The sequence below is a fragment of the Apodemus sylvaticus genome, chromosome 6, assembly GCF_947179515.1.
Source record: "Apodemus sylvaticus chromosome 6, mApoSyl1.1, whole genome shotgun sequence".
Taxonomy (NCBI): Eukaryota; Metazoa; Chordata; class Mammalia; order Rodentia; family Muridae; genus Apodemus; species Apodemus sylvaticus.
Window position 1 is genome coordinate 51,381,422 of NC_067477.1, and position 144,179 is coordinate 51,525,600.

At 41.1% G+C, this 144,179-nt stretch overlaps 4 protein-coding genes and 2 non-coding genes across 11 annotated transcripts in view; 3 read left to right on the forward strand and 3 right to left on the reverse strand.

Moving 5' to 3' along the window:
* Nucleotides 1–1,175: 1,175 nt before the first annotated feature.
* On the reverse strand, nucleotides 1,176–71,366 carry Arid4a (AT-rich interaction domain 4A). The gene is made up of 24 exons (XM_052185697.1): nucleotides 71,275–71,366; nucleotides 70,285–70,342; nucleotides 68,003–68,113; nucleotides 64,928–64,993; nucleotides 63,603–63,693; nucleotides 53,122–53,201; nucleotides 52,946–53,040; nucleotides 50,056–50,188; nucleotides 45,047–45,126; nucleotides 44,209–44,285; nucleotides 43,010–43,176; nucleotides 30,313–30,385; nucleotides 28,910–29,004; nucleotides 28,658–28,755; nucleotides 27,190–27,421; nucleotides 23,195–23,478; nucleotides 20,782–20,976; nucleotides 17,979–18,063; nucleotides 17,125–17,266; nucleotides 13,959–15,089; nucleotides 13,690–13,794; nucleotides 8,385–8,591; nucleotides 7,599–7,745; nucleotides 1,176–2,995 (listed from the first exon to the last, which is right to left on the reverse strand). Exons 2-24 carry the CDS (start codon nucleotides 70,288–70,290, stop codon nucleotides 2,892–2,894), a joined length of 3,804 nt encoding a protein of 1,267 aa, XP_052041657.1. The 5' UTR covers nucleotides 70,291–70,342; nucleotides 71,275–71,366; the 3' UTR covers nucleotides 1,176–2,891.
* LOC127687910 (WAS/WASL-interacting protein family member 3-like) lies at nucleotides 70,418–78,197 on the forward strand. The gene is made up of 4 exons (XM_052186725.1): nucleotides 70,418–70,423; nucleotides 70,497–71,930; nucleotides 72,899–72,950; nucleotides 77,448–78,197. The coding sequence occupies exons 1-2, from the start codon at nucleotides 70,418–70,420 to the stop codon at nucleotides 71,427–71,429; spliced, it is 939 nt and encodes a 312-aa protein (XP_052042685.1). The 3' UTR covers nucleotides 71,430–71,930; nucleotides 72,899–72,950; nucleotides 77,448–78,197.
* An 11,760-nt stretch (nucleotides 78,198–89,957) lies between these two features.
* Psma3 (proteasome 20S subunit alpha 3) lies at nucleotides 89,958–111,658 on the reverse strand. 6 transcript variants are annotated; one of them, XM_052185699.1, is made up of 11 exons: nucleotides 111,556–111,658; nucleotides 107,785–107,867; nucleotides 103,005–103,128; nucleotides 101,516–101,617; nucleotides 101,369–101,442; nucleotides 98,758–98,830; nucleotides 97,503–97,568; nucleotides 95,224–95,270; nucleotides 92,415–92,482; nucleotides 92,041–92,105; nucleotides 89,958–91,326 (listed from the first exon to the last, which is right to left on the reverse strand). In XM_052185699.1, the coding sequence occupies exons 1-11, from the start codon at nucleotides 111,574–111,576 to the stop codon at nucleotides 91,282–91,284; spliced, it is 768 nt and encodes a 255-aa protein (XP_052041659.1). In that variant the 5' UTR covers nucleotides 111,577–111,658; the 3' UTR covers nucleotides 89,958–91,281. The 6 variants fall into 6 exon arrangements, with proteins under 6 accessions (XP_052041659.1, XP_052041660.1, XP_052041663.1 ...); XM_052185700.1 differs by lacking the exon at nucleotides 111,556–111,658 and adding an exon at nucleotides 111,046–111,291; XM_052185703.1 differs by lacking the exon at nucleotides 111,556–111,658 and adding an exon at nucleotides 107,593–107,692 and having other exon boundaries at nucleotides 103,005–103,123; nucleotides 107,785–107,868.
* A 1,712-nt stretch (nucleotides 111,659–113,370) lies between these two features.
* On the forward strand, nucleotides 113,371–113,486 carry LOC127688278 (U5 spliceosomal RNA). Its single transcript, XR_007978662.1, has one exon. It is a non-coding gene; the product is annotated as a U5 spliceosomal RNA (small nuclear RNA).
* Nucleotides 113,487–115,768: 2,282 nt separating this feature from the next.
* Nucleotides 115,769–115,841, forward strand: Trnak-cuu (transfer RNA lysine (anticodon CUU)). The gene has a single exon. It is a non-coding gene; the product is annotated as a tRNA-Lys (tRNA).
* A 5,928-nt stretch (nucleotides 115,842–121,769) lies between these two features.
* Actr10 (actin related protein 10) overlaps nucleotides 121,770–144,179 on the reverse strand; it is a 26,548-nt gene continuing 4,138 nt past the window's right edge. The window contains exons 3-13 of the mRNA XM_052185705.1: nucleotides 143,905–143,987; nucleotides 142,679–142,787; nucleotides 138,816–138,923; nucleotides 136,538–136,605; nucleotides 133,262–133,341; nucleotides 128,768–128,803; nucleotides 127,284–127,363; nucleotides 127,095–127,168; nucleotides 124,895–124,976; nucleotides 122,940–123,141; nucleotides 121,770–121,968 (exon numbers count right to left, since the gene is read on the reverse strand). Coding sequence (XP_052041665.1) covers nucleotides 121,787–121,968; nucleotides 122,940–123,141; nucleotides 124,895–124,976; nucleotides 127,095–127,168; nucleotides 127,284–127,363; nucleotides 128,768–128,803; nucleotides 133,262–133,341; nucleotides 136,538–136,605; nucleotides 138,816–138,923; nucleotides 142,679–142,787; nucleotides 143,905–143,987 — 1,104 coding nt within the window. The 3' untranslated portion in view covers nucleotides 121,770–121,786. The remainder of the gene's footprint in view (nucleotides 121,969–122,939; nucleotides 123,142–124,894; nucleotides 124,977–127,094; nucleotides 127,169–127,283; nucleotides 127,364–128,767; nucleotides 128,804–133,261; nucleotides 133,342–136,537; nucleotides 136,606–138,815; nucleotides 138,924–142,678; nucleotides 142,788–143,904; nucleotides 143,988–144,179) is intronic.

A 144,179-nucleotide genomic window follows, 5' to 3' on the forward strand; every position in this document is an offset into this window, starting at 1 on the left:
CATAAAAAATATTCCATAAATTGCTAACTAATAAGTTCTGCTAAGGTTTCTGCTTAATGTGATATATAACACTGCATGTTTGATAGGATGTTAAGTTAGACCTACAAAAAAAAGAACAGAAGCAAATCCATACAGATTTCCAAAACTTAAGGCAATTTTATAGATGTCATAATTAATAGTCTTTTAAAATGTGCTTGCTCTCTTTCTAAATGAAAAACTGGAAATTTGATAAAAAGAATAAATAGTAAAAGCAGATAAAAGAATACTAACACAGAAAGCTATATAATTTTGAATTTTTTTTTTTCCCGAGACAGGGTTCCTCTGTGTAGCCCTGACTGTCCTGGAACTCACTCTGTAGACCAGGCTGGCCTCAAACTCAGAAATCTGCCTGCCTCTGCCTCCTAGAGTGCTGGGATTACAGGAGTGTGCCACCACTGCCTGGCTTGAATACTTAGATTGTATAGATAGTACATTCCTTTTTTTTTTTTTTTTGGTTTTTTGGATTTGGTTTTTTTAGAGACAGGGTTTCTCTGTATAGCCTTGGCTGTCCTGGAACTCACTCTGTAGACCAGGCTGTCCTCGAATTTAGATATCCGCCTGCCTCTGCCTCCCAGAGTGCTGGGATTACAGGCGTGCGCCACCACTGCCCGGCTACATTCCTTTTTTTATGTAATATCTCTATACTTTTACTTTCTTAGTCACATGCAATATGTAACAATCTACTCAAAGTTTAGGTAAACTCAAAATAAGCCAGACATTTGATCTGTGATGCTTAATCAATACTCAATTTCACATTTTTTCCTAGCATCCTAATAAAATGGTATAGATAATATCTATATCTATAGTTAGTGAATATGTACTTTTGCCTTCTGTAGGTACATCCCTATACTTTGGTACCAAATTTCTCCCAGCTAAGAGGGACAGTTTTCAAACTAGTAAGTTATCTCAGATTTAACCAAATTGCTACTGAAAAAGATCACTAACATATCTAATGTTGCTTCCTAGTTTTGAGTAACAATTTTTTCATTTTTATAATTAAGTACTAGAAGTATTTTGAAAATTGAAGGATGTTCTGAAATGCTTAGTTTTGTAGCATCTAATTTTCCAACTATAAGTTACTGGCACTTGGAAAAAATAGTCATGTAAGAGAAAACTTCAACTGTAAAGCTTGCGTGTAAGACACACTGCTGGGCTCCTTTTTATTTTACATTGAGAAACTTCTGCAAAGAAAAGACAGGGAAGTTCATATTATAAGAGCACTGTTTTGTTTTAATTCTCCAAGAAAATGGAAGAAATCTGAATCACAGGTTCACAATGTGGCAAGACGACATTGAGAAACATGATTTTGGTAATGCTCTGCCGTAGCAGTGTGCCTGCCTCTGCCCGCCCTCAGCGTCTGCGTCCCCCCCACCCCGCTACAGCATATAAACACAGAAAAGGAGGCTTTAAAACTAACCCTTTAATGTACAAACATGAGTTCAAAAATTATTTTTTTTTTAAAAAAATGACCTTTTTTACATAATGTATATGCAAAACTGCTTCAAATACATGATTCTGGAAGGATTATTTACAAATGTGTCAGTCTGTGGAACAATTCACAGACAAGGCATACTTAGTGGATTTACGGAACCCTTGCATCTCGACTTTGGGAGATATAAATTTATTCGGCAGTACAGCGAACATAAAAACTGTGACAAAGCATCTTAAGGGCAACCAAAAATGTGATCCTCAAAAGGGTTTAAATACGAGGACTGCCAAAGTTTCTAAATAAGGACAGACTTGAGTGACCCAGATGCCCACTTTCTGCTGCTCTGTTGGGAAGGTTGAGACAGACTCCCTCCAGCGCCCGCGGCTGCAGCTGCAGCCCCTGCAAAAGGGTCAGCTGATAACTATTGCCATCCAAAAAGTGAATTAACCTAGAATTTTCTTTTTTTCAATTTTATTAATATTTTAAAAAATACATAAAAATACAACCATCCAATGTCTGAATAAATATATTTAACAAGTTGCAAGATAATACCTTATTTTACACAAAAATTTCAGCTTTAGAAATCTTGTTAAATAACTTCATTGTTGTTATATATTTCATTTTTGTATTTTTGTAACAAAATAAAAACTCTGAAATTACATAGAAAAAAGACAAAATATTTTTGTCAAGGGATAAGATAGTCCACTGAAAACTTATTCACAATTCCACTGTAAACATTAATAAACATTAAAATATTTGCATAATTGTGTGCTCAAAAGTCCTATAAAAAGTGGAAGACTTATTACAACTGCAGTTTTCAGTCAACTACACTTCCTTTCACAATTTATTTTGTCCCACTTACACTTTTAAACCTGGGGCACACTGCTGAACATATACTTTGGCAGTTCTACATTGCAAGTGCTTCCACAAAATTCAAATTTTAAAAAAATCAACATTAATAATAATAATAATTATAATAATAAAAGAACACAAAATAAACCCCCTACTCACCAAGTGTTCAAATGCAGCTCAGTGAAAGTGCAGTAGTAACTATTCAGCCAGATAATGTTCTGATGTTTATCTTGTGCACTCGCTTGTCTATGATTTCTAGAACACTTGAAAGCTTTATTATACAAATTCAATTTTGCTAAGTGCCCTTTTTTTCTCTATCACACACACACAAACAAAAAAAGGAAAAAAATACAGAGGAAAAATTATGACCAATATGGCAGGCCGCCTAACCTTCAATTATTAATAAGCTTATTTTCTGCAACAATAGAAAAGAGAGGAGGGTATAGATACAACCCTGGAAACTATACAGGAAGGGTATACTTAGCCAGCTGAGTGCTCTCTGTGGTTGCATTTCAGGGTTTGGGGATTTATGTCCATGGCAGCAAGTGCTGGGAGGGTGGAGAACTGTTCATCACCTGCACTCCACAGCAAGGACATTTTGGGGGGGAGATGATGACGAGGGGCTCATTCCAGTGTCTGATGAAGCAGATGACACAGAAGCTCCAGCATGAGACACTGTGGAATCAACACGACCCGGTTAGATGGAGAAATCATTACGCACAGACCTAATTGTAGATGCTAAAAGTCTCACATTGCCCAGGCTAGTTCAAACTTGATATGTAGCCAAGGATGGCTTTAAATTCTGGTTGTCTTGCCTCTACCCCACAAGTCTTTACAGGCATGCCCCACTCCACCTGGCTGCAACTACATTTTTAACATCATTCACTTCAATCAGGGGCCAATTAAACGCTGCACAAGAGGTAACAAGTTGTCAGCAAGTGCTCTGCTGGGCTCAGCGGAGTGAAGTCAGCTTTTGGCCAATTAAGGGAATCGACAGTTCAGAAGAGATCCCACCAGGCTGAGGGGGCGAGGAGGCGGGAGCCAGGGTGCCATGCACAGGCCCTGGGTTCCACCCGTGGCACTGCACCAAAATGAAAAGCTAAACAAAGTCAGACATCACAAAATGTAAGGACTGAAGAGAGACGAGTCTGGGGTCAGGGAGGGGCAGGCGTGGGGTGGGCAGAAGATACACGCTGGGCACTGAACCCTGAGCTTCTCTGGCTAGGTAAGAACTTTCAACTGAGCCATACAGCCCTTCCTTGTGTTTACAGACTCTGTAACGACTTCTTACTATTTACAATTTTTACTTAAAATGGACAAACTTTCAAGGTCAGTATCACCATTGCCCAGCCCTCTTACTTTCTAATGGGATTTTTTTTTTCAGTTTTACATATATTCCCCGCTTTTACTATTCTCTTAAATGCCCCTGTCATATTTGTATAGATTTGTCTTTATATCTGAAATAATTTTTTTCTTTTTCTTTTTCTTTTTCTTTTTTGGTAGAGAGGGTCCTTCATAGCCCAGGTTAGCCTTGAATCCACTCCTACTTCAGGCTGCCCTTTCACTTTTGATCCCTTGCTCCACCTTCCAAAGGCTACGATTACACTCACAATGATAAACATCCATGAACAGGTTAAAATGTTTAGTATATTTTGCACTTAAAAAAAAAAAAAAAAAAAAAAAACAGGTTTTTGGGGCTGGAGAGATGGCTTAGCAGCTAAGGGCCCTGACTGCTATTCCAGAGGTCCTGAGTTCAATTCTCAGCAAACACATGGTGACTCCCAACCATCTGCAATGAAATCCAATACCTTCTTCTGGTGTGTCTAAAGGCAATGTAATCATATACATAAAATAAATAAATATATCTTAAAAAAACAACAACAGGTTTTCTTGAGACGTGTCTTTAATTTTCCGTGTCTTTTATTTTCCTATTTTGGCCTCTGTCTTTATCTAGGGTAGACAGTTTGTCTAGGCATAGTTAGATTCTTCAGGAACATCCTCCTCTCTCATCCCAGGAATGTGAATACTTAGCTATGGTTCTCACGAGTGGGAGGGTTACACTGTGGTTTGAAAAAGGACAGAAGACTTATCACTAGCTATGGCTGGTGCCCCTGAGTCTACAAAGCTGGTTCTGTTCAGTTCCTGTTTCTGCTAAAGGTGGAGAGAAGTGAACCTTTCTTTAAAGGGTAGGTGTGATGATCCAATTTCATTTTCAACCAATCTTGCAATTCGGTCTCACCCTGTCCCTAACCTGAGAGCTTTTCTACAGTCATGAAGTATCAGCTGACTTGCTTGCTTTTTTAACTGTAAGAGCAAGTGAGTGTTTGTTTTATCAGGAGCACAGTAGTCTAGCAGCTGTTTGCAGCTTCTTACACATTCAGGGTTTTGGTTTTTGTCTTTGTCTTAGTTTTTTGAGATAGGGTCTTGCTGTGTAGTCCAGGCTGGCCTTGAACCTAGTAGAAAACTTGATTCTGCTTCCTGAAGGCAAATTAAAGGTAAGCACACAGACACACACACAAACAAACACCTCTAGCTTCTAAAGAAACAATGTTGGCAACCTTGACACTACTATGGATGACAAGAAGTGCATACCAAGGAGCATCACATGGCTGTGAGAGGCCCTTCTAGAGCCTTACACATACAGGCAGATGCTAGCAGCCAACCATTGGACTGAGTGTGGGGTCCCCAATCAAGAAGTTAGAGGGTGGTCTGGAGGAGCTGGAGGTGTTTATAGCCCCATGGGAAGAATAACAATGTCGACCACCCAGACGCCCCAAGACTCCCAGGGACTAAACCATCAACTAAGGGGTACACATGGTTCCAGCCAAAAATGTGGCAGAGGAATCCCTTGTCAGGCATCAGTGGGAAGAGTGCTGCTTGGTCAGGTGAAGGCTCAACAGATGCCCCAACAAAGGGAAATCGAGGGGTGGGGAGGTGGAAGTGGGTCGGGTGGAGGAGGCATATACTTGGAGGCAGGGGGTGGGAGGAGGGTTTGGGGGTTTTCAGGGAGAAGGGGAATCAGGAAAGGTTTTAGCATTTGAAATGTAAATGAAGATTATATTCAATAAAAAAAAAAGATACAATGTTGGCATTTCTTCTTGGGTCTTATTTGTTTTTCTTCTTATGCTAACCTCAAATTCACTCTTCTGTTCCATGCAGAGAGCTGGGCTTACAGGTATGCACCACCACACCTGACCTGCTGATAGGTCTTGTCTCTTGTGGTAAATGTTTCATTTTCTTTTTTCTTTTGGCTATGAGGTTTAAACTGAAGACAATAAAGGACCATTCATACATCCATCCCTTTTTTATGACCACTTAGGTTACTTTCCATGCTCTCTACACTTCAAAACAGAAAAGAACAATTCTGCATGGTTCTCCTTGACTGAAGGTTTAAGGATCTCTCTGGGTCTGAAGGATAGCCTAGAAATACCATACAATGCTGGGTCCCTCTTCAGTTTCTGCAACCTCCAGCCCAGGAGAGAAGCCAAGCGGGCAGCAAGTTTATATTGGGGAGCTGCTGAAGGCCTTCAGGATCCCAACAGGAGATGATGTGCCTCTGATGCTACACATGGGACAGGACACCTGTTTGCTCTGATAGTCTGGAGTCTTAGCTCTTCTTAAGGCTCCACCATTCCTCTAGATGGCCCCAACTCTCCCCTTTTGAAACTGAATGTTTACTCTATGCCATAGAGGTTGCAAGTATGGGTTTGTTTGTTTTTTGTGTTTTGTTTTGTTTTTTTTAAATGGGCTCAGAGCTCAGAAAAGTTTTTGCGTCTCAGTAGGGACTCCAGTACTAGACTTCCAGATAATATGGAACTTAACGGAGATGGAATGAGTGCACCTGCTACTAAAAAATTAACATAAGCCCCGTGGGCACCAAGGAGAATCTTGTGGTTAAAGGGATGTGCTTGGGTATAAGTTGAGAAGAAAACGTTTGGTGGTTAGTCTCAGTGGGCAACTTGATTAGATTAAGAAATGCCAGAAGAGCCTGGCAGTGGTGGCGCACGCCTCTAATCCCAGCACTTAGGAGGCAGAGGCAAGTGGATTTCTGAGTTTGAAGCCAGCACAGAGAAACCCTGTCTCGAAGAAAGAAAGAAAGAAAGAAAGAAAGAAAGAAAGAAAGAAAGAAAGAAAGAAAGAAAGAAAGAAAGAAAGAAAGAAAGAAAGAAAGAAAGAAAGAAAGAAAGAAAGAAAGAAAGAAAGAAAGAAAGAAAGAAAGAAAGAAAGAAAGAAAGAAGGAAGGAAGGAAGGAAGGAAGGAAGGAAGGAAGGAAGGAAGGAAGGAAGGAAGGAAGGAAGGAAGGAAGGAAGGAAGAAAAAAAAGGAAGGGAAAGGAAGGAGAAAAGCCAGGAAGGTGAGTAAGGAATACCCCTGGGCGTGTGTGGATGAGGGAATCAGAAACAGTCCTATCAGGACAGCTCTGACCTAATCAGTGGAGTAATCCTTGATACAGTCACAGGACGGTCTTCTTACATGAAGAGTTGGAGGTAGAACCACTAGAGGAAAGAGGGCATATCCTTGGGACTATACTTGGTCCTGATTCCTTGCATTCTTTTGTTAACAGCAACAGAAAAGTAACTGACACAGGAGGGATCGTTGTTTGTGTACTCCAACAATGCATAAATCTCCCTCCTATTTTTCTCACTGACTGGCATTATCATCTTGGATACCGTTTCTCCCTACAGTCACACCAAGTGATCATCTCTCCTTGCTTTCATCTGATTACTTATGAGTTTAGGGCACAGAACTTACTTTCCTATACTGTTACTTCAGCAGACCTTGGATATATGCCATGTCCAATTTTGACTGGCTGTCAACTCTGCATGCTTAAAGTATAGCACATATATCACTTTAAGATTATTTGAAAGTAGACTGGTTAATGTCACACAAGGCACTCACTATGCTGCAGACATTAAGATACTAGATCAAACTCTGTGTCTAATTCATCGTGCCTCTGCTTCACCTGTGGAGCCCCTGGCCTATTTATTTGGTGAACCACATAATAGCAAACACAGGGGCAGCTAGTAAACATCTGTTGAGCAGATATACCCTCCTCAAAAACCCACCATGTTTAGTAAGTCACAAATTGTTTAAAATAGTTCATACTGCTTTCAAGGGTGCCATTCTGGCTAATTCAGCTGCAGGCATACCCACATCCAACAACAGGAGAAAACACTCATCTAAAAGCAGCATCTATTACACATGAACTGAGAGATACAAGCTTACAATAAAAGGAGAGGCGTGTATCTGAAGGGAGGGAGAAACAGGAAGAGCATTACCTTCTCTGTCTTTCTTTTTCAATCTTTTCCTCCTTCTATCGATGGTTGCAACTTCAGACTTCAAAGACATGTAGTATTTTCTGATTTCCTGTAGTTTTTCTTGGAGGAAAGAGATTCTCTCTGTACTGTTCATATTATCTAATTCATCTAAAAGGAAAGATAAAGTTAATCTGAATTTGAAATCACAACAACTTTATGAAAGCAGAGAAGACAATTCTATCAAAAGTCAAACTTGCAAATCAGTAAAAGCTTCAGTTTATTATGACCTACATCAGCTCTTTACACCAGATGCGAGTACATTAAATTTATGACTAAAAGTTCTTTACTCAAATATTCTATATTAAACATGCATCATTCATCATGAAACATAAGAAAACATTAAAATAAAGCAACCTGACCAATGTGTAATAATAGTTTTAACTGTCAGCAAAGAGAAGGCACTTCCGTTTCACTGATTTATATAAGTCATACCTCATACAAAGTTTGTGTAGCCCAGGATGCCCTCAAACCTAACATTCTCCTGTTTCACCCTCATGAGTGCTGGGTCACAGGGGTGAAACACACGTACTCAGCCCATCTTTTGTTTCTTAAATGAAGATCTTGTCATACCAAGTTATCCAAATTAATTAAGAAAACATATACACACAGAAAGTTACATACAAGTGATGATTATTGGTTTGGAATGGCTACATGGTTTGTTAATGGTTACTGACAGCATTTCAAATCCACATCTTAAGAAACTTTACACTTCACGGTTTACACTCAGGCTATCTGGCAGACCCTTACTGAGTTGGAAGCTCCACTTGTATGTCCTAGGGGATGAATTTGGATGCTTTTCTCGGTGCTTCTCTTTCTCTCCATCTTTGATGTGAGGCGAGATTCTTGCAGGAGAACGTGGCAGCTTCTGTGGCTTGGGCAAGCTAAGGCGCTTCACTGGTGTGCAGTTACTGGAACAGTCCATGGCGGGAAGGTCCTCGCTGTCACTGCTCTGTCCTGTAACAGTAAGTTTCCTCCAACTGTAAACCACATAAGCCTCAAATATCAAACTGCAGCAGAAGAAGCAAAGTATACTTCTTGGCAACACACAGGTAAACATAATACATACATATATCAAGGATTACAACAAAAAAGTAGAAATAGAGATCCTAAGCAAAAAAAAAAACAAAAACAAAAAAACAAAAAAAAAAAAAACCCAAAAAAAAACCCCACAAAAAACAAAAACCAAGAATTGCTTTAAAATGAAGTATTACTGAATATTGCTAAAGTGTTTCCCTCATTGTTTAATTCTGACTTTTTAAAATATGAGCTACAATGGGGAAAGGGGAACTGGGAAAGGGGAAATCATTTGGAATGTAAACAAAAAATATAGAAAATAAAAAAAAATAATGAAACTGAAAAAAAAAAAGAGCTACAGGGTTGGTGGGAAGGCTCAGCAAGTAAAGGCGCTGCTGCCGGGACTGAGGATCTGAGTTTGATCTCAGATATAAGATGAAAGGAAAGAACTGACTCCCACAGGTATGTTCTGAGACACATACACACTCACATGTTGACACAACATATACACACAGACACACACACTCACGCACAGGCACACATACATGAACAGGCACACACACATAAACACAGTAGCACATGGGCTAAAAAAAAAGTTAAAAAAAAAAAAAAAGAATGAGCTACAGTTCCCAATAATGATTAAAGATCTACTATGTTACTAAATGGAAATTCAGGGATATAAGTCAAACAATATTCTATAGCTTCGTGTATGCTGAAATAACACGTACAAGCAATCCAACCCAAAACATACAGTCATCAGTATGAGGAACACAAGCAGATCTTCTTGTAAAGTTGCCCAACACTTTTTCTTTTCTTCTTTACTACCCTAAAGAAAAACCTTATTCTCAGTGCAGGATGTGGAGGAGGAGCTGCAGACACATGCTATGGAGGGCGTGTGAAGTCCTAGCTCTACATGGGTTCGGGGACAGACTCAGATTGTCAGGATTGCATTGCAAATGCTTTACCTGCTGAGCCATTCACTGGCCTCTTATTGCATCTTAATTATAATGGCTACTTTTTTGTTTTTTTTTTTTTTTTTTTGTTTTTGTTTTTTTGGATTTGGTTTTTTTTTTTTTTTTTGAGACAGGGTTTCTCTGTGTGGCCCTGGCTGTCCTGGAACTTACTCTGTAGACCAGGCTGGCCTTGAGCTCAGAAATCCGCCTGCCTCTGCCTCCCAGAGTACTGGGATTATAGGTGTGCGCCACCACCACCCGGCATAATGGCTACATTTTGATTACTATTTGTCCTCAAAAGAAGAGTTTGTTGCATAATGTTCTACTCCCAGGTCCTCTGGGATAAAGACCCTTATATCAAAAATCAATGGTCTTCAATTGGTGGCTGAGCTCCCTTCAGGAGGAAGCTTTTTCCATCTCTTCAGGGTTAAATTTCTTGAAAAAGAAATGCTACACGGTCACTCTAACCTTTCCTTCTGACTGTACTTGTAGTTCATTACGGATCAACTCAACAACATCTTAATCCCTGTGTGTGTGTTCATATGTGTGGAGATATGTGTGGATGTGCATATATGCCTGGCCCACCTCAGGTTTCACAGGAACCGTCCACCTCGTTTTCTGAAACAGAATCTCTCACTAGGAACTGAGGCTCATTGATCTGGTGCAGTTGACTAGCCAGTGAACCCCACGGACCTGCCTGCCTCACTTCTCACTCAGCCTTGGTATAAAGGTGTGCAAAAGCCCACCTGGCATCTTCCATCTGTGGATCAAATGTCAGTTCACATGCTTGTGCCACAAGCACTGGACAGGCTGAGCCACAAGCACTGGACAGACTGAGCCACAAGCACTGGACAGACTGAGCCACAAGCACTGGACAGGCTGAGCCATAAGCACTGGACAGACTGAGCCACAAGCACTGGACAGGCTGAGCCACAAGCACTGGACAGGCTGAGCCACAAGCACTGGACAGACTGAGCCACAAGCACTGGACAGACTGAGCCACAAGCACTGGACAGGCTGAGCCACAAGCACTGGACAGGCTGAGCCACAAGCACTGGACAGACTGAGCCACAAGCACTGGACAGGCTGAGCCACAAGCACTGGACAGGCTGAGCCACAAGCACTGGACAGGCTGAGCCACAAGCACTGGACAGGCTGAGCCACAAGCACTGGACAGACTGAGCCACAAGCACTGGACAGGCTGAGCCACAAGCACTGGACAGGCTGAGCCACAAGCACTGGACAGGCTGAGCCACAAGCACTGGACAGGCTGAGCCACAAGCACTGGACAGGCTGAGCCACAAGCACTGGACAGGCTGAGCCACAAGCACTGGACAGGCTGAGCCACAAGCACTGGACAGGCTGAGCCACAAGCACTGGACAGGCTGAGCCACAAGCACTGGACAGACTGAGCCACAAGCACTGGACAGGCTGAGCCAAGTCTCAGGCTAATTTCTCATCTTCATTACTTTCCCACAGCGGCCTCATCCTCTTGTGAAAACAAGACTTTCTTGTAAACACCACACTTCATCTCTTTTCCTAATACTGGGCACCTACAACTTGATATTCCCCCAAATTCTTCTAATACTGTTGTTAGGCCTATGCTCTGTATGTAAGTTAACAGCCCTTAGACAGCACTCATCACACTGGAACCTACCAGCTGTTCTGACTACAGCTCTCATTCCATCTTTTGTCACAGCCTTTATTAATCAGAAGACCCATTCCAAACGTAAAAGTCAACCATGCCCTTCTTTTATTTTTTTAATTTTTAAAAAAACTATATATACACTCGAGCGAGGGCGGGTGTTAGGCATGAGATGCATGTGCCACAGTGCAGCTGTCCAGGGTGGGGGACACTGTTCAGGGGTTTGTCTACGTACCCCGCTTGCAGGCAGGCTCTCCTGATGTTTGTCCCGTTGCATACTTCAGGAGAGCTGCCAGAGCTTGAGAGCTCCTCCTGTCTCCACCTCTTGGGGCGCAGCCGGAGTGCTTAGGAGCACGAATGTGCGGCCAGCACACTTAGCTTTCCCTGTGGGTTCTAGGGATTGAACCTGGGACTCTAGGCTGGTGCAGCTGGTGTAGTCACCTTCTGAGATATCTGTCTAGCTGCTTCCTTTTTTTTTAAATCTTTAAGCTAGTACTTGAAATAATTTAGAAACTTAGAATTTTTTCCAACCCACTTCAGGGTAGCTGCCTCATCACATCCAAATACTTTGGCAGAAGATATTTCCCACAATCAGAACAATTTTTCATATTGTTTTCTACCATCATACTTCTAGCTAGTCCTGATTCTACTGATTTGAAACTACAAACATTTAGTATCTCACATGGTTTCTGATAGTTAAGATCTTGGAGCAGCCTGACTGACTGGACAGTCTGCCTCAGGAATATTGGGAGAGTGTACTTGAACTCGTACCCAGGCCTTTGGTCTCTGAAGACTTGACTCACTAGCACAGCAACTGGTAGTGTTTCAGGTATTTCCCGGCCAATGGCAGAATGCCCACGGCTCCTCCCTGCACAGAGTTAATTCTCCACAGACACTTGAATAGCCTTACAGCATGGCAGCAACTTTCTACCAGGGTAAGAGGGAATCTGCAGGGCCTTTTGTGCTCTTTTCTCCAAAGTCATTGCCTCAGTTACTTTTCCCGTTGTAATAAAACAAACAAAAACAAAAAACCTGATAAAGGCAGCTGGGGAAAAAGAGTGCAGTCCAACCTGGCAGGAAGTCACAGCTTAGGACATCTGGTCACCGTGTAGTATTGTCAAGCAGCAGAGAGAAATGCAAGGCTTGAGCGCAGCTCCCTTTTACCTTTTTATGCACTGCAGGATTCCAGCCCGGGGAAAGGTGGTGCCCAGAGCGGGCGTGTCTTCCCTCTTAAATAAACCTTATCAAGGTAATGAGCTACGTGCAGGTCCAGAGACTAAATCTAGATAATCTCTCACAGCTGTGCCCAGATTTGTCTCCCATGATTCTAGATCTCCTTGACAGTCAACATTAGCCATTAAAGTCACATACAATCACTATGCTTGTTAGACATAAATTACTGAGTTCATCCCTGTCAAGGAGGTAAAAGTTAGGTTTCACTTCTTAAAGGGAAAGATCAATGAATCCATAGACTTTAAGTCAGCATACTTCTATACAGCTTTCAACGTCCAGAACCCACAGAGATTACAATTTTCAGACTTCCACTTGAGTAGCCACAGACCCCTTAGGAGCAAGAAGACTCAGGTGAGAAGAGTGCATGCACTAGTGGCCACGCCTGATGTCTCTTTCAATCCAGAACATCTCCTCTTCCCCTGGTGTCATGACCATGCAAGTCTGAGTCTTAGCAGCCTGTCCCTGTGCAGGATATACTTAGCACTATCCTCTGCGCTGAGTTTGCTGCTGGTCCTGAGGTGTTGATTAGATTCACATGATGCATCTTTGAAGGGACTAGCTCAGATGTTTACCTTTTTTCCTACTTTGGCCTCCCAAATCCTGGCCTTAAAGCTATTGCAGTTCTAAGTAAAACTAATAGGCATCTTTAGATTAAAACAAAGATGGGGGAATGGGGAGGTGGGTAGGGCTCTGGCAGTACAAGCCTCAACATCTGAGTTTAATCCCTGGAAGCCACACACAGGCAGAGAGAAGGGACTGCACAGTTTGTTCTATGCCCACCACATACACTTGATGGCATCTGCATACACACATATATGCATGTCCACATTGTACACATACACACAGACACACACATGAATGTGAGCACAAATGTGTGCAAACACGCACACTAAAAATAATAAAATTATTCTCAGAACATAATAAACCCCACTCATTTGGACTGGCTCAAATGATCAAGCGCTGGATGTGTGCCGAGCAAGCACCAGCAGCGACAGACAAGCACCAGCAGCGACGGGCAAGCACCAGCAGCGACGGGCAAGCACCAGCAGCGACGGACAAGCACCAGCAGCGACAGACAAGTACCAGCAGCGACAGACAAGCACCAGCAGCGACAGACAAGCACCAGCAGCGACAGACAAGCACCAGCAGCGACAGACAAGCACCAGCAGCGACAGACAAGCACCAGCAGCGACAGACAAGCACCCACCTGCTCCGTTCTTTTCACTTTTGGCCGCAGCACTTGTCCGCTTTGGGGTTCGCTTTTGCTTTTTTGCCACTAATCCACTATTTCCATCGCTTGGCCTTTTCTGACCTGAAATAAAGGAAATGCTTGAAAAGAAAAGCAGAAGCAGAAGCAGACAGGTCCATTTACACACCTGCCCACCATTTACACACCATTTCACTGCTCTTAAAAAGACAATCGTAAACATCTGTCATATCCAACCCCTGAACTGTTCGTTTCCCCTGGAGTCTTACCCTTCTCTCTGCTCTCTCGCTCGTGTACAATTATACTACAGGTACCAGGGGCAACGCTGGCTTCAAACCCGTTCGCTGAGTCCCTCTCACAGAGGCCTTCTTGCGATTCTTCAGCAATGCTATCAACTTCAATTGTAATATCACTCTCACTCTTTATACTTCGGGACTCGTCTTGGCTGAGAGTGAGTGGGGAAGCTACGGAAAAGTTATGCTGTGCTACAGGAGGTAGGGCAGGCGGAACAGAACCCAGAGAGTTAGACTCAGAGCCTTCCACTACCACATCCTCAATACTGGTCTTATCCTTTTCATCCAAATCATCCAAGTCTACCTCATGGCAAACCAAGGTTTCAGGCCCGATCAGAGGCATCACGTCCTCCTCTTCCTTGAGTGGCGTATGCACAGGCTCTTCGGCTGGACTGTCCGATTTTTCACTGGTCAGTTCCTGTAGGCCCCGGTCGGGCTCGGCTGTAAGAGACGGCATTGCTTCGCCTTCCGTTTCAAAGTGCTGCTCCACGTGCGCGCCCGCCATGCACTCAGCTTCAGCCCCATCGTCACACCTCTCTTGCGACACTCCAGTTGTCATTTCCATGCCATTCTCAAGTCTTAACCTTTTCTCTGGGGACTGTTGTCCCAGGATTTTCCGTTTCAACTTTTTTTCTTTCTCATATTGGTCGACATCATCTTCAGTAGAAGAAAAGTTTTTACATTCTAGTGAAGAAAACTCCAGGCTATGCCCGTCCCCACGAGCTTCGCTGCCTGCCTCCTCCTGGCTGAAAGGCGGGATCTTTATAAGTTCTAAGGAGAGGTCTTTTGTCTTGCCACGCCTTCCCTTTCCTTTAGGAGACTTCTCCACCTGCTTCTTAAGTTCATCCACTGGTTCCACTTTGTCTCCAAAAATATGCACGGTTGGATCACTGTCCCCCGCCTCCACCGCCAGGGCTTCTGAGGGCTGCGCCTGAGTCCTGTCGTTTTCTTTTGATATATGTACAATCTTTGGGTTTTCTTCATCTAATTTATCATCATGTACATTTTCATTTTTTTCTAATTCTTCTTTAATATCAGGAGAAAGGTCTTCACTTACAGAGCTCTTCTCCAGCTGGTCTTCTGCTTCACTATCAGATGAACAAGAGTCTGTAAGAAAATAGTGCATTGCGCAGACGATTATATGAAATACCAAGGTAACAAGTAAAATCCTACTAAGTATAAACAAGATCCTTTATATACTTCTGAATTTCTATAGAAATTTTTTTTAAATAAAGTAAATCATAGATTTGTGCTAAAATGTGAGGGGAAGGGCTAAAATAAAACCATGAGGATAAATGACGTGGGGACACACGCCTTTAATTCCGGCACTCAGGAGGCAGAGGCACAGGCAGGTGGATTTCTGAGTTTCCAGCCATCCTGGACTAGAGTGTGTTCCAGTATAGCCAGAGCTACACAGAGAAACCTTGTCTCAAAAAACAAAGAAAAAAATGAAACAAACAAACAAATATACAAAGCTAGTTTGTTAACTGACTTACAACAAAGATTAACTACTTTGTATCCTAGAGGAATATGACAGTCTACTTAAATTAGTCTGGATTAAAATAAGCAATGTGAATTCTCCAGACTTTAAATGGTCTTAGAACAGGCAAGACACCTACTGGCAAGACAAATTATTCACTCTTTGTCCAAGAATTTTTCAGATACTAAGACGTCTAAAACTATAAAACTACACAATGTGAAAACTTACACCCTCCCTAGAGGGTGAATTTTAGAAAGGTGAACACCGAAGATGTTCATTTGTTAGAAAGACAGTTGGGCTCTCTGTATGTAGCCCAGCCTCCATCAGTATGGAGTCCAGGCATCCCCGAAAATCAGCGATCCCCTGCCTCTGCCTCTTGAGTGGTGAGATTAAAGGTGTGCACCACCACTATGCTTGACAAAGTTTCATGTTGTCTGCTTTTGGTTCTCCTTTTAGAATTTGTTTCGGTTTGATGAACAGGAGCATCTGCATATCTACTGGGTACTTCAGGAAATCCCTGTGGGCGCTGAGTACTGAAGCCCAGCTCCTGCAGGAGGAGCAAGGGCTCTCCTGCCCGGCGTCTTCTCAGGCCCCTGCATGACTACATCAAGAGGTATATACTACACGGTTTGTGGTTTTAGTAAAAATGAAATGTAGAATTCCACTTTCTCATGTCAAACATTCTTCAGCGACTCTGATATAGATGGCTGTATGGGCCGAACACTGTACCAGCACAGGCCTCCTGAGAACCAGCACACACACTTCCAAGAAACCTTGGAAGTATCTGTACGTTTCCTGCATGATTGTGACCTGCCAGCAGGTGGCAGGAGGAAGAGGAGAGACACGCTTACGGCACACACACAGCAGCTGATGGTAAACCTGTCCTTTGGTAGTTTTCTCCCCAAGGAGAGTAATTGTCTAATACCATCATTTAAGATCTCCTAAATTTCATAGAAAAAAAAGATGGAAAAGCGAAGGGAACGACATAAGCAGAGTGAAATCTGCTCCACTATGCTCACCACAAGTACTCCTTCACCCAATACCCCATGCTCAACAGTTCCCACATGTGTTCAGGTGCTAACCTTACAGGAGACATTGGGGCAACACGTGGTTTAAAGCGGAGTCCAGCACACACTAGGATTCAAACATGGTTTCATTTCTCTATAGCTATACTGGTTGTATCTAAAATCCTTAATGCAGACAGCATCCTGGGTTAATATCGCTTGAGTTTAAACTAAAATATACCACAAAATAAGTAGTACTGCCAATTACATTCTGTAGTTTCAATCACGCTAGATTACAAACCAAGATAAGCTGCTATGGATCTCACCGAGTGACCATCGTGGGCCACACAGCTGTTTTAGTAGTCATGGGCCACATAGTTATATTTTGGTCAACGACAGCTGCATCTAACTGTGGCCCTATTTTAAGTTCTTGTCACCTAGGGACACTAGCCCCTTAGTTCAGTCAGCATCCTCTATGACATTTGTGCAATGATGAGGCCCCCTTAGAATGTGTCCCATTGTTCAGTGATGCTTATGTGTGTGTACGTACATAACATGTATATAGTTTTAAAAGTCAACAATCCTCAAAATTGAGCCCCTTCTGTTTCACTGAACAGAAGTTCGCTGCCTGTCACACCACCATGGACATTTCTGGTACCTGATTTTCCTTCACTGTTTGATGTCTTAGATAAACTGTATGGCATGTTTGGTGAAAAAGAAGATTTTAAAGGCGGTCTTCCCCGTTTGGACTTCTGCCTCTCTTCATCCCGCTTTTCGTCCTTCTCACTATCTTCTTTATTCTGGGTAACAACAACAAAATGCATGAGAAAGGCATTTTCAAACATGAACATTCCATTTTCTCTAAGAAATCTAAGAAAATCTATTAAATCCAAAACAAAAAGGTCAGTTATTTTAAATGTAAAATACTAGTACGTGCTTATAGAAAAATCTAGAACAGTTTTCTAACCTATTCATTTGAACAGAATCACTCCCCCTGGCTCCTCATTTCCTGCACAGGGAATGAAAGGCATCAGAAACAGACAAAACACTAGGCAGACCTCTACAGCAGGCAGCGGGTAGAAGGCGTGGGCAAGTGTACAGTGGGCCAGCAGACAGGGTTGACACTGTGGAGGTGGAGGGAAGAGGAGAGCAGTGGGTTTCCAGAGTGATGAGGTCCTCTGTGTGGTTCTAAGGATGGACAATGGCATTACACATCTGCCCAAGCCACTCATGGCCAGAGACCCAGCGACGCCTTACACCTCTGATGTACACCTACCCCAGTATCAGCTGTGAGTGTTTACCACTATAACAAATGACCCCCTTTTCTGATGGTAAGTAAGGGGCTAACAGTGCATAACACCATACCCACTTAAGGTGAAGGACACATCGGAAATTCCTGTACCTTTTTATTTTTTGCCATGAAGGTAAAACTATTAAAAACCAGAACCTAACAGAAAAGATACCACATGAATAATTCCCACACTTGTAAGTGACATGCACTTAGGGACATACCTTAACTTTCTTCTTTTGTTTTTTCTTTGGTCCACCTTTGTCCAAGGGCCAGATTATCCTGTCAGCTTTTACCCATTCATCATATCTTAAAGAAAAAAAGTTCACCTTTCACAATGATACTATATGTGAAATATATGCACCCACACAGGCACACACACACACACACAGACACACACACACACACACACACACACACACACACAAGCTCCAGCAGTGAGATAAAAACTTTCCCGTTGGGCAGTGGTGGTACACGCCTTTGATCCCAGCACTGGGAGGCAGAAGCAGGTGGATCTCTCTGATTTCGAGGCCAGTCTGGTCCATAGAGAGAATTCCAGGGCAGGCAGAGCTACACAGAGGAACCTCAACTTGCAAAAAGAACCCCCAACCCTCAAAACAACAACAACAAAGAGTAGAAAAGAGCTTCTTAGAGGTTCAGAGAGAGGACTGGGTGGGTAAAGTCCCTGTTCTAAACTCTTTGAAGTACTTTGTTTTCTGTCCTCACAATCAGAACTTATAAGCAGATTTTATTGTACAATTCATTCTACTAATAATACAAAGATGTCAATCTGCAAATAATTAGCTCCCAACCATTTATTAAGTTCCCTTTACTTGTCCTCCCCAGAGCTCTAGCATCTATTATTCCTAATAAAAATTTATTATGAAATATGCTACTATTAGGACTGAAATTTAGAGATATTTGTATTAAATTTAACTTTCTTTATCTTCATGTCTTTTCTTTAGCCCAAGCTGAAGACTCATTTCTCTTGTACCTTTCTGCAAAACATTGTCAACACTTGAACTTCAACATAGTTCTTCTCATTACTAGTATAGAGACAAATAGATTCAACTATCCAGGACTAAATAACACTTCTTGCATTATACAAGCGCACAGATATTCACAGTACTCAGTACACTGCAGACCAGTTGCCATGGAGAAGTACAAAGCACATGACTTAATGTACAGGTCTTAGCTCTCTGATACCATGATGCTTATGCTACAGCTGAAAATCATTGTCTCAGATTACCCAAGAGTTAAACCCTTTAGAACAGAGATGGCTAATGATACTTTATATACCAATATTTCTTAATTTGGACATTTACTAAGGGTCTACTAATATACCAGGCACTATAAAATATGTAGAGAATAGATAGAACAAGACCTTGCTTACATGTCTGATATACAAAAATATATACTATATAATTAAATACAATCTGCTAAATGCAATAGAACGATATATACTTGATTTAGGGCTAAAAAGAAGAAAACATCTTACTTCTGAATTTCCCAGGAGACATCAGGCCAAACAAAGAGCAGGCCTATCTGGAGGAACTCAGCCTTGTCCCCTCTGACCTGGTCTGAGTGGTGTGTCAGGCAGCGACATTAGGGCTCCTCTCACACAAATGTTCCCATTTTAGAAATAGGACTAAGTTATCTAGAAATTGTAAGGGTTCTTTGAAAGCCAGAGTTATACTAGCATATATATGACCAAGGACTACTAGGTAGGGTCATAAAGGAAAACTTCTGAGAACAGAAGTAGGGTGATAGGAAGAGAAATTCTAGAAACACAACAGGGATGTACACAGCAGAGTAGATGAATTCAAACAAACTTGAATCTGAGGGGAGAAATGGATAAAACATACTGCAGCTGCCAGAGTCGGGAAGTAGTCCCTCTCCCAAATTTATCAGGTTACAGACTCCGTATCAGGTTAAGATCCTCTACAGTGGTGCTAACAGCTGACACAGAGCACCTACTATGTGCCGGGCACTGTTCTATGTACTTCACATTCTAGGTAATATGGGTATTATAATTCTACAACTCATTTATAAAGAACTTGAATCCCCCAATCTGGAGAGGAGGGAACTGAGCACACACCTAGAATGTGGAAAAGGCGTGCGGCAATGTGACTTCACATCAACCCAAAGCAGCCTACATCCACATCCTCACACACACACACATTCGAAAGGTTTAAGAGAAAAGCAGAACGCAGAACACGGAGCCTCAGTGTTGATCTAAGCTGGTCTGACTAGCAGCCAAACTGAGCTGTCCTTCCCTTGAATGTAACCAATTGCACAGACAAGTCTGCTCCTTGCTCATGGAGAATCAAAACAGAAAGAGGACAACTCCCTAATCATGTGTGAACACAAAAAAACAGGTACTTTGTCCAAGCCACAAAAACGGCAAAATATCCTTTTTCCCTTGACTAATGGGTCACTTCTGCTTCTTTACCAATTATAGGATTAACTTTGATCCAGCCATCTCTCCTTCTAGGTAAGATTTATTAAGAAAATTAATCATAGAATTACATCAGCTTCCTGACTGTGTCAGCACAGAACAAAGACTTTCTTAAACCTACCACATAACAGAAGCTCAAATCCAAGTCCTACCTGACACAGATTTTAATTACTTAGCCAACTCAAAACTACTGCGGTGCTGGACACTGGCTTGACTTCTTAAAGAGGAAACCGAGGCATGCACAGCCTAGAGTTGTGTCCTTGCTCCTTGACAGTGCTGCAAGGTTTTCAGAGCCCTGTGCTATCCCTCATTCCTAAGGTGGGGCCCTGGGCTTTCACACTCAGCCCCATGGCTTCCTCTCTTGTGGTCTGCCTCCCTATAAAAGAGTAATAGACTCACTTGTTTCAAGGACAGATCCTGCTGTTCTCTGGTGGGAGGCACTGATAGTTTATAAAGCAGTGCAAAAGTCAAAGTCCTCAAGTACTTAGAACCAAGGCGTGCCTTGTAAACACACAAGGGCCCCATACAACGCTGCTCTCTAACACTAGCAGAAGAGCTTAACTGCTCACCTGACGTTCCAGCCATAGTAATGCACCAGGTATAAAACCTCCCCGTCATCCATCTCGGTGCTTTTGATGCTGGCTTCATAAATTTTCTGAGTTTTTCCTCGTCCGTACTTGACCTTCACTTTGGTTCCTGTCAGGCAGGGCTCTGTGTCGTCCTCGTCGTCCCCGTCCGAGTCACACCTGCTTTCAGTTTCTTCCCTGCAATGAATTACAACATTGACAATGCTACTGATAGCTTAATGGAGGGCAACCCAAGAACTGAGAAGGGATCCTGCATGTGGAGGCTTTTACAACCTGAGTTTACCTTGGTGATAGTCAGTGGAGGAGGAGGAGAAGGAGGAGAAGGAGAAGATTTCATGGACTATTTACTAAGGAGTTTATTATGTAAAGGTACACTGCACAAAGGTAAACTCATTCATCTTAAAGGCCAATCAATAATCAGTTAATGATGATGCAGAGACAATAAACAAATCATTTTTAAACCAAAAAAAGTAAAAACCGAATGTCCTAGAATGGTCATTGGGATCCATTCAAATGTCATTTTAACCTGTGAGATTTTTCTAAAGCTATTTTGTAAATTCTTGCAACTAATTATCTTGTCTACTTTAGCACTACTGTCTTCTCACTTTACGATGGTTCCTAGCAAGACTGTTTGGTAACATAAAAAACAATGGCTGCTTCTCTTAGCAACCCTCTCTTAGCCTGGACTCTGCTGTAAATGAGGCTACCATTGGAATTATGAGACTGACGGCAGACCAGAGCTTTATACGGCTGTGTTGGTTTCTGCTTCTGACTCCTCTCAAGCAACCTGTGTTTCAGTAATTAAGCATGAAGGGGATTCTTACGAAAATCCCAGCAATATTTTAAACTGTGTCCATAAAGTGTATTGCTGCCTGAACAGTGGTTGAGGTGTTCTGCAAATTTCAAAGCTTCAGCGTGGTCTTAAGGAGCTCTGAGGGTCTACAGTACACACAGGCATCTTTCAGTGGCCCCTGGTACGTGGCTGGAGCTTTTGTGATTTGCTTTGGTAATGTTTGCTCTCCGGGGACACTTCTCATAAATGTCGTGAAGAAATCACTGTAAACACTGGAGAAAACCTACCTAGAACAGAAATCTTCATGAGCCCCAATACAGACTGGGACTATGTGCTGACTGTTGTTTGTACACTCAACTTTTATTTAGTAAAACAGAATATTATCCTTTGCATGGAAGATTGAATTCGCTGCTCTAAAATATTTGTTCCATTTCTGTTAAAAGTATTTAGAATTTTAGCTATAACTGTTTATAGACTCATTATTATAACTTTTAACGTCATACTGTTTAGATGTTTGAAACTGTTCTCATCATTCGCTGCTGCCAGTATCCCCTGCTACTTTTTAAATCCTGTATTCTACATCGTGATAGAACTTTTAAAAACTAGCCTAGCGCACAGACAACTGCAAGAACTCTCTGTCCCCGCCAAGCGCCGGCTGTCTCTGCTGCGCACTGGGGTCTGCTTCCCTACCGCTAGTTCTCCCGATGGGTTATTTAGTGTCAGCTCTCAACTGGATCCAGCCGGCCACTTCCTCCGAATGTAGCGTAAAGATCTCAAACTTCTAGAGAATGTATCATTACGTGATTAAAAAAAAAAATCACTAAAAAATAACAGGAGAAAAGCTTCTACTTTCAAGTAAGACTGTCAAACTTGATTTTTAGTAACACCTAAAAATTAGTCAGTTCATTTGGTCACATGAGCAGAATGGCCCACTACAAAGCATAGTGAGACATTTCCTTGATCGAGTTCAACTGCCTGATTGGGGGCTATTTTTAAGTCACTTCAATCCATGCAAGTCTAATACATGGAAAAAAAAATACAGTTGTCACTCAACAGCAAATAGAATGGACATTAAAAAGTTGGATTTTATTGATGAGTTGTGGGGCAAGAACGTATTTTCCAAACTAGAATCAGGGGTGCATGCCACATTCTCTAATACAGTAACTAGGAAGAGTGTCTTAAACCAAGCTGACACACAGAAGCGTCTCTCGGCCTGTGCACCCATGTGTTTGTTAGCTTTCCCACATTGTACCTTTTTTAAAATGGAATTTTTGCTGTCGCTGTTTCCTCTTGTCCACTTCCTCCATTTCTCCAGCTCCCTTCCCTGCTGTCAACTGCAGGGCCTTTCTTTTGACTGGGTGGCGCAGCCTTCTTTGAGGCCACTGTTTAGGGCACAAGTGCTATTAAATGGTGCGACCAGTATATTCTCCAATTCCGAAAGGCGATACACATCATCTTCACAATGTGTCTCACCTTCATTAGACAAGAGGAACGGAAGTCCCAATAAGAAGACATCCCCTCACACCTGAATCTCTAAACAGGAACAAAGTACAGCTGGGCCCCAGACAGGTGCCTCTGGAGAACAGACATAAGACAATGTACCTCTCTTGGCTTTTCTCTTCCTCTTCGTCTGAGTCTCTCTCAGAATCCTCTGGCTTCTTGATTTTCTTCTCTTTGTTCTTTGGTGTGCTTTTCCTCACGAGCAGTAGCTCATCTTCTTTCTTCTCTGCTGGGTCGTCGTCGTCGTCGTCGTCATCGTCGTCGACATCATCATCATCATCTGCATCCTTATTTTCTAAATCATCTCTGATGAATTTGTCTTCGATTTTCTCTTCCTCTATTTCCTTTTTAATACAATTTGCATCTCGAACAATTTTCCTTCTCCCCTAGACGAGGAGATAAAAGCTTTAAGAGAGGTAACACCACGAGAAAGACACCTTACAGCTTCCTCTGAAGTCTCTACAGCGCTGACCGTGCTGCTTCCTGGCTTGAGATCAATAAGAATCTGAACACTAATTAACTCACAGGACTATTCTCTTCCATTTGCAAGTAAAAGAATAATCAATATAAATCTCTTATTAGGTCCAACACTACCATAATCCCTGGACACATAATACCCAAGGAAACTCCCCCCTCAGGGGAGGGGCATGAGCAAAGCCCTGGTTTCGGGCTCCAGCACCCCAGCTACCCCACAAAATCTTTGCTTACAGCATTGTTTTATTCTGTTTTGTTTGGCAGCTCTGCACATGCTTAGCAAGTGTTCTCCAGGGCTCCTTCCCTAACTCTATACTTGTTAACTATGATAAAAGAGTTTAAATGAATCATTTAAATGTCAAAGATAGAATTTCCTACTAGTAATGTTAGGCTGGTAAGATGGCTCAGAAAGAAGGTACCTACTTGTCAACAAGCCCAACGACCTGAGTGAGTTCATGACCTGGACTCACGTGGTCATGAAAGGAGAGAGTAACCTGTTCTCTGACCTTCACATATGTGTACACACACACACACACACACACACACACCAAGTAAATGTTTAAAGAAATGTTACTACTAATAATTTTATTAGTTACTAATAATAATTAATAATGTTAAAAGAAAAGTTACTACTAATAATTTTCATAAATCTAACCCCTACCTTATGGCCTCTTTAAAGGTCTGTGATCTCCAGTAATATCATGTATTAAAACAAAACTTAAATATCAATATATTTTATTACAATAGAAATCAAGCATTAGGGGCTGGAGAGACGACTCAGCGGTTAAGAGCACTGACTGCTCTTCCAGAGGTCCTGAGTTCAATTCCCAGGAACCACATGGTGGCTCACAACCATCTGTAATAGGTATCTGATGCCTTCTTCTGGTACTTCTGAAGACAGCTACAGTGTGTTCATATACATTAAATAAATAAATAAACATTTTTAAAAAATCAAGTATCAGTGTATTTATGTGACTCTGCTTTAAGGTCCCACTGGCATCAGTATCTAAAAAGTGAGCTTTGGTCTGGAGAGCTAGCTCAGCGCCTGAGAGCAATGGACGCTCTTCTACAAGGCCCAAGCTTGGTTCGAGCATGCCTGCCTTATCACGTGGCTCAAAACTGCTTTTAAGTCCAGATCCAGGAGATTTAACATCCCCTTCTGGACTTTGAGGGTACCCACACACAGCTGAAACAAACATACATGTGAAAACTAGCTAGCTAGCTAACTAACTAACTAACTAACTGAGTGATTTCTTTGAAGAAGTACCAAGATCGTTAATGAGGTTACAGGAGGCACCAGTCCTGTCTCGGGAAGCCTATACCAAGCATCTTGCATGTCAGTTGTGACAATGGTGAACCTTTTCAAGACATTCTAAATTTTCCTTCAGGTCAATCTAATATGATGACTTCCCTCCTCTACTTGGAATTGGAAAGGTTCAGCATCTAAGAGTGCGTGCTGAGCAAACGTTGAGACCCTGAGTTCAAAGTCCTGCACATGCACCTGCAACCAGTGTTGGGGGTTAGGGGAAGGGACGGGGAAACAGCAGGGCCACTGGGATCTGCTGGCCACCGACTACCTCCAGGTAGTGAGAGACCAGGTTTCAGACTAAGGCAGTAAGAAAGAGAGCAGGACTCCCGACATCCTCCCATTTGCAGAGATGTGCACATGCACCACACAAATACACATACATGCACCTCTTACAGGCTAACGGGGCATGGTAGAGTTCACCCTTATAATTCCAGCACTTGAAAAATGGAGGCTGGAATGCCAAAAGTTCCAAGTTACCCAGAGCTACAGAGTGAGTTGCGTCTAGCCTGGGCTTTATGGGCCCCTCTCTAAAACTAAAATTAACGGAATAACAAAACGTTAAAAAGATTTTACTTATTAGATGATAGAACAGTCAGTATAAAAATAGGATTTATGGGGGCTGGAGGGATGTCTCAGTGTCTCAGTAGTTAAGAGTACTTAATGCCCTTACAAAGGACCTGAATTCAATTTTCAGCACCCATAAGATAGCTTAAAACCATCTATAACTCTAGTTCCAGGAGACCTGGTGCTCTTTGCTGGCCTCTGGTGGGCTCCAGTTATGCATTTGATGCACAGACAAACATATAGGCAATCACTGGTACACATAAAATAAAAATAAAGAATTCTGGACTTTGGAGAGATAGCACTGACTGGTCTTCCAAAGGTCCTGAGTTCAATCCCCAGCAAGCACATGGTAGCTCACAGCTATCTGTAATGGGATCTGATGCCTCCTTCTGGTGTGTCTAAAGACAGTAACAATGTACTCATATAAATAAATAAATCTTTTTTAAAAAAAAGCCCCAAACTCTTTTTTTTTTTAAAGGGGGAAAAAACCCAACAGGATTTCTGAACAACTACAAGAAAAGGTAAATTTACCTTTCCTTCCATTAAACATAGCTTCACCAACAAATAAGATACACAAGGAATTGAGAGCCAGGCACGGTAATACATGCTGTTAATCCCCACACTCAGGAAGCAGAAGCAAGCAAATATCTGTGACTTTAAGGCCAGCATGGTCTAGGACAATTAGAGACATATAATAGACAATGTTTCAAAAACAAAACAAAGCCAAAAAACAAAACAAAAAAACAAACAAACAAAAAAATCCCCTGAAATTCCTTGATAGTGTGACAACCGATAAAATGCTGAGTCATGCTAAGTAGCGCTCCCTGGGCCAGGGTCAGAACAGTGCATGGCAATCCTTCATAAAACTTTACTCAACGGAGAGGAATACAGGGGGCGGAGGTGAGGTAGATGGGAAGATAAGAATCAATGTACGCACAAATAAAGCTGCACACTATGTGCACAGACTTATAGGGAGCATGGGAATTACCTACAGGCAATTCATTCAACTACTTAATGAGTGAGCAGTGAGCACTTGCTTCTTTAATCTAGAGGCCTTCAATGATCTCATCAATGAGCAAATCAACTCTCTTCCTTGCCTTCAAGGGGTGCAAAAGAGAGGAAAAGAGATCAAATCAATTCAGACTGAGCAAGTACATCCCAGATAAGAGGAGGGAGAAAGGAGATAGGAAGCAACTGCAAAGACAGCAACCAATGGAACCAGTGCAGACTTCACTGAGGAGACGTTTGAGCAAGAAACCTGAACAAGAGTATGTGGGACGGAGCCAGACAACAGAGACTTGAACAGACAGTAACAGAAAGAGGATGAATGTGTGTGTGTGTGTGTGTGTGTGTGTGTGTGTATGTGTGCGTGTGCGTGCGCGTGTGTGCGTGCGCGCGTGTGCATGCGTGTGTATGCTGTTTTTGTCTGCTTGGTTTGGTTGGTTAGGACAGGGTTTCAGGCTGTGGCTCAGGCTGGTCTGGATGACATTATTCACCCAGGTTGAACTCACGAGGGGCCTCTTGCCTTGGGCTCCTGAGTGCTGTGATTACAGGTGCCTGGAGAGGAAGCAGGAAGGGGGAGTGGCAAGCACTGTAGGTAGAGAGGATGCTATCATAACCTTGCTGCAACATTACTAAATACTGGAACATGAACCAGGTTTTCTACATAAAGAGTTTGCACATAAATTAAAATGTCCACAATAAAACGTTTAAAGTAACACTTAAAGCAGATAAAACCACAAGAACTCACTCTTGGCGACGTTAGTTCCGGGTCTTCTCTGTCGCTCTCACTGTTTGAGTCCGTATTTTCCTCGGGCTCACTCTTCACGTCCACTAAAGGCATTTCCGGGGCCACTTTTAGAGCTTCGTCCATTGATTCTTCAAAGTCTTTTTTTTCCTCTTTTACTTTTGGTTCATGGTGGTGAATAGTTCTGAACTGAATATTTGCAGAACGGCAGTACTCCTCAAAACCATAGAGATATCTAAACATACAACATTTCATCTTAAGAAATCTTAGTCTTTGCACTAAACATGAATATAAATTAGGCAAATAGTAAAATTCAAGCCACTTTAAAAGTATTCTTTGTATGTTAGTAAATGGCTTTGATACAATCAAACAAAAAATACTATCAACTAAAATATTATCCTAAGCCGGGCGGTGGTGGCACATGCCTGTAATCCCAGCCCTTGGGAGGCAGAGGCAGGAGGATTTCTGAGTTCGAGGACAGCCTGGTCTATAGAGTGAGTTCCAGGACAGCCAGGGCTACACAAAGAAACCCTGTCTTGAAAAAAAACCAAAAAAATAAAAAAATAAAATTAAAATTAAAAAAACCTGAGAACCAGAGTCTGAGCCTCCCACAGCACTGTTCTAGAAGACCAGTTCTCAACCTGCATGTCCCAAACCACCCTTTCACAGGGGTCACACATCAGAGATCCTGCACATCAGATATTTACATTATAATTCATAACAGTAGTAAAATTACAGTTATGAAGTAACAAGGAAACTAGCTAACCACAACCTGAGGAACTGTATTCAAGGATCCCAGCGTCGGGAGGGCTGAGGACCACTGCTCTAGAACATGCACACAACCCAAACTGCAGCGATGAGGGGATGTGTGACGATGGGCACTCCTGCATCTCAGACTTTAGAGGGGGATGAGCCGCTCGGACGCAGTGGCTACGACTCAGGATGCGTCAGTCCCACGGGTCTGCTAGCTTCCACTTTAACAGGCATGGCTCTTGTTTGCAGTGCGGAAGCATTTAAAGAGGCTGTTCGCTGTAAATGATGATTTGGGTGTGGGGGCAGAGGTGGGGATGGTGCTATTCCAGACAGTCATTTTCACTGTAGCCCTGGCTGTCCTGTAACACACTCTGGTAGACCAGGTTGGCCTTAAACTCGGAGGTCCTGCCTGTGCTTCCCTGAGTGCTGGGATTAAAGGCCTCTGCCATTACTGCCTGGCTTGATTTTTTTTTTATTGATTCTTTGTGAACTGCACATCATACACCCCAATTCCACTCATTTCCCCATCCCTTCATATCTACCCTTTGCCCTTGCAACCTCCCCACAAAAAAGACAAAATGAACAAAACCAAAACCAACCAAATAAAAAAATATTGCCAAGGAAGTAGTATTATGTAAGGTGTGTCATACAATATACCCTTTTGCCCAAACCACTTTACTTGTTAATATTTATTCTTTAATGAAGCTGGACTACTTACTTTCTATAAGCAGTTTTTACATTGTAGGAAGCAGCTGAATTCAAAATTGGAATGCCAAGGTCCATATAAATTTGCTTCCATACAGCACCACTGTCAATCTGGAAAATGAAGATTTCTGTTAACAACTGTCAAAGGAATAATTGTTACACTAGCGTTCTGCGTTCTTTAAGAAACTGTGCATGTCAGTGCAGCAGCGAGAAACCAGACTTCTCAATGCGCAAGCAAATATTTCTAAAGCAGTGGTGTACTTACATTGCCACATCCCCCCTGATGATAGACCAGTCTAAAGAGTTTGAAGAGATTGAGATCTTTATAGCCCAAGACAGGTGGTTTGTTGATTGGAGTACCTTTTTTAATGTCAGAAGGAAAAAAAAAAAATAAAGCATTTAGTCAAATGAAAAATACTAATTTGAAAGTAAAGATAATGACTTCTAAATCAATAAAATTCATTCCCTGAAGGTATACATTTAAAGGTCCTTAAACCACATAAGACACAAAGTCTTCTTTGTGTTCTGTATGGAGTTCTGTGGGCTCTCTGAAATTGAGGAGTTGCGCGCATCTACGGTCAATCAAGTTGCCTCTATGCTAAAGAAATGGCTAAAATTAAGTTTAAAATTTGAGGCTGCTGGTTGTGGCCCAATGCAGCGCAAGCAACAGAAACAGGAAGGCTGCAGCTCGGGCCTGGCTGTGGTTCTGTGCAAGGGTTCTCAAAGCCACAGAATGTCTAGACACAAATTACCCAGAGACTTTCTAGGACTAAAACCTGCCAGAGTGTGATCACTTATAATGGTGCTCTTTCTTCTATCTCTACTTGAAATCCCATCCTACTCAGAAAGAGGCTGATGTCTGTTATCTTCAGCTCAAGGAGAACAAGGACCAGGTGAGTCTATTCTTCATGAGCACTTTACCATTGTGATACATTACTATGCATCTGAGATTCTGAGTTTAATTCCCATCTGTCATGGGATCTGATGCCCTCTTGGGGTGTGTCTGAAGACAGAGACAGTGTACTCATATACATAAAATAAATAAAATGCTATGCAGGGTAATGTTATAATTGATCACTTTTTTTCTTTGGTTTTTCGAGACGGGTTTCTCTGTGTAGCCCTAGCTGTCCTAGAACTCACTCTGTAGACAAGGCTGGCCTCGAACTCAGAAATCTGCCTGCCTCTGCCTCCCAAGGGCTGGGATTACAGGCGTGCGCCACCACACCCGGCTAATTGATCACTTTTTAAACACATTTTTTTTTTACTTATTTAGTATATAGTGTTCTACATGTATATATGCCTGCAAACCAGAAGAGGACAACAGGTTTTGAGTTATAGATGGTTTGATGGTTTTGACCCACCATGTGGTTGCTAGGAAGTGAACTCAGGAAGAGTAGCAGCCAGTGGTCTTAACCTCTGAGCCATCTCTCCAGCCCAATTGGTAACTTTTTATTTCTGACTATTTTAATCTTTTTACAAATACAAGGTAGACCAAGAATAATTATATAGATAATGATTTCTACGTATTCTACTTAACATAGCTAGTTTTTGCTCATCTAACTGCAGCAGGGATAACTGACTCATAGGCTTCCCTTGGAGTACACGGCACTCCGGATCAGCAGAACAATGCACATGCCTAAAAACAGAAAGTCACCAGGATCCATGTACCTCTGTCTTCCATAAACTTATACAGCTGTTGGAGGAAGTTGTCCCTCTCCTCAGGATCGAGCTCTTCCTCAGGCTGTAAAGGCAAGCACAGGGGCCAGAGTGAGACGCAGTGTTATCATTGTTGGTGTGAACGCCTGGTTGGTGTGAACCCCTGGTGGCCACATTCTGATGCTTTGGCTTTTTTGCTGTTCTGGGATTCAAACTCTAGGCCTCCCAAATGCTAGGAATGTGCTCCACCACTGAGTTCATCCCCAGCCCTAACTACATGGGATAACACACACCTGCTGTAGGCCAGTCTCCAGTCTCCACCCTTCCGCCACAGCCCACTGTGACCCTGCCTTGAGTCCCAGCGAGGACTAACATGAGTCAAGAGAAACAAATTCCAGGATGAAGCAAGAGGACAGTTTTTACTTATTTGACTTTATTTGGGGGAAAAACAAAAATATCGTATGGCCCATACAAATATATTGGGAGACAAGCACAGACAAGCTCAATAAAGACAAAAATATTTTTATATAAAACAGTATCACTGGATGAATATAAGCAAAGGCTGTGAAGTCAGTGGCAAAAGTTTTTTGTTTAAATGAGACTTTTTTTTAAAATTAATTTTAAGTCATTTAAGTAAATCATATAGATTGTACTTGGTCCAGACTTCGCCCCAGCCTGCTCCTCTTACTGCTTTCCTTGGTCTCTATTTGCTACTGTCACTCTTTCTAGCATTTATAGACACTATCATGTCACGGTGTCAAAAGGATGGAGACCTCTTACCTCTGCTTCAAAATAATACAAAAAGAATTATTTACTAGCAAAGAAAGTTGACACATAATTACTTAGTTGTGTGTGTGTGTGTGTGTGTGCTCCAAAACCCACCAGTTTAAGTGTTCCTATGTACTAATTATATAAATCTAGCAGTGTTTTCATATGATATTATTATGGATTAAAATAAACTATCCTTGGGCTGTCAGATGGCTGAGTGGGTAGGGCACCACGGATATGCTTAACAGCCTGAGTTCAATCACTGAGCCCACGTGATAGGAAAAGAGCATTGATTCCCCCAAGCTATCCTCATACCATCACGCACATGCCAATCCACACATGTATATATGCATACATGGCATAAAAATACAATATCTGTTGGTGCATTACCTATAAATATTTATTATTTTTCTGATTGTTTTGAGACAGGGTCAAGCAGGACAGGCTAACCTCAACTCTGTAGGTGAGGACGACCTTGAACTTGAACTATTGGCCATCCTGCTGTCACAGGCTATGTGCTGAGACTGAAGATATACATCACACTGAATTACATAAATTATTTAAAATACAGCAGTACCATGGAAGAATTAATAAACCACAAATGTTTCTTCCATATAAAGGATCATGTCTTTAGAAGATACCTTTCCTATGGTTCTAAAAGAATAATCCAATCTTTTGCCTTTTAAGAACCATATTCAGATGAAAAGCAATGTTCAGGCAATAAATATTGATTATTCAGGGCCTGGAAGGCAACAGGCACTTTAAGATCATGCTCTCCTTTAATAAGTTTAATAGCTAATAGTATAGCCAGAATCAATGAACATGTAGTAAATGAAAATATATAATAAAATCTAGGAGGCAGACAGATCTCTGTGAGTTCAAGACCAACCTCTACTACACAGCAAGTACTATAACAACTAGAGGTACTATCTCATAAAACCAAATATAAATAAAATAAAAGCTGTTCCCCAATGCAAGCAAAGAGAAATTAACCCACTATCTGCAAACATGACACAAATAAGGTTGTGCTGAGCTATGCTAAATTCTTCAAGGTTGAGTGTGTACTTTACAGGTTAAAGACTCATAGTTTATGAGCATTAAGTTAGTGGATAATAAGCCGGGCGGTGGTGGCACACGCCTGTAATCCCAGCACTCTGGGAGGCAGAGGCAGGCGGATTTCTGAGTTTGAGGCCAGTCTGGTCTACAGAGTGAGCTCCAGGACAGCCAGGACTACACAGAGAAACCCTGTCTCGACAAAACCAAATCCAAAAAATCAAAAAAAAAAAAAAGTTAGTGGATAATAAAGAGTATTCTAGGCTCTGTGAGGAAGAATGCCATAAAATTTCAAGTCCAGGTACAGTTCTAAGATATAAAAACAAACTTAGTAAGATTTTTTTTAACATATTAGTAAGATAAATTTACATATACCTACTTTCTTGAAAGAAAATGTCTACCACAATTAAATAAGTTATAAACAAAGTTTTAAATTTATCTGATGGCTTTTGCAAAAGCTAAAATTCTTAAGTTGGATAGAGAATTCCTCACTAGAATTTTTATAGCCGTGTTACATGCACAGCTATAAATGCCTCTGTCTGGGATCCAGAGCTGCTGTTGCTGTCGCTGCCCAGGCCTTCTGGGAAAGGGCAGGAAGAAGAAAGGTAGAGGCTCTGAACTGTGAGACTTCTTCCCTTCAGGTAAGCAAGAGTAACTATATACTCAGTAAAGCTGCTGGAGCCAGCAGGAGGCTCTTGCGGCTCTAGAACACTCACTGGCGTGGATGGGCACTGCTATCTATACTCTGCATAGTGTTACAAGTGGTTGTTTACACTACTAGGCCCTGATCTTTCTGACATGAGGCATTATGTCTTCAAATTAAGTTCAAGTGTTTATTAATAGTTACGTCATCACTCAGGAGCTGTGCAAGAGCACTGGGGATGGAAATGAGACCGTGTGGCGCCTTCTCGTTTTGCTGCTTTGATTCTGCCGAGCAGTGTGGACAGACACAAGAGGCCAGTGCCACATGATGTGGTAAGTGCCCGGTGCGGGACTGCGAGGTGGCATGACCAGTTCTGCTTGGGAGGGGCTGCTGCTGTAATATTAAAGGAAGCCTTTCTGTGTGACTGGCAGTCCCCTAAGAGCAAGCTGGAGCAGATGGGACCGACAGGGAAAAGCCGTGATCAGGAAAGGGCTTTGTCACAATGCACTAAAGAGCCACAACTTGGTACCATACAGATATGACATTTTGTAAAGAACTAGAATAGTGTTTTTAAAGTTCTCAGTCATGAGTCATGAATGAAACGAAGGAATAGGAAAGGAGAGGGTGCCATCACTCAGTCCACAGGGACAGGGAGGAGGAAGAGGAGGAAGCGGAGGGGGGGGATGAGGAGGCAGCAGCGGCGGGCGGCTGTTAGTCTTGCTTTTTTGGTGATGGAAGATCAGCTCTGCCCTGAAGGAGACGGAGCCGAGGAGAGTGGGAGAGAAGCTGCAGGGAGGTTTCTTCTGGTTGGATTTTTCTTTCATGCCTATCTACGCTGGCTGTACTCTGTAGGTCTATGAATTTGAGACATGGTTACTTTACGTACAGCTTTAATCTCTGATGACTGGCATGTAGTTAGATAATCATTGTGTGACGAAAAGACATTTTTGCAACTGAGTTGAGAATACTTTCTTGCAGGTTTCACACTGGCTGGTAAAAAAACCGAAGGCTCTGCAATAAAGCCATGAGAGCCGGGAAGGGTAGGAGGGCTCAAGCTGTTCTTACGACACGGGCGACGGCAAAGCTGCTCATATTCACCGTCCCCACACACACCTGGAAACAAATGCTCTTTCAGAAACAGCATTCATTCTCGAGACAAATCAGCTTCACAACACTTCATCGGGAAGATAATACAGTGTGTCACCCTTTTGAGACTTGGTCTCCTTCTGTAATCTAGGCTAGCCTCCAGTTAGTGGTGATCCTCCTGTCCAAGTGCTAAGATGACAGGTACGTGCTACAAATGAAGCAATACCATCTCACTGCTGCTAAGTTTCCTAGCTAGGAAATCAACTTTACAGACTGCAAATCCGGAAGGTATCCAAACTGTCAGAACTAGAGGCTTGCCTGAAACTTGCACCTATGCTCCTGCCTCTGCATCCCCAGTGCTGCGATTACAGATGAGCAACATTGCTAGCTCTGCTTTCACTGTGTCCATCCTGTGGTAACAGTGAGAAGACAAACCTGACCACAAGGCCCACACTTAACTCAACAAGAAGGAGCCTCCAGCAGTGTGTAAGTGGTAGCCAGAAGCTACAAGACACGTGAGTGTGAGAATAGGAAGGTGAACAGGGGTCAGCTCATGAAAGCCCAGACTTCAAAGGCCAGGATGAAAAGAAATACATAAAATAACAACAAAACCCAATACCAAAATCAGCGTTCATCTGATACAGGTTGAAAGTGATTAAAGGGTTTAAACTAAGAAAAAATCTTTTGGCTAGGTACAAAAAAACTATCCCAAGTTGGTTGGAGGAAAAAATATTTAAAAACTGAGAAAGAGAGAGAGAAAGAGAGAGAGAGAGTGGGAGAGAGAGAGAACACCTAGACTACATTGTGTAAGAAATGAGGTATTTTGAAGAAAAGTTGTGTCAAAGACTGTTCTAATTAACTTCAAACAACAGCCCAACAACTTGTTTCACACAGCAATTTCCCAAGATTTTACATAATCCACATTTATTCATTCTTCACAAACTAGGTGATGAGGGTTTAATATGGGCCATGCGCCACAGTGCTAGCTGCCAGGGTACCCTGGGGAGGAAGGAGGAAAAACAAAATCCCTGGCACACCTTGTGTTCATTTACAACATAGAAAAGAGGAAACAAAAACTGAATGCTTGTGAAACGTGAGCGTTTCCCAAAAGAAAAAAAATTAGAAAATAGAGAAGGTACTGGATAACCTACTGAGCTAGAGAGTCTGCTTTGAAGGGACCATGGAGCAGAGTATCTAACTACTTCCATCCATAGTCGGTCTGTCTGTCTGTCTGTCTGTCTGTCTCTCTCTCTCTCTCTCTCTCACTACACACATACAATCTCTTAAATATACATATTTATATTGATAAGAGAGTAGGCAGTTTCCATTTTAAAACCAAGCAAAAATTTATTTGGATTAGTCATCTTCACTTGTTCAAACCCTAACAGAGGTATGTATTTTAGCAGTGATAAGTAAAGGTATATTTTACTGGTGGCAAATGTTCTAATACAACAGATATATCACAGTGCCTCAGTGCAATAGTTAATAACAACTTCAATTTAAAAAGGAAAAAAAAATTTTTTTTTTGGCTTTTCAAGACAGGGTTTTTCTGTCCTGGAACTCTGCAGACCAGGCTGGCCTTGAACTCGGAAATCCGCCTGCCTCTGCCCCAAGTGCTGGGATTAATGGTGTGTGCCACCACTGCCCGGCAAGAAGAAAAATCTTTTAAGAAGATATTTTAACATTTATTTATTACTTTTAAATTGTACATTGGTGTTCCACCTGCATATATGTCTGTGAGGGTGTCGATCCCCTGGAACTGGAGTTACAGACAATTTTGAGTCCCATGTGGGTGCTGGGAATTGATCCTTGGTCCTCGGCAGGAGCGTCCAGTGCTCTTAACTGCTGAGCTATCTCTCTAGCCCCCAAGAACAATATTTATTAAATATTTATTTTATGTATATGAGTACACTGTCGCTGTCTTCAGACATATCAGAAAAGGGTATTGGATCCCATTACAGATGGTTGTGAGCCACCATGTGGTTGCTGGGAATTGAACTCAGGTCCTCTGGAAGAGCAGTCAGTGCTCTTAACCACTGATCCATCTCTCCCCCCAAGGATATTTTTAAAGTGGCTGGAGAGATGGTTCAACACTTAAGAACCCTTATTGCTCTGCAGAAGTATTTGACTCTCGGCATCCAGTGTCTCCCAAGCATTTATAATTCCTGCTCCAGTGGATATAATGCCTTACTCTGACTTCCCTGGACATCAGCATGCACACAGTGCACAAACATACATTCAGGCAAAACATACATATACAATATGTACAACTGTATATGTTCATACATATACAATAAAATAAATTAAGGAAATTAAAAAGAAAAGGCTTGGCACAAAGATCTGCACATGTAGTCTCACAGGCAGAGCCAAGAGAAAGGAACGAGCCTGGGCAGCATGGGAACACCTCCCTCCATAAAGGACAGAGAGAGGGGGAGAGGGAGGGAGAGGGAGGGAAGGGGGGGGAGAGGGAGGCGGAGAGGGAGGGAGAGAAGATTTAAGTTGACCTTTAATGAACAATCTACAAAGTAAAAAACTATGCACAAAGTTTCAAATACGAAAACAGAAGATAGTTGAGCAGGAAATGGTAGGATCCAGTTGCTATCCCAGAGCTTGGGAGGCAAAGGCGGGAGGAATTCAAGGCCATCTTCAGCTACATAGCAAATCCGAGGACAGCCTGGGCTTCTAGAGCTCCTGCCTTGAATACACAGGAATGGTGCGATGGCTCAGTGGATAACAGTGATTAAGTTGCTACCAAGCCTCACATCCAGAGTTCAAACCCAGGACCAGCATGGTTGGTGAGCCTTGAGACACTCTTTATAACGACCTGCCTCTTCTACCCAAATAAAATGTACATAAATAAATAACTCTAAAATAAAATAAGTTTAAAAAATTAAGTTGACAGTATTTGTGTAAGGTCCAAAGGTCCTGACAGCAGTAAATTTCCTAAATAAATAAACCGGGAATAACTGACATTAAGTAAAGCCCAGTACACTGCTTTGAAAGAGAGATATTACATAACATGCTTTAGAAATATTTTAGAAGTAAAAAGTTAAAAAAAAAAAGCCTCTTTTGTGCCCTAAAATTATTTATTCCCAAAGGGATCACATGTAGTTTCTGGTTTCAGATCTAGTGCAGAGAACAGACTGGGGGAGGGAGGGGAACATACCAGCGGTTATGTGCAAACGCACTAGCCTAGGAGAAGACAGTGACTGTCTGGACCAAGGGTGGCAGAGTATGTACAGTGGGCACAGTAAGAAGCTAGTCAAGTAGGCAGAAGACAAAGGGTTAATATCTGAATGGATTCAGAGGGAGGGACCAAGAAAAGAATCAAGGTGCCTTCTTTCTGTGTATCTGGCTTCCTGGCTTCAGCAACTGGGTGTGGTGTTTTTATTAAAATAGCATAGGAATGGCCAGGAAGGGAGGAGGGAGATAAGCAAAGCTGTGGGCATACTGAGGTTGAATACTTACAAACAAGAAAAAATTCCAGACAGTTTCATACAAGTGCTTGTAGTTAAGAGACATCTGAGATGTACAGAGAAATTCGGGGTCATTCTATCATTTAGTTGGGAAGTAAACCAGAAAACAAATGTAATGTCATGTCACCTGAATGTGCTAAGGTGTCAGATGAGAGAAGACATACCGTTGTTTGGTGAAAGGTCTCTGGTGACTGTCAGCAGTTGTTCTGGTTGTGATGAGAGGACAAGACACACCGCAGTGACAGAATGACAAGTCAGGGACAATGCATGCAACTGAGTAGTTTTGACAAAAGGGTAAGCACAGACAGACAGACCAACAGACAAGTGGTCTGGGAAATGTGAGGGCGGGAGAGGTGGGAACAGAATGGAATGGGCTCCAGGAGGAGAGGGAGCTGATAGGCTCAGACTTCTGATCCAGAGCAGAACCCCAGGGACCCAGCTCTCAAGGGCAACACACTGCAAGAGAACAGACTGTTGGGTCTAATGTCTACTCTCATGCAATTTATAATCTGTTCCCACCGGAAACTTAGAGGTTTCGTTCCAAAGCCGGAGTGGAGAAAAGGTGACATTCAAAGAAGATGACTTGATTGTAAACACTGAATTACCCAGTACTAGTTGGAGAACTAGTTAAATCTGATCCTAAAATGTACATGGATACCATTTCTCAGTGGTACATACATGTAAAACACTTCCAGGAGCACAAAGGATGTGATATATTTACTGCAAGAAGCTGATTGACAACCTAACCATCCCACTTAAAATAATTTTATGAATCTTAAATTTCAACAGTTAACTAAACCTAATAACTTATTTTTCCATTTGAAATGATACATACACTGTAATCATCAAGATGTGATAGCAGTGCTCTCGTCGAGACCGTTTATTTATTTATTTGCTTGCTTGCTTGCATATATATGCGTGCGTGCGTGCCTGCGCTTCAAGACGGGCTCTCTGTGTAGCCCTGGCCGTCTTGAAAGTGGCTCTGTAGACTAGGCTGGCCTCAAACTCACAGAAATCCTCCTGCCGTTGCCTCCCAGGTGCTAAGATTAAAGGCATGCACAATTGCCAGCTAGTTATCATCAAGTTTTTAACGTCACTCAAACCTCTTATATGAGCACTAATATAAAGTATGACTAGGTAAAACATTTTTTACACATACAGCTGTATTAGAGGGCTGGAGAGATGGCTCCATGGTTAGGAAACCTGACTGCTCTTCCAGAGCACCTGGGTTTGATTCCCAGCACCCACCTTATGGCTCCATTCCAGGGGGAATCTGACACCGCCTTCTGGCCTCCATAGACACCAGGCATGCAAGTAGCGCAAAGCCATTCATACAGATAGAACACCTCTATACAGCCAGGCAGTGGTGGCGTACGCCTTTGACCCCAGCACTTGGGAGGCAGAGGCAGGCAGATCTCTGAGTTAGAGGCCAGCCTGGTCTACAGAAGTTCCAGGACAGCCAGGGCTACACAGAGAAACCCTGTATCAAACCCTCCACCCCCCAAAAAAATCCTCTATACAATAACTATTTTTAAAATGTAGTTGTATTTATGTGAACAAATGTATAAATCTCATTTATGTGAACTTAGTATTGTTTACGTTTTAGGCTAAAATAGTGGAGACTTTTAAAACTCATTAGGACTTCTTAAATAGATTTCAGAGCTGGAGAGATGGCTCAGCATTGAATGCTCTTCCAGGTCCTGAGGTCAACTCCCAGCAACCACATCGCAACTCATAACCATCTGTAAAGGGATCTGATTTCATATTCTTGTGTGTTTGAAGACAGATACAGTATACTCATAAAAAATTAAAGAGATTTCTCTTTTTTAATGTGTTTTAATTATGTTTTTGCCTGTACATACAAGTGGTCCACATGCATGCAGTGCCTGAGGAGGCCAGAAGAGGGCACTGGATCCCCTGGAGCTGGAGCTGGAGTCAGTGTTTGTAAACTGCCATGTGGGTGCTAAGTACCAAACTGGCCAGAACAAGGTCTTCACATGATCTGCCATGCTCTTGGCCCCTTAACCATCTCTCCAGCCCGCTGTTATTTTTTATTTCCTTGTTCAATAGTCTAAATTTAAGCAAGTTGTTGTATTTGAATGTAAGCTAATATCTAAGGTATTCATTAAAGGCTGTTATGTCTGATACAGACATAATAATGTCCATTATTATTGGTACCTGAAGTTATTAAAATAAGCTTTGACATCTATATTACATTTACCATCTTAAGCTTTTACTGATATTATAGTTTTCCTGAGTTTCCAGGCATTTACTGTGGGTCTATATCACAAAGTGATCTGGAATACTCACCAGCAAATGCCTTTACTCTACATGATGATAGATTAAAACAGATGACATTTGATTCAAATACCAAAAAAATGAATATTCATATTTCCAGGAATTAAAAAACTCAAGCACTTATGACTTTTACAATAATGGAAAATTATCTTGGGTACTAAATACGGTAATCCCTTCAAAAGTTTCAAGATTGGAAAAATGAGTATGTCAATACATTAGATTAAAAAGAGCAGATCTTATTTAAAAAACCCATTAATTTTAATTTTCATTGCTAAACATGAAATCTGATACACAAAGCATACTGATTTAACCTAAAACTGGTTAATCTCCTCTTGATAATTAATCTTCTAACATCTCACTCTTAGAAAACTCCCCTACATTTATCCAATATAAACCTTAGTCAAGAGAAATAAATAATTCCTATTATTATTTATATTCATCTGGACTTTCTAATAAATTTTCAAGCTGAAAAAAAATTAGTAGTGTCTTTTCTAATATAAAACTTTCTTAACAAAGACATTTAAATAAGACCACAAAAATCATCTATAAGCAGCTTTTTTGGGCCTAATTATCTACGTGTTACAATTACCAATACAGACAGGAAGCATTCCTGCCCCATCCTCAAGTCTCTTCCCAAGCACAACATGAGACATACTGCTCACACTCAGAGCCTGACGTAGCCTCTGAGTAGGAAATCAAATACTAAATGAAAAGGCCATATAATCTCAAGTCTCACTGCTCCAACTTAGGCTTAAATACCGAATCACGATGTACAAACAGAGGCTACTGCTCATTCGCACTGCAGAGACACTAACACTTGTGTGATTCTGCTGCATATGCTAGCCTACACTGGGTGACAATCTACAGTGCTGGTTAATGGTTTACAGAACGTTCCAAAGATCGTTAGATCCTTGTAAAGCAGTGTTCCATCCTCATAAGAAGCCCAGCACTCCTCCGTCCGAGGGAGAGTTATGATCTGTGCTGTAATACAACAGTTAGCCTCACTGGTGTGGGCAAGGCCTATAATGACTAAGCCAGGTAGGCCCTGGCTCCTCAGATTCGTCAGTGCATGTCACACTCAGCTCTCTCCTCTTGCTATGCCTGCTTTAAAGCTTCTCTTGGTTGATCAGCATGTTAAATTGCTTTAAGAATTATTCTTCAAGACAAGTTAGAATGATTCAGCAACTAAATCTCAAATCCAAGGGCAAGAAATGCAGCTGATTTTTTTCTCCCTGAAACAAACAAAATCTCACTGAAGAAAGCCCACTGGGGTGGCCAGAGAACTACTTTACAACAAGCATGTGTCAATAGATCATGCAGTATGGAAAATAAGCATCTGAAAATTAATTTAGAAAAAAAATGGATACAATATGCTTACAGTGTGTGCTTTTGGTATTCTTTGGTAGGAATAAAGCAACCATGTTCACTAAATTTATCAAATTCTTAAGTAACACATTGCAGGAGACATGATTTTTCCCACTGTCCTTATCTTTTAATTTTTCTTCACTGTTACCTACACGTTTTAGCCTCTGCTCTGTGCATTTTCCCTAGCATTTGTCACCAGCCACCCGGATGAAACAGTGCAATGTTACAGAATTAATCACTGTAACATAGACACTATCCACTGTTTTAGAGGCACCTCTGTAACTTCTTTCAAAGCTCTTTTTAGCTTCTTTGTTTAAAATTTCAGGGTATTTTTTGAGGGATAGGGAAAACACATTCTGGAAGGGACACTAATTAAAAGTATTAACAAAAATAAAGAGACTAACCCTTTTTCAGCATTTGGCAACATAAGACCCTAATTAATGTTCAATAAAAATCCAAAAGCTAAACCACAGACTGCTAACAGTTCACACCCTGAAAATGTGGCCTATTTACCCTAAAACATACAACCTAAGACTAAATACAGATAAAATTCAGATATCACATCTAATATACAAAATTTACATCCCGATTTTTGCCAAACTGTCTCAGCACAGTCATTCCAAAAGCTATCTTATGTTGGAGAAAAATCCCCTTTACCCTCTAATCTTCTAAAAATAGATTCCTACTGTCTTTTACAAGAAACAATTACGCTTGGTTAGGAGCTCCACCAAATCTGCCGTATAATCAACACCTAAACATTTTATTTAATCCCATTTTTTGCCAACCAAAACAATAACTAAATATTAAAAAAGAAAAGTCTTACCTATGTGCTGCATTTCCTTTCAAATGCAAAATGGTTAAATTCCCCTTCTACTAGTGCAGGGTCTGGACATGTCAGTCTGACTGGCAAATATCTGCTGTCCCTTCTGAGGTCACAGAATCCGCAGGGCTATACAGCACCACTTACATTCTCTTCCACATAAAAATCAGACATTACATGAAAGGAAGAGAAAGACAGCCCATTTCAAAGCAGCTGGCAAACCTCCACTGGCAACCTGCCAAGCCTCAGCTAAACCTTCCTGTCTTTCTGAGCATGCTCACTTAAAACCAACAGCATGTTACTATGGCAACTCTGTAGGCAGCCTGTAAGTATGAACCGCCATTCTGATTTCAGAGTGTAAAAAGCCAAATGCTGCAGGGAAGTCAAAGGAAAGAAGCAGCACATGTTCTTCCCCACATACAAATCTAGCTATGGATTCCAAAAGCTCACACGTGTGCATGTAAAACACACAAAAGCATCTCACAGTTTCACAGCAGAATTTTTCATGCTTAAATAGGTGGTCGTTTTCAATAAACTCATGCTCTTTGTTTTGCCCCTTGACAACTAAAATTACACTAAAAATTCATCCCATTTAACAAAACACTGGTGAGTACACAGATAAACATCATGTGAGCGACCATGGTAACCGTGGATGGTTTCTATAATCTATAATCGTAGTGTGCACGACATGGCAACATTACAAAGAAAACCACTCATGATAAAAACACAAACTACATTTTTTTCTATGATTTGTCAAGTTTCCAAGTGTATTTTTCTTCGGATATAATTAGGATATTTACCCCCTAAAGGGTTTCTAAGTTAGGAGAACCAAGGCCCGGGTTCAAATCCCTCCACTCCACATTAACTGTGTCCGCTGAGGACAGTTAACTTCTGAGTCTTAGTGCACCCGGAAAGCAGGATGGTAACACACATCACACACTGACCACTGGAGAGCACGTAAAAATCCCTGATCCCTCCTCCCCAAAATCTTGTTGATTAACCCTGAAAGGTACTTTTTGGTAACCTTACACTGAAAATCAGTCCTGATTTATACAAACAGCCACAAGTCCTCAACCAAATTAAGCTAAGAAATGTTTCTGACAAAAAGAAATGACCGAGAGCAAAGCAAAGAAGTATTATTTTCACTAGTAAACAAACAAACAAACAAACACACAAACAAAACAAGAGAGTTGGACCCACCGGCTCTTCTTCCTCCTTCTTGGCCTCTTTTTCCTTCTCCTCTTCGTGCTGTTCAGCTGGGCACTCTTCGTCATCACTGCTGGAGGACTCGAGGATTTCACTTATATCCATTTTCCAGTTATCAGGAACAACTCTAGCTTGGAGGAAGACACTTGCTTTTCGAAGCCCTGAAAGGAAACACCGACCTCAGCCGCTGCTAGGGAACATGAAGAGCCGGGAACGAAGGGAGATGCACGCTAGTCAGAGTCTGAAGGCTCGACCAAGTCCAGCCAGCACCCAGAAATGATGCGGGAAATTGGAGTATTACATGAGCCAGAAGACCACGTACATTTTATTACAAATTCTGTAGGAGTTCATGTTTGTTTTACTGCTACGAGACAGGGTCTCACTGTGTCACTATATAACCCAATCTAACTTGGAACTTGCGACCTTAATACCGCCACCTCCTAAGTGACATCAAGCCTGGCAAAGATTAGAAATAGCCTTTTAGAAAAAAAAAGATTTATTTTTATTTTATGTATGAGTGTCCTGTATTTATTTATGTGCATACTCAAGTCCACTGGTAGCATTAAATCCCCTAGGACTGAGCACAGATGGCTGTGACCTGCCATGTGGGTGCTGGGAAACAAACCTGGACCCTCTGTGAAAGCAGTAAGCGCTCTTCACTAGAGCCATCTCTGCAGCCATCTCTGCAGTCCTGCTACTAGAAATATCAATGGTCAGTCCAGGTGTGGTAGAGAATGACTTTAATCCCAGCAGTTGGGAGACAAAGGCAGGTAGATCTCTGTGAGTTCAGAACAACCAGAATTATGTAGAGACAACCAACCCTTCTGCACGTCCTCAAAAAGACAAACTGCTGATGAAATATGCAAAGTGAAATTTGTACAATTGACAAACCAAACATTTTATCGAGACATGAATAAAAACACCACTGAGTAAGAGTATCATTCAAGTGTGTCCAACACGTCATCTTGTGAGCCTCAAACTCAAACCGAGCAACAGAACACAAAGGCAAGGAAGAGCAAAAACGCTCACTCTGCTAAGTTACTGCCTGTGTACAGGGCCACATGCAGCCCACGGATGATGGGCTGGAGAGAGGATTCCAAATGGCTAATATGGGAGTACACAATAGTCAGTATTCGTTATTTTCCAAACACGGTCATATCATGAAAGAATAAACTGACTCTGCTTTCACTTACCTGGCTTAGCACAGAGCTCGGACTCTGGCAGATTGTGGACATCTAGTTCCTTAATGTCCTTTCTTGCTATAGAGTAACTATGAAAAAGAACAAAACAGAGAACTACTTATTAAATGAAACACATCATTTAAGCAATCCACATTAACACATACTTAAGACCTCAAAAGTGAAAATTATTTTGTCAAATAGTGTTTTAAAAGTCAAAGGCTATAAATACCCTGATCCTTGGTAAAACCTCCGAGGCAAAGTTGTATCTTTTAAGTTTCATGGACTCAAGTACTCTTATTTGAGAGCTCAAATTCACAATGTTTCCAAGTATACAACATTGCTATAAACAATAGTGTCAATCAACAGTCATTTCAATAGTCAGAGATAACACCTATTTTGTTTCATATTTACTAATTTTTGTTAATTTGCTAAAATACTTTTATGATTATATACATGTTAGGGTATATTTTTCATAGAGAACAACTTAAAATATGATGAATTTTATTGTTTTAATAACCATATAAATTTAAGGGAAAGTTTCTAAAAGTCTTCTTTAAAATAAAGTGAAAATACTTATTTTACTAATAAAGTTTATTAAGAAGTTTCATAATTCATAATATGAAATGGCACATGATAAAAATAGGAAAACTTTCAATAAACATACATACTTTAATTACGAATAGATGTCTTCAATACTGCTGTCACTTATTATTTTTACATAAGATGTATCAGCTAACAGTACTAACAAGCTCTCAGTTTCAACATGACTGGGTCCCTTTATGGCGGGTGGGTGGCCAATCACTGCGTCCCATCCCCGTGAGTCATTACTGGGTGGTGTGTCATTACTCACAATTTAGAATCAATAAATGATCGAACTAAACACTGATCTTTTTTCACTGTGACGTCATCATTGCAGCTGGGAGAGACGACCTGGAATACAAATTCAGAATCTACTGACTCCCCTTGATCAGAAAATGAACATCTTTTTTTTTTAAATTTACTACGCCCCACCACCTGCAGTTCTAAGTAATCAAGCCCAAGGCCTTTCATCTGTTAGGAAAGGACTCAAGTACTCAGTCACATCTCTCAACAATAATGGGTTTTTTTAAATTATTATTATGTCTATTCATTTACTTTTTTTTTTTTTTTTTTTTTTTTTTTTTTTTTTTGGTTTTTCAAGACAGGATTTCTCTGTGTAGCCCTGGCTGTCCTGGAACTCACTCTGTAGACCAGGCTGGCCTCAAACTCAGAAATCCACCTGCCTCTGCCTCCCAAGTGCTGAGATTACAGGCATGCGCCACCAACGGCTGGCCTATTCATTTTCTTGTGTATGGAGTAGGGAGCGCTCACGTTTGCTGTGGTGCTCATGTAGAGGTCACAGTGCAACACGTCAGACCTGGTTCTCCCGGTCACCATGTGGGTTCCCTAGGGGTCCAGGTCAGGTTGTCAGCATCCTTACCAAGCACCCTGACCTACTGAACATCTTGCCAGGCCCAAGAATATGATTTTAAAAATAACTTGGTAGCAGAGGGACTGGAGCTTAGCACCTAAGAGGATGCAGGTGACCCAGGTTCTGCTCCTGCCAACCACATGATGGCTCACAAACGCCCATAACTTCTGTTCCTGGGACTCTGACCTCCTCTTCTGGCCTTCACAAGGGCCAGCCACCCTGCTGGGAGATAGGCATATGGGGAGGCCAAACACCCCACACAAAGAAACAAAATGAAAAAATGGAAATAAAAAATACTGGATCTGCTAATGTTTCAAATGGATTATATAACACAAGAAATAGCTCAATTGCTAATAGCTTCCATTACTAATAAATTACTAAAATTTCATTATTTTTAGCATATTGGCTTTCTAGATATTTAACATACTCATTAGAGAATAAAAATTAATCATGAAATATAAGTCAAACTAGCATCACTTTAAAAATCAGAGTTTAAAAAAAAAAACCTAGAGTTTATTCAAACCTAAATAAGACATTTTATTACATTTACTCATTTGTGCGGAAGACTACGCATGCATCATAGCATTCTATGACGGTCAGACAGCAACTTGCCATCATTTTCTGTTTCCTCATGTGGGTCCTGGGGACCAAACTCAGGTGCACCTTTACATGTGGAACTATCTTCCTGGCTGAAGACTTTATTTTGTATCCAGAACAGTAACATTCATGGATGTATGGTCTGCTCTTTCTGTTTTTTCCAGATAGGGACCCCTATAGCCCAAGTCGGCCTCCACTTTACTACATAGCGGAGGATGACTGAACTGTACTCCCCTCCCTCTGCCATTACAGTTGGTTTAATCAATGATGAGTATTTTTGTTTCTTTCTTTGAAACACTATGTATCATTAACTAGCCTGGAAATTACTATGTAGACCAGGATGGCCTCAAACCCACAGATGTCTGCCTGCCTGCCTCTGTCTCTGGAGAGCTGGAATTACAGGGACATGCCACTGATTTGGTTTTGATTAGTTCTCCATTGTGTATGCACATGCATGCACTCACAGAGAGACCAGAGGCGTCAGATTGTGGGTGCCAGGACCCTCCAAGCAGGGGTGTTCTGCCCTCTGGTCCTCTGCAGATCGCTGTGGTCTTAGATCACTGAAGCAGCACTCTAGCCCTCATTTAAAACATACACCTCGATATGCATCTGCTTTAAAATCTGTGTTAGAAACCGCATAAGATCTTTTTTAACAGGGCATGAACAATTTTCAATTTGTCATAAAAAAACTTTTAATCTAGCCTTTTAAAGTAAAAAAATGGTTAACAGTGTCCTTAGTGAGTAATTTTTTAGTACCATAGTAGTATTTTGTATTTAAAAATGCAAGTTAGCTGGGCAGTGGTGGCGCCTGCCTGTAATCCCAGCACTCTGGGAAGCAGAGGCAGGCAGATTTCTGAGTTCGTGGCCAGCCTGGTCTACAGAGTGAGTTCCAGGACAGCCAGGGCTACACAGAGAAACCCTGTCTTAAAAAAACAAATCCAAAACAATAAATAAATAAATAAATAAATAAATAAATAAATAAATAAATGCAAGTTAAATAGCACATTCCTAAAAGTTGCTGAGACATACTTATTAATGATACTCTTAATACTTAACAAACCCAGATTCTTGGACACTGTAGGCTGAAGCTCTATCTCAGAGACACTCGCTGGGTCCCAGCTCCATTAATTAAGTTATATTTCTCCTTAAACAACATTATAGACTTTATAGCTATCATATTCAATACCACAGAGTTGGATTTTTTTGAGACATGGTCTCACTATATAAACCTGGCTGGCCTCAAACTCAGAGGTCTGTTGGCCTCTGCTTCCAAAGATTAAAGTTGTGCGACACCACACTGGACTGGAGTTTTAAATATTTTTATTGATTACTGCTTGGCTTTTGGCAGGTCTCATCTGTCCAGAACCTGGTATGCAACTGAGGATGACTCTGAACTCACACTACTCTCCTAAGTCTTAGGATCACACAAATGGCCATACTTTGACAGAGAGAAAGGCAGGTCTTGTGGGCACTTGGTGCTAATAACTATCAGACTAAAAGAGTCGTTATGCTTCACCTCAAGAGTCAACGATGAGACAGACGGGTAGATCTAAGACATACAAACAGTCTTCTGAACATTCCCAAGCACGCAACACAGATGCTGTTCTTTTTCAGAACTATCTGCAGAATTATCTCCTGAGTTTTATTTAGGTGACCCTTGGAAGGGCCTTCTGCCTCAGGAGTCAATGATATTTGCAGTTGCATCCTATTCTCCCCCTCCTCTCTCACTGTCGCTCAAAGAGAATTCTCTACGAGATAAATACACCTAAGCAGTCTTCTTCTTCTCATAAAGCATCCTCTGGTGATCATCTGTTCTTTGTTCCTATGTATACAAAGACTGCCATTTCTAAAACGTTAAACATCTAAACACATCTTTTCTATTACTTTCTTATTTTAATTTATGTACCAGTACTAAAAAATTACTACAACTTTTGGGAGGGGGGGGGCAGTGGGTTTTAAGATAGGTTTCTCTGGCTATCTGGTTTTAAGACAGCCCTGGCTATTTTGGAACTTACTCTGTAGTCCAGGCTGGCCTCAAACTGAGAAATCTGCCTCTGCCTCCTGAGCACTGGGATTAGAGGTGTGCACTACTACAATGGGCTTCAAAACTAGGTCTATAACTTCCAATATAGTCTGTTTTATGTGTAGAGCACAGGTTCTTGGGAGTCACAATGAGAAGCCCCGCACTTGCCCATATTCTAAGGAAGTTAGAGCCAAGGCAAAGCAAGCTCACTATTCTCCTTGGGCAACACTCATTACCTCAGGGTGGGGAAAGGCACACAGACTGAAGATGTTAGCTTAGGCAGAGGGAGGAAAGCAGCTCGGTGGAAGAGCGCCTGCGTAGCCTGCCTGGGCTTCTGGGTGCAGAAGCACACACCTTTATTCCTAGCATCTGGGAGGTAAGGGCAGGAGGACCAGAAGTTCAGGGTCATCCAAGGCTGTTTGGCAAATTTGAGGCCAGCCTGAAATAGTGAAACCCTGTCTCAAAATAAGAAAGCTGAGGCTGGAAAGACGCCTCAGCGGTTAAGGGCACTGACTGCTCTTCCAGAGATCCTAAGTTCAATCCCCAGCAACTACATGGTGGCTCACAGCCATCTGCAATGGGACCCGATGGCCTCTTTTGGCACCCAGGTATTCATGCAGACAGAGCACTCAGATATACATAAAAAAAAAAAATTAAAAATTAAAAAAAGATAGGAAAGTTGAAGGGAGCTTATGGTGAAGGAGTCTGAGATATTCACTAAAGGAATGTGAAATTAATTGATGAGGCAGACTTAGTAAAACGAAATTTAATTAACTGAAAGACTTAATCATTTGTATGTGGCATATGTGTGTGGAGCATGTGCACAAATGGGTGGGTGCACATGAATGTGCGGGTACATGTGAACACGTGCATGTATGTGAACGTGTGGATACACATGGGGAAGCAAAACAAGGGAACAGATGTCTTCTGTCACTCTCCAGACAGTGCACTGCCCTGAGACAAGGCCTCGCACTTAACTGAAGCTTGCCTCTTTGGCTAGGCTGGCTGGACAGCGTGCTTTTGAATCTGCTGCCTCTGCACTCAGTCCCAGGCCATGCCTGGCTCCTGACATAGGCCCTGGGCCCTCAAGTTCTCCTGCTTGCAGGGCAAGTGCTCTTACCAGCGTGCTGCCACCCCAGCCCCGCCCAAGTGTCTTGTTTTGTTTCTAAGACCAAGTTAGTCTCCACCTCCTGGGCTGAAGCACACTTCCTGTTTTGGACTCTGGAGAAGCTGAGACTACAGCCCTGAAGCACCATGTCTAACTACATTGTGGGGATTACTGTGAAATAATCAATTATTTTTAAATGACCCTTCCTAAAAACTTAGTTCTAGATAATTAGTTTGACTATAATAAAGAAAGAATTAAGAAGCCAGATGTGGTGGCTCACACCTTGATCATACAATTGAAAAGACTGAAGCAGGAGGATTGCTATGAATCTGAGGCCAGCCCGGGCTACATGGTAAGTTCCTGGCCAGCCTGGATTATAGAGCAAGACAAACAAAACAGAAATAAAAAGTATTGAGGAATCCGCCTACAGGAACTGAAGCTGCAAGGCAGTGACAGGGCAGAACGAACACACCTGAGGAGAAAAGCTGAAAGATATCAAGAAACAACAGATAACAGAATGGAAAACCCAAACAATGGCCAGTGTGGGTGGCCCTGCTTTAATTTTTAAACTACAATTACATCGTCATTAAGTTCATAATACTTCCAAAATATTTTGAATAAATTTTTAACACTCCATTTTCAACAACTAACAGAGCTGATTAATTTTGCAGTGAAACTTACCAATGCAGGGTACCATTCGGCACTCTCGGCTGTGGATGCCACACGTACAACTTTTCCTAATAACTCGTCATTGAGACGCCTCTTATCTTCATCTTCCTCTTCACTGCTTTCTTCTTCCTTTTCATCTTCAGTGCTAAGAGTCAGGAGAACCTGGTCATTATCCTAGTGTACCACGCCCAGGCACAGCAGAGTGCCATGACTTCTACTCCGCTGGCTCTGATGGCTGCCTCTCCATTCTTACTGGGGCTGAGGAGATATCTGGACAGTCTAAGTAACACCTGAGTTTGCTTCACCGGTCAGTGAATGCTGGGCCTTCAGTTCCTGTGCCAGGTCAGAGAAGCCTAACTGTACCACCAAATGCACTTTTAAAAACATATTACCTTTCTGTTTTTTAATGCCAGGGGACAAATAATGCAAGGTTAACTTTCTAGTAGGGTATGAAAATAGCCCCCAAAAAGCATATGTGGGTTTATTCAGACATCTTCTTTGGGATAATTATTTACTTTTAAGTGTCCCTAACAAGCATTATTTATAAGTCTATACTTTTTAAATAAAAATGACTATGTACATTTTTAAAAATCATGATGAATAGCAGCTAAGTAATGCTTTTGAAGCATCCTAAAGCAATTCACTGCACTATGCGGGCCTGGCTGTTAACTATTAAAGGATCTGGAGGCATTTGGTCTTTTCTTCCTGAGTTTTTTCCCTTCTCTCACAGACCTGTTACCTAGGAACCACCACATGTCTCTTTATTTTCTGCACTGATGATACTTCCTTATCTGTAGTTCCTTTTTTCTTTTTTGTTTTGTAGTTGTTGCTGTTTTGTTTTTTCTTCAAGACAGGGTTTCTCTGTATAGCCCTGGCTGTCCTGCAAATCACTCTGTAGATCAGCCTGGCCTCAAACTCATAAATCCACCTGCCTCTGCCTCCCAAGTGCTGGGATTACAGGCGTGTGATGTGCTACCACTACCCAGCTTCTATTTGGTTCTAATGCTATAATTGCTTATTTGAGTGTCCTGCACTGAAATATCAGCTTACTTGACTTATTGAAAGTTATAATTATTAAAGACTATAATACTATGTTATGAATACAAATGCCATTAATGACTTATTAAATAAATATGCTAAGTACTTGCTACACACTGGAAAACACATATAACACTAATCCAAACTGGCAAGCCATTATCAATCCCATTGTCCTCAGTTATAAACTAGTAATAGGATCCTGGAGAGAGACAGAGAGAGAGAGAGAGAGAGAGAGAGAGAGAGAGAGAGAGAGAGAGTGAATGAGTGTGTGTGTGTATGTGTGTGTGTGTGTGTGTGTGTGTCTGTCTGTCTGTTACTGTAGAACCAGTGCCAAAGCACATACATACAGGTCAAAGGACAACTTGCATGACTTGGTTCTCTTCTTCCATCATGGGAGATTCAGGAATCACATTCAAGCAGTCGGGCTCGGTAACAAGTGCTGTTACCTATAAACCAACCACCTTGCCGCGCCGAGAGATTGTATTATAGCTATGACAACCAAACTGAAGCAAAAAATGAAGCTGAAGTGAAGAGTTACAGCCACCGTGCTGTGCAACACTGCTGATACACAGAAGGGGCCAAGTGAGAAACTAAAAGAGAAGGAAGGACAGCCTGAGAAGGGGCGGCATGCCAGAGGCAGAGCAGCTCCCCTATGGAGCTAGGCAGGAGCAACACTAGCCACGCACCAAAGGGATGTCAGCAATTACGGGGCAAACGGATGCTGTGTGTCTACTGGTGTGCTTAGACTGAGAAGAACACACACCACTTACTATCTAAACTGAATAACCTTAATCTATAAATGAAAAAAACACTGCAAAAAAAACAAAACAAAACAAAACAAAAAAAACCCTGCATCTTTCTGTACCCTTAAATGTCCATATCACCAAAAGCTAACAACTGCTTAAAGATTATAGGGAACTCATGAACCACAATCAGGAAAATGCAGCCACATGCACATGACCTTGGTGTGGATCCTGAAACAATGCTCTGAAGGCACCTAGGACAATAGCTAGACCTTGAAATGCTGACAGTGTGAAGTAACAAGATGCCACAAAGAGCCAGGTAGACCAGGCTTGGCCAGGACTGTGGACCACGAGGCAAAATGGTCAGGGGTTTGACTCTGGGTTACATATTTTACATATGTGAAACTGAATGTTCTAATTATGATATTAGTATTTTGTATAAGGGCCAAGAATTGTGATGCTCTGTTTCCTTCCATGTGGTTCAGAAAAATATGAAACTGAAAACTAATTATGTATATACAAAAAGATGGAAAGATAAGGCAAATAGGCTAGAATTATTAACAGTTTTGAATTTTGGCAAAAGACATGGAAACTGTTTGTACTGTTAATTTAAATTCAAAACTAGTTGTAAATCAGGCAGTGGCGGCATACACGTTTAATCCAAGCACTCAGGAGGCAAGAGGAGGGCAAACCTCTGAGCTCAAGGATATCCTGGTCTACAGAGTGAGTTCTATTAGGACTTTAGAGAGAAACCCTGTTTCAGAAAAAAACAAAAAAACAAAACAAAACAAAAAAAAAAACAAAACAAAAAAACCCCAACAACAACAAAAAATTTATTTTTAAGTAAGAAGATTAAAAAAAAAAAAACTACAAGTTTTTCCATTACTTAATAAAGGAAAATCTTACCAATTAAAGATTTTGTCAAGGCAAATTGAAATAGTATTTTGGGAAGTGGAATTTCCATGATCTCTGTGATGGAGTAATTAAAAATGAAGTCGGATGAGGCCAAATGCACACCTTACAATATGCTGTGGAAATGTTACCCAACAGGACATAGCCCTCCTAGGTCAACAGAGGAAGGCTTTAACACTATCGATATGTTAACCAATATGAGAACTTACATAGGCAGCGAGGACCTCCTCCCTCTGTTTGTCTTCTTTGCAATGACCGGCGTTCCAAAATGCTCTGGGTTTGTTAAAGGAAGCTGATCAAGCGTCTGCAGAAGAGACAATGAACTTAGTTCACACTCCACTTCCCCATCATTTGCTTCAGTTCATATCGGTCCTAGCCAGCCTACCTCACTTTCCGCAAAATGTCTCTCCCCTTTCAGGCAAAGTGAGGTCCGCCTCAGAGTTCTCTCATCACCGTCATCAAATACTGCAAAAAAGCAAAAGATGTCTAAGACTCTGTGCACATCAATTAAAAAAAACAATGTAAACAATGTTATTACTAGTTCAGAACTTGTGGTGATTTGAATAGGTATGATCCCCATTGAGTCATGTGTTTGAAAGCTTGGCTCAAGGGGAGTCGCACTATTAGTAGGTGTGGTTTTGTTGGAGTAGGTATGGCCTTGTTAGAGGAAGTGTCTCTCTGTGGAGGCGGGGCCTTAGGGTCATAAATGCTTAAGCTACACCCAATATAAAATACATCCTGCCTCCTCCCGCTTTCAGATCAAAATGTAGAATTCTCAGCATCTCCAGCATCATGTCTCCCTGCACAATGCCATCCATGCTTATCACCATGATGATAACGGACTAACCCTCTGAAACTGTAAGCCAGTCCCGATTAAATGTTTGCCTTTATAAGAGTTGCCTTGGCCATGGTGTCTCTTCACAGCAATAAAACCCTAACTATAACAGAAATTGGTACCAGGAATAAAACATGATTGTGATAGGCCCAACCATGCTTTAGTTTAGAGTAATGTGGACTTTGAGACTTTGGATTAGGAAAGCAGTGGAATGCTTTAAGTGGGGATTAATGGGTCATCCCAGCAGGAAATGGAAGACAACAGTGCTTAGTGGGATTTGAACTTTGGGGTGCTAGCTCGAAATTCTTCAGATGAAAGGAATTTTAGTATGTTGCCTAAGATTGTTCTTGTAATATTTTGGTGAAGAATGTGGCTGCTTCTTACTCTTGTCCAAACAGTTTACCTGAGACTAAGGTGGGACTTAGATTAACTGCATTGGCAAAGGAAGTCTCAAAACTGCCTAACACAGATCCTGTCCTGGGGTTCACTCTTATGAAGAGTGTTTCAGTTGAAAGCAGAAAGCTGAGAAAGGAAAAATATAAAAAGTATGATTCAAGGGTTAAAGGGGCGCCAGGAAGTAGAATGGAGCTAAATCCTGTGTTCAGGAAGATAAACAGATTAAAGATATTAAATGGAACTAAGAAAGTGGTACCACCCACTTTCTTAGATACCACCCAGATAGGCTCCTACCTAGTGAAAAGGAATTTAAGAAAAGCATAGGTCTAGGTGTGGTGGTAAACATCTCTTATCCCAGTGCAGAAACAGGCATGTAGATCTCTGAGTTCAAAGTCAGCCTTGTCTACAGAGCAAGGTCCAGAACAGCCAAGCTTAGGCAGTCAAGGAAGCCATGGAAAACAAAAAGCTGGTGGAGATGTGCTTGAACAAGGGACCATGTTCCAGACCCAACAAGCAGCAGACCTGGCCAGCGTCGGCCATTTCATTCCACCTTGAGATCAAGGATGGAATGTCCCTTTGAGACTAAGGAAGGGCAGTGAGGCCATGAAAGTCAGGGATGACCCAGGAAGTCTACTGTGTGAGACAGCCAGGTTGTAACTTTTGATGGCAGCCAGACTTGGTAATGTGTAAAAGTCAAAAATCCAAGTAAGGAATTTAATAATTTATCCCTAATTTTCAAAACCCTAACTACAGTATTTGATGATTTTAATGTTAAAAATTTTCAGAATGTATTGGTTCTACCACCTATCACTTACAGTTTATTAAAAAGTAAATATTCTCAGATGACACTTAGTTGTCCAGAATTATGCAAAAATAAAATACAAAGACATAATCCTTGCTTCAGATAGTAAATGCATATTCATTCAAAAGTATATACGTATTTTACAAACAACCATATTCACAGGAAAGGACACATACATTACAATGGTTACATTAGTGATGGTGGATCCTTCCCATCATCCCAGGAAAGGGAAGGCCGAGGCAGGAGCCTGAACAACATGATGCAGTCTCAAAATAAATAAATTTGAATATGAATAAATATTACATATAAAATAAAAATGAATAAAATGTCAGAAAAAACTAAAAAGCACAGTCATCACAATGGCTGAGGTGGTAAAAGGCACTTGCTGAGCAAACTTGACAACCTGGCACTGATGCCCAGGACCCACAGTGAGCATTACTCACCACATCACATAACTAGGCCACCTGATCCTTTTTCTAAGGAGTAGTATGGTCTCAACCTGTGATCCTGGTCCTCAAACTGTTTTTGCAGAATGTATAAATACTCAGGATGCTGAGACACAAGGGTCACCAAGAGATTCAGGGCAGCCTGGGCTACATAGTGAAATTTTCATATCAAATAAACATGCATACACACATAGGCATGCACATCCTAGCCTCCCCAAACCATCCTTTCATACTAGACAGAGGAAGCAAGCCAGTAAGAAACATCCCTCCATGGCCTCTGCATCATCTCCTGCCATCAGTTCCTGCTTCCTGACCTGCTTGAGTTCCAGTCCTGTCTTTCTTTCGTGATGAACAGCAACGTGGAAGTGTAAGCTGAATAAACCCTTTCCCCAACTTGCTTCTTGGTCATGATATTTGTGCAGGAATAGAAACTTTGACTAAGACAGCTACACAGGAAGAATGTCTCAAAACAAATGGAGTCAGCTGGCCTCTCTCAGAAGCTTCTCAAACTAACAGCATATCGAGTGAGACTACAAAGATTTAATCCGGTGGGGAAAAACATCGCAGGATGCATAGATGTTTGTATAGATAATTCATTGAACATTTCAGCACAGCCCAAAATGATTAAATCTGATATTATACAGAAATAAATAAAAAAGTCTATTTACAGAAAAACAGCAAAGCTAAGACTCAAGGCAACACTAATCATTCTAAGTCGACAAATGCAAACAAATATATATACCCTATTCCTCTAGAATTCAAGGAAACAGAATCCAGGGGAATATTATACAATATGCTACTAAATACAGAAGATCTGTCTACCTGTTATCCTACAACTGACTGAGACCACGGGACAATAAATGCCTAAAGTAAGCCAAAGATACTTTACCTGACAGTCGCTTACTAAACTTCAACCATATCCTAGCCCACAAAACAGAATCTGCATGGTAGAAATACCAATTTTCTTTTTATAGATAAATATAGAAGCAGAAGGTTAATGACCTCTGATTTAGTTAAAAGGATGAATGAGAGTAGGTATGAGGAATAAGTATAAAATCAGTTCACACCACCCTAGGTAAAAAGCCTACTGCATACTAGGCTATTGTTCCCAGGCTTGCAACAAGGAAGAGGAAGTCAAAAATTCAAAAAAATAAAATCATTGGTGTATATACATACATACATACATATATACACATATACATACACACACAGAGCAGTTATTGTGGAACAAAATATTTCACATAATTAAGTAAAAACTTTAAATATGCATATTGTAGGTATAACCAACTGTCCTTTAAACATCATTTACCTTGCCAGATGGTGGCGGCGCACGCCTTTAATCCCAGCACATGGGAGGCAGAGGCAAGCAGATCTCTGAGTTCAAGGCCAGTCTGGTCTACAGAGTGAGTTCCAGGACAACCAGGGCTACACTAAGAAACTTTGACCCAAACAAGTCAATCATTTACTTTTACTTACTTAGCTGACAAATCAAAATATAAAAGTTTATGGCGTATTACATGTTGTTTGCAATACATGTGTACAAGCTAACATGCCAGCCAGCACATGTATTACCTCACATTTTTCTGTGGTGAAAATATTTAAAGTCTATCTCAGTGCACTATCATGAACTGGCCAAAGCCCTTTCCCTGTACTCTTGCGGTAAGTGCTAGGATACAGGCACTTACCATGTCCCCTTCAATCCCTAAGCCCCCAGCCCTGCCTTCCCCAATTCCCTTCATCCCACCCTCTGTGAGCTGGACCACTGCTGCAAGTGGAAGACTTTCCAGCCTCCTAGACCGAGCACTACTCCATGACAGCACACCACTTTCTACCATGTCACCTGAGGGAGGCTTAGGTGAATTCCGTACCACCACTCAGACACAAAGAAGCCCCATGAACACAGAGACACAGAGTCCTCTGAGGCCTGCTCTCCTCGTTCTTTAGACTTAGATCCAGAACTGCCTGCTGGATGCATAGCCGGTCTGTCTATTTTGTAATTAAGTGTCAATGGTAGCCTGTGCACTCAGAAGCCTAAGGCAGAACTGTAAGTTTGAGCCCGCCAGGGTTACCACAGAGCGACCCTGTCTGGAAAAACAAAAGTTCACATTTTAGTTTCATGAGGACCCTCCACACTGCTTCCCATATTGGTTTCCCTTCTTTACACTCTTAGTGACAGCAAGCAAAGGTTCCCTTTGCCCTACATTCTTACATAGACATCTTGTGTTTGTGATAACATCTAATCTAACAAGTGTGAGATGGTACCTCATGACGGTTGTACCTTCCTTAATGATCAATATGCAGTCACACATCAATCAGCAAATGAGAGAGTCTGTCTGGAGGGAGGTGTGGTTGGGTGATTTCATCACTGTGAGATCATCACAATCCTAGATGGTACAACTCAACACACCTAGGTGAGACTGCATGTGTCACTGCCCTTAGGCTATATGCCAAGCATCCTACCATCCTGAAAGTGTAGGTCCCAGTAATATAATTATTAAGTATCTAAACATTTAAGCACAGAGCAGGAACAACACACAATAGAAAGGATAACATGGGAGGCTGGAGAGATGGCCTAGTGTTTAAGAGCACTGGCTGCTCTTCCAAAGGACTTGGGTTTGAGTTCCAGGACCCACATGGGTTCATAAGCATCTTTAACTCCAATCCCAGGGGATCTGACATCCTTTTCTGACCTCCTCAAATCAGCTACATGTGGTACACAGACATGCAGGTAAAACAACAATATATATATAATATTTAAGTGGTGACCTGTACAGGCTACTTACTGTAGGAGAAGCATGCAGAACTAAAGGTGCTTTAGCTGGGTCAGGTAGAGCAGAGTGACTAGGAAGGGCAATGCTCTATTGAGAGTAACAAGTAGTAACAAGTCTAAGTTCAGCTAGTGTCACTTCAGCTTCTGACAGGGACCTGACGACTGATGAAGAAATAGCAGGCCGATCTTAAGTTTAAAGCTGATCATTTTTCCATTATTCTCATCTGTCATGTGAGATAAAGGTCTGGTCCCATTCTTCACAGAATGTCTAGTTTTCTCAAAACATTTATTGAAGACATTGCTTGTGGCACCTTTTCCAAATGTGAATACTCCACAAATACATGGGTTTATTTCTGAGCGCTCTGTTCTGTGCTATTGGTTCTACATGTCGGTATTCACATCAGATACACTATCTCGATTACTGTTAAACAGGCAGGTAATGCAGGGCAGGCAAGGATGCTTAGGGGTTTAAAGCAACTGTTGGCCAACTTAACGTGTGTGGAAAGACTGGGCTCAACACAGTAAGAAAGAACCGAATCCAAAAGATGTCCTTTGACCTCCACATGTGCACTGTGACAATGTGACACGGACATGCCCACATGACTGGCTAGCACCGTGAAGCTTGCTCTCCAGAACTGCTTTAAACTTATCCTTTAAAAAACTCTGAACTTTTAGACCTGATAAAAAACATTCAGGATAGCAGCCAGACACAGAACTCATTAGCTTTTCTATATATCAATAATGAACTTGCAGAGAAAAAGAACTTGAAAAATCTGATTAAAACAATATGCAACACCAAGGAATAAACCTAAGCGAAGAGCTAGAAGGCCTCTACAATGAAAGCCTTAGAACACAGAAGATAGTGTGAAGATAAGAAGACCTCCTATCTTCTTATCTTATGCAAAAAATTGGCAAAATATTGTAAACATACCAATATTGTTGAAAGTAACTATAGAGTCAATGCAATCCCTGAGAAAATTATAGTAACAGTCGTCACAGAACCTAAAAAAGGACTCTAAAATTGATATGGAAGTATGAAAAAGACCTCAGACATCCAAAGCAATCAAAGAACAAGGCATTGTCACAGTGCTTGAGCCTACACTACACTACAGAGCCACAGCAGCAAAATCCGCACCTTGGCAGAAAGAGCCTGTAACAGCAATACAACAGGGCGCACGGAGAGCATGGGAGCACGGAGAGCACCCCACACATACAGCCACTGGGTTTTTGGCAATGGTTGCAAAATATTTTGGAAAATATTTTGGAAAAAAAGACATCGTCTTCAACAAATGACAGTCATAAAACTTCCTATCCATACATCAAAGAATAAAACTAGACCCTCATGTCTCACTGTACACAAAAAAACCATTCAATATAAACCTAGAAGTAGGAAATGCGAAAGGAAGGTAGAAACAAAACACTTCAAAACACAGGTACAGAAGTCCAACAGCACCAGAAATAATCCCAAAACTATAAAGATGATCTAAATAAAATTAAGCTTCTGCAGAGTCAAGGAAACAATGACCACAGTGAAGAAACCCTAGAAATGAAAGAAAATCTTTGCTGACTATATGCCACACAGGGAATTAATATCTAGAATATATAAAGAACTGCAAAATTCAAACAAAACCAAAACAAACTAATTCACACACTCAATAAAAGAGCTAATGAACTGAGTTGAATGTTCTGAAAGAAAGGACAAACTGCCAAGAAATACTTGGAAAAGTTATCACTATCCCCAGCCACCAGGGAATGTGAATTAAAACTCCTCTGGGATTCCATTTTCCCGCAGTCAGAGGCTGCCATCAAAATCAAATTGTAACCAATTCTGGTAAGCACACAGAGAAAGAAGAACCTTTAGACACAGGGCATGAAGAAGGAGAGAGCACATTAGCTCAGCTGCTAGGGACGTCCGTGTGGAGATTATGTAGACAAGTGAAAGAAAACTGCCCCGAGAGCTGCTGGATCATTCTTGAACCTTAAGCCAACATACCAGACACACACTCGGCACATCCACCTTCACTGCTGAGTATTACAGTGAGGAAATCAGACAGCCTGCATGTACAAAACTGTGCACAGATCCCAGAAATCTATACAGTCATGAAGAAAACTGAAATCATGACACTCACAGGTAAATAGGTGAAGCTAAAAGTCATTAAAAACAATACTTAGAAAGACAAACACTATGTATTTCTCTTATATACGAGACCTAGACCCAAAATGTGTGTGTGTGTGTGTGCCCACATGCACAAGCACATGTATGAGGTAAGCACAAGCACATGTATGAGGTAAAACTATAAAGAGAATCATGAGAGGAGAAGCAGCAGCCTAGGGGAAGGCAGAAAGAGGAGGTCACAGACATGTATGAGACAAAAGCAGAAGAAAATTATCTGAGGGGAGGGAGTCTCACACTTCAGCTACACTTCAGTCTACATATAGGAGCCATCATGTCAGCTAAGAAGTATTTCTAATGATTCCCCCAAGAAACAATCAAGCAAATGAAACCTCAAGATTGCTGCTACTACCTATGCTGAGGCACAAGGATCGTTGAGTTGGAAGCTAGCCATGCCTAGAAAAGAGACTCTGAACTTAAAATACCTGATGAGCTAGAATTATGTACAGTTCAATATAAGAAAGGACTGTATTATTACAGAGGGGGAAAACCCTCTTTTATATAGACTACCCTAGCAGAGAGGAAATAATGGGGATCAAACCCAAGGCCTGCTCTACCACCGAGCCACATCCAGTTCAAAGATGACTAATACTTTCTAGAATTGTCTAATCTACTAAATACTTTTTGGAAATTTAAGTGAAGAAAATGCTCACTCACTCACACACTCACACACTCACACACACACACACACACACACACACACACACACAGTAACTTTATTACCTGTGAGCGATCACATATCTCATTTCCTCCTTGGCTGTCTTTACCACTGGTGATTATACACCTTACCCTCTGATCAGCCTTGTATGGTCCACATCCTTGTAAGACTTTACTTACAGTAAGGTGGTATTTTCAGTGTACTTAAGTAAATAGCTACTTTAAAACCTTAAACACGTACCTTATTTATGCATTTAAGAGAAAAATTATTTTATTTTTGTTGTGCTTTTATGGTATAGAGATCAAAGCCATGGCCTATAGACAAGCATTCTATCACTGAACTGTAACTGCGCTCCTATTTGGTAATATTTATTTATTAAAGGTATATATATATATATATATATATATATATATATATATATATATACATACACACACACATATATATATATATTTGTTGTTATTGTTTTGTTTTTCGAGACAGGGTTTCTCTGTGTAGCCCTAGCTGTCCGAGAACTCACTCTGTAGACCAGGCTGGCCTTGAACTCAGAAATCCACCCACTTCTGCCTCCCAAGTTCTGGGATTAAAGGCATGCACCACCACTGCCCGGCAAAGGTATATTTTTATTACTTTTAATTATGAGGCATATGTGCAGGATCCCATGGAGACCACAGGCACTGAAACCCTCTGCAGCTAGAGTTACAGGCAGGTTGTGAGCTGTCCAACAAAGAAAGGTACTGGGAATTGAACTCAGGTCCTTTGGAAGAGCAGTATGTCAGCCCTCCAGGCCTGAGAGCATTTTGGAGGCTTAGTTCTCTTGTCCCACTCCATTAGTTCTGGTGTTCACCCCAATTCAGCTGCCAGGCTTGGACAGACCACTTTTGTCCACTGAGCCATCTCAACTATCCCATATGGATTGTTTTCTATACATGAACCTTGTGCATCAGAATCATCCAGGGTGTTAATACAAAGAGAGCTTGCACTGGCATCCCTAGAACTTACTGAACTTATCCAGCACGGAAGAACATTGGAAACAATGCTCAACAGCAACTACGCCCTAGAATCGACAAAATGCCATTCACTCGGGAGGACAGACTTGAAAGTATTCTAGAACACAAAAATCCCAAGTTCAAAACAAAAACAGAAAATGTGAAGATGTACAGGTACTGCTTCCGTGGAGCATAGGTAAAGTGTAATACAGGTTCTGCATATAACCTTGACAGTGAGTGTTGCAAAGGACTCACCAGTATTTAAATATTCACATGATCTCATATAACTCTGTAGCTACCAAGCCTGTAACATTTACCAGTGCCTTGCTTAATATAGCACACTTCTATCAAATCCATCACCTTGTTATTATTAACTGTGGTCTTTAAGGCCTAAAAAAATGATCAATAATAACAATTTAGATCAGTGAAGAGCATATAGTTGAGAACAACACAACCATATGAACCACTGTTTCCAGGAAGCCAAAGAATTAAAACTTTTGAAAAAAGTACTTGGAAAGAGTGAATTAAATAAAATAGCAGGCAGTAGTGTTGCACGTCCTTAATCCCAGCACTCGGGAGACAAGAGGCAGGTGGATCTCTGAGTTGGAGGCCACTGGTGTATAGAGTTCCAGGGACATTCAGGGATACACAGAGAAATCTTGTCTCAAAAAAAACAAAAGCAAAAACAAAAACAAAAAACCTGAAAAACCAAAAAAAAAAAAAAAAAAAACCAAAAAAACCCTAAAATTAAATAAAAAAGAAAAACAAAAACTAAAAGTAAACCTTAGTAAGCAAGGAAATCATACTACAACTATATTATTACCTATAACAAGATAGGTCCAAAGAACAAGCAAGGTTATGGTGCACAGTGTAAATGTCTTGGATAGTCACAGAAGCGCACACAGTCTCAACGAACTGAGAGGAGGTTTAGAGAGGTCACTAATGCTACTCTCTCGGTATATAGAACCTCAGTACTTCTGTGCAACTGTGAGGGTTTAATTTGCATATATTGTGATACTTGTTCCTCTCTGATTTTAGTTTTGAGACAGGGTCTCACGTACCCCAGGTTAGCTTCAAATTCAGTATATAGTCAAGGATGGTCTCCAACTCCAGAGTTGCTTGCTTCTTGCCTCTGTGTTCTAGGATCACAGGAATGGACCATTATACTCATGCTTGGCCTGGAATCATTATGTAGACCAGGCTGGCTTTCAACTCAGAAAGATCCACCTGCCTCTGCCTCTGAATGCTGGGAATAAAGATATTTGCCACTACTCCTGGCCAGTGTAAATTTATACAGAGACTAAGAATGAATTCATAGTAACAGTACATATCTTTCTTGAAAGGTCCTAACAGGAGAATCCACTACACAGATCACCAAGCATGAAGCTCCAGGTATGCAGGCTTAACTCGACTTGGTAAAACGTCCCATCTTTATATTCTGCTGTAACAACTACATCATCCTCAGTGCAACAAGTGTCAGGGACCTCTGTGCAATCCTCACTGCAGTTACAGAAATAACAGGATACTGTCTTACAAAAAAAAAAAAATGATACTTTCCTGAAGACAAAATGTCCAAGTACACTACAACAGAAGTACGCTTAAGTTAAAGATAAAAACTTCCAAGTCATCTAAACAATACCTGCTTTGGCTCCCTGCTGAACACCATTACAGCTTTAACTAGCTATATCCAGTAAGTTCACAGGATATAATGCATGTCCCTGCCAAATCACACATCAGTGTATTTCTAAGGTAAAGGTATACAACACCTTGGCTGAGCCACGTGAAGTTACTACTTACCCACAGTATACCAACTTGCATCTGTCAACTTGCTGATAATAGCTTCCTGGATAGATCCATCAGATGTCCTTGTTTCAACAATAGCTCCAACCTAAAACATAAAAGCCAACTTTTCTTACAAGATTTAAATATACAGACCAAAGCCCTTCTACCAACTACGTGATCCAAGTAAGAAATTTCTGATAACTACACAAGCTAGAATAAGGCAAAATTATCAGATAGGATGCTTGGGTCTTCATTATATGATTAGAGCCCAAAGTTCTTTGGCATAAGTACAAGCTGTCACTTGTATTTTACAAATTAAAAAGATAATTTGCAGAGTCCAGGGTTCAAATCTGACTAAATATCTTTCTTCAGAGTTTGTTCACCATATTGTACTACTTCCAGTAAGCTAAAATGGAACAAGTATCAAACCATAATACAACAAAACTGCTTGTTTTTCTTTCATCAAAACACTGAGGATGGGATTCAGCACTTGTATTTAAGATAAAGGTTCAGCTGGAGAGAGGAACAGACAAGTTAACATTGATTCAGCTTCCAAACTCTTGTATATCAGATATTAACCAAAGTGGTACATGGACAAAACAAAGACTTAACTACAGAAACAGAAATGAATAGAAAATACAATATTGCTATTTGCTAAATAGAATAATGAAACAAATATAATTTGATAAATCAGAACAGAAAAGTTTACCATATTTGGCATGCCACAGACATCACCTTAAATACTGCAACAATGTAAAAAAACAAAAGTAATTTATTCAAACTGGGCATGGCAGCATAGCGCCACAGGTAGATCTTTGTGAGTTCAAGTCTAGCCTGGTCTATATAGTGAGCACCAGGCTAACCAGGGCTACATGGTAAGATTGTCTCAAAGCAAATAAGGAAGCATGTTTAATATATATGTATATATATGCACATATCGAGTCCCTAAACTCAAAATAAAAAGGCAAAAGAAAGCACACCTCCCTAGCATATGTATGTATCTACTCTGTCAGCCAAGCACAGTGATGTACCTGCAGCCCCAGCCCTCGGGAGGCAGAGGTCTAGGCTACAGTGTTACAACAGCCTAGGGTAAGAGACCATCCAAAACACCAACTTAAAACAAAACAAGAACAAATTAAGTAAATAAATAATTTAGCTATGATTGATGCTCTTAAGGATACAATCATTGCAATATCATAATTTATACTATGGTACATCTGTATTTTGTTTTCTGACTGACATGCCTATAAAATTCAAGTGTATGTACAAATGAAATTTGACAAATTATGGGTTTTGCCTGTGGTTCACTAGTTTTGATTCTGAACTGGCCACATACGTACTCTTAAAGGGCCCTTTACTTGGTCATCTTGCACCAACTGTGTTGTGTTATCCTGCTTCAGAAGAACCTGGAAAAAAAATGAACTGGAAGTTACTTTTGAAACAATGTATCTATAATAACCCTGCAGGTGCCTCCTTAATAACCGGTGGTTATCTCTTCAGTACCAGTTATTACACTGTCTTGTATTTGCGTTTATTCTCTTTCTCATTAACTGTGAGTCCTTGAGGGCTGGAGCCCTCTTTCATTACCATTCCCCTTAGAGTTAGCAAGTGTCCGAGCATATTACAGCCATTTAATAACGGCCTACCAAGTGAACAGAGTATACATTTATAATCCAGTGATACTATAAAAATGTAAAACTGCTTCTAGTGTATTTTATCAAGTCATAAAAGGTTTTGACTGTCACAAAATATTTCTAAAACATTCACATTTTATTGCCTACTTAAAAACACAGCTCTTAGCCAGGCAGTGGAGGTGGATGCCTGCATGCCTTTAATCCCAGCACTCAGGAGGCAGAGGCAGGCAGATTTCGGAGTTGGAGGCCAGCCTGGTTTACAGAGTGAGTTCCAGGACAGCCAAGGCTATACAGAGAAACCATGTCTTGAAAAACCAAAACCAAAACCAAACAAACAAAAAACCAAACCAAAACCCAGAGCTCTTAAGCCTCATGAGGCCGGGCCTGGCGGCATATAACTTTAATCCCAGCACTCAGGGGACAGAGAGCCAGGTGGATCTCTCTGAGTGTAAGGTTAGCCTGGTCTACATAGAGTTCCACGACAGCCAAAGCTACATAGACAAACCTTGTCTCAAGAAAAAAGTCTTATGATACAATTTGAAACAATTCAGTTACAACAAAGTATCACTCTTGCTCCTTGGGTTCTACCACACATGCAGGGAAACATCACAGGGGAGTAAGCAAATTCTGGGTAATGGGAGTGTATGAGATGTCCTATGACAATTATATTAGTTTAAATAAACAACTAAGAGCCACAATAATATATATATATATTTTTAAAGGTTAAAACTGTCAATGGCTCTCAAATATTCAGTGATCTACATTTCTAGTTTACAATGTTAAAAGGCTATACAAAATGAAGAAGATAAAAATGGCAAGTGGCATCCTAACAAGCAAGTGTCACTAGTGGATTCATACCTGGGTCTACTGACTACCTGAGTGACAGTCTCTGAGACCAAAGCCTTCTAAACCTTGATTATATTTAAAACTTTAGGCTTGCTAAATTAGTCCCAGAGGTTTTCATTCAGAATCTTTGAGATATAGTCCTGAGACAGTTCACTTTAAGTGAGCTCCTAAGCGGGGCGAATGTTCTTGGGCTGGAAGGCACGTCCTGAGCACCAGTGCACCCGCTCACTCGGCTGTTCATCAGTCATCCACAGTCCACACTCTGCGTGATCACTAGACACGAAGCACTCCTGCACACATCAGGGATAGAAATAGAAACTCTGAGCTGTCCTCTCCTTTTCACAGCATTTAATTCTGGTAAGAAAACAGATATGGGGCTGGAGAGCTGGCTCAGCAGTTAAGAGCACTGGCTGCTCTTCCAGAGGTCCTGAGTTCAATTCCCAGCAACCGCCTGGTGGCTCACAGCCATCTGTAATGGGATCTGGTGTCCTCAGATCTCATTAGGCATACAGCAGGCAGAACGCTGTATACATAGTAAATAAATAAATCTTTAAAAAAATACTTACAAATAAATAAATAAATGAAAACAGATATGTAGCTGAATAGGGCATATCACAAACGGTAGAAACGTGATTATAATAATACTACCGATAATACGATGACAGGCACAGCAAAATGTGGAAGCCTGTAGAGTGTGGAGAGTTATCAAGGACTTTCATGAGTCATATTTTATGGCTCTACAAAGTTAAGAATAGTTATATACATGAAGATGCTCTCGTACCTACATTAGCAGAGTATGCAGAACAGCAGACAAGGGCTAGTGATGTGGCTCACGTGGTAAAGGGAGTCTGGCATGAGGGAGGCTGAATCCTACCATCAATGCTGTAAAAAACAGCGTGCTGTCTCAGCCTATGATCCTAGCACTTGGGGATGGAAGCAAGAGGATTAAGTTCAAACTCATTCTCAGATGCTTAGTGAGGCTGAGACTGTCTTGGGCTACATGAGACCCCCATCTCAAAAAGAAAAAAAAAAAAGCTCTACAGGAAAACAACATGTAAACAGATTTCTCAAAATTGCAGATATTTATCCACCCGTCCTTTTCTGTATTCCCTAATTCTACAGGAATGCATCAAGTTTAACTTTCTTTCCCTGGCCTTAAAAATCAGTGTCTTGGCTAGCCATTGTGGCTGCTGTCTGTAATCCCAACACTCAGGAGGCAAAGGTAGGGTGCTCACCAGAAATTGTCTGAAAAAAGCCACACACACACTCATGCACCTCAACTCCATGAATCATTTTTAATGTTATCTTGAAAACATAATTTTGCTTCTTTGTTTTTCCTAATCACTGACACTGTCATTATCTGATTAAGAAAGGGAGACACCAAATTATAGCCCAAGTGTGCTCCCACAACAGGAATGATCCAAGTGTGCTCCCACAACAGGAATGATCCAAGTGTGCTCCCACAACAGGAATGATCCAAGTGTGCTCCCACAACAGGAATGACCCAAGTGTGCTCCCACAACAGGAATGACCCAAGTGTGCTCCCACAACAGGAATGACCCAAGTGTGCTCCCACAACAGGAATGATCCAAGTGTGCAACACGAGCACTGCACCTGGCATCCTGAAGGAAGCCTTCTGGAATCATTTCTCAGCTTGAGTTCTTTTCAAGTCTTAATACACTCTTTCAGTTTAGTATTTACATATACTGGCCCCAGCACTGACTCAACAGAACGACTGCTACCGTTCAAACTTTCCCTCTGGGCTAACATGGACTGCAATGCTTTCAATGTACTGAACCTGCTGCACAACAGGAGTGACTCTTGCTCCTACTCAGCTTTCTGTCACTCGAAGTACACCAAATAACCGGGTCTGTGTTCTCAGACACAAACAACCCAACAAGTCTGGGCTGTCTTACAAAGCCTGCAAGCATTTACCTTGACTTTCACCAGCCTCTTCACAGTCTTGATCTTTGCCTCACAGAAGGCCCCTCGGTACTTGGCACTGACGTCAGTTCCCACTGTCAGGTAGGCAGGCTCGTCTGCCGCCTGAGGAGAGAACAGAGACTCCAAACATCACTACTGTTCGCCTTTACCGGACTGACAGCTAACAGCACCGAAAGCTACATCATCTAAAGTCACTAGAATATTGAAATTATGTGCTTAATAACAGTGATAATTTGCAAACTACTCCTAAAGCAAACACCTTATTAACTATTTCATTTCATGTATTCGTTTCCTGATGCTGTAAAGTTGTAACTAGAAACTACCAATAAAGAAAAAAATGAGCTTTTTTTTGAAGTACACATGTTTTTAAAAATTCTACAGTTTAATATATGATAGAAATATAAATAAACAGAAGAAATGTATTTATACTGAATGTCTCATAAATGTTAGTTTGAGGCCTCCAGGTGATTCTATTTTCTAGGTTAAAAAGAAATACTGCTACAAAGTTAATATTAACAATACAAAATTAAACGTTTAGTGAGACAGATTATGAAGGTAACATCTTTTGTTTGCTTTGGACTTTTGGGCCAAGGTGCAGGCTGTCTCTGCCTCCTAAATACTGGGATTACAGGCCAGGGCCACCAAGCCTGGCTAAGGCATTATCTTTTGATACAATGTGTCTCTACACACAAGAAACTAAGCAACCTCTTTCCAAAATTGCTTCGGCTGAAGGCTGCATCGGAAAGGTTTAAATCTAAATTCAACTGATGAAAACTGATAGCTAAAGACTGAAGCCATTTCTAGTTTACAACATTGATCTTCTCAATATACTTAATATTCTCAATATATTCAATATTTTTATTAAGAAACGGCCACTTATCTGGGAATGGTGGGAGGGGGAGGCAGAGGTAACAGGATTTCTTTAAATTCTAGGCCAGCCTGGTCTCTGTTATACAGAGAAACCCAGGGGGAGAGGGGGAAGAAAATAAAAAAGAATAGAAAAGAAAGAAAAAACACCCACTTACAGAAATAGTCATGATCAGAATTATACATTGAAATATGTAAGAAACTTCCATTTATAAATCATTTTAATCTGGAGAGTAACAGACAACTGCTATTTCAGTCTGCAATGTTGTTACCTATTTCAAAAGCTGTATTCATACAATCAATTCAACATTATAAGTACAAAGATATCAATGTTAACTTTAGTTAAAAATTTAAAGTAGGAAACAATTGTTCATTTTCCCAAGTAATATTAAAGGAAGTTGTGCCACTCTAAAATAAAAAAAAATAAGCGGAAGTTTGAGAATTTCAGAAAGTAATATACTTAAGCTGAGCCAGGCCTGGTACAGCACGCCCAGCCTTCCTGCGCTCCGTGAGAAGCAGGAGGATCCCGTGGTAGTTAACAAGAGGATCCTGTGGTAGTTAAGGCTGACCTTGAACTGCTTTGTGAGCACCAGGCCAACCTGGGCTAAAGCATACTGTCAAAATAACCGAAACAAAAACAACTATATCCTTACTGTTTTACACACACACACACACATCCCACAATAGTAAGTACAATGTTGATCATGCACTTTTAAATGTCAGTCTACTTAAAAAGAATAAAAAATGAAGAGGAATACTTTTTGGTAAGTATCTGACCAGAAACAAACAAGGGCCACAGTATTCTAAGGAATTCTGAAGAATGTTATGAAAGCTTCCTTTCCCTTTAAGCAGGCAGCCAGTGATGTTTGTACGACTAGGAAGCTACAAAAAAATACACGGAGAATCCATGTTTTAAGATACATAATATGAAGACTGAACTAATCAATCTAAATGCTGTCATCACCTTAGTTTACTTTTTTCCCCAAGAAATATACAGAACTATCTCCCGTACTCAAACTACATATCATTTCTTCTACATATCATGACATTGGTAGTGGAAAGGGGGGAAGTACATGTTTTTAAGAAAGGAAAACAAAACAAAACCTTACAAAAAACCAAAGCAGGACAAATGCTTTACTTCTTGAAAGGTGGTTTTTGACACTGAAGTGTTTGAAGATCGAAAGACTGAACCGATCTTTTCCAAGTGCTAACTGCTAGAGAGTGTTGAACAGCCTGCATTTACACACACACACACACACACCTCACCCATTCACATGTCATTTTCCTGAAAGTGCTTCTTAGTAAAGAGACCAATTTTAAGTAACAAAACGCTGCCATTCCACAACTGCAGCCTCCGGACTGGCAGCGTCCAGGGCACAAGGCAGCGAAGAGTTGGCTTCACTTACCTTCATCTTGACTGGTGACCTGTGGGGTTCCAGCTTCCTCGAGTTCTCTTCCCGGGCGCTAGAGCCAAGGCAGGGAAAAGAGAGACAGAGGATCAGTCCAAGGCGGGGTGAGACCGGGAAAGAAAGTAAACAAATGCAGGCAGGGAGGGGCCGAGCCCCGCGGCCCCCGGGACAGACCCCCGTCGGGCAGCCAAAGCCTGGCGGGCACTGAGCCCCACGCGCGCCAAAGGGCAGCGCGTCCCGCCCCTGCCCGCCTGGCCGGCCGGCCCACCGCGCCCCCGCCTCGTCCGCCACTCGCAGCCCCTGCGACCCGGCCTCCCGGGTCCGCGCCCCGCCGGGCCCCGACTCTAGCGCGCGCCCCGCCTCCGCCGCTCGGCCCCCTTGGCCCGCCCCGGCCCGGCCCGCGGCGGCGGCAACGGAGTGTCACGGCGCCATTGCTCTCCTGCCTCCGCTCTGCACCATGTCAGGAAGGAGAAGCGCTCCTTCACCCGGGGGGCAGGGGCGGCGGCCTGCGGCGGCGGCCGGCGCGGGGGGACCCGGCGGGGGAGGCGCGGGGCGGGGAGGCAGCAGGACAGGGTGTGGGAGGGGAGCGAGCCGCACCGCCGCAGCGGCCGTCCCCTCCCGCGCCCGCCTCAACTTTTTGTACAGCCCGGAGAGGCGCGGGCACCCCGATCTCCGCGGTCCAGCAGCGGGTCCTCTCCAAAGACGCACAGCAGAGTTGGGGGCCGGTTCTCCCGGCAGCCCGCTCCTCCGGAGCAAACTTAGCGGCGCGGCCAGCCCCACAGCCATTTTCCCGGGGAGGCGGCGGAGGCGATCGTGCCCGCAGTTGTCGCCGCGGCTCCAGGACCCGATCGCTGCCCGGCACCCTGGGCACAGTCCTCCCTGCATCCCCCTCGCCGCCTGCGGAGCTCCCAACTGCACCGGGACCCCGTCGCGGCAGCAGCTGCTCCCGCCGCTTTGCCCATTCAGCGGCCCCCGCTGACCACCTACCTACTGCGGGTGCAGAGCGCTGTCAGCTCTCCAGTCTGCCGCCCCACCGATCGCCGTGGGTCCCAGTCCGGGTAGCACCGCTCCCGGCCGCAGCGGCAGTTCCTGCGCCGGGTTCCCCTACTCGCCCCGATTTACTGCCACAATCCACCAAATAACAAGCTGTTGAGCAGACTCGCTTCTACACGAACTCCTATTGGCTGCTCATGACGCCGAATAGCTTCGGATTGGAGCTCGCTGTCTGCCTTTCTCATTGGATGTAGCTGTGAAACTTCCATGATTGGTGCGGAAAACAGCAGGTAGGATATCTTCCACTTCTGATTGGCTAGATTCGAAGACGCACGTTATTGGAGGATAGAGGATTGAGCAAGAGAGCCCAAAAAATTGATTGGAGGAGACGACTCCGGATGTGCTTGACTGAACACTGATTGGAGAACAGAGGGGTCAGGAAGAGCAGTTCTGCACGAGGATTGGGCGGTGGCGTGTCCCATGGAAACGGAATCCAGAACTGCAGCCAGGGTTTTGCACGGGGGCGGAGCCGGGTCTTCCCCAGGCGCCTGCGCTTAACCGGTTTCCCGGCGCCATTTTGTCCCGGCAGCAGCAACCCGCAGCTCTATCCCATTTTCTGTGTCCAGAGGGAAGGAAGCGGACTCTATCTGGTAGGTTTATTTCAGTATGGCACCGGCTTCCTCTTAACTCCAGGACAACGCCTAGCGAAGGGTGGAGGAGGCATGGAGTCCTCCGAGAGGTCTGTTGGAGGCTCCTGGTGTCGGTGGCCTCGGGGGTGGCGCAGCTCTGGGAGCACCGGAAGCGAGGGCGGCCATGGGAGCGACTGTCCGGCGGCGGAGCGTGGCTGGGGGGCGTGGAGGAAGGGGGCGAGGTCGGGGGCGCACGTGTAGTTTACTAAGCAGCCCTTTGCGCCCCTTCACTTGGGATGGCGAAATCTTACTGACACCCTTCCATCCGGAATAGTTTGTCTCCCTTTGACATGCATTTCGGAAGCTGACTTGCGGTCTGTCGACACCAGGGACCCAAGGTGGCAGCCTCCTTCGTGAAGACGGAGGAGGTGTGGTTTCTAGAAACGTCTTGCGTGGGGAAGAAAGAAGTATTTCTCCAACTGTGAAGCTATCAGGAACCGTGGAAGCTCTGGCTTTCGGAATGCTGAGGAATGCACCTGCCAGGACAGTCGCTGCTGCCACTATGACCTTAGACAAGCGCCTCTTGTCATTGCACGAGGCGTGTGCTATACTATTTTCCCAAAGAAAGTATTAATGGTTCTGGAAGGAACGAAAATTTCTTAGATGTAAGGATTTTCTGAACCAGATAGACAGGGGTTCAGTCAGTACATTGTCTTGTTAAATGACACAAAACTTAACAAGTGGATAACAGCTTATGCACTAAATTAAGATGTGAAATACTAACCCCAGTAAATTTGTCTGAGTACTTCTTAACTAATGCCACATCAACGATTTAATTTGTAAGTTTTTCAAAATGTATTGAGATTGTGAAGTGTATTTTGGTAGTTTTACTAAGTCATATCTCTGTTCTAAATCTAACTGCTTAGTGTTGGTGATGCACGAAACTAGAACATTGTAAACAATTGAGGATTTTTTGTTTGTTTTTCTAGAGTTGTCCCGAAGACAACATACACCTCCATGACAACCCAAAGTATCACAGAGGTGAGTCTTTGTGTCTGTTGAAATCTTGTGAATTGGGGCGGGTATGTGCTGAGGTTTTCCTTAGACTACAGCCAAATACTAGGCTATGTGACTAGTTGTTGAAGATGTTTATTAGTTGAAGCTTTCTTTATTTCTTTTTTTTTTTGTTTGTTTGTTTGTTTGTATTTTTTGTTGTTGTTTCAAGACAGGGTTTCTCTGTGTAGCCCTGGCTGTCCTGGAACTCTCTCTGTAGACCAGGGTGGCCTCAAACTCAGAAATCCACCTGCCTCTGCCTCCCAAGTGCTGGGATTAAAGGCATACACCACCACCACCCAGCTTAGTTCAAGCTTTCAAATGAGTCAATTTAATTAGCTTCCTGATGTTATGCCCTAGAGAAATTCACAGATAAAAGCATCCTTAGCATCTAGGCTCACCCATTCTGGTCTACTCCTTTCTGGACTTTGGTTTTTTGAGACAGGATTTTGGTAGACCAAGCTAGTCTGGACCTCCTTGTAGCTTTCAAGTATCCAGGCAGCCTTGATTGACCTTGACCTGCTTTCCCCGCCTCCTCCCCAGTACACATGCCCAGCTCTTCTTAGGATTTTTAACACTCACTGTTTTAAGTCAGAATCTCACCTTTTCCTGATTTTCACCCTTACTCTGATTTAACAGTCTCTTGAGAAAGGTCTGATTAGTGAGTGTTTAGGCAGGAGAAATTTTGGCTTTATATTGTTTCGTTTTTTTTAAGAAAATTATATGTATACTGCTGATCCTCACTGGTGGTAATCACCCACACATCATTCCACTATCAAGTTTTAGATACACATAATTTATGCCAGTGTATATTTGAAAAGTAATGAAAAATAAAGTTTATTCTGTATTCATGGGATTCAGAATGTTTTTTGGTTCTTTTTTTTTTTTTTTTTTTTTTAATGATTTTCCTTTTAAAGATATAGATGTGTTCATTTTGTTACTTTTTTCTTTTTCTTTTTTTTTTTTTTCCTAAGAAAACCATTAGGGCCCTGAGAAGTCGTTTCTCTATAAAGCACATTCCATGGCTCTCTGGGTAGATGAATCATGATTGAAGCTTTGGCTTGTTGCAGTTGAGCGCTGGCAGGCCTTTGTGCAGCATGACAGGTCACCTGCGGCGAAGTGCTCTCAGCCCCAGACAGCTTAATTCTAGAGGGCTTTCCTGTTTGTTTTTCCATGATTGCCATGATAAGCCACTCAAGTTTTACAAAATGCAGTGCCTAAAAACTAATATCAGTGGCTAAAATTTCGAGGCGTCTTGGTTTGGACAGCCCTGGCTCTTCTTTGGAATAGATTTTCAGAAGAGAGAAAAAGCTTTGTGCGGTTGTGTGTTCGTGCATATGTATTTGTTGTTGTTGCTTGTTGAGATAGAGTTACTCTTTCCTCCCTGCTTAGCTGTGTTTCACTCTGTTCCCTAGGCTGGCCCAGAACTCAAAGACTCTTTAAGTCTCACACCTCAGCTTCCCTTCTACTGAGGTCTGCAGGTCTTATCGCTCCTGCACCTGGCACCATTGTCAAAAACTTCCAGCTATACATACAGTAAACTTAATAGTTTCTCAAAAGATTTTATTTTTTATTTTGGAGTAGTTGAGGCATTAGTACCTTGAAACATTTTGCTACACAGAAAGTGACATTTTGAGTTACTAAAAACAAGTCCCCAGTCTTTCTTTCCTTTTTTTTTTTTTTGGTTTTTTTTTTTTTTTGGATTTTGTTTTTTTCCGAGACAGGGTTTCTCTGTGTAGCCCTGGCTGTCCTGGAACTCACAATGTAGACCAGGCTGTCCTTGAACTCAGAAATCTGCCTCTGCATCCCAGAGTGCTGGGATTACAGGCACTACCAACACCCGACTATCCTCAGTCTTTCTTAAAGCCTCCCCACACTCCTCCTATGAGTAGATGCCATCAGGATATTGGTAGCCTTACAGGACAAGTTACATAAAATTGTCACCCTACTTCTTTGACAGTCATTTGGCTCTTCTCTAGTTTGAGACCTTTTTTGAAAAAGGCAACTATTTTGAATCAATCTTAATCATTTCTACCTAGTATGTGTATAAACATGAATCGTATGTATATTTGTATACAAAACAGGTGAAATAATAAGATAATGTACTATATCTAACAGCAATTCTTCTCTGAAAATGTTTGAACTTCTTATCTTGGTCTTCAGATTTTTAATATTACAATTTATTTGAGCCGGGCAGTGGTGGCGCACGCCATTAATCCCAGAACTTAGGCAGAGGCAGGTGGATTTCTGAGTTCGAGGCCAACCTGGACTGCAAAGTGAGTTTCAGGACAGCCAGGGCTATACAGAGAAACCCTGTCTTGAAAAACCAAAAAACAACAACAACAAAAAACAAAACAAAAAAAAAAACAATTTATCTGAATCTTGATTGTTAATAATCTATAGATTCAAGGCTAGGGAAGTGGTTTAATGGGTAAAAGTCTTGCTGAACCGGCGTGAGGCCCTTAGTTCAACTCCCCACTATGCATCTACAAAGCTGCATGGGAGGCACGCCTAGCTCCATTACTTGGTGAGTAGAGGCACAAAGATCCCTGGATCCCAAAGATCCCTCCATGGCCACCCAGTGTAGCCTGTCAGTGAGCTCATAGTTTTAGTAAGAAAACCAAGTGTTGAGTGATCCAGGAAGTCAGCTGACATCATCAGTCTCTCGGTTTCAGGGCTGGGTGTACTCATGTGTCCACTGTACACAATGAGATTGAGAAAACCCATTAAGAGTGGATCAGCTGGGCCTGGAAATGCAGACCTGTGGTCCAGCACTTTGGAGGCAGTGTGACTCCCAGAGGCCACCAGAACCCTGGATAGTTTGGGCTTAGTTGTCATCCGTGAGCTAATTAGAGTAGGTGCCATAACAGTCACACTTTCCTGTACCCTCTCTAAGATCAGAAGAAAGGAAATCTTGTCCTTGTCCCTCACATTCTCAGGAAGCAGACTTAGATAAGGAGAGGACTGAGATGTGGAATGCTAGGTTATAAGTGGTAGACCAGAAATTAGAGGATCTTTTAAATCAGTTATTTTGCCTTCTGCTCATCTCTCACAGGAATTCTTATGTCTGCAGACAAGTTAATATCTTAAAATAGATATTTTTACTACATAAACTGTAAAAACTTTAAAACTTAACATAGAAAATATTTCTGAATTGATTGATTGTAAAGGGAAGAATAAGACTTTGTCAATTAGTTACAGACCCAGCAGAGATTATAATGCCTTATACTAATGATGAAATGACCTCATTATGGGTAGTCAATGAAGATTGGCAAAGAGCTCTTGCAGTAATCTTTTTGATAGAAATTAATGACAGATACCTCAAAAGTAAGCAACTTCAGTTTATAAAAAGAACTAACTGGATTCTTCTTCTGATTACAGTAAGAGGAACACCAGTTTCTACAGCTCCTACCTTTTATGTAGATGCCAGTAAGTTAGGTTATAAGTCAGGAGATATAAGTAAAGTAATAGAAGATCCATAAACTTCAGTTCAGAAATCAAAAGTGTATGCTACTCTCATGGTTCTATTAAATTTTCCGGAATCACTTAATACAGTTACTTCTCTGATATGCTGAAAGGGTTGTTTAGCACATGTACACTGCTAGATTTATTCCAGATGATTCAGAATTAATTTTGTTTTTTATATAATTACAACAGGTAATTTGAAACAGATTATCTATCATATAAAATCCATGTTCAGTCTCATATGAGTTTACCAGGACCATTGGCACCAGGAAATCTGTAGACAAGTTATTAATAGGAAATGTATTAGAAACTTCAGTTTTTTTATAAAAGGCATTATATAAATAGTAAAAGTTTAAAGAAAAAATTTTCTGTAACCTGGTGACAAACCAAGGAAATTATAAAAAAATTGTCCTGCTTGTTCTCTGTATAATCAAGCTCCATTCCCTGCTGGTACCTGCTGCTCCATTTCCCTAAAGGAACCTGAGGAAAGGAAATCTGACAGTGGATGTGTTTCATTTTACAGAGTTTCAAAAATTAAAATTATGTGTGTCGTACAGTTGATAGCTTTTCGGGATTTTAATGGGCTTCTGCCTTAAGTTCTAAAAAGGCTGATTTTTTAATTGCATATTTATTAGAAGAGATGGCTATCTTAGCGATGCCTTTATGACTAAAACTGACAATGCTCCATCAAATGTATCCAATAAAATGTAGCTGAAAACATGTCACAGGTGTATCTTCACAATCCTGTAGGGCAAGTAGCTGTGGAAGATCTAACTGCACTTTAAAGGAGATGCTTATAAAATAGGAAGGGCACATAGATCACCCAGAGACAAATTACCGTGCTTTAATAATTTTATTTTATTTTTTAATGTCAATGAGACAGGTAGCACAGCTGCTGAAAACGACTGGATTTTAGATACAACTTGGATAAAATCATGTACTTGCAGGCTGTGTTAAGCTCAGAATGGAAGTCGGGAATTGTGTTACATTGCATAAAAGGTTATACTTTTATTTCTACAGGAAATGAAAAGCTGCGGATTCAAAGTTAATTAAGATAAGGTTTGACCATAGAAGACTTCTAGAAAATCCTGGCTGCTGGTGTGGAAAATGAGACCCAGAAGAAAAAGAAAACAGGTGACTGGAATGCTGGTCCCCCTGTGCAGGAACAGCTCAGGAGGCTGCCTGAGACATGAGTGTCCCTGTAGTAGCCAGTGAATCTTGTTAGCTATCAGGTTCTCGTGACTTAGTATTGCATGTCATCCTTTCATATGGCACCAATGGGGTTTTATAAAGCCCTATTATGGTTTGGTTATTACAGGCCAAACAGACTTTTAAAGACTGAGAGCTAATCTTTCCCTGCTCAAGCATAGAGCAGAGACTCCTTGTTAGCTGATTTGTGCATACTGCACATTCCGTGCATGTGTTGCTGCAGAAATGTCCCTACAGTGTTACCAGAGCTGGGGCAGGAAGTAAGGGTGGAATTCTGAGCAGGCAAAGGCACAGACTGATGCTGAAGGAAGCAGGAGGAGGGCAGAGCAAGGAGCAGTAAGAGCCACGAGGAGGCGTGGGATGGTGGAGGAGTCTGGAAAAGTAGCTAGCAGACACCGTCCCAGCAAAAGGCAAACAGCTTTCATTTTCTACAAAAATCAAAATTATCCAAATTTAATATCTGTGGAAATAAACTATTTTAAATAGATTCCGTTGAAAATGTAATTAGCTGACATGTTTGGTATTTTTTATTGGAAAAATAAATTGTTTTTTTTTTCTTAAGTGCTTGTTCTCCCCCTTTTTAAACATTATTTCAGGGGCTAGTGGGCATGTGCCGTTGAACAGTGGGTGGAGTTGAAAGGACAACGATGGGAGGGGTGGCTCTCTCTATCTCCTGCGCAGTCTCTTCAGCTTAGCAGCGAGCGCCCTCCCTGCATCATCCCTCATCCCTCACCTTTGTTCCTCCTTCTAAACACATTTATGTCGTTCCGTTTTCTGGATTGTTTGGACTTTTGAGATAGGGTTTCACTATTCTGGGCTCAACTTTTGAATAATAACGTTTATCACAGAACACTGAATATGTGTGCATGTGTGTGTGCTTGTGTTTGGTTCTTTTACTGTTCTTAAAAGCCTGGTATAAGAAATCTGTTTTGATGAAGAGTGTATAGGGGCAAAAAAAAAAAAAAACAATAATTTTTTATAAATAAATGTATATTCTGCATCTTTAAGGTAAAACATGGCTCAAAATAAAAAGAAGTCTTTGTCTTTCAGAAAGACATTGACTTTTGTTGTGGGGAAAAGAACCAAGGTGCTTCAGTTCTAAAAGACCTAGGATTTGTTACTTGTACTGAAAACTTTGTTTCTTGTATGTAATTTTATGTCATCATTAAGTAAATGAGATTGGCCGTGTTACATATGTATGCTTGTGCATGCATCAGGATTTGTTGAGCGCAGAATTGATTGCTAGGTTGAACATAGCTGCTTCCTAAATGATTGAGGTTTTTTTGTTTTTGTTTTTGTTTTTTTTTGAGGGGATTCATTAAATGTAATCACACTATTTCTTTCGGCACCAGGGACATAGGTCTTGACTGGAAGAGTGCTCTACCTGGCATCCACAAGGCTCTAGGCTCAAAGACTAGAGCCAGTTTTGTTGTGGTGGATGTGTGGATGTCAATTTGGCTTTTTCTTTGCCCTGTGGATTTTGTTGGTTTTAGGACCACAGGAATGAAGGTTTTTTCATTCATAGGTAATTCAAACTAGAAGGAGAGCATATTTCAGGATCTGGATTAAAGTAGATGTAGGTTATTTAATGACAGTCCTCCAAAGGTGCTTGCCTAGGGGGCTAAGTGTAAGATAACCAACGTGATTAATCTGAGTACTTTTAAGAGACTTGAATACTTGGGTTTTTTGTTTTGTTTTTGTTTTTCCAGACAGACAAGTAACCCTGGGTGTCTTAGAAGCCCTCTGTAGATTAGCCTCAAGCCCAGAGATCTTCTGCCCCTGTCTCTCCAGTGCTGAGATTAAAGTCAAGGACCATAATAAAAAGAACATAATCAGGCAGGAACAGAGGGCTTGTAGCAGGCTTGTAATGCATGTGAGTGTATGCACAGGGTCCTAAATTGTATTTTCAGTACCATGAAGTCAGAGAAAACAGGAAAAACGTAGTGTATGTTGGTGAAGGCTTTTAAGGATAATAATCTTAACAGTCCTTCAGGTCGAGTGGAAAGTTGTGAGTAAGGATGACTGAGAAAAGATGTTTCATATAGGAGACACTTGGGAAAGGATGCCTAGCAAGAGAGGAGACCAGAAGAGTGGAGAGGCCTGTGTGGTCAGTGCTGCACACTGGGGTCCTGTGGAGCACTTGCCCTCTGTAGATTTTTAGATGGCTTTGAGTCTGAGGTATGAACATAAATTAAGGGGGATTTTTATTTTTATTTTGTAATTTTTTTTTTTGTTTGTTTGGTTGGTTTTTTCAAGACAGGGTTTCTCTGTGTAGCCCTGGCTGTCCTGGAACTCACTCTGTAGACCAGGCTGGCCTCAAACTCAGAAATCCACCTGCCTCTGCCTCCCAAGTGCTGGGATTACAGGCGTGTGCCACCACCGCCCGGCTGGGGATTTTTATTTTTTGTTGTTGACTTTTGTTTTGAGATATGGTTTCACTGTTTAATAGCCTTGGCTGACCTGGAACTCACTATTGTAAACCAGGCTAGCCTCAAATTCACAGAAATCCACCTGCTTCTGCTCGTAAATGCTGGGATGAAAAGCACCGGCCATCTTACCCATCTTATTTTTTTTTTTAAAGATTTATTTTATTTTTGTGAGTATACTGTAGCTGTCTTCAGACACACCAGAAGAGGACATCAGATCCCTTTACAGATGGTTGTGAGCCACCATGTGGTTGCTGGGAATTGAACTCGGGGCCTTTGGGAAAGCAGTGTTCTTAACCACTGAACCATCTCTCCAGCCCCATCTTAGGATATTTATATTTGGCTATTTTCTCAGCTTTATAGGTTATATACATTTTATTTAATCCTTCATTAGCCTTCTTTTGGTCTGGGTATTTTTGTTTTAATTTTGAGGCAGGCCTTCATCTGAAGCTAGGACTGGCATGTCGCCTTAGTTCCCTGTGACCTAGTTTTGGAGTTACAGGATCTGGACCTGGCTTTTTTAGTATTTTCTTTTTTCTTTCTAATTTTCCTACCGATCCCTATTTCTATTTTGATAAATTCTATTGTCTGTGCCCATGGCAAGGGTTTTTTACCTCTTCTATCAAGTGAATTTACTTGGGTTTGTTTACAAGTATGTGGGCACACTTCCAGTGACTATATTTTCCTTCTATCAAGCATTAACTTTATAAATACTGTTAAAAGTAGTAAAGCCCCTTAAGACCCTGTCCCTTCCTAACAGGACATTGACAGATCCTGTCTTGTTCACCTCTTGAGTAGAGGATATCATAGCTACCGTGACGTTTAAGGGTACAACAGCAGGTCAGTGTTTCATGTCTTGGCTTCTTCTGGTTCTTAAATTCTTTCTGCCTCTTCTGTCATGTACCTGAGCCTTGAAGTGGGTTATATAAATGTCCTTTTGACCTGAGCACTCTAACAATCATTATTCTGAGCACTTGCTTAGCAAACCTCCCCAAAGACCTTGGAGGAAGAGCCAAGGACCACATGTGGCCTAGTCTCTGCCAAAATGCTTATCTGTGACCTTGCTACATTACCCAAGCAGCCCTTGCTTCCTCTATATTCTAGCACTTTTAGAGTCCTACCCTATAGTTTAAAAACAGCCAATGAAATTAAATGTTGCCATGTATGGGAAACAAACAAAAATCATATAAAAGGCTGTAAACAGTTCAATCTAGTCTGTGCTACCACAAATAAAAGCTGTTTTCCTAAGTAGCCATGGTGTTCCGTTTTTTTGTTCAGAATTCCACATCTCTTGGTGGTTTCACTAACCCTTTCACCAGGTTGAGACCCTGCCTTGCCAGTGTAGAGACCCCTGGGGTTCAGCAGAACATTTTAAGTCCCAGGAACCAGAAGGAGGGTGCTGATCATCTCCTGGAACCCCAGGATTTGCCCAAGTAGTCCAATATAGGAGTTGCGCAGTGGCTCAAATAGAATGGTGGGCTAGAAATCCATGAGTGTGTCTGGACGAAATGGTCAAGGGACTTGATTGACCACACAGGCGGCAAAGCAGTAGTCAAGTCAGCTCCAGTTACGTGGTGACCTCAGTCCAGGATGGCTGTCCTAGGGTTCCAAAACTGGGATTTCTTTTCTAAATTATTTTATGTATATGAACATACTGTTGCTCTCTTCAGACCAGAAGAAGGCATCAGATCCCATTACAGATGGTTATGAGCCACCATGTGGTTGCTGGGAATTGAACTCAGGACCTCTGGAAGAGCAGCCAGTGCTCTTTACTGCTGAGCCACCTTTCTGGCCCAGTCTGGGGTTTCTTTTTCTTTTTTTATTATTCCATTCATTTACATCTCAAATAGTATCCCCCTTCCCAGTTACCCCTCCACAACCCCACATCCTACTTCTGCCCTCTCCTCCCTCAAGGCCCTTTCTTAACCACTAAAACAAAGAACCTGAAATATCCCCAAGAGGAGAGAGTCTGGTAAGGAATGAAGCAAAGTTCGTCCTTTTTCCCCTCTCCGCCCTGCGATGTGTTTCAGTGAAGTCTTGAGAGGTGTTACAGGATTCAATATACCCAGATCCTTACAGATACCCTTACAGTGACTGTTGACTAGATGTATGTAGTTCTTTCCTACCTACAATGGTTGCACAACCCGAAAATTTAAAACCATGCTAGCAAAGATAATAGTTTGAAATGTAGACTAGAACCTGAGAAGCCTCTTCTGAAGAATTGTACCCCTTGCCAGCACCATCAGAGCCTGTGGTGTTCATTCCTGCTGTTGCCTAAACCTCATCTGAGGCCATACAGTTCCCTGAAGGGACTAGAATCTCTTATTAGAAATCACCTCAGAGCCGTCTCCTTTAACTTCATATATTCAGGTTTGAAACAGTAGGAGTCCAACTAGTAATACTACTCTCTGCAAAGACCACCATGGTTGTGGGGCAACTCCCAAGAGCCTTTAAGGAGATCTAACAGGCCCTTGTTAAAGAGCCTGGCTTGCACTCCCAGACACAGCATAGACTTCTCCACTTAGTCTGGACACATGGATACCATAGTAGGTTTCTTGATGTAGATGCTGGATTCTTGATTTTCAGGACTGACCACCATCCCTTCAAGCAGTTGTGCCGCTAGTGGTGGGGACTGACAAACCTGACCGTGTGTCAGGATTTAACCCTCTGGCCTCACATCCTAAGAATAACTTCAATGGAGGAAAGGGTCAGGATTGGCTGACCAATGCTGGGATAGTCAGATATCAGGGAAGGCTTTCATTTTGGAGGTATTATTAAACTTAAACCCCACAACTTTGCTGCGTGTTGGGTCAAACCAAGCAGATCATGACTGTATTGAGGTCATAAATGAGCTGTTTTTCAGCTGGTCTTTAACAGACCAGCCTCTTAAAAACTCCAATGTAGAACAGTCCATTGGTGGCAGTAACTTTGTCAAGGAAGGTAAACCCTTTACTGGTTATTCTATACTGGTTATTTACTGGTTATATTCTGCCACTGTGGCCAGATTTGCCCAAGGGGACTTGAGCACAAAGGGCAGAATTTAGCCTTCCCACTGGCTGCTAAGTAAGCCTCAACATCTTCTGGAACAACAGCATGCATTCTTGACTCAAACCTAAAGGTTATACATGGTTGATGCTGGAGAATTGGACCCCCCGTGAGCTTTATAATAAACCAGGGTACTTCAGTCTGGCCAATAGAATTTGCCTCCTAAAGATTTCAATGATATGAAAGAATTGCCTTGCTTAGTAGGAACAATGATTTAACATTCCATTTGGAAGTTTAACATGGTTGGATCAAAGTATTTTTTTGGGGGGGGGCTTGTTTTTATTGAGAGACAGGGTTTTTCTGTGTAGCCTTGGCTGTCCAGGAACTCACTCAGTAGACCAGACTGGCCTTGTTGAGATCTGTCTGCTTCTGTTTTCCCAGTGATGGGATAAAAGGCATGCACCAGGAATGGATAAGAAGGGATCTTGGGTCTACTGTTCCCCCATTTACATGTTAAATCACCTCAGCAGATTACAATAAGTTTTTGAGATTATAGCCAATGAGATGGCAAGGGTTCTTGATATTCTAGCCAGACAGGAAACCAAAATGCACTGCCATTTACCAAAATTCATTGACTCTAGACTCTTCACTTCCTCTGAAAAGGCTGTTCATGGAAAATTCAACCTAAGCAACTATTGCTTAGATGATGAAGTTACTGAAGAGATGACAGGTGAAAGGAGGAAAGTCTCATATCCCACAGACTGGGAATGGCTGAAGCCCAGAAAGCTTATTTAGAGGATGGTCTTCAACTCTGGGGCAATTCAAGTCCTTCCTGCACAACAGGCTTTCAGTGTCAGGGGTTTGTAGGAGCATGTACTTGAAATCCTTCACTGCAGAAATGAAAAAAGAAGTGCAAGTTTCACTGGCCAGTCATTCTAGCCTAATTGGTGAGCTTCAGGCCAATGTAAAACCCTCACCTATGGACTTACAAACAAACACACACCCTGGTAAATCACCTAAAAATTAAACCACTTGAAGAATTAAGCCATATAAGAACATTCAGGGATAGAATACTTGAGGCTATTCACACATTAGGAATTTTTATTAGATTGTTTGTTTTTTAAGAGATAGTATAACTATCAAATGGGTTTTTGGATAATTATATTTTGCAGATCTTTACTAGTATTAAGTTGTAAGAGAAACATGGTGAAGACTGAAGGGTTATTTGCTTTTTTGTTTTGTTTTGTTTTCTTGCCATTAATTGAATATATAGGTCATGTGTCTCAATAGGTTACTGAGTTCAGAATCTCCCTCTCTGTGCTGGTTAGTTTTTAATGTCAATTTGATTCAAGTTAGAGTCACCTCAAAAGAAAAAAAACCTCAACTGAAAAACTGTCCTTCTTACAGAGAAACCCAAATAAAATTGCCTCCCTGAGGATGGCCTGTGAGCACATCTGTGGGGAATTTTCTTGACTTTTAATTGCTATACATGGTTCCCGACCACTTAGGCATCACCATCCCCTGGGCAGTGCATTTGAAGAAGCTTAGACCAGAGAGTGAGCCAGAGTTCCCTCATGGTTTCTGCTTCATTTCCTTTTTGAATTCTTGCCCTGACTTTCTTTAGTGATGGGCTGAGTCCTAGGAGTAGAAACTGAACTTCACTCCTTTATTTCCTCTCCAGTTGCTTTTGCATGACGTTGATCACAGTAACAGGAAGCCAACAAGGACACCGCCTGAGTCCTGGTTTTAAGCCCAGTGCCTTCATGCTTCTGTGCATGACACTTGGCCTAGTAGCAGGAACTCCATGGGATTTTATTTTATGAGGATATTTGCATGATCTGGGGTTGCTGTGAAATTAATTGGTCAGGGTTTGGCCTTGAGAATTAGGAACATTGAGAATGCTGGGAGTAGAGAAGTAAGTTAAAATACCAGGTTTGTAGTATGAATGCATAGATCTAAAGAGGCAAGTCTATAATTTTACCTTAAATTTTCCTAGAATTGAGGCCAGTGGGATGGTTCAGCAGATAAAGGCTGATCCCCAGTCTGGTCCACGTGGTGGAGAGGGAACAGGCTACTGTTGGTTGCTCTCTCACCTGACACTCACACACGCGCACACATACACATACCAGACACACACCAAGGGTGTTCATATTTAATTCCCAGAATTTTCACAGTAATTCCACAAGACAATGGTATTGAATATGCATCTTAATTCAGAAACCCTGGATTTGAAAAAACACGTTCAAATCATAAACTTGTACTCATTGGCTGTGACCTGGAATACATCACAGAATTAAATTTTGCTTTAAGAATGTTTCATTGGAGCTGGGTATTTGCAGCTATTTTAAGATTCTAATCGAGCATTTTATTTCTTCAGATAGGAATTTATAAGCACATTTCTTATGCCCATATATCCCTAAAAAAATTAAGAACCCTTGATAATCAGAAATAGCAGACTTTCACAAAGTAACTTTAGTATTTGCAAAAGTTGTTGGTACAGGAACAAATTCTCAGGTTTTAATGCCCCACCTACTTTAGTTTTATGGATGAAGAGGGATTGGCAGCTCTAGTGGTTGAACATTGAGTAGGAGAATGCTTTACCACTGAGCCAGAGGTTCCAATTGCTCTTATTAGCTGGTATAAGAAATGCTCAGATGAGAGCAAAACAAGATTGCACTGTGAAGCAGAAGTGGGCTGATCTCCGAGTTTGAGGCCAGCCTGATCTATATAGTGAGTCCCAGGCAGGCGAGGACTCTGTGAGACATGCTATGCTGTCTCAAAAACAAAACAAAACAAACAAACAAATAAACAAACAAACAAAAAAACCCTGAAGTTATATATTCCATATAATTGGTTTCCTTCCTGCCTGACTTTTTTGGGAGGGGAGGGACACTAGGGATTTTGATGTATTGGTATGCTGTTAAATGTTTTGTGGTGGTTGTGGTTTTTGTTTTGTTGGTTGGGTTTTTTGGTTTTTTTGTTCTGTTTTTTGCTTTTTTTGTGGGGGATCAGTTGCTTTGCTTTTTGAGAGGGTTTTTCTCAAAACTTTGGGCCATTCTGGTACTTAGATCCACCTGTCCCTGCCTCCCATGACCACCTAGTTATGCCATTTTAATTGTTATAGGTTAAAATCTGAGATAAATAAGTTGTCTACTTATGGACTTAAATTATCTCAAATACTTCAATAATCAAAGAAAAGAAACCAAATGAGAATTCTGTTTTTCAAAAACATCATGTTTCTTTTCTTTTTCTTTTATATGAAACTGTAAGGTGCTTCCAGTGTCCATAGACTTTTGGTGACACTGGTATTGTATTAGTCAGAGTGGGTAGGGAAGGGAATTTTTATGTAATGAAAAGCTATCTCCTGTTTCTTACTTAATGTGTCATGATATTGAAACCAATTTGCTGGTTTCCTCCAAAGGTTTGAAGTTCTGTATTTTATCATATCGTCAGAAAGCACTAGGCTGTTCACAGTAAATTCTTTGACCACAAATTCTGCTTCTCTTTCTTGCTGTGTACTTCCTGTTTTGTCAAATTTCCATTTAGGGAAAAGAATGGGTTTTGGAGTGAGCTAGCTTGTGCTTCTGAGAACTTCTCCTGAGCTCACTTGGAAGCCGGCCAGATGTCAGGGGAGGGAGGAGGGAAGCACTTGGCTTCTCTAAAGTCACTTTTTCAGGGACCTTCGTTGGCTTTGTTACGAGACCACAGTAAGGAAGAGCAGCTGCTTGTTGACAGTGTCCACTGTGCAACTTGCCAGCCCTGTAGACATTCCATGTCGAACATGTTGTGTTTGTGAATTATGTTCCTTGTGAAGGATCTGTGTTGCTTCTAGATCTGAGTAGACTTCCATAAACTTGTAAGAACTGCATTCAGCCACATTTATTCCACTTACAATAGGTACAAGTTAAAATTCATAGGTTCCTTAGAGTGCAAATAGGCTTCATTTCCAATCTGGGTTAGCTTTTGAACGTGAATCACAGTAAGTCATTGTGACATTCATGTTCATTTGCAGCTGAAATAGTGAGTTGCAAACCCATTATTTGTCACTTTTTAACCCGTGATCACCTAGCAAACTACTTAATAACAGTCAGCAGAACCTATTTTTGCTGCACACCAAATCCTACTTCCTTGCTCTTTGGAGACTTGTAACACCACTATCCTACAGTGGTGGGACCAAGCTCCTTTATAGAACTTTCACATCAAAACTTGTCTCCTTGGCCTATCAATAAAATAAGAAAAATATTTTTTAATTCCTGACCATTATTGAACAATAATATAATTTCCTCTGCGTTGCTCCCTGGCCTCTTGTCCACCTTTGTGTTTGAAATGTCTTGTCCCCTAAGACCCTTGTGGTGTTCTTTGGAGCACCTCAGTGGAATCAAAGAATTTGAACTATTTTGAATTTTTGCTTTTTTTTTTTTTTTTTGGTTTTTGGATTTGGTTTTTTCAAGACAGAGTTTCTCTGTGTAGCCCTGGCTGTCTTGGAACTCACTCTGTAGACCAGGCTGGCTTGGAACTCAGAAATCCACCTGCCTCTGCCTCCCAGAGTGCTGGGATTACAGGCTGTGCCACCACTGCCTGGCTCTATTTTTTTTACTAGATTCTTCTCCCTCCCTTTTTTCCTCTTATGTACTCATGAAATATCTGTATCTGTCTGCCCCTCTCTCCCCCTCTCTCTCTCTCTCTCTCTCTCACACACACACACACACACACAGGTCTGCTTGCCTCTGCCTTTCAAGTACTGAAATTAAAGATGTGCACCACCACCACCTGGCTGGAGATATATTTCTCATAAAATTAAATGAAAGTTGTTTTTCCAGATATCCACCATCTTCTACTGTTTTACCATATGTTTTGCTTAACTATAAAAAGGATTATCTGTTAACCTTTTTCTAATACTTTTTCTGTTGTCCTTTTTCTAATGTCATTCTTACCTCCCCTGTAATACACAGCTATCATTCTACAACTAGAGGCTGAAACAGAAAGATCCCTAGTTCCTGGAATGCCAGGTTACAGGCCCTATCTCAAACAGCAGCAGCATCAACAAAAAGGCAAATTAAATATTCTACAATGATTAAGGACTTAATGAGGGCTCTGTAAGTTGCTATTTTGACAGTTCTCAGAGCCCACGGCGTTGTTCGGCATTGTTCTCCGACGTCTTCTCTTTCTTGTGAGCATCTCCGCCCTAGTGCTTAGCTTAAGGCTATACTAAAATAATTTAATTAAACCCAAACTCACCAAAAAGAGACAAATTAGTGATTCTGAAATATTAGTGTTACAAAAAACTATATCAAGTATTTATTAAAGATATAGATTGCCAAGGCCCATTTTCCAGCTCATGAACTCAGGTCTGTAGAAAATTCTAAAGTTGGTGGTCTTAGAACGAGTTTTGGAAACATAAATTCCTCCCATCTCAATTTTGGTTTTGTGATCTTATATATATGTTCGTCACACAGGCAGGGTACACCTGTGATATAGAAGGCCTGGGAACATAAAAGAGATCACTTTGCCTTTAAGGTTAGCCTGTGTATACACTGTTTCTCCCTCCTGCCCCACAAGATAAGTAAGTTCACTTTGTTTTAATATCATCTCAGAAGTCTTTTGCCATTTATTACTGGCATTTTTTATGTTTACTCTGAATTCATTCATTGGCATTCTCATCCAACAAGTTTCCAGGAAACTTCCTGGATTCCCTTTCATGTTTTGTTGGAATTTATGTCCTCCAGTTCTGAAAGTACATATTTGTTGCTGACTATATACTTAAGTATATACAATGCAGGCTTTTGATAGCCTTTGGTAGTGATTATAAAATGTTTCTGCTTCTCTCACTGAGAGAAGTTAAAAAGTTAAAGAAGTTAAAACTGAAAAATTTTAACTCATTTGCAGTGGTATACATTGTTGAAGTCCAAATGTTCCCTTAAGATTACTGGTGTTTACTCATGATCTAAACTGTTCTGCCTATCATTAAAAAAAATTATTTTTATTGTAAATGTATGAATGTTTTGCCAGCACGTACCTATCTGCATGCCTGGTACCCAAGAAAGCCTGAGGAGGGCGTTGGATCCCTTGGAGCTGGGTTTATAGGTAGTTGTGAGCCATCTGAGTTGGGTACTGGGAATTGAACTCTGTCCTCTGCATAAGTAGCAAGATTTGAAACTGTTAAGCCATCTCTTTAATTCCCAGTGTCTACACTTTAAGAAAAATGTTCTATATGAACCAGAAAGATAAACATAGTAATTTACCCTTCAAGGGGTGAGATGCTCAAAAAAGGATATTTTAATGTTTCAAATATTATAAAGCACAATAAATATAGTTACCTATTGTATAATACAGTTCATGTTGAATAGTCAGTAGATATAAATAGATGGTGAAATATCTTGGGTTATGAGAATGCCCTTTTCCCTCTGTAACTTTTGAAAAGTAGCCAAATTATAGGGAGCAATATAACAACTAGCAGTTTTATCAGTATAGGGCTTTTCAGAATATTTTATAAAGGGTAAGAATTGATTTATATTTTCTGTCTTTAATCTTTTGTGCTTTGACAGTTCTTAGTCACCTGAAGTTGAATTAGATGTCTATTTTTGTTTTTGAAACGTGGTTTCTCTATGTAGCCCTATCTATCCTGGAACTCACTCTATTGACCATGTGTCCTGGAACTCACAGATACACCAGGATTGCAGGATCAAAATTAGATTGTCAGCTCACTGGCTCTACATTAAACCTACAGGAGCCGGGCAGTGGTGGCGCACACCTTTAATACCAGCACTTGGGAGGCATAGGCAGGCGGATTTCTGATTTTGAGGCCAGCCTGGTCTACGGAGTGAGTTCTAGGCCAGCCAGGGCTACACAGAGAAACCCTGTCTCAAAAAAAGTCAACATAAATAAATAAATAAATTAAAAAAAAAAAGACTTCATTTCAAGTTTCTTCTGGTATCTTACATACATTGTAATATGTGTTTATTTAACTTTCTTTTCCTTTTTTTTTTTTTAAAGATCATTTTAACAACAGAAACAGGGCCAGGTATGGTGGAGGCAGAGGCAAATTCTGAGAATTCAAAGCCAGCTTGTTCTACATAAGTTCCAGGACAGGCAGGGCTTATGTAGAAAGATGGACCCTGCCTCAAATAAACCAAAAGTAACAAACAAAAAGAACTCTTTCTTATGAGATAAGTACTATAAACATTGTATTACATGAACATTTAAGCCATATTTGATACTTTAAAGTTTTTGTTTCAGGTGCCAATAAAGATAATTTCCAATCATAAGATATTTATGCAATATGGAAATGTTATCTGTATTCATGTCAAATTAGAATATGTCACATTTTCCACAAAAGGCTGGTTGCTCCCTCCTCAGTAGTGGTTTCAGAATTACATTAAACAGAACATTATACAAGAATTAAGAGGACCTCTTGCTCTTTCACAGGACCTGGGTTCAGTTCCCAGTACCCGTGATTCACAGTCATCCATAACTTTAGTTCTAATTAAAGCACTCTTCTGACTTTCGTGGGCACTGTAATATACATAAACATGCAAAAAAACAAAAAACCCACAAGAATAAACCTAGAAATTCTTTTAATTCTAGTTAAAACATAGTAAATTATAAATTAACTTGTGGGCTCAATCTTTCAGCCTTAGTCTGGGCACTATGTTTTTTTGATTTTGTTTTTGAATATTAGCCTTGAACTCAAGAGATCTACCTGCCTCTGTCTCCAGAGTACTAGGATTAAAAGCATGTACTACCACACCAGAATAGCACTAAGAATTTGTATGTATATACACATTTGTACTTATTATATATATATATATATATATATATATATATATATATATATATATATATATATTTAATTGTGATTTTATATATATATATATATATAAAATCACTTACTTTTATTTTATATTCATTGGTGTTTTGCCTGCATGTACCTCTGTTTGTAGGTGTCAGAGGTCTGTAACTGGAGCTACAGACAGGTGTGAGCTGCCATGTGGGTGCTGGCAATTGAACCTATGAACCCCCGGAGGAGCAGCTAACTGCTGAGCTATCGAGGCCCAGATGTAAGAATTTTTAATCAATCATGAATCTACATTTAATATTACGTAGATATCCTCATTACACAACAATGTTTATAAGACAAAATTTAATGAAAACTGGTCAGGGGGTATATATAATCCATGGTGCTAGCCATATGCAACTGTTACAGAAATGTAAACCAGTGGATGGTGAAGAAAATGTTACATATTGTCATCATCTGATTCATCTTCTTCCTTCAAAGATTCCTGTTAAAAGAAAAAAAGTGTTTTAAGTTTTTCATCTTGATACATCCTATGAAAACTGCATTTTAAATATCTGTAATCACAAATTATTTATACCTGAAAAAATACCACACTGAAAGATAACCCAATAAGTCTACTTTGTCCCCTATGGATAAGAACAGTAAATGTCCTGGAGGGAAAAACCTAGAATTTTCTTTGTGGTTTTTTTGTTTGTTTTCAGTGTTGCCTTGTCTGACCTAGAACTTTCTCTGTAGACCAGGCTGGCCTTCAACTGAGAGATCCTCCTGCCTCTGCCTCCCTATTGCTGTGAATGCAGGTGTGCACCACCATGCCCAGAAACCCTGAAATTTTCAAGCAGACAACTCCTTTTTTAAGAGATAAAACACTAACAACAAAAAATAAAAGTTTAGAGCTAGGACAAATCTATCCCTACCAGAGATAACCTAAAAAAGTTTACCCTTGGTGCAAATAAACATAGCCGGGCGGTGGTGGCACACGCCTGTAATCCCAGCACTTGGGGAGGCAGAGGCAGGTGGATTTCTGAGTTCAAGGCCAGCCTGGTCTATAGAGTGAGTTCCAGGACAGCCAGGGCTACACAGAGAAACCCTGTCTCGGGTGGGGGTGGGAGTGGAGGAAGAGTTCAAACAAACATCAAACAAATTACTTTATGACTCAAACCATGATACTGTTTAGAACAATGTCTATGTTGTTCCTTACCTTGGCATATTTCTCTGCTTCCTCTCTTATGTCTTTGGGAACAATTTCATGTCTTCCTTTAGTTACTATAAAAATTGAACCATATATTAATTAAAAATGAGGATTATAATTTGTAATACTGTGAACTCTCCCTAATCTATAAGTACGTAGGATTCATTTCCTGTTGTTTCCTCCCCCCAAATAATGATTATTCACAAGGTGAACTTAAAAATAAGTTAAGTTTGACTTACAAATCTTGACAAGGAGATAAGTCATGTAGATATTTCAATGAGAACTAGTCCCAATATCAGCCAGTTATTATATAGAATTCTTTCATTAACTTGTCTTAAAGTACAAATAAATTCTAGAACAATAAATGTACAAATGTAACTTACATTCACCAACCCAGCTGAGCTCAAGTTCAAAAGCTTTATCCTTAACTTCATCGTGTACTATGTAAATTCTACAACAGAAGAAATTAACACAAAATTGGTCAAGTACATACACAAGTTCCAAAAGCAGTAAGTACAAACTAGACAGTGTGTGCCTGGTGTTATTTATAAAATGATATACTCTCTAGTATAGTTCAATATTAGAAAAGTCAAATTAGGAGCTGGAGAGATGGCTCAGTAAGATCACTTGGGTTTGGTTCTCAGCATACACAATGCTAACTTAGAACCCATCTCTAACTGGTCACCCCAACCCAAAACCCTCTCGTCTCTTCAGGTACCACATTCAGACATGTAAGTAAAATACTTATACGCAGAAAATAAAAGTTTTTTTTCCCTTAAAACAGCAAATAACACAGGAATTGAGATCCTCCCTACAAATACTAATGTACTTCTCTTTCTCAAGTTCTGCCTATTTTGATAATGTTTTAAAGTTTCAAATAAAAGACATCTCAGAAAGAAAACAGATTCAAATTAGAAAGGCCATCATGAATTGTGCTTTTTCAAGATACCCATTGTTTTCTATTTGTAAACAAATATTTCAGAAACTAACCAATTATTTAAACCATCTGTCCAGATAAGTTTAAATGCCAAACTGGTTCTTAATGGTATATATAATACATTACAAACAAGGCACATAACTAGTTACAGTAACAGTAAACAGCTGCATTTCAGCTGGCAGCACGGCTCGTGCCTATAACCCCAGGAGTTAAGTTAAGGCTGGACAATCTTGAATTTGAGGCTGTCCTCAAAAATGACAAAAACCTCCCTGTGATAGAAAAACAAAGCTTTCCATTTCCTTACTTTCAAGGCTCTGCTAAAGCCTTGCCATTTAATACAAGAGTACCTTAGTTACAGCATGAAAGGATGGCTTTCTGAAGAGGAACAAGTACCACCAATCACAAAAGTAGCAAAGGTGCCCAAGGGCTGACTTCCAACAAGAACTTCAGAGACTACTTCAGCAACAGACCCCAGATTGTACCATACTCCAACTATTTTAAGGAACTACTTTCCCTTTTCAATGTACTATGGTTCTTAACTGATTTAAAGAAGGAAGACCGCCGGGCGGTGGTGGCGCATGCCTGTAATCCCAGCACTCTGGGAGGCAGAGGCAGGCAGATTTCTGAATTTGAGGCCAGCCTGGTCTACAGAGTGAGTTCCAGCACAGCCAGGGCTACACAGAGAAACCCTGTCTCAAAAAAAAACAAATCCAAAAAAAAAAAAGGAAAATTGCTTAACAACAGAAGGTAAATGAAGAGAGATGAGTCTTGGCAAGAATGGAAATAGTGAGAGCAAAATCCCTTGGTGAGAGATTATAAGCACCATCTGTTATTATTATGATAGAACCCACGTTTTTTTCCTTGTTTGTATTATCAAATGCAAAACCTGAAAGACAGTATTGCATAAAGAACCAATCAGTAAGTTTGTTCATGTAGTTTACCTGAAAAAGCAGCTAGAAAGCGAGTATTCTACACAATATTTTAACAGCAAGTGTCTGCATTCTCTAATCTAAAATTAATTTTTTGGGTTTTGTTGGGTTTCTGAGACAAAGGTTTCTCTGTGTAGTCCTGGCTGCCCTGGAAATTTCTCTATAGACCAGACTGGTCTCCAACTCAGAGATCTTCCTGCCTCTGCCTCCTGGATGCTGTGACTGGCCTACATTACTGCTCCTGACAAATTAATACTTCTCCCTGAATGATCACTGAGCAGGTGTTCGGACTTCACTGCTTACTATTTCACAATGTGTTACACTGGACTCACCGTCATCTGCCTGTAATAAAAAGCCTCAAGCTGTTTAACAAGTTTTCTTAAAAGAACTTAAAGGATAAATGTGATGAGAAGACTAAACAAAACAGCCAGCTTCATAATCACATACCGAAATAGCTATAAACCTAAAGATATAGTGAAGCTAAGTTATGGCTTCATGTCAGAACAGAGTGTGTATGAGGCCCATATTCAAGTCTAACAACACACAGACACAGTGCTTAAGCAGTTGTGTAAGAAACTTTTTTTGGATTTACTTTTATGTGTATGAATGTTTTGCTTTTGTGTGTGTGTGTGTGTGTGTGTGTGTGTATGTGTGTGTGTGTCTGCTTGTTGCCCTTGGAGGTCAGAAGAGGAATCATCCCAGGTCTCCTGCAAGAGAAAGTGCTCTTTTTTGGGGGTGGGGGGTGGGGTTGGATTTGGTTTTTTTCGAGACAGGGTTTCTCTGTATAACCCTGGCTGTCCTGGAACTCACTCTGTAGACCAGGATGTCCTTAAATTCAGAAATCTGCCTGCCTTTGCCTCCCACAGTGCTGGGATTACAGGTGTGTGCCACCACTGCCCGGCATGAGCAAGTGCTCTTAACCACTGAGCCACTTCTCCAGCCCTGTAAGCATTCACAAGTAGTTTCTAAATGTCTACCATGTTCTTTTCCTATCTTTGAGTAGATGTTAAATTTCCTATCATGGGAGCACACGCTTTTAATCCCAGCAGAGGCAGATCTTCTTTTGGTTTCTAGGGCTATATTGTGAAACTTATGTTTCTAAATAAAAATAAAGGTGTATCTCAGTGGTAGTGCATGCACATGCTTAACATATTCAAAGCCCCGAGTACACAACACCCCATACACAAAAATAAAAACTTCACATATAATAGCCTCTTAAGAGTTTACACAGAGATTAGATCATGTAAGGTTTTTCTTGTGGATGGCAGATAAAATCTCAAGTAAGGTTTTTCTTGTGGGTGGCAAATAAAATCTCAAACAACTTACATTTTTGCAACTTCTTTAACTACATCACGGCAAGTCATTTCCTTCATCTGTAAGAAAAGCATACTAATTACTTTTGTATCATGTATAAAGACCAGGAGTGGTGATGCACACCTTTAATTGCAACTCTTGGGAGACAAACAGGTTTCACAAATTTGAGACCAGCCTGGTCAACATAGCAAGTTCCAGGATAGCCAAGGATACATATAGGCCTATCTGCCCCCCCACCCCCCAAAAGAGAAACGTATAAGTTCTTATTTGCTTACTATTTTTCTAAGTAGTATTAATCACCAGGGTTCTTTTTCTTTAGCAACTGACAATAGCTTACTTCGATTAATTATAAGTGGCAATGAACTAAAACCAGGTCCTCTGCAAGAATATTGAAGTGTCCTTAACCACCAAGCTATCTCTGCAGCTCCAGAGACAGCTTTTAAATGAACAACAATGGAAGGCTGTGACATAGCTGAGCAGATAATGGCGAATGCCACAGAGCCTGAGAACCTGAGCCTGCGTCCCAGGACCCAAATGGTGAGCTATCTTCTGACCTCTACTCATAAGCCACTGTGTGTATGTACCCACAAAATTAGAAACACACACAGACAAATAAGTAATAAAATCAGAGTCTCACTATCTCTTAGCTGACCTCAAACTAAATAGAAAGCCACCTGCTTCTGCCTCCAATGTGTCGGGATTAAACGTATGCCCAGACAAAACATATTTTTTAACAGTAAAATTAAGCAAGTTATTAAAGGAATATGTTGTATATTATATATATTAAAGGACTTATATTTCCTCTTATTTCCTGGAAGATAAAAGTAAAAAACAAAAGTAGGAAAGAAAGAAGCCAAAGGCAGGTGAGATAGCTCAGTAGACAGTGGCGTATACCACCACTCCTCGTACTGCCAGAAGCACTCCAGGGCAAATGTGCTCATGCATTGCACACCCAAAGTTAAACAATGAAATTAAAAAAAAAATATGGAAAACAAAAGCTTATTTACCAGTCAGGGTTACATAGTGAGGCCTGCCTCCAAAAAAGCCCCCTCCCCCCAAAAAACCCCAAACATTGTTACAATAGAATTCATTAATTATTCCACCAACGGACAATTATAAATCATGAAAACCTACTTAAGTGTCCAGTTGAAGTGTCTGAATACTACAGTCATTAGAAGGAACTGGCTAGTGTGGTGGCACAGCTGGGACCTCAGCCCTGGGAGGCAGAGGTATGAGGGAGGACAAAGTTGGAGCTTTAGTGACAGGTTTATGGTGTCTTTCAAAGAGATTCACTAATGTTCGTTTGTTTTCTGTTTAGGACAAGCACCCATGTCAGATAGCTAACTGCCACTGTAATTTCAGCTCCAGGTGGAGAGGTAACACCTTCCTTTGGCCTCTGTGGGCAACTGCATTCACAAGTGTACATTCCCATGCATATAATTACAAATAAAACTTTTGAACATTCACATAACAAAAGCAAACAATAGTCAAAGTATTTGGGAAAATTAGGTTTTAAGTAAAACAGTCTAATTTCTAATAGCTGAACATGAGGCTCATGGATAGTATAAAGTGGGTAGTTTTAATCTGAAATAAGATCTCACTGTATAGTCCAGACTGGCTTCTAAACTTGCAGCAATCATCCTGCCTCAGCCGCCTGAGTCCCAGAATTATAGGGATGCGCCATCAAGCCATGTTTAAAGTGGGTAGCTTTAAACTTCACACTTCTCTAGGCACAAAGGAAGGAAAAACACTTGAGCAGACACTAGTATTTTTAAGATTAAAAGCTGCGCCCAAAGACAAGATGTAAAAGAAAAACAAAAACACAAAACCTTTATTGCAGTTGATCTAGAATGGACTTCAACCTTTTTTTGTACAGTGTAAAAAGTCGTTTGGGGAGTTGGAAAGATGGCTCAAAGGTTAATTGTACTTGGTATTCTTGCAGAGGGACCAGGTTTAGTTTACAGCATTTACAAGATAGCTTACACCCATCACTAACTACTGCCAGGGAACCTCATACTTTCTCTGGGCCTCTGGATATTAGACACATACGTAGTATACAGACATGTACACAAATGAATCTTTGTGAGGTGCCATGTGTTTTTTCCTCCTTAATGCTTTATAGAAGGACCAAAATCATATAGGGATATATAAGTCATAGGTAATGGGTTACCATGTTTCCTATGTAACCAGTTAGCCTCACGAACTTCTCTAAACATCAGGCTGCATTATACCACTGGACTAAGATTTGTAAATTCCACTTCTAGCAAAACCCGACATCCCATATACTTTACCTGAAGCTTTTCTATTTCTGTCTTTGCGGCTTGCCTGGCTTTGCCAATGGCACAGCCCCAGTAACCCTATTTAAAAAGGAAAGGAAGAAAAAATTCAATTAGTATATATTTTCTGACATTAAAAGAGTTACTATTTATTTTTTGATTTGCTGGTTGTGGTGTACTTGAGACATAGAGGTAGGTAGATCTCGGTGATTTGGAAGTCTAAGAAGACTATATGGTGAGAACCTTGTCTCGATAAACAAACAAACAAACTCCCAGCAAATTAAAAAATTGCCAGATACATGAACATAAGGAGTTTGAAATATCAAACCTAATTCTAGAAGAATCTAGGTTGCAGTTGGAGAGGTGGCTCAATGGTTAGGAGCCATGGTGCTCTTGCAAAAGACCCACATTTAAGTCCCAGCTCACGCATGATTGTTTGTGAACATCTGTAACTCTAGTTTCAGGGGGCCCAATGTCATCTCTCACCTTTGCAGGTACCAAGCACACACAAGGTACACATACATGCAAGAAGAACATATACAAACAAAAAAATGAATACATCTAAAAAAAGTAGGTTTTGCCTCCCATTCCCATGGAAGATTTCCAACTGAAGACCTTGCAGATGCAGGCATCTGCTCTACCACACTGAGCGTCCTATCTTACCGTATGTTCATACTAAGATGTAATACAATGAGACAATCACACACAATCACAATACTATGTTTACTAGGTAGTTCTTATGAAGAGTATACTAAAAGTCACGTTTTCTCTGCTTCATATGTTTATTAATATAAAAAATTACTTCCTTAAATAAGTTAGAGTTTTATTTATCCTTAAAATGCTGTGGATTGAAGCCAAGGCCTCACACATGGTAGGCAAACATCTAATTAGACTCTCCCTAGGTGTTTCTTTTACTCCGAGACCAGGTCTTCAGTAAGTTGTCAAGATCTTTTTGTAACAGCCAAGGCTGGCTTGAATTTGTAATCCTGTAAGCCTCCTCCTCCTCCCCTCAACCAAGAAGCTGGGACTACTGCTTTAACACTGTTTAAATAATCCAAGTAAGATAATTGACAACATCATTTAACTATAAAAGAAATTAAATAACAATAAAAAATGTACTCAAACCGGGTCCTGAGTTCAAATCCCAGCAACCACATGGTGGCTCACAACCATCCTTAATGAGATCTGATGCCCTCCTCTGGGGCGTCTAAGACAGCTACAGTGTACTTACATATAATAAATAAATCTTTAAAAACAGAAATGTACTCACATATGAAACACCTGATGGGTCGATCATATAGAGCTGTGCACCATCATTCGCACTGTAAGACCCCAACATGAAACTGCATAAAAACAAATAGTTTAGAACACAGTTCTCAATACCATTTGTATAGAACACTGTGATGAAACTACAATTAATTTTCTCAGATAAATTGCTAACATAACTTACAGTATGTTTTTGATAAGACAGCTACAATAAAAACTGCTAAACTATTAAACAACCCATGTGGCTTGTTTGCTTAGTCAGCCTTTCTTATAAAACTTTATTCTGCAGTGTCAGAAATGAAGCAAAAGAATTACAGACCGGTGATGAGAAAATAACTAAAAGGCCAGTGAACAAAATCGCTGCACAAAAATCGGCCACGGGAACAACTGCTGCTGAAAAGCACCCTAAATTTGATTCCCCAATGTTCCTCTTGTCATTTTTCTGCAATGGTCAGAAATGGCTCAATGTCTTTATATGCTCAACAAATTAAAATTAGGTTGCTAAATGATCATGAATTACCAATTTTCTGAAACTATTTCTTTTACTTTAGAAAACTGAGCCTTATTTTAGCATCATGTGGGTGAGCTTAGGAGCCAACAATCCCAATTAGTACCCAGCTATTCCCATTCCAAACTGATGTAATTCCTCTTTCAGTCTATACATTATATATATATATATGACTATCACTTAAAACCCCTTCCACACGTCCTTTTGGAGCTGTCACACTCTGACCTCTTTGCACATCTGCAGTATCATCTCCACGTACTTTTTTTCTACCTCTGCACTCCCTGAGTGCCCATGCTGCACACCAGCACAGAACAGTCTTCACTTATTCCCCCAATATTTCATGTGTCTCTCCTTGTCACCTTTCCAGAAACAGACCACACCTTAATTGCTGTCTCACCATTACCAATTCTTGGATTAATAAGTCATATTTATATGGCCTATAAAATTGCCTTTTAGTTGTTTTCTCATTACCTGCCTGTAATTCTTTTGCTACATTTCTGACATTGCAGAATAAAGTATCAATGCAGGGATCCTATCATTTCATTTCTAAGGTTTGTTTCATCAGTGTGACATCTGTGTTGCAACATTAAGAACTCATAATCAAATTCTTAGACAAATGGATGGAGCTGGAGAACATCACACTAAGTGAGGTAACCCAGTCTCAAAAGATCAATCATGGTATGCACTCACTGATAAGTGGATATCAGCCTAGAAATTTTGAATGCCCAAGACATAATCCACATATTAAATGATGTCCAAGAAGAACGGAGGAGTGGCCCCTGGATCTGGAAATACTCAGTGCAGCAGTATAGGGGAATACCAGAACAGGGAAGTGGGAAGAAGTGGATGGGGGAACAGGGGGAGGAAAGAGGGCTTATGGGACTTTTCGGGGAGTGGGGAACCAGAAAAGGGGAAATCATTTGAAATGTAAATAAAGAATATATCGAATAAAAAAAAGAAAAGAACTCATAATCATGATATATGCTCAAAAAACCCATTATTCATGGAAAGGAGCTGTTGAATGTTGAACTCAGTTACAATGAAAGGCAATATATGAAGTTAAGAGAGGGTCCAAGTGTAATTAGAGTAAAACCTTTAACTAATTTAACAAATCATGCTGGTTCTAACACTGCTAATGATTGTAAACTCAGGTTTTCAATAGATCTGCCATTTCTGTATTTAAATATGGCTTATAAGCACCTTAAAGGCATTATAAAGCTATATACAGCTATATAAAGATACTTGGCTATGATAAAGCATGGCCAACTAAGTTGTGTTTTCTTGACTTTAGTATCAGGCTCTCGTATACCACGTTGGCCTTAAACTATGTAGCTAAGAATAACTTCTGATCTTCATGCTGATACCTCCTGAATACCCAGATTACAGACACAGCATGCCTAGTTTATGAGCTGTCAGGAAGCACTCTACTGAGTTACAGCTCCAACCAATAATGTCTTCATTTCAAATATAGTCATAACAGTTCTCCCAAGAACCTTTATAACAATGTTATAATACCCATTAAACTTTTTGCTCTATCTGAATCCCTTTCTCTAGCTAATACTTCATTTTAACAACAGAAATTTACTTAGGTGTTTAAACAGCTGTACCTACTGTCAAAAATCAGGAACTTAACTACAGAGAATTTATTATAATCAGAAATTTATTGAAATCAAAATCACAAGCTTCCTCATGACTTCAAGACTATAATTCCTTTTACTGTTCCAAAAGTTTTCATGGTTTTTTTTTTCTTTTTGAGACAGGGTCTCTATACTGCCCAGCTTTGTGCCAATCCTCCTGCCTCAGCCTCCTGAAACTGGGATCACAAGCATGCAACCTCACACCAGCTTTTATGTATACTTTTAATGGTTGCTTACTACTTCTTGGTGAGAATTTACATTTCAATATGTCTGAGAGGCTAATCTGGAAACTGGAAGGTTGTCTCAGTTAGGAGAGTGCTTACTGTACAAGTGTGCTGACCTGAGTTTGGATTACCAGCATCCACATAAAAGCTGAGTGGACCACAGTACAGTAGTGGGTCACTTTTAATAAAAGGTTAATTCATGGAGAAAAATAACTGCTGTATAAATATGACTTAAAGGTTTCATACCTGCAGCCAAAAGGTCTGACAGCACTGTAGAGTGTATAAGCGTGTACATACATGGCCACTCTGTCTGCGAGATGCTGGGAGGAAAGGACTTTATTAGTACATTTCCATTACTGTTCAAAAGGTTTACCAACATATTTGTCAACTTACTTTTAGAGGAATATTATAGCCAAAGTTAGACCTAAAGTTGGATGCTTCTTCTCTTGCTATGTCTGCTAGCGAACGAGCATCTGCCAACAAACCTGCGACTGCCTGGAGGAAAAAGGGACCAACTTAACATACATTCTTATAATAGACCACACGAAAACCGTTTATTATTTGCTGATCTAATAGTTTTTAAAAATAAGTATCAAATACTATCTTTGATTAATAGTCTTTAAAGGGCATTTTGATGACAAGTATAGAAAGAAGAAATTAGGCCTTAAAACTTTCTCTATCCCTTTCAATGTCTAACGTTTTGCCAAATTCTGTCTAACTTAGGTGAGCCTTGAATCTGGGATCCTTCTGCCTCAACATCCTGAGTAACTGGCTTAACAGGCCTGAGCTACCAGACCCAACCATTTCTAAGTATGAAAAATGCCAACAGCTCGATGGCTTCACATAAGAAACAGGATAAATTTGAGCATCTAGAATAAGATTAAAACTTTCCCGCCCTCAAGTGCCTACTGAAAGGACAACACAACTGCCTTCTACCAGGTTTCTTTTAACACATCTCACGAGAACATAACAAGCACAAGCAATAAATCTGTTCAGGACAGAAAATGGTTGGAAAAATCCTTATGAAGGGGGGAAAAAAAAACCTTAAGGCTTACTGGCTACTATCAATTCTTTTTTTTTCTTTTTCTGTATATAACACCATATCTCTCTCAGAAATAAAGCTACCACTGAATGTTCCTGTGAAACAGGATCTGGAATAACAAGGAAACAAAGTTTGAATCCAATTTTTCCTTTAGTCACTGAGCATCTGTTAGCTCATCTGTAAAAGTGGAATGTTTGGGATTAAATGATCTAAATTACGTGAAGAGCCCACACCCTACCTCCTAGCACTCGAGCTGTTTCCTCCGCATTCAGATAGCAGAGTGAACACCAGTTCAGTATGTTTTATGGCAGTTCCTAAGGAAGAAAGCATCATCTACAAGATGCCTGCAGTGCATACCAGGCGTTTGATGGTCTGGCTTACATTTGAGTTTACCTAGCGGGTTCAGGACTTAGGAGAGATGCCTAAGAAGCTATTCGTTCCTGTTCCTTTCACCTTACATTATTTCTTCTCCCTATAAAGTGTTCTGATGATGCACCCCATGATGGATGCAGAAAGCTTAACATCCTTTGCTCCTAAATACTTACCATCCATGGTGACCCATGCTGCTAACATCTCATTTCTGTATACCCAACATCCCTCACCCTCTCATCTTTAAAACAATTTGTGTTTTCTTTGCCACCAGGAAGGCTATAAAGCTGTTTTAGATATTGAGTGGGTCAAAACACAATAATGAACTGATTACTGTGGCTGCTCAATCATTACTGTCTTAGTACCAAATAAATGAACGACTCTAGAACAGACTTTATTTTGGTTATATCAAAAGAAATTGAAGAAAACAAAAATGAAAAAAAAAAAAAAGATTTTAAAGTGTGATCTCACCATTCCAACATGCCGATCAACATTAAAAAGACGTTTATTGGAGCCTTCTTCATAAAGTTTAGAAAGGACTAGTTTTTCTACCCCAAACACAACACCGTCTTTACATCTGATCCCAATAGCTGTACTGAAACAAGAAGAATTTTTTTTAGCTGAAATAGAAGAAACTTAGTAAGATTTAAAAAAAATAAATCAAAGGGTTGACTACAGTTCAGATGATAGAATGATGGCCCAGGTTGAAAAAGTGGTAGATTCAGTCCCCGGCACCATACACAAATACAGAAGCTGTGAGCAAGCTTGTAATCCTACGCTGGGGAGATGAGGCGAGAGCATCACAAGTTCAAAGTCATAGGAGCACCTGGAAGTTGGGAGGCAACCTGGGCTGTGTGAGACTCATCTCAGGCAAACTTAGGCCTGGGCTGACGGCTTAATCTGTAGTGTTTGCCCAGCACAGCACAGAAACTAGGCGCGCTGGTACACACCTGTAATCCCAGTACCAGAGGCAAGAGGATTAGAAGTTCGAGGTCATCCTCTGCTACATAGTTGAAGGACAACCGAAGTTACCTCGGGACCTTATCTTAACAAATAAAATACAATATTTAAAGCATGTAAAATATTTTTAAACATGCATTTTTGTTGTTAAACTTGGCAGCACTTATTGTTTTCTGTGTGTACCTGCATGTGTGTGCTGTCAGTCATCTGCAGAGAGGACACAGGACACACCAAGGGACTTCTCTCCTTTACCATGTGCATCTCAGGGGTCAAATCCAGGTCACCAGAATGTGACAGGTGCCCCAAAGAGGGAGTCATCTTACTGTCCCACTTTAAAATATTTAAAATTAGAGGTCAGGTGTGGTGGCACCCTGTCTCAAACAACAGCAACAAAGAGACAGTCTTGCTATGTAGCCCTTGGCTGGCCTGGAACTCACAACAACCTGCACCTCTGTCACACTCAAGTGCTGGGATTAAAGGTATCTGCCACTCCAGGCCCAGACAGACTCTTAAAAAAAAAAAAAAAGACAGAAAAAAAAAAAAAAGAGTCAGCTGTAGTACTCGCCTTTATCACTTTATTCCCAGCACTCTGAAAGTAGAAGCAGGAGGATCTTTATAAATTTGAGGCCAACCTGGTTGGAACTGTGAGTCCCAGGACAGCCAGGACTGTTACATAGAAAAACCTTATCTCAGAAACCAAAAACAAACATAACACACACAAGAAAAGATACAGCTACATACAAACTAAGTATTTTTCTTTATTTTGTTCATCTATTTCTTCTACGATAAATAGTACTACTAAATATATAAATCAATAAAATCTATGTTCTGTTATAACTCAACTCCTAACTTCAAGTAAAATATGGATAAGCCGTATGATGTTATTTTCAGATTAACTATGTTTCTTTATTCTCCCTTGGCGTGTTGCTGGTGTAGGGACTAGAAATCCAGCCAGGCCCTGCATGTGCTAAGCGGCTACCTGAGAACTCAGCTACATCCGTGCTCCTCTTTCTGATTTCCATTGCATGAACTTGTTATTAATATGAATATGCAACTATTATTTTACAAACTTACCATTTTGAGTGCTAAGAACTCCACTCTGCCTCCCGCACAGTCAGCATGTAGCACTAAGGTGTGTCTCTAGCCCTGTGGGGACTGGTCCCGGGACCTCGTGCACACTAGGCAAGCACATTACCAATAAGCTACGCATACTCTGAGCCCTTCCTAAGGTCTTGGTCTTGTTTTGTTGGTTTTTCAAGACATGGTTTCTCTGTGTAGCCCTGACTGTGCTACTAGAACTGACTCTGTAAACTGGGCTGGCCTAGAACTCAGAGATCCTCCTGCCTCTGTCTCCTGACTGCTGGGATTAAAGGTGTGTGTCACCATGGCTGAAGTATTCTGAGTATTTTTTAAACTTCAGCTGGCTGAACCTGAATGTGTAAAACTTATGTATAAAGCAAGCTAACTATTTACAACTATAAGCCATTTTAATAAGTATCATTAGTAATGTTAATTTGTAATAATACTAAATAGTAAATAGGTGAGCAGTTTATCATTAGGTATTTGTTGTTAAGACCAATAAAATCTCCTGTCAACTTGATTTTTTGAGGAAAATTTTCTTGTTTCTTTGTGTGGTGCTGAGGATGGAACATAAGACCCATATACACCAGGCAGCACTGCTGTCAGTACTGTACAAGCACACTATATTATACTGACTAATTTAGACAGTAACTCTGGAAAACAATAGTTACATCTATTTTATAAATAAAGAACCTGAAGCAAAACAATTATATGTCCATCATTAGCAAGTGATGCAACAATAGTCAAACTCAAGCTGTCTACCAACTCTTGTCTAAGTCTCTGGTTAGGAACACCCCCTCAAAAATATACAGGGAGCCGGGCGGTGGTGGTGCACGCCTGTAATCCCAGCACTCTGGGAGGCAGAGGCAGGCGGATTTCTGAGTTCGAGGCCAGCCTGGTCTACAGAGTGAGTTCCAGGACAGCCAGCGCTACACAGAGAAACCCTGTCTCAACAAAACCAAATCCAAAAAAAAAAAAAAAAAAAACAACAAACAAACAAAACAAAAAAAAAACCACCAACAACAAAAAATATTATACACACACACACACACACACACACACACACACAGGGAACCAGGGCTGCAGAAAGGCAGAACAGGTGCTGTCTTAACAGAAGCAATGTAAACCTCTCTATTTTTGAACTAATATTTAATTTTTCAGCTTTTATTTCTAATATGCTAAGTAATGGTATAAACTATAGCCTGCACTAATAAACGTTTTTTGAGATTCCTTAATAACTTTTAAAAATATAAGACATACAATTCTTGGAAGAATGACACATCTATAATCCCAGAACTGAGAGGGCTGAAGCCAGAGGGCCACAAGTCTTAAGGCATAGGCTACACAGGAAGTCCTATGTCTGTCTGAGCAGTATACTGAGTATGCAAAATAAAATAAAGGTATACAGTCTGTGGGGCTGGTAAAATGACTGAGTGGATAGCCATGAGAACCCATCTTTGATTCCATAACAGAAAACAACAATACACAAATTGTTCTCTGATCTCTGCTCACACATGCACACACACAGAAAATAGCTTAGGCCTAACAACTTAGTCCTTATACAAGAACTTTCACAGTCGGGCTCTTCAATGAGACTAAAAAGAAAAGACTAAAGTTCCCCTTTTGTCTTTTCATATAACCATCTAAGAGCATATTTTCTTTTTTTTAAAATTATGTAAATGCACTTGTGTGGATATGTACAAGACTGCAGGTGCCTATAGAGGCCAGAGATGTCACTTTCCCCTGAATCTGTGGTCCCTGCCACATAGGTCTGGGACCCAAACTCAGGTCCTGTGCAAGAATAAAACAAGTCTTAACTGCGGAGCCATCTCTCTACCCCTAAGAGAATACCTTCAGAAAACAGAATCACAGCATATGTATTTCAAGTATAGTGCTTCTAGGCACCTACTTAAATATTGCTAATTACTTATTTTGGTATTTCTCCCCCCTCCCCCCCAGACAGGGTTTCTCTGTAGCCCCAGCTGTCCTGGAACTCACTCTATAGAACAGGCTGGCTTTGAACTCAGAGATGCACCTGCCTCTGCCTCCCAAGTGCTGGGATTAAAGGTGTGCATGTACCCCAACACAAGAAAAAAAAATTAATTGCCTTTTGATAAGAACAAAATCTTAAACCTATTAGCTTAAATGTTTCCTAACTGCTTAAACACCACATCCAGTTCAGTTCCTGGGTGCTAAGAGGTCAAACCCAGAACTCTGTGCATCCCATACAAACACTCCACCGACTGAGCAACATTCTCAACATTTCATTTTCTCAAACACTTATTTAAAAAATTTTTATTTTTGGTTTTTTTGAGACAGGATTTCTTTGTGTAGCCCTGGCTAGCCTGGAACTTGTTCTGTAGACCAGGCTGGCCTTGAACTCTGTGTGAGTGGGTAAAGTACAGAGAGCAGAGGAGGGCATTGAACTCTCATATCTGGAACTCCAGGCAGCTGCGGGAAGCTCAGTTTATTAGTGGTACTGGGATCTCTAGCCACAGTCTCATGACTGTGCAGCAAGCACTCTTAACCCTTAAGCCATCCCCCCTTGATTTACATAGGGAAAAACTGCTTCTCTAATTCCAGTCCTAGAGGCAGATGAATCTCCTTAGGCCACCTGGCCTACATGTTAAGTTCCAGACCATCCGTGGTTGTTTTTGTCTGTCTGTCTGTTTTGAGACAGGGTTTTTCTGTGTAGCCCTATCTCCAAGCTAACTCCAAAGTCAGAGACGGACCTGCCTCTGCCTCCCAATTTCTGGGATTAAAGGCATGAGCTACCACCACTAAAACTGTTTTTTAAAACATAAAATAATTGCCTGACAGTGGTGGCGCATACCTTTAATCCAAGCACTTGCAAGGTAGAGGCAGGCAGATTTCTGAGTTCGAGGCCAGCCTGGTCTACAGAGTGAGTTCCAGGACAGCCAGGACTACACAGAGAAACTGTGTCTCGAAAATAAAATAAAATAAAATAATCTAACAGGATGGCTCACTGGGTGAAAGTGTATACTGAAAGTCTGATTACCTGTTTGAACCCTGGAACACAAACGTAGATGGAAAAGAAAGAGCTCTGAAGAGGACTACGAGGAGGTGGAGATTACTTCAGGGTATGACACTTGTGGATGCTAAAGTAACACAACAAAGCCTAATTACCAAACATACAAAATAAGAGATAATGCCTGGTTACAACTCACTTCAAACAAACAGTGTATCTTACCTACTGTTTTCCACAGCCTTCATGGCATATTCAACTTGGAAAACTCTTCCATCAGGAGAGAATGTAGAGGCTGACAAGTCATACTAATAACAAAGAGAACAACAGTAAGTTTACATCAAAGTCTCTGCCAACAACAGTCAGACATTTACTCAGGGAACACTACAACCTTAGATGGTTCAGTTGTCAAGAGCACCTGTTGCTATTTCAGAGAACCTGGGTTGGTTTCCCAGGACTCACAGGGTGGTTTAGAAACATCTGTAACTCAGTTCCAGGGGATCCAATGCCCTCTTCTGACCTACATGGGCACATATAAGGTAGGGAGGGGTGTGTGTGTGTGTGTGTGTGTGTGTGTGTATCATGCAGACAAAACATTCATACACATAAAATAAATCTAAAAAAAAATTACATAATGGATGCAAATTTAAAGGTCAGAACTTTTTTCACATAAAACTTTTTTTTAAAGTATTGTTAGCTGGGCAGTGGTGGTGCATGCCTTAATCCCAGCACTTGGGAGGCAGCGATGGCAGATCTCTGAGCTTGAGGCCAGCTTGGTCTACAAAGTGAGTTCCAGGACAGCCAGGGCTGTTAGACAGAAAATCAAACCTGTCTGTCAAACCCAGTATCTCTATCTTTATATCTATTGGGGGAGGGTAGAAACATTAAAGTCAGATTATTTACATTTATTTACATCTGTGCCAGGAACCAAGGAAAGACCCTGGTTAAACAAATCATTAGCATTCAGCAACATTCAGTGACCATCTATCTACTGTACTGAATCACATGAGAAGACAAAAATCACCACCCATTTATAAAGTTCTTTTACTTTCAAATCAGGAATCACAAACCTCGGTGGATCATGTGATCATAGCCAGAATGGCTATAAAATAAAAAGGAAGGCACATTAAGAGTAACTCCCAATGACTTCATCAAGGAAACTCTGGTAGGGCAGGAGGGCTTCGTGATGGGGGAAAGTTTTCTATGATGTGAGGAAGAGTTCCCTGGGAAGTGACTGCCAGTCTTAAGGTATAGATGTACCTAGCCCAAGCCAAGGACCTGAGGGTCTTCAACACTCTACATCGAGGAAAAAGACAAGGCTGAGAAACTTCAAACTTGCCAAAGAGTCAAACTAGGTTGGGGGAGTTGTTTACATTTTATTCTTTTTTCTTCCAGATTTATTTATTTATTTATTATGTACATAGTGCTCTGCCTGCGTGTATACCTGATCTCATTACAGATGGTTGTGAGCCTGAGCCACCATGTGGTTGCTGGGATTTGAACTCAGGACCTCTGAAAGGGCAATCAGTGCTCTTAACACTGAGCCATCTCCCCAGGCCCCTACATTTTATTCTTAATGCAATGTGGTGTTGAACCAAAGCGGCTGTATGATCTAACTCATGTGTTTTGTCGTTTAACATTTAGTGTGTGTGTGTGTGTATGTGTGTATACACACTTGCGTTATGGTGCACATCAAGAAGTCAGGGGACAACTTGCCAGAGTCCATTTTCTCTTCCTACCTTTTGGGATCTAAGACTCGAATTCAGCATCTCAGAGGCGGAACTTAGGTGTTAAAATTAAGTCTTGGTAGCATTTCACAGACCCAAATTCAAGTATTTAAAAATATCACTCTGGCCAAGCGATGGTGGCACACGCCTTTAATTCTAGCGCTTGGGAGGTAGAGGCAGGTGAATTTCTGAGTTCGAGGCCAGCCTGGTCTACAGGGTGAGTTCCAGGACAGTCAGGGCTACACAGAGAAACCCAGTCTTGAAAAAACTTTAAAAAAAAAAAAATCACTCTGGCTGGAAAGACACTCAGCAGTTAAGAACACTTGCTGCTCTTCCAAAGGACATGGGTTCAATTCTCAGCACCCACATAGTGTCTCCTAACCACTCCAGTAGCTTCAGTTCCAGGGGATCTAACACCCTCTTCTGGTTGGATAAACAACAGACACACATGAGGTGCAACACACAGAAATTAAAAAGAAAATCACTCTGGCTTGGGCAGAAACAAATGTAGAGACAAGGGTGGGTGTAGAGCGCAGATATTCCAAATGATGGTGGCTTTGACCACACAAAAGGCAAGGAAACAACCTTTTAGGAGTGCCATTATATGTAAAACAAAACCTCGAGAGCTGTCAAGCAATACAAGGTGTAGGTTTAATCCCTAGGCATATAGGATCAAGTATATGAAAACACAGATTTGTTAATGGACAGCTCTTGGGAGTAAAATAAAAAAGACAACTAAGGGACTTCATTTGAATAACCAGAATTTGACCATTCATTAAGCTGAAGACAACAGGCGACTGTCCATACAGAATTCACAATAATCCTTTCTTGCTACATATCTAAGCAGTAAGGATGTGTCCCGGCACTCATGTGGCTGTCACAGAAGGACGCAGAGTTCTAGGCTAGCCCAGACTTCATAGTATGGCCCTATTTCAAACCCCCACACATAATATTTTTTCTAAGCTGAATATAAGATCTGGGAGCTCAGTGGCTTGCCTACTAGCTCTTGAGGACCTGGGCTGGCCCTCCCAACTGCTCAGCAGTAGAGTTTTAAAAAAAAATAAATAAAATGGCCCCAAAAGACTGGTATTTTACATTTCTTAGGAGACAGAAAACAAGCCTTCGACAGTGAAACTTCTAAAGCTCAGGGCTATTTTCATACTAAAATATGCCACATTGTATGACTATTGACAGAAAATAACATTAATACACCTGCAAGCCAATTTGCTGTGAGATATATTATTGAGCACTTATCCCAAAAGTATTACGTTATTAATATCTCATAACCACTTTAATTATTCTAAGCAAAAGGAACTCAAAACACAGTATGTGGGTTTAATTCTGAGCATCAAATCTTTGTTGTTGTTGTGTGCGTTTGTTTTGCTTTTTTTTTAAGACAGAATCTCTTTACATAGTCCTGGTTCCCCTGAAACTCATTAAGTAGACCAGGTTGGCCTCTAATTCAGAGATCCTCCTATCTCTACCTCCCAAGTGCTGGGATTAAAAGGGGTGCACCACACTCCGTGTGCATCAAAACATTGGGGTAAACAAGGATAAACCAAGAAACGCATTATTCATTGCCTCTACTGGAAATAATCATGTTAAATAGTTCTATATGGAGACAAAGGAAAGGTGAGGTAAATCACTGCACACACGGGGTGTGTTTAGCCCCACAAATTTAAGTCCAACTCGCAAATCCTCAAAACTCCTTAAAAAATCGGAGGCACTTGGGTCCATAAATAACTCTTTAAATGCTTACAGATTCGCTTAAAATAGCTTGTTCGCGAAAAAGCAGAACAAAGAAAGCAGAGAACTCATGAGATCGAGCCTTTCTTCTAGGTTGCGTCTCGACGTGTTTCCAGGGGACCGGCCACTAACTAGGTTGTCAGGGAAGCCGGAGCAGGCCTGTGAGTCAGCAGCACCTGCACAGGCAGGCGGCAGCCGCACGACGCGCTCGGAGATCCGGCCGAGGCACTGCGACCAACCTGGGCACGCAGGGGCCCCTCGTGGGTCGAGCCGGGGCGCCCACACTTAGGGCAGGTCCGCAAGTTTCCACTTCCCATTTCCTTAAGCATAAAATGAAAGTGACTCAGCACCCCGGGCTGTCGCTGCACCGGGGCGGACAGGACCAGCCCGAACCGCCGGAGGAGCCGGGGGTCACCAAGACAGAGGCCGCGGGTCCCCGGGACTCCGGCAGCCCCTCCGAGCCGCACCCGGGCTTCCTCGCTGCCTTCAACCCCGAGCTGGAAAAGACGGCGCAGAGACTCACCCCAGTGCCAATGGAGCTCATGGTGCTGACCCGGCAGGCCGCGGAACACTTCCAGGCCTCGAGCGCCGCTCCTACGCCGCAAAGTACGCAGGCTAGTAACAGGCTCGCCCATTGGCTGCGCTCTCCACCAATAGCCTTCCTTCTTGCGGCTTGTTCCGCGGGCTGGGAAGAAAACAGAAGGAAAAGGAGAGGGCGCGCGTGCGCAGAAACCATAGAAGCCGTTCCTTGGAGAAGTTGGTACTGTGTCAACTGAAACTGGTATTGGAAGTGCTAAGGTCAGAGCTGGTCCCTGATAGTCCTAAGGAGCTGGGCTTGGGTGCCTGTCCTCCGTAGCCCACACAGACAAAGAATTTCTAAAAGTCGGGGGAAGGAAAAACCCGCCTCAGGAAAAGGAACAAAAAGGACCAGTGACCCCCCATCCCCTACCGAGTTCATCAGAGTCCTATAACTAGGCAGTCTTGGTCAAGGTGTGTGTGATACCGTTCCATCATGATCTCAACTTTAGCCTCTCCTGCAAGGTGGTGTGACAAGATGTATATGAACTGTGAAATCTCTACAAGTCGTCCCTCTGGCTGGAAGAACCATGCAGGCTTCAACCTTTCTTTCCTTCCTTCTTTCTTTCTCTCTCTCTTTCTCTCTCTTTCTCTCTCTTTCTCTCTCTTTCTCTCTCTCTCTCTCTCTCTCTCTCTCTCTCTCTCTCTCTCTCTCTCTCTCTCTCTCTCTCTCTCTCTCTCTCTCTCTCTCTCTCTCTCTCTCTCTTTATTTTTTGATTTGTTTTTTTTTCCAGACAGGGTTTCTCTGTGTAGTCCTGGCTGTCCTGGAACTCACTCTGTAGACCAGGCTGGCCTCGAACTCTGAAATCCGCCTGCCTCTGCCTCCCAGAGTGCTGGGATTACAGGTGTGCGCCACCACCGCCCAGCTTTGTTGTTGTTAGTTTTTTTTTTTTTTTTTGGGGGGGGGGGTTCAACCTTTCCTCACCCAGCATGTAATTCCTGGAGCAGTTTCAGTTTCTTGGAGTCTTTATAAATGAGAGGAGCACAAGTGTTTCTTTAAAATATCACCATTCCTATTAGGGAGATTACAAAACTTGGTGTTAGGAAAGGCTAAAGTGGGCTGGGCGGATCCCAGCACTCTGGGAGGCAGAGACAGGCGAATTTCTGAGTTCGAGGCCATCCTGGTCTACAGAGTGAGTTCCAGGACAGCCAGGGCCACACAGAGAAACCCTGTCTCAAAAAAAACAACCCCCCCCCCAAAAAAAAAATCTGATAGCTCCACAGTAGAAAATAAGGTGAATGAAATGAAGGAATTAGAACGCAACAGTTTAGCAACTGTGAGCATGAGAACATATGCAAATAGCAATCATCAGATACCAAAATTAATGAGTAAAAAGATAAAGAAGAGCAAGGTGTTTACCTCCTCCTGACTTGTCTTCTCATTAGATATTTGCTAGTTACAATTACCAAGGGAAACCCAGAAAGGCTAGAGGAACTTTAGAGGAATATAGAAGAGATTGTCACCATCACATACCTCCTGCTGCAGCACTCTGACAGGAGTGAATGTTAGCTAAAGGGTCAGAAAAACCGAAATGAATATCTAGTTGGTTTGCTTGTTTGGGGTTTTTTTGAGACAGGGTTTCTCTGTGTAGGTAGTCCTGGCTGTCTTGGAACTTGTTCTGTAGACCAAGCTGTCCCAGAACTCAAGTTAGTGTTGTGGGCATGGGCCTGCAATCTCAGATCTGGGAAACTGAGGCAGAAAAATATCTTGAATTTCAGGCCAGCCTAGATAACACAATTTTGTCTTAAAAAACAAACTAGCATACTCTGATTTCTCTTCAGATAGTATAAATTTTTTGACTTTTACTAAGGATTTCTGTGGAGAGGAACAACTATGTGTCTTAACCCAATTTTTTGAGGTCCTGCTTATGAAGGACTAAAAACAAACCCAAAGGAGACAGGCCAGTAGTGGCACATACCTTTAATCCCAGTACTCTGGAGGCAGAGGCTGAGTCATGCGGATCTCTGTGAGTTCAAGCCCATCCTTGACTACAAATCAAGTTCCAGGACCGCCAGGGCTGTGACACAGAAAAACCCTGTCTTGAAAAACAACCCAAATCAATAGCATTAAAGCATTGTAATTCTTTCATGAGGGATTCTAGTTAGAACATGTTTGGCTAACAGCCATCTTTACAGGAGGGCCCACCTTGAAGAATTGTAAGTTCTACAAAGTTTAAGTATCTAGCTAAACGGCTACATAATTTACTGCTTGAGTGCCTAGTGCCCTGGCTGCACCAGTCACTGGCAGTGGGGCCGCTTCTTGCCGCTTCCCGCTCACCAGCCCTCTGGGAGCTGGATTATTGCTTTACTTTGCATCTCAGAGGAAGGCTCTGAACAGAAAGCCTAGGGCCTTGATCATTTGCTTGATTCCTTACAAGACTAGAATGGGTTTGCTTTTAAAAAGTTATTTCAGATGACTTCTAGAAGTAACACTTGTGAAATTGGTAAGGCTTTGCACTTCTTTATTGTAGAGTGATGAACTTTCAAGGCCAAGCAACTAACAGTGCTTTGCAAATAGACACGTAATATGATTTTAACAAATCACTTAAACGATGGTTTTATAATACTCAATAACTAACATTTATTAAAATAGGTACTGTTATATTTTATATACATTCAATTTTTTTATTTGTTTTTTTTTTTTTGTTTTTTTTTTTTTTTTTTTTGAGACAGGGTTTCTCTGTGTAGCCCTGGCTGTCCTGGAACTCACTCTGTAGTCCAGGATGGCCTCGAACTCAGAAATCCGCCTGCCTCTGCCTCCCAGAGTGCTGGGATTACAGGCGTGCGCCACCACCACCCAGTCTACATTCAATTATTATTAAAGTAGTTATTAGTATAATTTTTCTTTTGAAACAAGATCTCAATGTGCAACTGTGGCTGGCCTGAAATTTATTATGTAGACCCAGCTGGCTTTGAACTCTCAGACCTGCCTGTCTCTTCCTCTGCAGCACAGGAATAAAAGGCACATTCAGTGTCGCCAAGCACTGCTGCTTTAAATATTTTGCTCATTGTTTGTTTTGAGAAAAGATCTAGCAATTCTTCTGCCTCTGCCTCTGCCTCCTGAATGTTAGAATTACAGGCCTGAGCTACCTCACCCCACCTAAAGTAAATTAATTTTTAAAAGATAAAGTGTACCTCCAGGTTCTATCTACCAAATTCTAAATAATAATTAGTAAACCAGTTTGAGTTGTGGAGGAAGAGAGGGTTTAAATACTTAGGTTCTAGATTGACTTTGGGTTTTTCTGTGTAGGCTTAGCTGTGATGGAACTGTAAACCAGGCTGGCCCTCAAACTCAGAGATCCTCCCAAGTGCTGGTTTTTTAATGGAATGCGCCACTATACCCGATCCTAGGGTTACTTTACAGAGCCTAAGCTTTTGCTTTGGACAGATGGCTCAGCAATTAAACCCAATTTCTCACACCACCCACATGGCATCCCAAAGCCATCTGTAACTGTAGATTCGTGCGTTCCGATGCCCTCTCCTGGTACACAGACGTAAATGCAGACAAAATACCCATCTACATAAAATACATCTTTAGAAAGAATGTAAACTTTTCATGACACATCTTATTTTTAAAAATCATCTCAGAAGACTTGTCTTATATGTTTTATGAATACAGTTATAGGAATTGCCAATCCAAGGCTTATGATATCTTTTTTTAAAAAAAAAAAAAAACTATTTGGGAATTCCTTAATTTAGGTTTACCCGTTTTTGTTTTTGTTTTTCAATTAGGCTTTAACTTGCAGTTCCGAAAAATAGAATTAATAGCCATCCCCAGACAAACGCGTCACAGAAATGTGCAAAGTCCCTTCTCTTGATAAATTCACCTGTAGCTCAAAATATATTTGAATTCATAGGCTAATATTCCATTGTCTTGGCATGTCATAATGAAAATTAGGAACGTATTCTCTTTTATTCTTAGAGTTTAACAACTCTGCCCTCCTCCTTTTTGTTTCGTTTTGTTTGTTTGGGGCCCTTTTCCCCCATTATTTTATTTTGTAAGAATTTGCATTCTTACCTTCAGATTCAGAGAATATACTTTCCATTTTCTATCCATTTATTGGCTATACTTCCTTTCCAGAAACAGAAAACAATGAAAAACTGAAAAGTAGCTGTAGATGAACACTCAAAAGGTATAAAATCAGGGCCAGCTTACAACTGCCCGGCTAGCTCAGTCGGTAGAGCATGGGACTCTTAATCCCAGGGTCGTGGGTTCGAGCCCCACGTTGGGCGGTGCCTTTTTAAATTTTAAGTGTACTTTATATGTTTTCAAAAATTCAAATTTCTTCTCAATTATGTGCCAGTTCCATCATAATATTCATAACCAAGATGGATTAACTTAAACTGAGATAATTTAAACGCTTTCAATGTTAATCATCTCTGCAGGAAACACGGTTCTCAAACTGCGCTTGCGCACTCCAAAACCCAGGCCTACGCCCACGGCTCGGGTTTAAATCAGGAACAGGAATTTACTACTCTTAAGACTGCTTTTTGAGTACTAGCTTCCGTGTTTGCTGGTAGCGGGCAGTTTTGTTTTGTTTTATTTTGTTTTTCTCCTAATAAAACTGTGATCCCTGATTTTGGCTGTTTTTCCAAACCACAAGAGATCGGTTGTCAAAACAGACATAGGTGAGGGAAGACCGGGAACGGACTAACTGCCTCAGTTGCCGAGGTTGCTCGGCTCGCTTCCGCCTCCCTCCCTCCGGCCAACGCAGGGCTTCTTCGGGTGCGGGAGGGCGAGCCCCCGGGCGCCGTCTCTCCCGCGGTCCGGTTTGCACCGCCAGCCCACGCCAGCTCTCGGAACGTGGAGCCTTCAGCGCTGTCCTCGGAGACTCTCGCCTGGGAACCGATGGGTTAGAAAGAAGCAGCAGAAGTTCCTCCTTCCCTTCCGCGTTGGCGGCGGAGAACTAGGAGGCCACCTGGGCGACCTCCCTCACCTGCAGAGCGCCAGCCTCCTCTCCCTCACTAAACCGATCCTTCCCTTCAGCAGGCCAAGATTCTGCTGTTTATCCCAAAGCAAACCGAAAACATCCCACCCCCACCCCTTCCCTTCCTCTCTCTGAGACGTGCCTACGGAGTCCTGGAACTCTTTACGTAGACCAGGCCGCCTGGAACGGTGCACGCCTGGTTCTCTGGTCTCTTAGCAAGAGAGGCGAGTGGCAAAAATGATAGCTTGGGCTTATACTCAAAAAGAAAAAAGAAAAGATGTGGGGTGCGGAGGGGCAGAATCTGTGAGGTTGAACAGTCTTATTTTTATGATGGGCAGCTGAAAGGAACAAAGCTACAACTGATAAATGGGCTTCTGGCAGGAGAGGGAGGGGTATGTGGTGTTTGGGATTGGCCAGCCACCAGCTTGCTCTTTTGAAAAACCAGTTTAGCTAAAAGCACTCATCAGTCCTTTAAGGCTCTGGGGCTTGGCTCGCTCACCCCTTTCCGGGTCTGGGTCTACCTTCTGCGTTTTCCAGACGACCATTGTCAGACTTTGATGTCCTTCTCATGCTCGTTACCTGTCAGCCAAAAGGCCACCATCTCCATTTTACCAAACCTAATAGTTAATTGCCACGCCTGATCCATTGGCCTGTCAGAAGTGTCTTACACATCTGATCACTTCGTCGCGGATCCACCTCTCCTCTGACTCTCTTGATACTATCTCCTTTTAAAACGTCTCTCGTGCATTCCATGTCGACCTTAGTTTCCTCTCCGTCCACTTCTCCCACCCAAGAGCATCACCTCCCTCCACTTCTATCACCCTCTCACCTCCCCTTTACCCCGGGTCCAACCCCGCCCCCCAACCCATTTCCCTTCAGAAAAGAGGAGGTCTCCAGGAGTATCACCCGAAGACAGCATAAGAAGGTAGAACCAGACTATGCACAAACCCTTGTTTTAAGGCTGTCAAGGCAACCCAGTAGGAGGAAACGGGTCCCAAGATCAGGTGGAAGAGTCAGACACAGAGATACACACCATTCCCACTGTTAGGAGACCCACAAGAAAACCAAGCCACACATCCAGAACATTCATGCAGAGAACCTAAGTGAGATCCATGCAGGCTGTGTGATTGTTGCTTCAGGCTCTGTGAGCCCTGCTTAGTTGATTCTGTGGGCCATGTTTTTCTCTTGGTGTCCTCAAACCCTCTGGCTCCTACAGTGCTTCCCCTCCCTCTGTGGGGTTCCTGGAGCTGCAGTGGCAGAGCATGTGGGTAGGCTCTGTGGGAGACACTCTTCTTATACAGCCTTGCTGGGGCTGCTATGTACACTACTCCGCTTAAACGGACCAGAGTTTTAGAAGAAACAGCAAAAGCCCAGCTCCCTTGCCTTCTGATAGATACATATCCTTGATGGGGATATGCTAGCTTTCTTTTTTATTTATTATTTTGGTTTTTTGAGACAGGGGTTCTCTGTATAGCCCTGGCTGTCCTGGAACTCACTCTGTAGACCAGGCTGGGCTCGAACTCAGAAATCTGCCTGCCTCTGTCTCTGCCTCCCAAGTGCTGGGATTACAGGCATGTGCCACCACCGCCCAGCAAATGCTAGCTTTCTGCTTAGCATTCTTCACTTTTTATTGATAGTCCAGTTCTCTCTCTCTCTTTTTTTTTAATGATTTATATCTTATGTATGTGACAGTTGCTCTCTTCAGACACACCAGGAGAATGCATCCTATTACAGATGGTTGTGAGCCACATGTAGTTGATGGGAATTGAACTCAGGACTTCTGGAAGAGCAGGTAGTGCTCTTAACTGCTGAGCCATCTCTCCAGCCCCCAGTTCTCTTTATTAAATAAATAAATAATTGAGACATGGTCTCACTGTTACCCTTGCTGGCCTGGAATTCCCGTGTGTAGATCAGGCCCTGAACTCAGACATTCCTGTCTCTACCTTTGAGCTCCTGGGGTAAAAGATATGCTGCACCATGTTTTTTGAGACATTTTCTCTGTATAGCTCAGGCCTGACTTTTGACAGTCCTCCTATGCCCCAGCCTTCCAAATGCTTGAATTACAGCTCTTAATGTCAAACCTGAATATCCAATCAGATACCTAGTTAGACAACCTGAGGCCGGCATCAAACTCATGATCCTCCTGCCTTAGCTTCCCTACTGCTGGAATCACACATGCACCACTACGCCCACTGAAAGTTACTTGTGATGTCTAAAACCTTGTTTCTCTGGAAGTTTTCCTGTTCTTTGTGGTAATGCTATGTGGGCCCACAACATTATGCTATCTTATAACATAATGTTATAAGTTATAAGACTACAAATACAACAATTCTGCTTCCAAATAAAGCCACATTCACAGGTACTAAATGTTAAAACTAAGACTTCAACTTGTCTTTTTTTTGGGTGACATAATTTTCAATCTATTAGTAAATCCTTAACCTGTTCCTTGGAATTGTAACTTTATAGGTAGTTATATTAAGTAAGTCAGCAGAGCAATCAGATTTTGTTTTAAATGAACATTTTTCTTTTTTCCTCTCCCTCTCCCTCTCTCTCTCTCTCTCTCTCTCTCTCTCTCTCTCTCTCTCTCTCTCTCTCTCTCTCTCTCTCTCTCAGAAATCCACCTGCCTCTGCCTCCCAAGTACTGGGATTACAGGCTTGCACCACCATGCCTGGCTGTTTTTTTGTTTTTCTAGACAGAATTTTTCTGTGTAGCCCTGGCTGTCCTAGAACTGACTCTCTAGACCAGGCTGGCCTTGAACTCAGAAATCCACCTGCCTCTGCCTCTGCCTCCCAAGTACTGGGATCAAAGGCATGCGCCACCACTGCCTGGCTACATTTTTATTTTCTTAATCAAAATATAAGACAAAATCAGTATAAATACAGTGTAGAGGGTTTTGTTTGTTTGTGTGTGTGTGTATGTGTGTGTTTTATCAGACTCTCAGGATAGAACCAAAGTTGGTCTTGAATGCCTGGGTTTTGATAATCCTACATCTGAAGGACTACAGATGTGTGCCACCATGTACAATTGGGGATTTATTAAAATAGTTCCTGCAAAAAAAAAAAAAGGGTGTTATTGAAATAGTGGATCTATGTAAACTGAGTATTTATAGTATCCCTTCTTCTGATCCTTAGAATGCTCAGCTTATGCTCCAGACAGAAGATGGCGTGTCAAAACAATGACGATCACACCGCCTGTGACAGAAGTGCTCAGGATGACAGACAGTCAGTACTATTGCCTTTAGGACAAAGCAGATTAGGAAACTTTGTGACCAAGCTGATGTTTGTTTCATTACCAGCTTAACATGAAATTTAGATTAACTTCTCCTTAACTGTGATTAGCAAGGTCTCACCTTAATATTACCCTTAGGTTCAGCACCTCAGCTCATTTGCCTTGTGTGTAGAGTTTTGCTCATATAACCCGAAGTAACTTGTCCCTACTGTCCTACCTGTTCTTTAGGAAGCAGGTCAAAGTCCTCCTAAATGGTTTTTCTCCAGGGCCCAAAATAGTAGCAAGTAACTGATAGCTTTTGTGTGACCATCGGTGTGCAAATCTGTTTCTATGAGCCTTTGACCCCTAAAGGGCAATGGTCCAGTCTTCCTGCTGTACCGCACAGTAGCCACAGTATCCAGGGCATACGGATGCTCAGTAGCTATCAGTAAATCTTAGTTGTTGGGTAGGGAAGGGACATGTAAGTAGCATAGTAGAGAAACACGTATTTTAAAGTCAAACATCAGACAAATGTAAAGGATTCATTTCCTTCTAAAAATTATTTTGTGGGGACAATTTCATAGAGACCAGACTGGGCTCCAATGTGCTGTGTAACTGAGGTTGCCTTGAACTCCTGATCCTCCCTCCTCTAACTTCCAAGAGCTACATTACAGAAATGTAGCCATTATGTCTGACTTACTGTGTATCCCTTGGCTAGCCTGGAACTCACTATATAGACCAGGCTGACCTCAAACTCATAACAGAGAGCCACCTGCCTCTGCTTCCTACTTGCTGGGGTTACAGGAATAGTACATCACCATGCCAGGGGTTCTTCATTTTTTGGTTTTTCAAGACTGGGTTTCTCTGTGTAGCCCTGGCTGTCCTAGAACTTGTTCTGTAGACCAGGTTGGCCTAGAACTCAGAGATGTGCCTGCCCCTGCCTTTCGAGTGCTGGGATTAAAGGTGTGCACCACCACTGCCCAGCTACCAGGTTCTTCTTTTCCTACTCTTATTGCAGGAAACCATCTTCTTCAAGAGTTACTCTCTTCATATGTAAAGAATATGGCAAAACTTGCAAAGATTCAAAAAGCAAAGTGATTAGACTATGTGTGGAGTATACAAAACCAGAACCTGTGTTAGTTCCTATTCATGCACACACACACACACACACACACACACACACACACACACACACACAAAACCTGTCTTCAGGAGGAAGTTCATTAAACAAATAAGGAAAAATAAAAGTTTAACAACAAATGAGTCCATTAGTTGAAAACCCCTGTGCTAAAATATAATGCACAAGAGCAATGGTTATATCATTATGAATGTTTATTAGAAATTATAAAGAATGAATTACATTTCGTAGGAATGTTAAGGTTGCATGCTCTTGAACGTAAAGTTCAAAAGTATACATTTCTCCACCCTATGCAGTGAATGACTGGTCCTGCTATCAAACAGTCTGAAAGATCTGAAAAGTTTTCATGGGCATACAGTGAAACAAAGGATTTAGAAACAGATCATGTTAGAATCTGAAATAACGGACTGGAGAGCTGGCTCTGCGGCTGAGAGCAGGTGCTGTCCAGGACTTGACTTTGGTTCCCAGCACCCACAGCACATGACTCAGAGAATGACAACAGCTCCAGGGGACCTGACGCCTCCGGCCTCCACAGGCACCTGCATCCATAGGCACACACACCCCTATACTAGATAATTTTTAAAAAAATTTAAAAAGAACCTGGATCTATTGCTAAAAATAGTAAAATTAGTAAGAGTTTCTAATACTCAGGATAGATTATGTAAATTGTATGAAACTGGACTACATAATAAACTAATAAAACATAAACATACCTCACAAGCATCCACTATGACATACAACACAAGAGCCAAAGTCAGATGAATTAAATATTAATATAAAGAGAAAATACAGAAATGCTTTGTGACATAAAGGCTACCTATATATATTAAACCATCCTACTTTATACAATTTATTCTAATTGATTAAATATTTGAAATAAGCAAGGCTGGATTTATTCAAGCATTTATTTCTCGGTGGAAAATGCTCTTTTCATCAGCGGTGGTTGCGTTTTCCCAACATCAAACATCATTTCCAGAGGTGGGTTGTTGAGAGAACACCAGTCAGGTATGCGGCCTGTCTGATTATAGTATTCCTTTGAAATAGAGCGGCTCCCAAGTATATCTTGCAATGCTCCAAAAACAGCCCCTGTGTAGTGAGGATAATTTCATAGGGAAGATGATATATCAGGAAAGCGTAAGCTAAGTGCATCTATCTTATGCAAAGAGGGAACTGGGGAACTCAGCAATGCAATCAAACTCTCAACTCCAATTTAATGGGATTCGTTCTGAGAAACAGGGTAAACCATAACTCCTGTGCTGAAAACAACCTAAAGACCCTTTGCAAATTTCAGTGAATATGGTATTACAAAATCTAAAATAGGCGAAATAAGATGAGGTAGAAGGATTTTCAACTTTAGGAAAGACTCAAGTTTTCTTTGTCACAATTCTGTTACATGTCATTAAATAAAATAACACTGTAAAACCCAACAGATGTCATTTAAAAGTTTTTAAGATTTTTTTTATACCAGAAAAATCTTATAAAGATGCATAAGGCGCCCGAGCAGTGGTGGCGCACGCCTTTAATCCCAGCTCTTGGGAGGCAGAGGCAGGCAGATTTCTGAGTTCAAGGCCAGCCTGGTCTACAAAGTTGAGTTCCAGGACAGCTAGGACTACACAGACAAACTGCTGTCCTTGAACTCAGAAACCCACCTGCCTGTGCCGCCCAGAGTGCTGGAATTATAGGCGTGCACCACCACAGTCGGCCAAAAGTTCCTAATCTTTACAGAAAGTCACACTTTAATAGAGGCAGGTCTCACTGTGTAGCTTAGACTGGCTTGGAATCCATTATGTAACCCAGGTTTGCTCAAACTCTTTATCTGTCTGCCTTAGCCTCCTAAATGAGGCTGGATTATAAGGCTTTATTGTTTAGTGGAAAAAAAATATTTTCATCATCATCAGTGTCTAAGCTCTCCCAACATCACACATCATTTCTAAAGGTACAGTCAGGCAGATGCCCCAGCTAACAGTTTTACTTAAGAGGTGGGTAGTTTTGAACAAAGTAAATGTATCATTTACTTTGATAGTTACTAGTAATACTGCTCAGGACTAAGTTCTTACCTCCCAACCAGGCCACACAATTAGCTTTTGCAGGTGGAGTATGAATTCGGAAGTTCTTGGTGCCAAGTGTCTTTTTGTATTTTGGCTTTTCTACCAAATACCGTATTTCTGCAAGCAATCTGTGGAGAAATCCTGGCAACATAGACGTGCCTCCTATGATGACCAAATTCTCTGCCAGTTGCTTCCTGGTGTCTATTGGGCACTGTTGTTGAAAAAGGAGAAAGGTCATTAAAATCGGATGAATACTGTTCAGCTAGACTTACTCCACAGAAGCAGACACTGTAGACAGTAGCAGCAACCTGTACTGAGAAGACATGTAATGTTTCTTTCATACAGAAAACATAGCCACCATGAAAATACTAGTACATATGTACATGTGCTTTTGAATATTTTAAGTAGCTTTTAGATTTATTTAGTTAGTGATTTTTTTTTTAGACAGGGTCTCTCTAGATAGCACGGGCTGGAATTCACTCTGGAGGCCAGGTTGGCCCTGAGATCTGTCTCCCTCTGCCTCCAAGTGCTGGAATTAAAGGCGTGTACCACTACACCCAGACTCCATATTACCTTCTACACCAATCTTTAAATTGTGTGTGTGTGTGTGTGTGTGTGTGTGTGTGTGTGTAAATATAGATGCCAGAGCTTGTGCAGACTAGAGGGCTTCTTGCAGGAGAGGGCTCTGGTCTACTCTGTAGGTCCTAGCTACTGAACTCATCATCACACTTGCAGGCAAGCACTTTTATCCACAGGCCTGACCCACAGTGTTAGACTTGAAAACTGTGTAAATTCCACAGGCATAGGCAATAGCATGATCTCCTGCCTTTCTACCCTTAAGTAAAGAGAGCATGTAACATTTAGCCACTACAGCACCCTCCCCGTTTACTTTGTGTTTTGAGACAGACAAATATACAGAATCACCACACAGCCCTAGTTCCTCAAACTTGCAATCCTCCTGTCTCTGCTTTTAGAGTGTTCAGATAATAGGTGTGTGCCACTGTTCCTGGCTTAAAATGTAAATGCTTTCAAGTTCTTCTGTTTATACTAGTATACCCAAGTTCAGGTGCCGGGGAAGATAATACTCTCAGAGCTTGTTCGGAGGCTCTAACGGGAACACAGCTATCCTCAGCCCTGATGAAGGATACTTTCCTCTACTGAAAAGGTCACACTCTTGGCACCACTTCCAGAGACTGTGCTTCAAAGGAGACAAGTGGACGCTGCCTCACATTGGCCTGGCAACCCATGGGGTGCCGGATGTCACAGCCAGATTGTCCTCCCTCCAACCCTATGGGAACTGCACTTCCTCACTCTAAGAATTAGGAATAAAATAGTACGTCAAGGAGTGGTGCTCCACAGTGATGCCATCAGGTTTGGTGGCAAGTATCCTTACCTGTGGAGCCATCTTGCTAGCACTATAAATATTTTAAAATACTAGGAAAAGGGTTTTTTTTGTTTTGTTTTGTTTTGTTTTGAGACAGGGTTTTACTAAGTGATCCAGGCTAGCATGCATTATTATAAACCAGGCTGGCCTGGAATTCTTCATCCAACTGCCTTGGTGCCTCAATCACTACTATGCTCAGCAACATTAACTATAAAATTCCACAGAAAAGTTAAAGTGTAAAAATGTAAGCCAGGTGTGGCGGCCCATGCCTGTAATTCCGGGACTTGAGAGGAAAAGGCAGAAGAATTTGAAGAATTGCCACAAGTTCAAGGATAGCCTGGTCTATTCAGTAAGTACAGGCCAAACCAAAAGAAACCAAAACAAAGAAATATAACAACAACAATAATAAACAGTATTCTATAGAATTGTAATAGGAAATTAGAAATAAAAGGGTTTGAAAACCCCTTATTCTTACAAATAATACTTTTTTCTTACAGATAATATATGTCAAGAAAAAATGCAGAAGATAACACTTAAAGACATTCTTTGAAGGACTCTAACAATGGGAAACTATAAATACCTGTAAAAGGGAATCCAATATTAAAGTGGCAACGGACTTCTCCTCATTATCTTGTTCAAAAAGAATTTCCACAACTGAATCTCTAATGAGATTAAAAAGAAAAGAGAACACTTTATAGTCATAGGACATAGAATAAACCATTAGTTATACTAACATAATGTTTTTAAGTGGCAGTTCTACCTTCATGAATTATTTAATGAATATAAAGCTTTTCTCATTGTAAATGGGGAAATGGTAGTATCTACCTCCAGGGCTTGAGAGGATTCAGTGAGAGTTTAAAACAAGGTTTGGCATACAGAAAGCATTCCTCAAGTGTTAGCTACTGCTCTAGTAAGATCTATATGTTTTGGATTTCATTACATCTCCTCAAACAGAACAGAAAAGAAGTTATACTCTGTAAAAGCTAACATGATTTCACGTGCCTGTAAGTCAGGGATACATGGGATTTTCAAACAGGTAACAAAACCCTTTTGTCTTTTAAGTTTTTCTGAAGCGAGGTCCCATGTAGCTGAAGCTGGCTTCAGGCTCCTTATCCTCTTGTCTCTACTGCCCATGTGCTGAAATTTCACCACACCAGGCATCTCACATTTTTTTTAAATTTTAAAAATACACAAGGCTGAAATATAGTGACTCACACTTCTGCACATGTGTGCACATATGCATGTAATGCCCACAAAAGCCAAGGCAGTAACTGACACCCCCCGCCCCCCAGCAGCTAGAGCTGAGCCGGCCCTGAGCTAGCAGGTGGCGCCGGGGTCGCATCAGCTCTGCTGGGTTGTTAACTAGCCGAGCCATCTCTCCAGATCCAAAGGCAAAGTTCTGAAGCACAAACAAGCAAATGTCTGATGACAAAGTCTAGCCACTTTACACTGTACATACACTGTACCTCCAGTTTTGCACTCCAGCTAAACTTGAGTAGATGCAAAGATTGCATGGACCTCAAAGTGTCAGGCATTTAGTACCTGTTTCTTAAAAGAAGTTACTACTGGGCTGGCGTTACGTCACTTAGGATGATGTTCTCCAGCTCCATCCATTTGTCTAAGAATTTTATGAATTTGGGCTGGAGAGATGGCTCAGTGATTGAGAGCACTGACTGCTTTTCTAGAGGTCCTGAGTTCAAATCCCAGCAGCCACATGGTGGCTCACAACCATCTGTAATGGGATCTGATGCCCTTTTCTGGGGTGTCTGAAGACAGCTACAGTGTACTTAACAGACAATAAATAAATCTTTAAAAAAAAAAAAAGAATTTCATGAATTCATTGTTTTTAATGGCTGAATAGTACTCCATTGTGTATATATACCACATTTTCTGTATCTATTCCTACATTGAGGGACATCTGGGTTCTTTCCAGCTTCTGGCTATTATAAATTGGGCTGCTATGAACATAGTGGAGCATGTATCCTTATTACATGCTGGGGAATCCTCTGGGTATATGCGCAGGAGTGGTATAGTAGGGTCCTCTGGAAGTATTATTCCCAGTTTTCTGAGGAACCGCCAGACTGATTTCCAGAGTGGAAGCACCAGCTTGCAAACCCACCAACAGTGGAGGAGTGTTCCTCTTTCTCCACATCCTCCCCAGCACCTTTCTCCTGACTTTTTGATCTTAGCCTTTCTGACTGGTGTGAGGTGAAATCTCAGGGTTGTTTTGATTTGCATTTCCCTGATGACTAAGGATGTTGAACATTTCTTTAGGTGCTTCTGAGCCATTCGATATTCCTCAGGTGAAAATTCTTTGTTTAGCTCTGTACCCCATTTTTAAGGGGGATATTTGGCTCTCTGGAGTCTACCTTCTTGAGTTCTTTGTATATCTTGTATATAAGCCCTCTGTTGGATGTAGTGTTGGTAAAGATCTTTTCCAAATTTGTTGGTTTAAAAAAAAAAAACTTTAAAAAGTTGAATAAAATTACTGACCAAAAATGAAGCATCATAAAAAATATTTTACTGGTACCTTGGAAACACTCACCGAGGCTTATACAAATACTTTAATGCAGCTGGGCAGTGGTGGTGCATGCCTTTAATCCAAGCACTTGGGAGGCAGAGGCAGGCAGATTTCTGGGTTCGAGGCCAGCCTGGTCTACAGAGTGAGTTCCAGGACAGCCAGGGCTACACAGAGAAATGTGTCTTGAAAAACCAAACCAAATCAAACCAAACCAAACAAACTTTAACTCATTATTTCCCTCATAAAAATAATGTCTAACCTGATTGATCCAAGCACATGTAAAATTTTCTCTCCATCCAATGGATAGTCAACATTTGGAGGTGGGGTGGGTCGCTAAAATGCAAAAAAAAAAAAAAAAAATTAATAATAATAATAGTAAAAAAACAAGGTATACTTACAAGCAAACACATAAGTAACTTTTGCAAACAGAATTGACTTGTAAGCTTACCTCATTATTCCCATCAATATTGAATTTTGCTGCTTGGATTTGCAGCCCACGCTTCAGGTCACTCACAAAGCACGTACGCACTTGAGGAGAAAAGGAGCCTTCATTACTGCTTGCTGTTCAATGGTAAGCTTACGCCTCAGCCAGAGCACTCCATCAAATGAACACACAACTCAAATACCTATCTTCTGTAAAATCATGCATTATCTTATTGCTTTTATATAGAGCAGAGTTGAGGTTTTATTAAAGATATTTTAATACAAGCTTGCACATGAAGCTTACAAGGAAAAAGAAGGGGCCAGGGAGATTAAGAGAGAGACTTGGGGAGCAGAGAGACAGAGGCATCCAGGAAGGAAGACAGACACATTTAACAGTAAAATGCAGGCTTCTCTACAGACTGTTGCCCACAAAACCATATTCTAAAAATCCCTCCACAGACCGCGCTGCCATCTGGCGGCCACTGTAGAAGTGTAAGACACACATAAAGTACACCACCATAGAGACAGCTCTTCCAAGTAAACAGCATGTGTTTTCAGGGCTTCTATTTCCCCTTGTTTCCTTTTGATCCTTGAACTGCACCTGAGCCCAGCTCGACCACTTCCTGCATGGCATGTCCGCACCAGCACCCGCCTGCTACTCTATGCTTTAATGCATAGACACTCAACACTGGAGTTTTTTTGCAAATACCCTTAATAAGGCCTTTAGACATAGGAGTAAGTAAACATTTTAAATCTGAAAATGGCTCGAGCTGAATGCAAGATAGCCAACAACTTCAGCCAACTTACTTTTACAACATTACTTACATATTTAGAATGATATATGTGTTTACTCTCATTTTAAGATAAATTCTAAACTGTACAGTGGTGGCACACACTTTTAATCCTAGCACTGGGGAGGGGAGGCACGCAGATCTCTGAGTTTATGATCAGGCTGGTCTACAGAGTGAGTTCCAGGACAGGCAGCGTTACACAGAGAAATCCTGTCTCAAAAACACACAGATGATAAATTCTGTTGGGGGCTGGAGAGATGTCTTAATGGTTTACAACACCTGTGCTTCTAGAGGATGACCTGGGTCTGTTCCCAGCACTCACATGGTGGTTCACAATCGTCTTAACTCTAGGCACAGGGAACCTAGTGCCTTCTGACCGCCACAGGATCAAGCACTCATGTGGTGCAAATACAGACATTAAGGTACAACACTCACATAAATAAACTGAAAAAAGAAAACAGGAAAAAAAAAGGGTCTTCTGGCTAGCTCCAGATGCTCTGAAACTTGCTGTGTGTATATTTGCACCATGTGCTAAGGCTGTAGGACATGCTACCACATATATTTTCTAGCTGTACTTTTAGACACATGTGCCCTCAAACTAGCATTAAATGCAAGCGACAAAACCCAGAGTGTCAGGTGGTGTTAGGGTACTTTCTGTCAAGCCTGACCACCTGAGTAATCCCAAAGACCCTCACGCTAAGAGAGAAAACCCTCTTACCTTTAATGTCTTCTAGGATACTTTCTGGAACTGAACCTGAAAAACAATTTTATTAAGAATTAAAGAACTTTAATAGTAATTATTTTAAAATCCTATTTAATCCTCTCCATTTCCCATTTTTTCATTTAAGTAAAATTAAATAACATATTCATCTTCTTAAAGGTCTAACAGAAAAATCAACTTTGCTTTTAGGGAAGAAATCTTCCCAAAGTGAAACACTCCAAGTGGGGAGGCGGCAGAGACACCGGGCCTAGGAGTGAGAAGTCCTACGGAAGACTGAGAGCTCACACATCTTACAGTAGAAGCCAGCACACAACAATGGGTCCACATGCGTACGTGATATAGTGTGGTCACAGCACTCCCCTAGCACCCTCTTGTCCCCTCTGCTCTAAACTATTTATAATGAACTTAATCTAAAACCCCCACCTCAAAGTATTAACCCATAATTTGAAAACTGGCATACTGAATCACTGTGCTTAAAAAAAAAAAAAAAAAAAAAAAAAAAAAAGCCGGGGCGGTGGTGGCGCACGCCTATAATCCCAGCACTTGGGAGGCAGAGGCAGGCGGATTTCTGAGTTCGAGTCCAGCCTGGTCTACAGAGTGAGTTCCAGGACAGCCAGGGCTACACAGAGAAATGTGTCTTGAAAAACCAAACCAAACCAAATCAAACCAAACCAAACCAAACCAAAAAAAAAAAAAAAAGTACAATATGTTTACCAGTATTAAGTATGACGTCAGTGGGTTGGCAAGAGCGAGCTCAGCTGCGGGCGGCCGCAGCTCACAGCTAAGCCTCCAGCGGGGCTGGAGGCCAGTGTACTTGGGTATAGGACCCATGCTCAGCAAGGACCATGCTTTGGGTGACCACCTTGCTCCTTATCAGCCACTTTGTTTGTCGGGCTGGTAACTTTAGATTTAGCATTACTTCTATTAATTTTGTTCTTTTCAGTTCTCACTTTGTGTTTATAGCATGGTACTCATAGCACACAAGTTTATAAACGTACACATTAAAGGGTCATGGTCCAAAGTGCTTTTGGTGTATGACCAAAACAGTTGACAACTCCTATCCTTAGACATTAAGGATATTAATGTATTATGTACCCGGCATTCGGGTGTTAGCAGCAAGAGGAGGGGAGTCAAGAACAACTCTAGCGGCATCATGAGTTCAGAACTTGGACTATATGAGGAAAGAAAATGGCAAACCTAAAAGTGTTAAAATCTAGTTCTCAAGAAGGTAAAGAGACCTCACATCTTAAGATTTAATCTCGCCTATAGAGAGGCGAGAAAGATGGACCTGTACTTTTTTTGTTTTAGTTTTTGTTTTTCAAGACAGAGTTTCTCTGTGTAGTCCCGGCTGTCCTGGAACTCACTCTGTAGACCAGGCTGGCCTCGAACTCAGAAATCCACCTGCCTCTGCCTCCCAAGTGCTGGGATTAAAGGCATGCGCCACCACCGCCTGGCTGGAACTATACTCTTGGAATCAACAACCTGAGACTCTAAAGCCACAGCACTCCACAGCTGCTATCTTTTTGTCTAGGACATTCGGAGAGCAGTCAAGAAATGGCTGGTAAAGACCAGTTTTCTGTTGCCAAGGAAGGCTGGAAATGAAGGGTGTAGTTGAGTTACAATTAGATGCTATTTTAAAAAGAGGAGACAATCTTGGCAAATAATCGCAACTGCTTAAATTCTACAAAAATGGAAATAACATCGATACACCCTGGAAAGCTCCATTTCAGACATTTTAGCAGAACAAAATGAATAATGTTTGGTATACAATTTATATTCTATACTTTCCAAATCACAGTACTTATATTCTCATTTCAGGATTTTGCTGTGTGACCCTGGCTAGCCCTTAATTCACAATCTACCTGATGGTTCTAAATACAAAGTGAAAGAGGATAATTAAAATTTTATCTGAGGATTTAAAGTATACCTAAGATTTTCATCTAAGTTTTGCTAACGACTTCAGAGGCAACCCTTTAAATTCATCTGTATCTCTGGTCGTCGTCCTGGGTCAGCAAACAACATAGTTCTGACTTCTCAATGTCAGAAATGTAATACAGATTAGGATTCTGAGACAGGAAAGGTCAGAATAAGTCAAAGGTTCACTATGGAGAACAACCCAAGAAGATAGTTCCTAATATTAGTTAACTCCACAACCGGCTTGGGCCTTCATATGTTACCTGGGATAATTCAAATGCAATGTTCCTGCCTCAATCTCTTGAGTAGCTGAAATTACAAATGCATGGTACTGGGCATGGCTTATGGTTAGTTTTGTTTTTGGTTTTGGACACAAGTTTCTTTTTGTAGCCCTGGAACTCACTCTGTAGACCAGACATCATCGTGTGCTAGGATTAAAGGCATGCATCACCATGCCCGGCTCATTTACGGTCAGTTTACAGTAGTATCTTTACTCAGCTGGGCAGTGGTGGCACGTACTTTTAATCATAGCGCTCAGGAGACAAAGGTAGGTAAATTTCTCGTGAGTTCAAGGCAAGCCTGGTTTACAGGACAGCCAGGGCTACAAAGCAAAATCCTGTGTCAAACAAACCAAAACAAACACAAAAATCAATAATAAGTAAATACAAAATAGAAAAACTAATCAATTGCTTGGGCTGGAGAGATGGCTCAGTGGTTAAGAGCACTGACTGTTCTTCCAGAGGTCCTGAGTTCAATTCCCAGCAACCACATGGTGGCTCACAACCATCTGTAATGCCCTCTTCTGGTGTGTCTGAAGACAGCTACAGTATACTCATGTATATAAAATAAATAAATCATAAAAAAAAGATATGTTATTATCTTAACTCTCAAAAACCATAAAAAACATGAAGAAAGGTTAGCTGCCACTGAAACTGTTTTGCTTGCTCCCTTTCCAACATACTTGTCAGCTTAAAGGCGCTTCGCTAGTAAATCAAAAAAAAAAAAAAAAGTAAGACAGGGAACCTTCAAAGCCCGTGTTGGAAACAACTAAGGAAATGGGAACATGACACGAAGGTTTACTAGAGGACAACCTGTTCTGCTTAGGGAAGATGACCAGGGAACCCTTACATGAGCTGACATTCCATTTGGGTCATGTACAGGGAACAAAATTCAAAGTAGTGTCCGTGTGCGCAGGAACTAAGATGACAATAAGATGAAGACGGGTTGTGCATATAAGTGCTCCTGGTGATGGAGATGAGTCTCTGGGTGAGCTAAGGAGTAACCAGGGCAGGGTAGGGTTAAGACTAAGAGGGAGAACAGATGAGAGTATGGAAAACATGCAGCCAATATGAAAGGAGGGTTAATCAGTAGGAGCTAAAAAATTGCTTGCAAATTTAGGGAAAAACCATCCCTGATAACTGAATGAAATAAATCAAATCAGTAAGGGCCAGGCTCACAAGAAGACAAGAAATGACAAGGGCGAGGTTGCAGGTGCTCTGCTCTCATAAGTGCGGCAGTGTGTGGATGGAAAACAGCAGGGGAATTAGACTTTTCTGAGGAAGAACTGGAAAGGTTTGCTAACTCCCCATTTTCTAAAAGGAGAAACAGAGATAATGCTATTACATTATTAAAAAATTAAAATATAACTTTATCATTTCTCCTCTTCTCTAAGATGCTATTAGATATTATTACTTATATATACCTTATACATACTTATATCTAATAGTACTTGAAATATTATAAGAGAAGCCGGGCAGCGGTGGCACACATCTTTAGTCCCAGCACTTAAGAGGCAGAGGGAGGCAGATCTCTGAGTTCGAGGCCAGAATGAGTCTACAGAATGAGTTTCAGGGCTACATAGCAAAACTCTGTCTTAAAACAGAGCCGGACGGTGGTGGCGCATGCCTGTAATCCTAGCACTCTGGGAGGCAGAGGCAGGCGGATTTCTGAGTTTGAGGCCAGCCTGGTCTACAGAGTGAGTTCCAGGACAGCCAGGGCTACAAAGAGAAACCCTGTCTCGGGAAAACCAAATCCAAAAAACAAAACAAAACAAAACAAACAACAACAAAAAATAACAAGAGAAGAAAATGATGTGTTCACTTCTGAGAGTGCTGACTTGGAGGCCTTAAGTGATTGTTTCAGGTGGAAATAGGAGTGTCAAGTTCAGAAAGATCAGGGCCAGGGTCCATCTGAGAATCAGTGGCATGCAGATGTAATTTCATCCAGAGAAATAGATGAAATCTGCTTAAAAGCCAGTAGGAAGAAAGAAGAAAATAGAAGGAGGAGGAAGAAGAGGGAAGGAAGAGGAGGAAAGAAAGAGGAAGAAATGAAATAAATACAGTCCCCTATGGAACCACTAGCAGAGAAAATGAGAGAGGAAGAAACCCAAGAGGAGTGCTTAGAAGCAACAGTCCGTGGAAGAAAGAATCCCAAAGCCAAGGGAGGACAAGACGACTCAAGCCACCAAGAGTTCTCAAGCAGATGATTAACGCGCAGCGGTGAGGCCTCACACGCGGTGGCAGAGATTAGACAGAAGCTAAAGTGTGAAGAGCACGGTCCACTCAAACAGCTCATTACCCATCACCGAGGGAAGGCTCTGTCCTTTAGCAGCACCAGTGTCAACAGTACATTGTTCCAACAGCTGAGTTTCCAACTCCCTGAAATTTGAAAAAGTTATTGAAATTAAAATACTACAATTGATTTCTTTTCTTATTTAAAAGGTACAATACATAATAAACCATAATGTCTCATATAAAGTTTGTTTTGACCCAGGGAAGTAGTGGCACATGCCCTTAATCCCAGGATTGGGAAGGAAGAGGCAAGTGGATTTCTATGAGTTTGGCCCACAGAACAGGTTCCAGGATAGCCCAGGATATATACAGAGGGGAAAAAATGTTTATTTTGAGGCAGGGTCTCTTGTAGCACAGGCTGGCCTTGAACTTCTGACTTTCTTGTCTCTACCTGAGGTGCTGATGCTGGAATTACTGTGTTGTGAGGTACTGGGGAGAGAACAGCAGGGCTCTGTGCATACCTAAGTCAAGCCACATCTCTAGACCAATAGAAACAATGGCTGTACCTTTTTTTTTTGTTTGTTTGTTTGTTTTTTGTGAGACAGGGTTTCTCTGTGTAGCCCTGGCTGTCCTGGAACTCACTCTGTAGATCAGGCTGGCCTCGAACTCAGAAATCCACCTGTCTCTGCCTCCCAGAGTGCTGGAACTACAGGCGTGCACCACCACTGCCGGGCATGGGAGGAGGACTATATTTGATCATCTACTCCACACCCAGGCTTCCATATCCTCCCTCCAGGTTCTAGCCTGGCCTTGGACTTCCTTCACCGCCCAGCGCCACAGACTTCTCATATCTTCCTAGAGGGCAAAGACTGAACTAACAAAGGAAGGCCACATACTCCAATTTCACTGAAAGAATGCCAACAATATGAAAGATTAATCCAAAACCTACTAGTCTTGTAGAAATCTTGCCAATAACAATTAACCTAGATGAACTCAGGATATACACTATAAACTCTTTTAAAATATAATTTATTCATTTTATTATTTTTTCATGTGCATCCGTGTTTTGCCTGCATGTCTGTCTGTCTGAGAGTGTCAGATCCTAGAGTTACACAGTGCTGTAAGGTGCTATGGGCGTGCTGGAAATTAAGCCTGGGTCCTCAGGAAGAACAGCTGTGCTCTTAACCACTGAGACATCTCTCCAGGCCAGGATATAGAATTCATCAGAGAATTCAAGGAGTTTAATGAAGACAAGGAGATAGCACAATGAACTCAAGGAGAACAAACACCCTGATGACAGCCACAGAACTCAAACATAAGGCTGACAGACACGACGAAGACAACACAGGACTCAGGAGGTAGAAGCACTGAAGAGGACTCAAGACGAAATGAAGATGGAATTAAAAATCCCAATAGCTTAACTAGAAAGATCAAAGGAATAAAACTTAAAATTTCTCATCAAATAGGACCAGGAAGCAAGCAAGCATCACTACTGTCACATAAGAGAAAATAGACTTCAAACTAAAACTAATCAGAAGAGATAAAGAAGGATTCTTTATTCTAATAAAGGAAATAGTTAACCAAGAAGACATTGCTATCCTGAACGTACATGCATATATCAAATTCTGTGGAGCCTAGTCATATATATATATATATACACACACACACACATATATGCACATATGTATATGTATATATAGCTAGAGGGAAGATACCATAATAAAGCTATAAATGAGAAACCGACATCCAACATGGAGACAAGCTTGAAGCGATCCAACTGAAGTCAGGAATGAGGCAGGGCTGTCCACCATCCCTCCTCACCACTGTGCTCCAAGTACTAGCTGCAGCCATAAGGCAAGAGAAGGAAACTAAAGGGATACAAATAGGGAAAGACGATAGATACTATACTACACATTAGAGATCCCAAAAGTCCTACCAGAAACTGCTAGAAAACAAAAACTCAGCAAATGAAAGGATACAGAATCAACTTGTACAAATCAGTAACTTTTCGATACAACAAACAGAGTGGAACTCATAAACATATTCTCATTCACAGCAGCCTTAAGGAAAATATAATACCAAGGAAACCTAACCAAGTGAAGGAAATGAGAAAGGCATTAGAAAATGGAACAAAATCCATTATCACAGATTGGTATAATTAACATTGTGAAAATGGCCATTCTACCAAAGGCTTTTTACAGATTCAATGCAATCCCAATCAAAATCCCCAAGCCATTATTTACAGAAATAAAAAAAAAAAAACTATCCTAAAATTCATTTGACACCACAACAGACCCTGGAGATCCAAACAATCCTGAGAGAAAAGAATAATGCTGGAAGGGAGAAAGGAGAAATTTTCAGCTAGGAAATCAAATGAGTAGCCCAGAACTGGAAGCAGTGTCGCATGTTTTCTTCCACTGGAGGCTCTGGACTCCAAATCTTAAGATACGGCTGTACCCCCCCCTTTTTTTTTTTTGAGACAGGGTTTCTCTGTGTAGCCCTGGCTGTCCTGGAACTCACTCTGTAGACCAGGTTGGCCTCGAACTCAGAAATCCACCTACCTCTGCCTCCCAAGTGCTAGGATTACAGGTGTGCTGTGCCACCAGCGCCCGGCTACAGCTGTACTCTTAACCCCTCATCAAAGAAACTTCTCTTTGCAACAGAGAACTAAGAAAACTAAAGAAAACTACAACCAATCAAAATGCAGAGTTGTGGAGTCCAGTCCCAATGGATACACCTACAGAACACTCCTGCACTTAAGGCTTAGGAACCCTGTGGAAGAGGGAGGAGAAAGACTGGAAAGATCAAAAGAATCAGGGAGTCTGCTGTACGGTTTTGTCTCCTAGTAATATCAGAAGCTATACCCATGAAGGCTGACCAAAATGACTGTCCAAGTGTGAGCTGAATATAAAGACAATATCACTGGATATGCCAAAGCAGACAGGGAAAAGCCCACGAGGCCTCAGCCCCGCACAAAGGACAGGCAACTGAGGAAAGCTGGGAGAGGGAGGGGCCTTCCCCAGGGACAAGAGGACCAATTGATCATCTAATGTCAAATGCTCAGCCCTGAGAACACACAGATGAGAACATTATATAGACTTTACAGGTTATATTTATAAAAACAAACACACAAAATATTAGTGAAAAAAGAGGCCATGCATTTGAAGAGGGGAGAGTAGATAGGATGGCTTAGAGGGAGGAAACGGAAGGGTGAAATTAATTATATTACAATCTCAAAAAATGATGAATGCATTCAAATCTAAAAGAAAATGGAATAAATTAAAAATCAAATTATAAGCACCAGCTTTTGTGGCACTGGTGAGAAAACATACAAGCAACTTACTTGTGAAGAGCTTTCCCCCCTAAGGGTAGTGCTCCCCAGCAATTCAGTACTGGGATGCCTTCATATATCTGTACTGTAGTCAAGGACATTATCATCTGAGGAGATACAATGTTTCCTCTACAATATTGTTCTAATTGATACATTTTTACTTCTTGTTTTAGAAGTTACAGAAAAGTCACATGCAAGTCTCTTAATAGTGTTCATCAAAGAAAACAGACTTAAATGTGCACATGCACAGACACACTGTAATCCAGTAATTAGGGCAGAGGCATCCAACAAAGTAGTCAAAGGCTAACAGTATAGGCCTACTAAGTGTTAAAATTCAGCTGTTCAGAACTTTGATATCTTTAAGAGGCTAAGCTACAAGGCACATTTTACAAAAGCTTAATGAAGAAAAAATACTTTAGCAACCTCATTATAGAGAAATATTTTTTTAAGGTTTATTTATTTTATATATGTAACTATACTGTTGCAGTCCTCAGACACACCAATAGAGGGAACTGGACCCCATTACAGATGGTCGTGAGCCACCATATGGTTGCAGGAACTATTTATTTATTTATTTATCTATTTATTTATCTATTTATTTATTTATTTATTTATTTATTTATTTATTTTTTGGTTTTTCCAGACAGGGTTTTTCTGTGTAGTCTTGGCTATCCTGGAACTCTGTAGACCAGGCTGGCCTTGAACTCAGAAATCCGCCTGCCTCTGCCTTCCAAGTGCTGGGATTACAGGCGTGCGCCACCACCCCCGGCTAGGTGGCTGGTACTTGAACTTAGGACCTCTGGAAGAGCAGTCAGTGCTCTTAACCACTGAGCCATCTCTCCAGCCTAGAGAAATATTTTTAATATACTGGATTAAATAAAGTATATTATTAACTTTACTGCTTTAATTTATATGAATTTCTAAAATATTTAAAAATTCTATATATGGCCCAGCCTGGCTGAGCTGACAGGACAGTACACAAACTTATACTACACATATATTACATTACTCCTAATTCTGTTTTGGTTAATGTTTTATAAGTACAATACTTTAAAAAATGAAAAAGAATATGGTGAGAGCACCAGCTTGGACACTCTAGTTTTATATTCTAGCCATATGCTTATAAAACTTACCCTAACTTCCAATGTTCTTACTTACATGAAAAGAATAATACTTGCATGGCAGGTTTATTTGAGAATTAAACAAAGTAATGTCTAACTTAGTGTTTTAGGAGTAAATGATTATTTCCCCACTGAACATTTTTTCTCATAGAAATCTAGATTTTGAAACTGCTTGTCTTATGTTCACATACTTTAACTATATTTTAACAAAGCAACATTCACTCTGACAATTCAATAAAGTGTCTACCTCTATTCTAAGTGTTTATATGGAAAGGAATATACCTAATTGTATATTCAGTCGTAATCCTGTGACTAAACAGCTAGCGGTACCTTATTAAATGACATAAACTACCCGTTGGGTCCTACGCTAAAAGACTGCCTTACTCAGCGTACAGTTCCCATGAGATGGAATATCACCACTATTTTATAGATACGGAAGCCAAGGCCAAGAGTGTGTGCTACTAGAGCGGAGCCCTGGAAGGAAGAAGCACAGCCCGGATTTGTCCTTACCTGCCCTAGCTCATAGACCCAATGGCATATTATTCTGACAGCCTCTGGACACAAAAAAATGTACTTTTTCGATAATGAAGGCCAATTTCATTTACCATTTAATAATTTTCTTAGCTTAACTTTCTCATTTTAGTTTGTCTAATTATTCTTTGTATGGCTTCTTAGAAGTTAACTATCTGGGTCTGGAGAGATGGCTCAGTGGTTAAGAGCACTGACTGTTCTTCAAGAGGTCCTGAGTTCAATTCCCAACAACCACGTGGTAGCTCAGAACCATCTGTAATAGTATCTGATGCCCTCTTCTGATGTGTCTAAAGACAGCGACAGCATCCCCACATACATAAAATCAATAAATCTTTGAAAAAAAAAAAAGAAGTTAACTATCCTTATCATCTGATAATGCATTTTGAAACCTGAACACAATATTTACCAGATCTGCTCCTGGAGCAAAACTAGGCCTGAATCATAATGATAACTCCTGCAAAAAGCTTAAACCTTTCAAGGCTATTAACCTTACCACATGATAATTCATACTATACTCACTAAGCCAAAATACTTCAATAATAAAAATTATTTTTATAAGCCAAATTATTTTAGTTAAAATAAGTAAAGAAAAAAACAAGCAAAACCCACGACATGGGCTAGTTGATAAAAAAAGATACAGGCAACACCAGGCTTTCCCTGTATCCACAATCCAGGACCATGGCAGAGTTAATCCCGAGTGTCAGCAGTGCCATCAGATGACTTGGAGCAAGTAAGACCGAGGGAACCTGGAAACGGCAGAGCAGCAGCGAGGGGGTTGAGGGCAGGGTTTGAAGACGTCAGAGTTGTCTGCAAATAGACTGGAAACACTCATAGGAGCGCTGCATGGATTTACATCTCTGATTAGGTGGATCTACTCAATAATCAAAGTATATTGTAATAAACAAGTAATTTAACTAGGTTGTTTCATTCCCAAATGACAATTCTAAAACATTTTTATCAACTACCTCTCACGAAGTAGAATTTTCAAATAAAAGATAAAAGTCTAGAAAAATGTAAATTCAGAAAAAGATGATACTAAAGAAACAGATGCTTTGCTGCACTGGGAACACTGGAAAGAACCCCTCCTTTTCTCCCTCCCTCCCTCCTCCCATTTGTGACCACAGTGATCCTCCTGCTCAGACTGGAGCAGGGATTACAAGCACAGGTCTAGTCTTAGGAAATAATTATTTTCACTTATTTATCTAAGATACAATCTCATGTAGCTCAGGCTGTCGTGTCCCCCCCCCCTCCCCCGTCAGAGGACAACATGTGGGAGTTGCTTCTCATGTAGGTCCTGGGAACTGAGTAACCTCAGGTTGTCAGACTTAATGGCAAACACCTTTACCCATGGAACCGTACAGCCCTTCCAGGGTCTTGAACTTGCTATGTTGTTGAGCACAACCCTAAACTGTTGATCTGCCTTCACATCAACCTCCCAAGTGTTGAGATTATAGGAATATGCCACCAAACACTGCAAAAACTCTTGATTATCATTATTTGCAAACTTTGTAGAATAAATTCTATTTTTAAACCACCAGGGGCTGGCGAGGTGGCTCAGAAGGTCCAAGAACTTGGTATAGAACCTGGCTACCTGAGTTTGATCCCTGGAACCTGTGTAAAAGTAGAACTGATCTCAAAGTTGTTCTCTGACTTCCACAGTGACACTGTAGCACACCATCCATCAGCATGCACACACATGCACACACACACACACACACACACACACATACACTAAAAACCTAAAAAAAAACTCAAATCCCATCATAATAACAGCAGCTTAAAGAGCAAAACCACAAACTATATAATCTTCTTGGTGACTTTTCTTTAAGTAAGAATTTGCTAGATTTGGTGGTAGTACGAATACAGATATTGAATCAAAATATGAAAGTCTATTATAATCAAATGGCAGATAAATAATAACTGCATTATTATTTTTATTTATTTATTTATTTATTTATTTATTTATTTATTTATTTATTTTGGTTTTTTGAGACAGGGTTTCTCTGTATAGTCCTGACTGTCCTGGAACTTACTATGTAGACCAGACTGGCCTTGAACTCAGAAATCCGCCTGCCTCTGCCTCCCAAGTGCTGTGATTACAGGCATGAGACACCATGCGTGGCTTGCATTATTATTTTTAACTTCTTTTTAATCAGAGAAGGCATTTTGTTCATATACGAGATAAGGACACCAATGAAAACCCAACTGCAACTACACAGAAGGACTCTCTCGCTCAGATAAGCTGAGCTGCCTTACTGCTATTTTCCCACTCAGTGGGATTCTTGCGTCAAGGGCGTCAGGAAGGGCAGGGGCTATAGGATATATTTCTTCAGATCTGCCTTAACAATATGACTGACAACCAGTTGCACTTGCCAGAATATTTTTAGTATTAAGTATATTCTGACTTTAGCAAAACATATAAAGATGTTTACATGTAATTAATTTTGAGATAGTCTCAATGTAGCCTAAGCTGGCCTCAAATTCAGTAAATATCAGAAGGTGACCTTGATCCTTCTGCTTCTACCTCCCAAATACTGGGATTTCAAGCAAGCATCACTGCCCAGCTTACATCTAATTTCTTTTCTTTTCTTTTCCTTTTTTCCTTTTCCTTTTTTTTTTTTTTTTTTGATTTGGTTTTTTCGAGACAGGGTTTCTCTGTGTAGCCCTGGCTGTCCTGGAACTTACTCTGCAGACCAGGCTGGCCTTGAACTCAGAAATCCGCCTGCTTCTGCCTCCCAGAGTGCTGGGAATACAGGCTTGTGCCACCACCACCCGGCTTACATCTAATTTCTAATATACTGTAATTATTTTAAATAATCTTCCATTTCCCTCTCTTTTTAAAAAAAAAAACCCTCTAATTTCAAGGCAGAAACTTTTAAAATTAAAGAAAATCTTACTATGAAATAGTCTTACAATATATTTCTATTTTTATAAAATGAAGATTACAAGCAATGTTACTAAAATCAAGAGGTAATAATCCCCACTTCTGAGACCTCCTACTTCTTCCAGAGGCGGCAATGATTACATATTGCACCTAAAATAAAGGAGTAAAGGAAGAAAGAATACTTGACAACAGCCAGTGTATCTGAAGAAAAGAAACTAGAAACGCATACAAAAATGAATGATAAACTTCATAGCAACGAATATATCTTTTTCTCCTAAAAGTCTCCAAAGAGACTTTTAATACTTACTTTATGTTAAAATAAGTAACTGAAATACCATTAAGAAAAAAAATTCTCAATTACCTAAGCACCAGCTTTAGGGTTAATTAAAACGAACAAAAAAAAAAAAAAAGCTTTGAGTACCTATGCAAAAAAAGTTACATGGGGCATTTCCCTAAAATGTAATACATAAGCTTTATTTATTTAGTTTCTGAACAGTTTACATGCTAGGCAAATGCTCTATCACTGAGCTATCCTTTCTTTCTACTTAAAAACAATTTATTAATTTCATTTAAAAATAGGTATCTCAAGAGGTTGCCAGGCAAGCATGAGGAATTGAGTTCAGTTCCTGTACCCATATAAAGCTGGTGCAGTGGCACATTTCTGTAATCCCAGGGCCGAGGAGACAGAGACAGGAGGATCCCAGCAACGTCATCCCAGCCAGGTCAACTGAATCAGGAGAACCTGTCTTGAACAGTAAGGAGTGAGGCCAGGGCTGCAGAGCAATTGGGGGGACTGCTTGCTTAGCATTCGTGAAGCCACAGGCTCAGTCTCCAGCACTGCATGAAAACAGATGTGCGGTGCATGTGTAATCCTACTGCCTGGAGCTAAAGGCATGAGTTGACACAGGCTAGAGATATCTGGGAAAAAGGAACCTCAATTGAGAAAATGCCTCAATAAGATCAGGCTACAGGCAAGCCTGTAGATAATTTCTTAATTAATAATTGATGGGGTTGGAAGAGACTGCAGCCCACTTTGGGCTGCTGGTCCTGGGTTCTTGAAGAAAGGATGAGCAAGCCATGCATCTCTCCACAGCCTCTGAATTAGTCCCTGCCTCCAAGGTTCCTGCCCTGACTTCCCTCAGTGGTGGACTGTCACCTGTAAGTGTAAGCATAATAAACCTTTCCCTCCCGGGTTGCTTTTGGTAATGGTGTTTCATCCCAGCAATAGAAACCTGACTAAGACAGAAGGCAGTAGCAGGTTGTGGGGAGTAGCCTTTGACGGACTGGAAGGACTTTGGAACTTTGAGCTAGAAGGTCACTGAGTGCTAGTAACTCAAATGGGCTGTTCCACTTAGAAGACTGTTGAAAGCAATGCAGGTGATGGAAGCTTAGTCAAGACAGCATCAGAAGTTTAAGGTCAGCCTCAGCTATACAGCAAGTCTGAGGCTACCTTGGGCTTCACAAGACCTCAAAAATGTCAAAAATAAATGAAAAAAAATAGGACGGATAAATGATTAAGAAAGAGACTGGACCGCTGGTCTCTACAAATACCCATATATACACACCCATATATAGCACACAACATCCATACAAACATACACAAATAAAAATAGGTACCTCAAAATATTTGAAAAGAACACGAGTGAGTGTCTCTCTGAAGTGGGAAGGACATAATACTGACTCAATAATCACCACCCGGCGGTCTCTGGGATTCACCAACAGATGCCTAGAAAAGAATAGTTTTGTTTTTATAAGAAAACAAAGATCTGTACTTTTTTGGGTAAGTAATGCAATTTAAGAATAGACTGTTTTTCATCTGTTAAAATTCTTTATGACAAAATGTATTTTATTATTCCAGGAATATGATGTTTCTGAGTTCTTAGACTGTGCCAAGTACTGTAACAAGAACTAAAGCCATTATCATTATCACTATTAGCCACTAAACAGATGTTTTCTTTTGTGAATTTGTAAATGTAGTAAGTATACGCTCACAAACTCCAGTCACAATAGAGATTAACTTGGAAACCATAAGAGTTTAATATTAATACACTTGTTGCCCAGAAAGTACTAAAAATGATCTTTATTATTTTCTTATTCTTGTGGCTGCATATGCACGTATTTAAGCAGAAATATGCATTCTATAGTTGTTCTTTAGTGTGCTCCTTTCCTTTTTCAATACATCTTATTTTTTTGATTCACTACATACAGATATGAAACAACCCTAACCCGATTTTGCTGCTTAGCACAGATTTGAGTTAATAAGCAAATGCTGATTAACTCTGAGCAGAAGACCTCAGACCCCAAAAACTAACTGCAAAATGTTTCACCATATGGATAGCCAATAATTTACTTATTAATCCTCCCCCCTCAAACTTGACTGAGTTTTTATTTGCATACTGTCAAACCTGTTTATTAATGGACACTTGATTTGCCTTCAATGTTTTCTGACAGTTTTTAATTTTCTAACCTTCAAGTATGTTTTTCCAAAGGCTAAAGACAGAGATGACAAGATGGCTCAGGCGTGAGGGCGCCAGGGGCCTAGCCTGAGTTTGACCCCTGGGGTCCACGTGGAAGGAGAGAACTGATGCCCGCAATGTATCCTCTGACCTCCACGTACCTCAGTACCCAGAGACATGCACATCCACATATAAATTCTTAAAATAGTTTTAAAATACCCAAAGGTTGAAGATAAACAAAACTGGCAATGAAATCCAATTTTCTTTTTTGCATCAGATGCAGTAACTAAGCATACCTATAACTGGCATTAGAGGGGGAAAAAAAACCCAAACCCAAACTGCTGAAATTAGGATAAAAACCAACCCTGTAATAAAGTTTCATCTTACCTGAAATACAGTATGTGAATGAATTCCTTTAGGTAGGAATATAATTCTTCTGTATTGATATTATACTGAACAACTTTGATCGGCTGTAAAAAATAAAATGACTTCTTATATTAACAATATTTTATGCTTTTTATTTACTAATATATTTCTTCATAATAGATGAAATTTATATTAAGAATATAAACACTGAAAACCGATTAACTGGCTGTAGCTCAACTGGTGGGCTTGCACAGCACATACAAAGCCCTGGGCTCAACCCAACTTGGCATAAATGC

Bases quoted from the DNA above. Each gene is read 5' to 3' on its own strand.
- Arid4a (XM_052185697.1), bottom strand. The intron at 64,994-68,002 runs GTAAATGCTTGC...TTTTTTTTCCAG, and splicing joins AGAGGCTGGTGAAAGTCAAG to GTTCTTCTGAAGCAGGATAA. The intron at 28,756-28,909 runs GTAAGTACACCA...TTCATTTTCCAG, and splicing joins ATCAGGGGGGATGTGGCAAT to ATTGACAGTGGTGCTGTATG.
- Psma3 (XM_052185699.1), bottom strand. From the start codon at position 111,576: ATGAGCTCCATTGGCACTGGG. The intron at 95,271-97,502 runs GTAAAGTATATG...CTTTTCTTACAG, and splicing joins CAGAAATAGAAAAGCTTCAG to ATGAAGGAAATGACTTGCCG. The intron at 91,327-92,040 runs GTAAGGAACAAC...TTCTTTTAACAG, and splicing joins AAGCAGAGAAATATGCCAAG to GAATCTTTGAAGGAAGAAGA.